Source organism: Schistocerca americana, chromosome 1 (assembly GCF_021461395.2).
Source record: "Schistocerca americana isolate TAMUIC-IGC-003095 chromosome 1, iqSchAmer2.1, whole genome shotgun sequence".
Taxonomy (NCBI): Eukaryota; Metazoa; Arthropoda; class Insecta; order Orthoptera; family Acrididae; genus Schistocerca; species Schistocerca americana.
The window spans coordinates 727,025,924-727,170,102 of record NC_060119.1 but is presented as its reverse complement, the minus strand read 5'-3'; the positions used below and the strand labels follow the sequence as shown (position 1 = coordinate 727,170,102).

General features: G+C 41.5%; 1 protein-coding gene across 2 annotated transcripts; it reads left to right on the top strand.

Annotated features, from left to right (window-relative positions):
* The first annotated feature begins 31,124 nt into the window (after positions 1-31,124).
* Positions 31,125-130,891, top strand: LOC124545114 (protein SMG9). Of its 2 annotated transcripts, none has more exons than XM_047123941.1 (9): positions 31,125-31,409; positions 43,061-43,245; positions 60,158-60,216; positions 60,914-61,109; positions 83,105-83,398; positions 100,946-101,093; positions 107,513-107,660; positions 116,146-116,266; positions 130,495-130,891. In XM_047123941.1, exons 1-9 carry the CDS (start codon positions 31,359-31,361, stop codon positions 130,571-130,573), a joined length of 1,281 nt encoding a protein of 426 aa, XP_046979897.1. In that variant the 5' UTR covers positions 31,125-31,358; the 3' UTR covers positions 130,574-130,891. The 2 variants fall into 2 exon arrangements, with proteins under 2 accessions (XP_046979897.1, XP_046979889.1); XM_047123933.1 differs by having other exon boundaries at positions 31,126-31,418.
* Positions 130,892-144,179: the final 13,288 nt, after the last annotated feature.

Sequence of the window (144,179 nt, the reverse complement as noted above, 5' to 3'; positions counted from 1 at the left end):
ACATGACATATTCCATGCAGTATATGAAATCAGGCTTTCAAAGCAATGTGTTCAATTAACAATATAAATATTGCAAACTTTAGAGAAAGCCTACAGCAGCTAGACTGGGATGAAGTGTATAAGGAACCCGATGTAAACTTGAAATATAACTTATTTCATGATACATTTTTAAGGGTATTTGAAAATTGTTTTCCCAAGAAAATAGTTAAACATAATTCCAAGAAAACATATAAAAAACCTTGGCTAACTAAAGGAATAAGAATATCTTGCAACCGTAAAAGAGAGCTGTATCTAACAGCAAGAGGGAGTACTGACCCCGAAATTGTTCAATATTATAAAAACTATTGTGCAGTACTAAGAAAAGTTATTAAAAAGTCCAGAAGCATGTGTATCATGTCTGAGATCAGTAACTCTGATAATAAAATTAAAGCAATTTGGAATATTATTGAAAGGGAAACAGGCAACGAAGAGCGCAGGAAGACTTTAGTGCCATAAAACTGAATGACAAGTGTGCTAACAAACAATCAGCAATTGAAAATATTTTCAATAATCATATTTTAAATGTTGTGGAGAAAATAGGATCTAGATCTTCACTGGAAGAGGCAAGGCTACTAATAGAAGAGGTCATACCTGTGCAGTTTGAAACAACTGTAATTCCACCAACCTCTCCCTCTGAAATCAGCAAAATAATAAACTCACTGAAAAGTAAAAGCTCTTACGGAATTGATGGCATTTCCAGCAAGGTACTTAAAGCTTGTTCCCCACAGATAAGTAGGATTCTCAGCCACGTATGCAATAGCTCTTTGGAGCAGGGTGTTTTCCCCAATAGACTGAAATACGCCATTGTAAAACCATTGCATAAAAAGGGGGATACATTGGATGTCAACAACTACCACCCAATCTCTCTTCTGACAGCTCTATCAAAATTTTTTGAGAAAGTAATGTATTCAAGAGTAGCCTCCCATATTTGCAAAAATAAAGTACTAACAAAATGTCAGTTTGGTCTTCAGAAAGGCTTTTCAACAGAAAATGCTATATACGCTTTCACTGATCAAATATTAAATGCTCTGAATAACCAGCCATCACCCATTGGTATTTTTTGTGATCTCTCAAAGGCCTTTGATTGTGTAAGTCATGGAATTCTTTTAGATAAGCTAAATCATTATGGTTTGAGTGGGGCAGTGCACAAATGGTTTAATTCATACTTAACTGGAAGAATGCAGAAAGTTGAAATAAGTGGTTCATGTAATGTTAAAACAACAGCTGATTCTTCAAACTGGGGGGCTATCAAGTACGGGGTCCCACAGGGTTTGGTCTTAGGTCCTTTACTGTTCTCGATATACATTAATGACTTACCATTCCACATTGATGAAGATGCAAAGTTAGTTCTTTTTGCTGATGATACAAGTATAGTAATAACATCCAAAAACCAAGAACTAAGTGATGTAATTATAAATGATGTTTTTCACAAAATTATTAAGTGGTTCTCAGCAAACGGACTCTCTTTAAATTTTGATAAAACACAGTATATGCAGTTCTGTACAGTAAATGGCACAACTCCAGTAATAAATGTAGACTTTGAACAGACGTCTGTAGCTCAGGTAGAATTTTCAAAATTTTTAGGTGTGTCCATTGATGAGAGGTTAAACTGGAAGCAACACATTGATGGTCTGCTGAAACGTCTGAGTTCAGCTACGTATGCTATTAGGGTTATTGCAAATTTTGGTGGTAAGAATCTCTGTAAATTAGCTTACTACGCCTACTTTCATTCACTGCTTTCGTATGGCATCATATTCTGGGGTAATTCATCGTTGAGTAGAAAAGTATTCATTGCTCACAAACGTGTAATCAGAATAATTGCTGGAGCCCACCCACGGTCATCCTGTAGACATCTATTTAAGGATCTAGGGATCCTCACAGTAACCTCACAGTATATATTTTTCACTTATGAAATTTGTTGTTAATAATCCAACCCAGTTCAACAGTAATAGCAGTGTGCCTAGCTATAACACCAGGAGAAAGGATGATCTTCACTATGCAGGGTTAAATCTGACTTTGGCACAGAAAGGGGTAAATTATGCTGCAACAAAAGTCTTTGGTCACCTACCAAACAGCATCAAAAGCCTGACAGATAGCCAACTAACATTTAAAAATAAATTAAAAGAATTTCTAGATGACAACTCCTTCTACTCATTGGCTGAATTTTTAGATATAAATTAAGGGAAAAAAAACTTAAACATTAGTGTCACGCAATATTTTGTGTAATGTAACATCTTGTACAGACATCTTTTACTAACCTGACACGTTCCACATCATTACAAAGTGTCGTATTCATGATCTATGGAACAAGTATTAATCTAATCTAATCTAATCTAATCTATGATTTGGGTGTTATAGTGGCCGATAAGTCTGACCAGGCCCCGATTTGTCGGGTCGAGTCGCCCCTTGTTCATGACCGACCCAAGCAGCCACAAGAACGAGTGCGTACACATCCCCGTGCAGAGCCACGTAGACATGTAAAGAGGCCTGTGAATTTGGTGAAGTCTTACCCTACATGTTTTGTTCTCCATAAAAGACAGTATTGCCATCACGTAACGCAACGTGTTACACGTGTGAAAAAAAAGGCGATGTCCGAGCAGTTTGTTTGCAACAACACCAAAACGCCAATTTTGCCCGCTCACAGAAAAAACAGCCTCTTGCACTTGCAGTGAACGTTGTGTTTCCAAAACCTACAGCATGCCCTGACAAAAGTAAGAATAATGTTGTGCCTCCTTCTCGTCCTAGTGCTGTGCAACGAAGTTCTAACAAGTTATTTGTCTCATTACGAACTGGTGGCTGTCGTGTGAACTTTCAGTTAGACACGGGTGCCTCAGTATCTTTGCTTAGTCGTGCCACATGCGAGCAGTTAGGCTCACCACGCCTTTTTAAATCTAGCAAGCACTCATTGCTTACAGCGACAGGAAATTCCAGTGCTTGGACAATGTAGTTTACCTATCACTTACAAATCTCACACTAGGACAGTGAATTTTACTGTGATGGAATCAAGAGACAGTGAGAAGATATGTGGTTCGATGCCGTTGATGTGTTTGGACTTAGCATCCAAGACAACGTACTTTCAGTGTCTGCTTTTGATCCAGAGGACAATGTAGCTAGCTTGTTTAAAGAATTTCCTGAACTATTTTCAGAAGGGATGGGAAAAGCTAATAACTTTGTAGCGCGAGTTGCATTGAAAAACAATGCACAGCCTAAGTTTTTCCAGGCCCGTATGTTCCAATTGCTTTCAGAGACAATGTAGCCAGTGAATTGCAAGAATTGCAAAATAATGGTATAATTGCTCCCATTCAGGCTAGTCAATGGGCAAGTCCTCTCGTTTTGTTGTCTAAGCTTTCTAGTCGCATTCACATTTGTGTTGTCTTCAAGAATACAGTCAACCCACAGACAGTAGTTGACACTTATCCGTTACCTCGTCCTGAGGAACTCTTGGACAGGCTTGATGCAGGACGTTACACTTCAAAGATAGATTTTCGGGATGCCTATTTGCAAATTCCATTGGACTAAGAATCACAGAAAGTGTTTGTTATAAATACACACTTAGGACTGTTCAAGTATTTGTGTCTGCCCTTCAGCAGTGCTTCCACACCCGCCAGTTTCAACGTTACTTGGAACAGCTGACTGCAAAAGTTCCATTTTGTTCAAACTACTTTGACGATATTGTCGTCTCACGTCGTACACCAGTGGAACACATTGCCAATTTGCGTCTCTTTTTCGAGTGTTTCAGAAGTAGGATTCAAGAGTCGTCTCGAAAAGTAAGACCTTTTTCAAACTGAGCTACAGTATTTAGGTCATGTGATAAACAGTCAGGGTGTGTAACCCCTCCAACCTCATTTGCTTGCAATCCGTGACCTGCCTGTTCCTCGCAATGTGTCTGAATTGGAGTCAGTACTAGGCAAGAGGACATACTACATTCGGTTCATACCTAATACCGCTCAGAGGGCGGCTCCATTGCATCGCTTGCGTCGCAAAAATGTACCCTTTGTCTGAACTAAAGATTGTCAAGGTGTATTTCAGGAACTCAAAAATGCTTTGCGTAGTGACAGATGGTTAGTGCATTTTGACCCTGCCAAGCCAGTAGTTTTGCAAGCCGACGCTTCCTCTTACGGAATCGGCGCTGTGCTTTCTCACAGAATTGGTGCACAAGACAGGCCTATTGCTATTGCCTCAAAGTTGTTAACTCAAATTCAGTGTAATTGCTCTCAAGTAGAAAAAGAGGCTCTCGCTATGTGTATGGGTAGGCAAAATGCCATCCCTGTCTGTTTGGTCGCAAGTTCTATTTAGTGAGAGGTTACAAGCCTTTGAAGTCCTAGATTCAATCGTCAAAGCTGTAGTGCTCAAAAATTGCAACGTTTACCATTGTTGCTTTCCCAGTATCAGTATTAAATTGTGTACAGATCTACGGCGAAGTATGGTAATGCAGACGCCGTATCTCGCCTTCCGATTGGCCCATACTCTGATTTTAATGCATCTGCCGCATCTTGTTGACAAATCGATGCACAGGACTCTGAATTGCTGGAATCTTTTCCCTTGCAAGACAGAAAAATTGCACGGGCCACGGAAGCAGACCCAGATCTCAAGATTTAGTTACATTACATTCGCACTTCTTGGCCTCATTCATTAAACAATATTCAGAACTCAGTAGTGCACTGATATTTTGCACGTCGGCATAATCTTTCAGTTGAACAGGGTGTGATTCCAGTTCAGAATGACGGTGGACAATCGCGTGTGCTTATTCCCAAAGTGTTCCAAAGGGATGTGTTGCGATTGCTCCACAAAGGGCATTGGGGGATAGTTCGCACTAAACAGTTAGCGCGACGGCACTGTTCTTGGCCGGGCATGGACACCCACATTGAACAGATGATGCCACAATGTCGCGCGTGTGCGGACAACCAGTCAGCTCCCCCACAGACATTCACAGCTTGGCCTAAGACTCAATCGCCATGGAAACGAGTGCACATTGACTTTGCAGGATCATTCTGGCACACTCGTTGGCTTATTGTGGTAGACTCTTTTAGCAAGTTCCCATTTGTGGTGCCTATGGCTTCTACTATATCACGTAGCAGCATTCAAGCACTGTCTTCCATATAGCATGGAAAACTTGCCTGAAGTACTTGTGTAGGACAATGGATCACAATTCACTTCACGCGATTTTCAACAGTTTTGGAAACGAAATGGCGTTCGTCATCGTCATCTAACAAGTGCTCCGTTTCACCCCCAGTCCAGCGGAGAAGCAGAACTCTTCTTCATATACACTTTTATACAACAGATGGCCAAGCTTCGCATGCGCCCCCCCCCCCCCCCCCCCGCCCCAGGGGCCTCACGATTGTTTCGTGAGTTCGTGGATGGCGCATACAGGTCCCCTAGCTATTGCAGCCAGTGCTTACTTCCCTGGCTGCGTTTCCTTCACCCTGCTCCTTCTTCGTTACCCCCTCCTGTCCCTCTCTCGGTATTCTGATTTATATCAACCTGGCTATCCACCTGGTTTCCTGCACTGATTGCAATTTTGTTCCTTTTGCCTGTTCTTTAATCCTTTTTTGGCGTTTAGGTCTCCACTTTATCTTTGACTTCCACTTCAAAATATCCTGTTTTTAGTGTGAGCAATTTGGGGAAGAACTCCCTCCCTAACATCTACTGCGTGGATTCCTCCCCCCCCCCCTTCCTTCTCCTCTCCCTTCCCCACTGTAGCTCCCTTCCACCCTGCTAGGTCACCACCATCTGTAGCCAGTCCATGAAGTAGGGCTGTTATGTACGCATATGGCTGAGCCCCCTGACAACACAGGGATCACACTACTAATACCTGAGTTGTTCCCTGCCCATGTATGCCAAGGAGTGGTTGCTTATCTTCTTGGAGCATCAGAACTCCTGGCAATTACTGCCGTGCCAGACAGCTCTTGCTGTGGCTGAGTGGCACCCATGGGGAGAGCCTCTGGTTGGAGTGGGTGGTATCAGGGCAGATGTTTGGAGCATGAAGTGTATCAAGTTGCAAAAATCTGGCTGTTCTAAAATGGCCGTCTCTTTGAATGGTGGTTCATTGAACCCTCTGCCAGGCACTTTACTGTGAGTAGCAGTGTAATCAAGTTGACGTAGAATGGTGAAGGATTGTTGAATGCTGCTTCGTATGACCCGGCGACCTCCCCTTCCCTGGCTACACCAAGGGAGGAGGGCCAGACTCACTGTCTTGGAATGAAACACTTTCACTGTTACCTAGTCTGTATTAGGACAGATGGGGACACAATCATCGCCGCAAAGCCATTGTTTTTTGTGGAGAATATCGAGGAAAAGTTTGGTGCAGTGGAGTCTTTTAGTAAGATGCAGTCGGGCTCCCTGTTGATGGCACCCAATCAGCAGCTCTTCGTACCTGTGATCGTCTTGACAATGTCCCAGTGTCTATTACGCCTCACCAACATCTGAATATGGTCCCGGGAGTGATTTTTCGTAGGGACCTCAGCCTGCAAGCAGATGAGGAACTCCAGGCTAATCAGAAGCAGTGTGGCGTTCATTTTGTTTGACATGTGCAGAAGCATCACAAAGACAACCGCACTGATACTGGTGCCTTTGTTCTGGCTCTCGAGGGGGATACCCTCCATGAGAAGGTCAAGGTTATGTGCTATAGATGTGACGTGAAGCCATACATCCCTCCACCTATGTGGTTCTTTCGGTACTTGCGTCTTGGGCATATGCCTTCCCGCTGTAAGGGGGGACCCTCTGTGTGGTGACTGTGGCCACCCATGCCAAGATGGAAGCTCCTGTGTTCCGCCATCTATGTGTCAATTGTGCTGACCGCCACTCACCTCACTCACCGGATCGCCTGCCTTACAAGAGAGAAAAGAAGATCCAAGAATACAAGTCCCTGGATCACATGCCATTTGCCTCTGTTATTTCAATTCCTCCTCCTACCTCTTCCTTGCAGCAGGCCCATCCCCCTCTCGCCTCCCCATCTCCTGCAGTTCCCACGACCTCCCATCCGGGAGCCGCTCCCCCTCCCTGGCCAAAGGAGTGCCCCTCTACATCTGCACCTGCCGGTGATCAGGCTCCCTCCTGGGACCCCTCTCCCTGTCATCTCTCAGGCCGGAAGACTCTTACCACCACTCAGCCATGAGACGCACCATCTGTGTGCCCCAAGGTCACCCACTGTCTTTCAGTTCCAGATCTTGCAGAAGCCTGTACTCCCCCTGTGCCCTGTCCTGCTCCACCTCTTAAAGAGAAGAAGAAGAAATATAAATCCCAAGACAAGGCCCTCCCAGAGGCCCCGGAGGTGCCGTTTCCCCCCTCACAAACCTGAGTCGGACATCTTATTTATGGATGTCTCACCATCCTTGTCAGTGACAACTACTGACAGAGTAACATGAGCTCCTCTCGGCTTCTTTATGTCTAACTTGGATTATCACCACACGATCATCCAGTGAAATTGCAAAGGACACTATCGTCACCTACTGGAAATGCAAAGTTTTGTCTCCTCCTATTCTTTGTTCTTCAAGAAACGCATTTTCGTGATGACCACTCTCCAATATTTCCTTGTTATCGGATGTTTTATCGGAACTGTGCTGGCCCTGGGGTAGCATCTGGTGGGGTCTGCACTTTTGGTTCGCTCTGATATCATTAGTGACTGGATCCCCCTATGTACCAACTTGGAAGCATTAGTGGTTCGAGTGCAAAAGACAATGGCAATCACCATTTTCAATATCTACCTACCTCCTTACGTTGCACTGTCTACCTTAATCCGGCAACTCCCACCCCCATTTCTCCTCCTTGGGGACTTAAATGCCACCAGCCACTGTAGGGGAGTGTCACTTCAATGGGTAGGGGTATCCTAATTGACCAACTTATCATGGACCTCGATTTGTGTCTCCTCACTGATGGTTCCCCTAACTACTTCAGTGCTGCTCATGGCACTGTCTCAGCTATTGACCTCACGATATCATCCCCTGCCCTCATGGCTTCCCTATGTTGGTCATCTCATGATGACCTTTGTGACAGTGACTACTTTACAGTGATTGTATCGTTCTCCTGCTGCCGACAGGGAGACAAGCCTCCACGTCGGACATCCTGCAGGGCCAATTGGCGTCCTCTTCCTACCCTACTACCTTTTCCCAGCAGAAACACAGAGCTGAACATACCCCCCCCCCCTGCTTCATGCCACACTATACTGAGCCCTATAATGAACACTTCACTGATTGAGAATTGTTCCAGGCTCTTAGCTCTTCACGAGACACGGCCCCAGGCCCGGATTTCATCCACAACCAGACGATCCAACACTTGGACGTTCCCCAGAGGCCACATCTTCTCAGGGTCTTCAACTGCATTTGGCTCATGGGTGCTATTCTGTTACAATGACGAGACAGTATAGTTATTACGTCCTTAAGCCCAATTAGCCTGATGAATGAACTTTGTAAATTGCTTGAAAGGATGGTCAGTTTCAGATTATGTTGGGTACTCAAATCTCGGGGCATTTTGTCCCTGTATCAATGTGACCATTTACTCTGATTGGAATCAGCCATCTGACAGGCTTTTACTCACTGCCAGCACCTTGCCATTGTCTTCTTTGACCTACATAAGGCATACAACATGACTTGGCACCATCGGATTTAAGTTACCCTCCATGACTGGGGCTTCCATGGACCCCTTCCAACTTTCATCCAAGACTTTTTATCTCACCAGCTCTTCTGTGTTCGAGTTGGCACTTCACTCAGCGCCCCTCAGATTCAGGATACCAGTATCCCACAGGGTTCTGTGCTAAGAGTCACACTCTTCCTCAGTGCCACCAGTGGGCCTCTGACATTTGGTGGTTACGCTGGCGTTTTACATCGAGAATTTTTGCATCTGGTGCAGCTCCAAATCAGTACATCTGCTAAGGGCCTGCTCCAAGGCGCCATCTGACGGTTCTCTGCGTGGGCCACCTCCCATGGCTGCCAGTTTTCTCCTTCCAAAACACGAGTTATGCATGTTTGTCGTCGACCCACAGTACACCTCGGTCCAGAACATTATTTAGGCGACCGGCTCCTCGATGTTGTAGCACAGTCTCGTTCCTTCAGCCATTATTTTTATAACAAGCTGACATGGCTGCCCCTCATTCGCCACCTAAAGACTACATGTATGCATAAGCTTAATGCTCTCCGCCTCCTGACCCACACATCTTGGGGTGCAGACCGTTTCGCTCTTCTTCATCTTTACCATGCTATGGTCTTGTCCAGACTAGATTATGGTAGTCAGGTTTATGGCTCAGCAGCTCCACTTTGAAACTGTTCACCATTGTGGGGTGCCATTCACACAAGTCCCATTGATAGTCTTCTCACAGAAGCAGGGATTCCCCCCTCTACACACACAATGGAGCCAACTCCTGGTTTCTTACACAATCGCCATCCGCCAATTCCCTGACCATCCTGTGTATGCTGTGCCAACGTGGGGTATCTTCCTCCTGACGCCTGCCCATGGGTGGGATTGCTGGTTGGCATGCATCTCACTACCCTCTATTGGGATCTTCATCTCCACTCACAGGTATGCACCCCATGTCTTTTCTCCCATACCACCCCTCCCCCCCCCACCCTCCCACGGATTAGGACTGATCTATTCCAGGGTCCCAAGATCTCTGTCACTCCTACGGTTTTCTGGTGTCTTGTATGTGTCATCCTCGCAGAGTTCCAGAGTGCTACCATCTTTTACACTGATGGTTCTAAGACAATCGATAAGGTGGGATACGCTTTCATATTTCCTACTGGCTTAGAACACTATTTATTGCCGATATCACGTAGTGTGTTCACAGTGGAGCTTTTAGCCATTCACAGAGCCTTCCTTTTTGTTTCTCAGGACTCCCTCCACAGTGTTTTAATTTGTTCAGACTCAATGAACAGCCTACAGGCTATCGACTGATGCTACTCTCATCACACTTTGGCCTCTGCTATCCGTGACCTTATCTCTGCCCTTGGCCATGCCGCCTGCTCTGTTGCCTTTCTCTGGGCTCAAAGTCATGTGGGTTCAAATGGTTCAAATGGCTCTGAGCACTATGGGACTTAACATATGTGGTCATCAGTCCCCTAAAACTTAGAACTACTTAAACCTAACTAACCTAAGGACATCACACCCATCCATGCCCGAGGCAGGATTCGAACCTGCGACCGTAGCAGTCGCGCGGTTCCGGACTGCGCGCCTAGAACCGCTAGACCACCGCGGCCGGCAGTCATGTGGGCATCACAGGGAATGAGCTACTGACCATTTGCCTAGAGAAGCAGATGTTTACCCCCATTTCCTTACATAATTTCAGCTGTGGATATGCGAATCTGCGACAAATCTCTCTTTGCCCAAAAATGGAATGACATCTGATATGCTACTCCTCACAGTAATAATCTCCACACAGTCAAGGGGTCTACTGCGGTTTGGCCCTTTTCCTTCTGCTCCTCTCCAATAGAGTCCACTGTTTTATGCTGTCTATGCATTGGTCATAACAGGCTCACTCATTGTTTCCTCCTATGTAACGACCAACCCCCACACTGCGGTTGTGGAGCCAGACTGACGGTATCCCACGTATTGGTGGCATGTCCCCTTCTTTTGGCTCTTTGTGCTAAGTATCATCTTCCTTAAATTTAATATTAGCAGACGATACATGGATGGTTGACCTGGTCCTCAGTTTACTGTGTAAAAGTGGTTTTTATTTCCAGGTATAAGGGTCTACTTTAGTCTTGGAGCAGGGGCAGGATGGTTGTGATTGGGACTTCTTTTTCCAGTCTTCTTGGCCTGTGACTCCATGACCGTCCCTATCTTCAAGGTTTTAGATTTGGTCTCACCTTTTATGCCTTTTACTGTATGTGTTTAGTGTTTATTATTTTATAATTTCACTCTCCTGACTGGACCCGCACGCTTTTAGTGGACCCTCTTTCTTCTGTTACTAAACTTGGAATCACAGGACTGATGAACTCACTGTTTTGTTCAATAACCCATCTCAATCAATCAATCAATCAATAAAGCTTCCCACCACCCACGTATGGGAACAGGCGCTGCAACTTTTTGCCGCCTCCTGTTGCTCCCACTCACGAGATGGACCATCAATGGTGGAACTTCTGCATGGCCGCCGCCATCGGACGCTGCTACACTTGCTACACCCACTGCAGAATCTGGGACCGCCAATGGTCTGCAGGTATCGCTTTGCGCTGGGCGATCTTTTTCTTTTGAGGGATTATGGCAATTGTGGGCGCTGGGAAAGAGGTGTGATCCAGGAACGCATTGGCTCTTTTACGTACTTGAATGCAGATCACGATGGTTTGCAGTGCCGCCACCAGAACCAAATTTGTGCATGTCATATGCCCTGCAATTCCACTGCTTTTCTTCCCCCACATTCACAGCCTCTGGTGCCAGCAGGGCACCCCAGGAGGATTAGATTGTTTTTGGGGGAGGAGACCAGACAGCGAGGTCATCGGTCTCATCGGATTAGGAAAGGAAGTCGGCCGTGCCCTTTCGAAGGAACCATCCTGGCATTTGCCTGGAGCGATTTAGGGAAATCACGGAAAACCTAAATCAGGATGGCCGGACACGGGACTGAACCATCGTCCTCCCGAATGCGAGTCCAGTGTGCACCCCAGGAGGATCGTATGGATGATGCGCCCTCGCTCATGCCGTTCCCACTTGCTGACATGATGGACGTGGACCTGTCGTTGCTGTCGCCATCATCACACCATGATACTCACTCATGTCTGGACGTTTGCCCTGGCAGCAGTTTTCTGGAGGATGTTCCTATTAGCGCACAAGTCAGATGGTGGGGTGCAGAGTCAGGAGTATGCTGTCCTCCACAGTCACAGCTCCCAGCTCATCTCTATGTCCAGCGTCCTGCCCCCCCCCCCCCCCCAATTGTCGTTCGTGTCCTCCCTACACGACAACGGTGCGGCATTTCAGGGGGGAGGAATGTGCTGGCATAAGCTGTCATCGGTACACTAGTTGGCAAAGATAGATTAGACGGCACTGGATCAAGTGTGCCTATGATGAGAGGGGCTAGAGACACACCAACAAGGAATGCGTCGCCAACGCCCTCTCAACAGCAAGTATTTAGGCCTCTGCCATTGACCAGAGGGCCTCACAGACTCACTCTTCCTGTTTGGCGCCTGTCAGTATACTCGCAGAGTGGGCTCAGTTCATCACAGGCTATGACAGTGCATAGCAACCACATTAGTGACTATAGAGGGACTTGTACTTTACCAGCAATGAGATTACTGTTTGTAATAGCAAGATTACCGATATTGTGTACAAGATGACTATTAATGATGAGCTTGTACCACAACACATGGAGGCTATTCAAGTTAAGTAAATACATCCAGTTCATGTAAATGAAGAACCGTATTAATCAATGTGCGCATTTGTGTTGTAGAAAAAGGATACTGGCCACCCATAACAACATCCTCTCCCTTGCTTCCTTGCGGTGCAAGACTGTATTATCAGCTTGTCAGTGTTATTTCCTCATCTTGTCGACGAAAAAAATTACGTCAGGAACAAATACAACGTTTATATGAAGTGTTACAATGGTATCTCTATGTCTAAAATACATAAAGGATATAATTGTGTAGGCTTTTTCGATTATCATACCATGTCGCAAAGTAAAATACTATACTGGAGAAACCAACGTTTCTTCTGGCTCCACTGATGTGTGTTAGCTGTGATTGGTCACTCGAGGCGAAAGGAGCGAAAACTTTATCGTAATACGTTGCTACAGTTGAGAGAATGGGGATACCTGTTGTCTATTGTTTACTGCATTTTTTGCTACGACTAGCACCCATCAGCGAATGAGGAGTGGGGTCCTGCTTTCCTCGTGCTGGATATAGCCAGCGCGGCGGCAGTTGCCCGCTGCTAGAACTCGCGTCGTGTATTGTTGGTGCAACCTGTTGGGCTCTGAGGGCTGGCAATCAGGAAGGGGCAAGCTTGTATCCATCCTTGTTCATTTGTTAGGTGTTTTATTATTTCCATGGCTTCTCTGATCTTGCGTTTCGTCAAAGCCGGCTGCTTAGCTAGTAGGTGAGTTTCGTTAAATTTGATTTCTTTGATGCAGTCTGGTCTATAGAAACGTGCATACAAGAACATGAAGAATACATTCATTTGGGGCAGCGCAGAAGTCTGCAGTGGATAAACACCGACAAGATTGTGGCAATGAATTCAAATTCATTGAAACTCATGTACTTGCTAAGCAGGCATCTTGAACAGAAAACAAGATCAGAGAAGCCACAGAAACAATAAAACACCTAACAACATGAAGGGAGAGGATGGATACAAGCTTGTACAAACCTTGCAGCTAGCTCTCAGACTACAAATGGCCGCAACAACAACATGTGATGTGAGCACTAATGGCAAGTAACAGCTGCCGTGTGGCCTGTGTCAAGCAGAGGAAAACAGGAGGCTATGCCTCATTCGCTGATGCATGCCAATCATAGCAAACAATTCAAGAAGCAATATATAACAGCTGATCCTCACACCCTCTACTGTAGTAATTTATTATAATAAAGTTCCCACTCCTTCTGCCTCAAATGGCCAATCATAATTATGACCTTCTAAAATTATGACGTAATTCCATGCTCAGTGATCAGTAGTGACTAAATATAAGCGAATCCTCAGCTAAAACAGAGCAGTAAACTCAGAAGAAGACCACTGTAACCGTGGCCGAAATGTTGGTCTCTTGAAAGAGCCAGCGGCAAAGGTAATGTCATCAGCGTCGACGGAGCCAGCCGTTGCAGGTCTGGTGGCACAGGAGGCAGTGCTGGAGGGGCAGGGGTGGCTGCCGCAGTGATAGGGATGGCAGTAGAACAGAAAACGTCTCCGTTGTCGCCTGAACTGACACCCGAGCGTCGATCAGGCAGGCACTGACAGGGTGGCATGGAGAGGCCTGGCGTCGACCAGACTGGCATTACAGGAGACATGGCTGTCACGGCAACTGAGGAGCCAGCCGCACGTTGGCACGGGCAGCAGTGGTCACATGGGGGGACTCGTCGACACTCACAGCCAGTGTCTGGTGTGGCAGAAGAAAAGGCGTCTCCATAGGCCCAACCAGAGCCCAAGAAAAGGCACAGGACGAAGACACTTTTGGCGCCCTTGTGGATGGAGAAAGCTACAAGAACCTTTTCGAAGATTCCACCGAGACTCCATCGGAGCCAATGAAACGTCTCGCCCAAAAATTCGGAAGGAAAATTTTTCCACTCTCGTATGCCTCACAAGTCACGTAGATCATTAAAGGAATGTGCAGGTGCCCGTTCCAACCGTTTTGTAGTGTGCCCATCCTGCCATTGTCCCTCTAAAGCTCTCCCTGGCCTTCTCCGACAAACCAGACAAGAAGTTTGTCCCAACGCATGTATTATGCGTTTTCATGCATGGCAGTGAACAAGCACAGAGTAGAGGCTGCTGATCGCAAATGGCACTTAAAATGTAATAAAACACGGGTCCCACAGATCACTTGCTCTAGGCATCAGTACCAGTCAGCTGTAATAGAAGCAGTTGGGAATAACAATATAGTACTTAGGCAAGTTAACGACTTTTAGTTTAATGAAAGAGGTGCCAATAGTAACGTACGTCTTTCAATGGGACTGACCCACACGATTTCCGAGGTGAAGTGTGCTTTGCCGTGCATACCTAAGGAGGCTGTACAGCTTTCATTTATATGTGAGGAGGCCCGGTAATCCGTCCAGTCTTTCACCAAGGTAATTACCACTAGACATGCTGCACACTTTACAAACGCCCAGGTAACAAATCTCCTAGGTATTTGACACTGGCATGTGCCTATTGTAGAAAGATTGGATACGAAAGAGCAAAATGTTCATTTCTATTGCATTGTTTGGCCTAACAAATAGGTTACCAATGTGTTCAGAGGACACAAATGTCGGAAGCACATATGGGAATGATTCTGCCTCTGCGCCTCGCTCCCCTTCTGCTAAGCAAATCCAGTAAGAAAAGAAGGCCTTGCTCAGGCGGAAAACTTAATTCGCAAGGTGAAATCACTTGTAGACAGGCTACCTTTATCACTGATATAGATTCACAAAATAAGTATTTTGTTCTTAAAATTTACTCGCAGTCGAGAATTAAAACCGCCGCATTATAGACTGTGCAGATTGGGAAAGAAGGTAATTTACCCAAAACTTTCCAAAATGCTAATCTGGAAATAGGCTGTGCTGGAGGGGCAGTGGTGGCTACTGCACTGATAGAGGTGGCAGTAGAGCAGAAAACGTCTCTGTTGTCGCCTGACTCGACACCAGAGCGTCGATCAGTGTAGCCCAGAAACCATATTGTATCCCTGTCAGTTGCGTCCTGTAGTAGAGAAATATATTTCAGATTTGCTAGCAGCACAAGCACACCGGTATTCTTTTAGTTCCTGGCTTTCACCCATAATGTTTGTCCCCAAGAAAACCAGTTGGAGAAAAGGCTTATAGTATTTGTGTGGACATGAGAACAGCCACTAAGTTCATGAGACTTGATACTTATCCCCTTCTAAGCGCTGATGCCACTCTGGATCACCTTGGCAAATGACAGTTTTATTGCACCTTCTGGGTATTATGAAAACCTTAGGATGGCCTTTGGCCTACGAAACGGTCCTGCTACATTTGAACGTTTTGCTGATTTAGTTTCACGAGTTTTGAAGCCAACCATGTGTCCATTATAACTGGATTATATAACTATCTTTTCAAGTGTGATGAGAGTACATTCAGAGCGACTAAGGAACATACTAACTTGTGCTAGTGGCGCTAATCTAAGCATGAAATTAGAAAAGTGCAGTTTCATCCAAACACAGCGGACTGTGAGAGTGCCACTTTGAAACTGAATACATTCTTACAAGTTCGTCTGTCCCTGTTTATCTGAAGTTGCACGATCTTTTATCTTGTCATTATGATGCTAGCTTCGTCGCTGTTGGCTGAATTTTAGATCGAATAATAAACAGTGAACAAAAGCCAATTGGTTACACACCACACCAGCCAAATCAACCTGAGTAAAACTACAGAACCACAGAAAAGGAGCTTCTGGCACTTGCTTTTGCCACCTATTACTGCAGTGTTGTCTATACAGACGACAGTTTACAACCATTGCGGATCATGTGGCGTTACAATGTCTTTCGAATTTAAAAGATCCCTGCAGTAGGCTATTTAGACGGGCCTTAAAACCCAATGAGTATGACTACATAGTGATACACAAGCCTGCCAAGTTAAATCAGAATGTTCATGCCTTGAGAGGGAAAATTAAAATCATGCAAATAGAAGATATGCCTGTTGAGGAATTAAAAAACTCACAAGAATCTGGCGCTGAGGTAAGACACTGGCTACCTCAGAGGATTTTATAACAAAAGATGACTTTTTATGCAAGATAACACCTCTTGGAGAGTTGACAGAGCCAAAGGCTATTGCAAGCAAATACTGCAACAAAGCCATGACAGCATAGAGGCATGTTATTACAGAAAAAGCCCCACACAAGCACTCATTGCAAGCCATTATTCGTGGCCTCAACGAAAGGAATATGTAGAAGAATACTTTCAAAATCGTCTCCCTTCCTCTGAGACAGGGCAAGGAGGAAGACCAAATATACCTCTTCGAACTATTTGAGGCAGCAGGACCTTTTGAAATCGTAGCAGTCGATATCATGAGACCGTTTCCCATACTGGCCATAGCTTTTATCTATCATTGACCATTTTTCTCACGGTCTTATTATGATATCAATTGAAGACGTGGCGACAGAGACAGCTGTAAAAGCATTTGTCGCTCATTTAGCACCACCATTTGAGAGTCCACTGTCCACTATAACCTCACGTGAACAGCTCACACTCAGACGGATATCGTCTATTAGCATAAAGTTTTTCATCACACAACACCACGAGGCAGGGTTGAGAGCCTTTGAGGTTGTTCAAGTTACAAAATGGATTTAGCTTTCAAGATTGAGAAGTAGCCACCTGAAATGAACTCCAGAAAAGTAAAGCACCTGGCTAAAACATTTAAGTTTATTTGGAACAATGTTAAGCTGAACAGTGCAGTCGTGATGTGGAGACAACAGTTCTGTAGTTGAAAGAATGCTAGAATGTCGCTATACCAAGTAGGATATTAAGTGATGTTATGATACACCGTCCTGGAACCTGGTAGATGTAACAAATTCACCTGGCCCATGGATGGACAATCCTAGATACAGCATGTCTCATCACTTGTCAAAATCGAATTACAGCTCCAAGATCAGAACATTGTAGTTCATTTAGCCGCTTAACCAAGTATAAAGATGGCGTTATACCATCTCCTGTAATAGATCCAGCAAAACTCAGAAAGAATCATTCAGCACCAAAACCAACACAGAGTAAAACATTTACACAGCAGCTGACAAGTTCCTTTAGGTTCCTCTCCTCTGTACAATTTACGATTTAGAAATTAGGAACAGATTCTATTTTAAGTCTTAGTTCGGAAATAGTGTCAGTACTTTGTACGTCCTTTGTTTAGCCAGACTGATGATGCTGTTGTGTGCTTTCACACCATCGGACTCCTGATTTGGCTAGAATATTTTGCTTAAGCATTGCATTTGTGTTGTTGATGTATAGTTCCCTCTGGCCTTATAAGTTTTTTTATGCATGTTACTACTGCCTGGCCAGAACTTCTCCCTCACTGGTCGCTCTCTATGGGCAACAGCTTGTTCGTTTTGTACGTCTGATCTTCAATCAATGGCGGCCACACAGCTGGTGCATTTTCTCCACTGCACACTATTCCTAATGTGGTTCTCTATGGTTGTAATTTGGTTCCATATGATGGGTAGGCCCCTGTGCTGCTAATATGTCACTACTTTTACATTCTATGTAAATTGGAGGTTGAGAGGGGGGGGGGGGGGGGGAGAAAAGAAAGGAATAGCTGACTTACATGCCCACCTAGCACTGCCTCTCAGCATGTCGTCATACTCGCTAATTGTAGATTCCTGCTGGAGATCGAACGTCCTTCTTCTCCTCTGGATGTAATCATCATGCCAACGGGCTGTCAGAATGTATATGACACCCATTTGTAAAATTTCCTCAAATTCTGCTTTTGCCATGGAGAAACAGTTGGGTCCCAATGTCCATGGCTGTTGAAAGACTGGTTAGCTAAGTGTTGTTTTAGTGTAGTGCATTGTGGTATGCAGTACTTTGCCTAAGCGGCTGATAACTTCCTGTCTGATCTCTGGTATAGCAGAATTAAAGGATACTGTAGTGGCAATTGTAGCACTTTTGTCTATATTGCCTATCATCCCACTGACCATCTTGATGTGTGTTGTAGGTAGCTTTATTTGCAGTTCTTGAGAGCAAATGAATCCACTCCCAATATTGGCTCAATAACATTTGATAATACAAACCCACATTTGAACTGTTGACTGAAACACAGGTCAACTGTTACTTCACATTCACCTTATGTTGTAATGGGCGAGTTAGCTGCAATAAAGTGGAGCATACTTACATCTGAATCTAAGGCAATGTTTATGAATTTATTTATTTATTATATTGTAACCTGTTACCTATAATTTAGACACAGGCTGTGTCTAAATTACATACTCAAATTGTTGCTATCGACAAACATATTTTTCTATACATTGGCAACTAATTGTACAATCTACATTATTACATACAAAACGGTACTACTTCCCATCACCAAAAGTAATTCTACCATTAATAAAAACTCTACCTTTCACAAAATTCAGCTGTCTCCTACTATTATAATAACATCAGTTCTCGTCTGCCACAGTCCACAGTGCATGCAGTGGACAACTGACCTGGTTTGAGGGAGCATCGTTGTCACTTCTGAAAAGGGTAGCCACATGCCAGCCTATGTCATTCTAGTTCTAGCTCGTTGGGTGGAAACTCATGGTGACGCCTCTTTCGACTTTCCAGGTTCTGATCTTCCTGACCCCATGCATGTTAATTATTGGTATGTCTACAATAGATTGCACACATGCCCTCCCTTCATACATAGATCGATTGCCACGTCTGATTACCATTTCCGTATTTAATTCCAATATGGCTTTCCTGTAGTATAATGCCTGCTTCACATTGTTTTCAACCAAACCACAATGGTAACTTGGCGTTCCCATCCATTTTACAGATCAGTGGCTTCCTTTGGCCAAGGTGACTGATGTCTTTCAATTGCTCTATATACTCATATATACTGTCACTAAACTGAAAAAATTGAAAAATAATCAAACTTCTGTGTCCGTCAGAACCTCAAAACAGCTCATGTGCTCGTAACAGTATTGTGCTATGTTCATAGCTGAAATTTTCTCATTAAATATGACAACAGCGATCATTGGTTTTGACCATGTGAAATGATGACCTGAGACGCAACTGGAATTTCAGGGATATTTCCATATTTTATGTATGACTATCATAAGCATCGATTGTGGAACTTCATTTCCACATCCAATTTACGAATTTCATGCATGATATCCTGGTTTCTTACACAATTTAGCTGGGCTGTTATTAAACACCTTGTGTCTATCTATGAATAGTGTAGGTAGGGTATCGGTACAAATTCAAGTGGTAAGTTCGAGTCTGCATGATAAGATGAGATGTCTGCTGACGAGATAAGAATCTACATGTAGAATTTACATCCATGCTCCAAATTGGCGGGAAAATCAAGGTTACCCACTCACTGTTGGACTTTAAGCCCAGATAAGGATCTTGACCAATTGTGACTGTTTAAAAAGGTGATAACCCCTCCCTTCCCCCCTATTCTCTCTCTGGAGCAAGTGCAAGAGCCCTGTCATTTGTGCTCCATACTCTGTGCTGAAAGGATAAGGTTTGTTTGGGTCTTTCTTTGATAATAATAACTGATATACAACAAAATTCTAGTTCATTAAGAGTAAGTTTTAAACGCTATTTTACAACACGTTTTGATAACTTTTTTTACCAATAACTTTTACAAAGTTATTTTACAGTGTGTTACTTGTTTCTATTTTAATAAAAAAATTATATGTACACTTATACCAGGTGGTTGTAATTAAACTGGTGGTGTTCTCAGAGCTGTAGTGTAGGACACAAAAGAATCGTATGCTCATGGAGTACTCTGAAAAAATAATAGTTGCACTTTCTGCCACCAGGCAAATGTACCACATTGTAACAGTACAGTCAGAATGTAGTGTGGGTGCAGGAAAAGGGGAGGAATGATCAAACAAGATATAACTATGGTTCTGGCACATTAATTAAGGTATGGTCACAGGTTAAAATATGTGTTCAATATGGTATCTCAACTCAATCCATAATGTGGCATGATCGACAGTTGCTCGCAGTACACCCAGTGTAATCAGAGATATATGTTGTTGTATGTCATCCTTCATTTCAGGAAGAGTCTGGATATATCTCTGACAAACACAATCTTTTAGATATCCCCACAACCAGAAGTCACATGAATTTAGGTCAGGGGATCTGGAAGGCCACACATCTTGAAATTTCCTTGAGATAATGCAGTTTTTATCAAAGGTTTCTCAAATCAAATCTTTCACGTGCCAAGCGACATGTGGTTTGCCCTGTCTTGCATGAAAACTGTGGTGTGGACGTAGTTGCGTTCTTGCAAAGCTGGAATCACATGTCGTGCAAGGAGGTCCTTATAACATGCAGATGTTACTGTACACATATTTTCACCTGATGGCAGAAAGTGGAATAATTACTCTCTGTAGAATAGTCCATGAGTGCAATGATTAATGAACATATCTATGATGTTTCAGAATGCTGCAGTGTAAACAGTCAGCATTACAGGACTCAGAATATCGCCAGTTTAATTATAATCACTTGGTATACTAATACTGCTGCCAGGTATATCTTATGTACAGAGAGAGATACTATTTACACTAATACCAGTCAAGTGAGTTTATCATTATCTTTCCTGATTGGCTATTTACATAGCTTTCTACACAATTAATTTTTTCTTCTTCTTACAACAATCATTAGAGCCATTGAGGCTGCATGATACACACCCTTAGCCCATCTTTAGGCGGCGCCAGTGTCTGTATAGTATGCATACGCTTTCGGTCTGAGCCCCACTAACAACACAATTTGCAACCTATTCACTCTGTCTTTCATCAGGCCGATAACCTTACTGTGTTGAGGTGCAATGCCATAGGGATTATTTGCCGCATCTTATTACTTCCTATTGACCACAGCCTTCCACCTAGTAGATGAAAATGCCTGTATCCATACCATAGTGTCGTTTACCCAGTCCTTTAGCGAAAGTAAAATAAGAAGTAGTGAGAAATCTACGTTGAAGTAGCGCACTGGCAGCCGCATGCTAGTGGCTGCAGTTCGACAATATGTGGATCAGAATAACATGCATGTAAGTGGATTTCAAAACGAGGTTAGCTGCACTCAGTGGAAAACTGCACCATGCAGCAGTGAAACGTCCCCTTTCAACAATTCTACATGACTGTGCTTAAACTGACACACAATATTTTGTTAGCGCAACGCAATCTGACTTTCAAAATTCCCTACAAAAGAATGGCCCTGACTAACATTAAACTATACCTTTCACAAATCACTTACCTCACAAAAATCTTCGCTGCTCAAGCTACTGCAATACAGCGAGCGCCACTACTGCCAGCTAAATAAAAGATTCAAACTATGGAAGGCACTAACTACTGATAGGGATAGTTAGCAAATGAAAGATATTAATAGAGAACAAACAATGTATTTACCTTGATATCATCATGTATAAATATAGCAGTTCATGACAAATTACAAATCTCCGCCATCTCTCTCCCCACATCCACCACTGCTGGCGGCTCACCTCCAACTGCGCAACGCTACGCGCTGTTCACAGCCAGCTGCCTAACACTACAATGGCGAGTATTACAACAATGCAAAGCAGCCACAGACTGCACACAGCACAGCCAGTGATTTTCATACAGAGGTGGCGTTACCAGTAAAAAAACCTAAACAGCCTACTTACAGCAGTAAAACTGTACAGGCAGGTCTATGTCACCAAACCATGGCAACTGTCTTGTAATGGGTGATGTGACTAGATACCAGGTTTGAGTTAAATATATGTGACTCAGAGCGATGTAAATATGTTTGAGTTTCGAGTCCAGCTGTGCCACCACAACACAGCAGCCAATGGTTCAAGACTGGGCTGCACCTATCGCTGCCTGCACTGAGTTCCTCATAGGACTTTGTGCCACAGCACCATCAGCCTGCCATCCATTCCTGACGACATTGTGGACAGAAAATAGTGCACCACTGATGTCATGGCTATTACCTACAGAAGCCACCAGCTGCCCATGGGCTATCATCAACAACACAAGCCACCTATGCAGCATCCTCTCACTAGGGTGGAAGCCACCATTCATACATCTATACATCAGCGCCTCAAGTGTCAACAGAATGAGGGAGTGTTCTACATCGCTGTGCCATGATGTACATACCGACTCTGAATAAAACATTCTTTATTGTCAGCAGGGTTTCCACTCGGGCCTCCAGCTCGTCACCACTAACCATTCACCCCACTGAGTGCAACTGCTCTCTTCAGAGTGGTGCCAGGGGAGCTGACATCTGATGTCACTGCAGTCAACAGCATAGGGTATGCCACCACTTCCCCACAGTTTGATGTCAAAGCCAGAGCCTACAATACTGTCGTTTGAGGTGAGTGAGACTACTTTCTTCTTTTGTGGTGACAAACATGAAGTTGAGCATTATGTGAAATGATAATTGTATTGTTACTTTTGTAAAACTGGAGAGTTCAAGGGTAATTCTAGAGATGAATTGTTAGAACCCATGTGTTGTACACAGTGCAGTTTCCTTACGGTTCCTGCCCCTTGTGCTGAGTCTATAGCGAAGTATTCTATCTGCATTATTGTTGGATTATTATCTCTGTGCTGTTTTTGGATTATTAATTTTTGGTCATGAAAGTGAGTTACAGTGAGGCAATGGTAAATCAGAGACAAAGTGTCACCAGAGAGGAGGCTATATAGTCATTAGTAAATCAAGTAGCTCAACTAAGAGTGGATAAGTTGGTTTCAGATAATAAACTAGTGGAAAAAAGAGAAGATAGAACTGTTAAGGTGCAGCATGCTACTCCATACGTTTTGTACTACAGCTTGTGGGTGATATAAGTTAAGAAACTTTACTTAAAAGAACCAGTAAACTAGAGGTTATGAGCCTGTAAGCTGAATTCTTGCTACTGCCCACTTACTGGCATAGATTCTTTAACCATGCATTTGAATGACGTATTAATGTACCTGACTGCATTTTAATACACTGATCAGTCAGAACATTATGACCACCTTCCTAATAACAAGTACGTCAACCCTTGGTATGGATAACAGTGGCGATGCAATATGCCATGGAAGCAATGAGGCCTTGGTAGGTCCTAAAGGGAGTCGACAGCACATCTGCACACACAAGTCACCTTATTCCCTTAAATTATGGGGAGGGGAGTGATGAACTCTGATGCCATATTCAATCACATCCCAGATGTGTTTGATTAGGTTCAGAACTGGCGAGTTGGGGACCAGCACATCAATAGGAACTCGCCACAACGTTTCTCGAACCACTCCATCAAATTCCTGGCCCTGTGAAATGGCGCATTATCTTGTTGAAAAATGCCACTGCCTTCGGGAAACATGATTGACATGAACGGGTGTATATGGTCATGGTGCCTTGCAAGAGCTCCACTGGACTCATGAATGCCCATATGAATGTTCTCCAGAGCATAATGGAGCCGCAGCCAGCTTGTTTCCATCCCACAGTACAGGAGTCAAGGAGCTGTTCTACTGGGAAAAGACGGATTAGTGCTCTCCTGTTGGCATGATGAACAAGGTATTGGGATTCTCAGACCATGCAACGTTCTGTCGCTGCGACAACATCCAATGCCAATGGTAACATGCTCATTTTAGTCGTAGCTGCTGATGTCGTTGTGTTAACATTGGCACATGCATGGATCATTAGCTGCGGAGGCCCATTGTTAGGAGTGTTTGGTGCACTATGTGTTCAGCATTTAAGTCTGATGTTAGCTCTGACACAGTTCACCACCTGTCCTGTTTTACCAGTCTGCCTAGCCTACGATGTCCAACATCTGTCATGAGTGAATGAGTGAGCAATGCCCCCCCCCCCCCCCCAACCCAACTCCACAATATCTGGACATAGTTTCGCCACTTGTTTAGGACACTCATTACAGCACTTCTTGAATACTCGAAAAGTTGTACACTTTCTTAAACGCTCGTGCAGAGACTCTGGACCATCACAGTCTGTCCTCAGTCAAACTCTGGTAGACGCACAGCTTCCCTGCTCTACATACGGATGGCACGAGCACTGATACTATATGCAATATGAATGTGTCTAACTAGCAGTCATTCCTCACCACATAACGCTGCTATCGCCTGGATGGGTTTGTATCGATAGTAGGTCATATTGTTCTGATTGATCAGTGTATGTACACTTGAGATTCGTCAGTTCTGGGTTTCTTTGGTATCATTCGAATGTTTACTAGTTATAGGAACCTGGATGTAATGATACCGTACTGTGATCATTGCGCAACTCTGGGTTACACTTGCTCATATTTAAATCAAACACTGCTGTGTGGAGTGGCCGTGCGACTAGAGGTGCCATGTCACAGATTGTGAGGCCCCTCCCACCGGAGGTTCGAGTTACCCTCGGGCATGGGTGTGTATGTTGTTCTTAGCATGCGTTAGTTTAAGTTGTGTGTAACTCTAGGGACCGATACCCTCTGCAGTTTGGTCCTTTAGGAATTCACACACATTTGAAAATTGTTAAATTAAATATGGTCTAAGCAGTTCTAGTAAGCCTCTATGACTATAACATTTAATAGTGTGATAATAACACGTTACCATAAGGGCATGAATAAGAGAATGAACTTCACTTCGCAAAAGTTAGAGATTTTATAAACATTTGCATTCCTGTGGCATGCAAGTCTTTATTGATTTACTTTATCTCCAATAAATGAGCTCTGATGGTTTGAGTAACAGCTTGCTACCCAACTTTAAAGTCTCTTTCTGTATTACTGCCTACAAACGGTATATAACTTAGCATATGGTGTTTTAAAATACATCACCGACTTTGATCGTTTTCCATAATTAAATTATTTATTTTCCTGTTAAAAAACAAATTTCCTATCTCCTTTAGGACTCTATATTTGATAAAATTAAATCCACGAGAATGTATATTATTGTGAATAACTTATGTAAAATCAAAATCGAAAAGATTGTGATGCTCCTATTGTTTATGCACTGGGCAAGAAACGTAATGCACCATGAAGGAATTATACAAATAGGTTTCACCTGATTTGTGTGCAACCCAGATGACATACCTTTTGGTGGTCCTCTTTTCAGTACAGTCGTTTGACTATAGAAAATGGTGTTTATAATTGGGCACAAGAGATAACTGCTCTGTATGGCTATCAATCCAGATGTATATTAATACCACTAAATGCAAATATCAGAAAACATGCTATTAGATATGATGCAGCCATTATGCTTGTAAGCCCAAATCTATTAAAGTAAATGATATTTCAGAAAGCAAATGTCAACCTGAAATTACATTATGAATGTTTTTGTACTGGGCTGGGACTCTAATTTTGCAACTACTGTTTCTGTTAACGAAACACAAGAGATCTTAAATATGGTTTGAATCACAAGTAATAAAGTGTGCACTGGTTTAAACTTGAAATGACACAGCACAAAGTGTTGTGTTGGACAGGGATTTGAATGCAGCACCTAATCGAATTGGTAACTAGCACAATCAAATGTCACAAATCGCAATGTTTGACCAATAGCGCGATGACTGAAACTGTAATGACTAAACAAAAATGTTTTGTCTTACTTGTACTCGAACCCAGGACCTATCGTCGTGGACTTCTAGTCAGCAACGTTAAAAATCACTTTATTTTACAAGTAGGGAGATGCGCACACGTCTGAACTGGAAATAACACGTTGTACAATTCTCTACTGACTAGGAGGTGAACCCTGCACATACAATCATTGTTGACTGCACATGAAGGAGCATTGACACTGGAATGTTTGAACCTGAAATGATATGACAAAAAGTTCTATGTCTGACTAGGAGTCAAACTATCACCAGTCGTTACTGTTCAAAAGCGCATATTTAAAAATAATAATTATTTGTTATCAGTAGCTTGATGTGCTCATGCTACAGCTTGAAATGACATGACTGAAAATTCTGTGGCAGCAAATGTTTCGAACCCAAACGTGCGCCTTTCTTAGAGACCATAAAGGCACTGGAATCTTCGGGAAACAATGAAACAGTGTAACTATATCATCTCAAAGTGGTCAAAGTTGGCCAAAGAAGAGATCTGAGTTCGAATCCCAGACCAACATCAATATTTTAAACATTTCAAGTTCAGACACAACAACAATTAAGTATCCCGTGGCCTTACATGGCAATTAGCTCATCAATACTGGTGACAGAGTCTCAACCTGTCGTGACGTCCTCCTCTATCATGACCCAACTTACAACGACTCTCCTCCAGTAGCTAGCGAATTGACATCGAGTTTAATGTGAATATGGAACCATCAAGCAACCCTGCCTTCTCCAACTGGAATTACCAGGGGTGAAGATGGTCTGTCTGTTCTCATTAAAAACGGCTACCTGAGACAGGAATCGAAACCAAACTTTAAGAATACGTAGCTAAAAGCAATCCAAAAGACCACCAACATACACAGAGCATAGGTGCCTAATTGTATCGTGAAGAATGAAGCTCCACACAGAAAGAGATATCTGCTTGCCTGGAGGTTGATTACAACCTGTTCGATACATTCATTTCCTTGTTCGTTTCATTAGCTGCCTTGGCTACCCAGTGCGTGCTTTTGACGTGATTTTCTGGTCACTGAAATAAAATCATGTAACAGCCAGCTGCACGAACTGGCAACGTGGCAGAATGCGGAAATCTCTGATGGAAGTGTTGCTTTCCATTTGTGATTCCGTGATGACGTATGTATTTATGGTCTACCCATAAATACGGCGCAGTATTAACGCAAAGCCTCGATAACGAGCCCAAATTTATCTTTACATTTTTAAATCGCATTTCGTGTCATATAATTTCATAGATGAGAGCGTAGTTACCGTTTCATATGCAGCATGTTATGTCAAGAGTAATGATGTATGTAATCCACTTGTGCAAAATTTACCAAAAAACTGGACAAGTGCTGTAGGACTCGCGCTCTCAGGAATCTGTACAAAAGCAGTTACGTTTATTGATGATAATAACAATAGTAATAATAGTAGTAATAACAATGATAATTTTGGTGGGGCACAGTATTATGGTGAGAATTTTTCTACTGGACACTGCGTTGGCTGCCACCTTTGCTCACTAAATATGTACTGAAGCTGTTTAATAAGGCAGGATGTAATCGCCCCTGGTTGGCGTTGGGAGCAGTGCAGCTAAAGATGTGGACAGATGGAATAATTATTCTGATTCGATGCTTCTCACAATGTCAAGGATATTAGGCAGTAGTTTTGTGGATCACTTCTGCTACTCAAAAGAACTTTCTTTTGTATGTGTATTTAATTTCTGTGAGTTTACATAATCGTTCAATAATAACACAACGTATTTGTTGGCGCTAAAATTCGAGCTGACTTCGTGTTGTGCGCCTCGCTAAAATCATTGAAATTCGTATTTTCCGCCTAAACTCGGCTGGCATCGTAAGTCTTCTCAGGGGTACAGGAAAGACCTTCGAAAGAATGATCAAAACTCGACTTCAATAATCTCTTGTATATGACGAAACTATCGGGCCTGAGCAGTTCGGGTTTCAAAGCAAAATTTCTGCAGACATGCAAGTGCTGAGGATCACTGAGTTTGTTACCAGATATTTCAGTACTATGGTGTCGACAGCTGCCGTCTTCCTCGATGTTAAAACTATGACAAGGTCTGGAAGGAAACCTTCCGCGCAAAATTCGAGAAGACACCACTGTAGACGAGTGTTATCAAGCTGATAGCGAAATTCTTGGATAATAGACGTATAAGGTGGGTTGATTACAGTCAAATGTGAAAACAGCCATGGCAGGAATACCGTAGGGTTCCGTACTCTCACCCTTGCTGTTCACCACCTACGTTAATGACATGCCAACTGTAATTCACGTACACTTGGCTGAATTTGTCGACGATACCGTGGTTTTCACCAGTGGACGGCGCCACAACGCAAATATTCGGAGGTTGCAAGCACAACTTGATGCCATCTTACTAGGGTGCAGGAGAAATAAGATCAAAGCAATATACTTAAGCAGAAAACGGCCGCAATCACGAGAGTCACTTACCATCTACAGGAGGAACTGTCCTTGGAACCCAGTGGTTTGGTATTTGAGAGCGACTTTCGACGCGCAGTTGTTCTGTCATCGACATGTACAGGATCTCTAGCAAAGGGCTTATGGCGTGGCCAAAGAGCTGATACCATTCGTCCTTAGCAAAGAAATGACCATTTTGGCAAAGGTCAGGCTCTACAAAGCCACTGTCCTCGCGAAATTCCGCTATGACAGCACGGTCTGGGGCCTCTACAGCAAGACCCAACTGCACAATCTACAAGCCTTCAAGAATAGAGTATTGAGGTGAATATTTCGCGCCTTTCGATACATTGCGTGAAGGAGCGAATGTCCACTCGCTAGCAGATCTTATCAAACGATGTTCTGAAAAATTACACACGACACTGAATCAACACTTAGGCACATACACGATTAGGCATTTCTCAGGTACAAGAATAGCATCAGTTTAAAGTCCCAAGGCTCTACTTAATAGGGAACCAAAGTCTACACACAAGTGGAAAAGTAAGTGAACTATACATCCAGGGAGAGTCTTACGAGTTGATAACCTGGCCCTTACAAGTCCTCTCCGCCTAATAAAAAATAAAGTGCACCTTCAAACCTTTACCTGTCATCGAAAAGCAGGAATCACAAGCAATGAGGGGGCTCCAATTAAAAAAGAAAATCAGCGGCATCTAAATGAGTACAGTTCTAGTTGCATTTGGCTGAAATCAACTATGTTTCAGTACTATATCTATCAAAGTACTGAAACATTGCCACAAATATATTCTTAAAGTTCTGTGTCACATATTTAATGAATCTATAAATCAAGGTACTGTTCCTAATAGACTAAAATTTGCAGTTGTTAAACCACTCTTCAAAAAGGATGATAAAGCAGAGGTTTCTGACTACTGTCCAATTTCATTGTTAACAAGTCTTTCAATAATCCTTGAGAAAATTATGTACAATAGAATCATGCCTCACCTTAATAAATATAACATCCTTAATAAAAATTGGATTCCAAAAGGGTGTTTCAACTGAACAAGCCATTTTCTCATCTGTCAACCATCTCCTTGAATCAGTAAACAAGAAAATGTCACTAGTTGGAATCTTTTGTGATCTGTCAAAAGCATTTGACTGTGTAGATCACAAGATTCTACTAAAAGAAGGCTGAGCATTATGGCTTAAAAGATAAATTAGGGCCGCGTGGGATTAGCCGAGCGGTCTAAGGCACTGCACTCATGAACTGTGCGGCCGGTCCTGGCGGAGGTTCGAGTCCTCCCTCGGGCATGGGTGTGTGTGTTTGTTCTTAGGATAATTTAGGTTAAGTAGTGTGTAAGCTTAGGGACTGATGACCTTAGCAGTTAAGTCCCATAAGATTTCACGCATATTTGATCATTTTTTGATAAAGTAGGGAAGTGGCTTGAGTCATATCTAGATGACAGAAATCAGAAGGTAGTATTAAACAATTGTGCAAAGGCGCCTGCCAGGTCTGATTGGGGTACATTAAAATGTGGAGTGCCGCAGGGGTCAGTGCTTGGTCGCTTACTTTTTTTAATCTTTGTAAATGACCTCCCATGGTGTGTGACCCAAGAAGCATACTTCACCCTGTTTGCAGATGACACAACCATTATGATTGACAAGGTACCCAACTGCAGTCTAGAGAACACTGCAACCACTATATTCCAAGAAGTTCTACAATGATTCACTGCAAACAGTCTGTCCCTCAATGTTAATAAGACTGATTTCATTCAGTTTCAAACAGTAAACAAAAAAATTGGAAAAAATTAAAATAAAATGTGGAGACAAGGAAATAGTGAAAGTTGTATCTTCCAAATTTCTAAGTTTACATATTGAAAACAAACTAAACTGGTCTGTCCACATCACTGACCTATGTAAAAGACTGAATTCAGCAGCATTTGTCATTCGCTCAATTGCATCTGTTTGTAACATGGAAACAATCAAAACTGCATATGTTGGTTATTTAAATTCACTTATGACATATGGCATTATATTCTGGGGAAATCAACCACAACCAAATAAAGTCTTTGTTGCACAGAAGAGAGTTATCAGGATTATGAGTAAAGTGCATCCTAGATCTTCTTGCAGAAATTTAATCAAACAGCTGGGGATCCTCACCATGCCTTGTCAATACATGTGCTTCGTGAAAAAAAATTATGCAATTTACAAAATGAATAGTGTGTACCATGATCATAATACTAGAATAAAACGTGATCTTCAAAAAGATTTAAAAAATCTCAGCATGATACAGAATATAGTTCATTATTCAAGCACAAAAGTGTTCAATAAACTTCCTGTCCATATCAAATCAGTCATTGGGGATCTTACAAAATTCAAGACAGAGCTAAAATTTTATCTTTTGGATAATTCTTTTTATTCTTTGTAGGAATTCTTTGATAATGTTTAATATTTCTTGAATTTGTGTTTAATTTCATGCATTCTTAATAGAACTGATTATGTAGATTAGCATATCACTTGGTGGCAGAATATTTTTTGGATGAATTAATTTAAATTTGTTTATGTAATCATCTATGTCATTACTGCACTATTATTTATGCAGTCATCTATATCATTAGTGTACTATTATCTGTGTTGTTATCTGAATTTTTGTGTGTAATTATTTGACATGTGGATGTCCTTTTTAATGTATCTGCTTATATATGTTAAATTGATTGCCTCATGATCATCTACATGTGGCTATTACTGTGATAATCTGACAAGTTCTACATCCTAGCGATACAGTGGCGTCAAGGATCCAGGGAACTCGAAAATAAATAAATAAATAAAAATAAATAAAATATGGTGTGAACGTAAACGTTGCGCTATGCTACTGGTCAAGTGGTCAGACGTCGAGCATGTGCATAGTTATCTTTGGTGTGTTTGTAAACAAAGTGCAAGAAAAGAAGCGGAGAATTTGACCAGGAAATACGTTTTAAAGAGATGATTTTTGCCTTTCTGAAGGAAGCATAATCCCCAACACGTTATTTTATGGGATCAATAAATCACATATATAAATATGTAAACATCGTTTTCTCCACTTTTACCAGCTCAGTGTAAATTTGCACATGCGAACTGTGCTTGACGGCTCAGTATGTCAGATTTTGAGAAAGGACGTGAAGGCAGACCAAAGAGATATTTTTCTGTGAGTAAGGTACGTATATAGTTTATTAAGATTTCTAGTCTGATCTTGGCGTGGATTGCATTTATATTGTTTCCATAGAACTTTAGATCTTGTTTTGGCATGGCGTAAAACTATAGCATCTGCTGCCACGAATGCTTTGATGTAATTTCATGACCTCCGCGTTTGAAATCCACCAATGATTACCGAAACAATCCAAAAATTCGGTGATGAATTCATCGGACAGCGTAGTAGTTTATGGTAATGCGAGGGATGGTTCCCATCAAAAATGGCATGCCTTCTCTGAAAGCTATCATATCATATACCAGCTCATCTTCAGATTCCGGAAACAGCGATCGTGTGAGACCCAACTCGCTTTATTTGTTCATGAGACCCAGAAAATATTAGATACAGGCTCCCAGGTAGATGCTATTTTTCTTGATTTCCGGAAGGCGTTCGATACAGTTCCGCACTGTCGCCTGATAAACAAAGTAAGAGCCTACGGAATATCAGACCAGCTGTGTGGCTGGATTGAAGAGTTTTTAGCAAACAGAACACAGCATGTTGTTATCAATGGAGAGACGTCTACAGACGTTAAAGTTACCTCTGGCGTGCCACAGGGGAGTGTTATGGGACCATTGCTTTTCACAATATATATAAATGACCTAGTAGATAGTGTCGGAAGTTCCATGCGGCTTTTCGTGGATGATGCTGTAGTATACAGAGAAGTTGCAGCATTAGAAAATTGTAGCGAAATGCAGGAAGATCTGCAGCGGATAGGCACTTGGTGCAGGGAGTGGCAACTGACCCTTAACATAGACAAATGTAATGTATTGCGAATACATAGAAAGAAGGATCCTTTATTGTATGATAGCGGAACAAACACTGGTAGCAGTTACTTCTGTGAAATATCTGGGAGTATGCGTGCGGAACGATTTGAAGTGGAATGATCATATAAAATTAATTGTTGGTAAGGCGGGTACCAGGTTGAGATTCATTGGGAGAGTGCTTAGAAAATGTAGTCCATCAACAAAGGAGGTGGCTTACAAAACACTCGTTCGACCTATACTTGAGTATTGCTCATCAGTGTGGGATCCGTACCAGATCGGGTTGACGGAGGAGATAGAGAAGATCCAAAGAAGAGCGGCACGTTTCGTCACAGGGTTATTTGGTAACCGTGATAGTGTTACGGAGATGTTTAATAAACTCAAGTGGCAGACTCTGCAAGAGAGGCGCTCTGCATCGCGGTGTAGCTTGCTCGCCAGGTTTCGAGAGGGTGCGTTTCTGGATGAGGTATCGAATATATTGCTTCCCCCTTCTTATACCTCCCGAGGAGATCACGAATGTAAAATGAGAGAGATTAGAGCGCGCACGGAGGCTTTCAGACAGTCGTTCTTCCCGCGAACCATACGCGACTGGAACAGGAAAGGGAGGTAATGACAGTGGCACGTAAAGTGCCCTCCGCCACACACCGTTGGGTGGCTTGCGGAGTATAAATGTAGATGTAGACCTTGCAGCGCTGTGTGTGGGCATGATCACCAACCACCTGTCCACCAGAATAAATGGTCCCTGCCAAACTGTGACCAAGAACGAAGTTAACCACCCAATGGTACAATATTGTTATGAGCACAAAATGCTCGAGTTCAATGTCTGTTGCACAGCCCATACCACCTGGCTGCTCGCCATCAGCATAAGCTTTCCAAAACTACGTAGATGGGGGTTATTCTTGCAACACATCCTTCGCAACTGTAATGCTCCTGTCCTCAATCTCTGCAAACCCATTGTCCCCACACCTTTTACTAAACAGCCCTATGGTATCATCCTTCCAAATCCACACCTCCATGTCATCTTCGTCATGTGCCATACCTCACCAGCTCCAACACCCATGTGTGTCGTGTGTGTGTGTGTGTGTGTGTGTGTGTGTGTGTGTGTTTTTTTTACCAAAGTTCTCATACCCTTTTGTGTGTGCCCGTTGTCAACTTGACACTTCTAATTTTCAGTGAGTGGTCTCCTTTACTCCTGAATTAAGGCCTTGTGAAAGGAACCATCCCAGCATTCACTTTAGCAACTTGGGATAAACTGTGGGAAACTCACTGCTCAGCATATGGTTAGAAAACAAAACAAAATGTAACAAGGGGCTAACATCATGCACAAGAAGTGTGATGAGTGATATGACTAGAATATAAAACTGTTATATTACCTTTCCAAAAATAAGATCACTTTATTACACATCTGAAAACACACAAACACCCACTTACACTACATCCATCATTACGTTTCTTGCAACTGATTTCCTACTGTGGGGAGGTTATTGCACTGCATCTGAGGTGGAGAAAAGAGAAAACATCATTGTAGCAACACTTCTCAGCAAAGGATGTCTTTAACTTTGTTCTAAAAGCTGTTTCCATCTCTAACATTGTTATGTATGTTGACATTGCATTACAAGGAATGACACCAAAGTGGCTCACATAGGTTTGAGAATGAGCTGTCCTTTGTATGCTCTATGGAGGGCGTACAGTTGCAAATGTTATAACCTCTTGTCACGAGCACACATTTGTTTATGTAAAAGAAGGGTATAGTAAGCATGCACAACTTTTTGAATTGGGCTTGCAATGAGTCATAGGTGACAAAATTCAGATAGTCCTTTTCTGCAATGTAAAAATTTCATTTAATCTATTATTAATTTTAGCCCAAAAAGCTAATTCATAAGCTACCAGAACTGGAAGTAACAATAGTAAGCCTTTCTAGCAACTTCTGAGGGGCATACTTTTGGAATGAGTCTCAAAGCAAAAGATGTTGAATCGAATCTCTGGGAGAATTGTGCTACATAGTTTTTCCAGTTTGTCTTGATCAATGTACACTCCTAAAAGCTTTGAATGTAAAATAAATCAAACTACTCCTAACTCATTTCTGCCCTTTTATCTCGCATATATGAAGGAGCAGACTGATGATGATCCACAGCTGTATTAAATATTATGGAACTTATTCACTAATTTCAAATCCATTTGACTTCAGCTGTAGTAGGTATAGATACACAATCTATTATTGACACATGAAAGTGTCTTGCTCTGGCACAAGTTTTTGTGTCTCTCCTGTAGAGTGTATATCTATAGCTAGTACAACTGACATCAAATGAATTCTCAATATGCGAATAAGTTTCCTAATATTTAAAACCTGTGGATCGTCAGCAATGTCTGTTCCTTCAGACATGCAAAATAAAATAGTATTACATGTCTAGATGAGCTAAAAACAATGCTAATAACATTGCTGTCTCCCTGTTGTGGGAGCCCCATGATGTACCAGTATTAGGGGATGTAGACGGTGTGGCATATGGAAGTTTGAATTGGTCTAGGGATAGTGTGAATGAGGAGAGAAGCAGCAGTGAGAAAGAATGAATGAGATAGTAGCTGTGAAAGGGAGCAACAGTGAGAGGAGACAGTAGTAATAGTAGTAGTAGTAGTAGTAGTAGTAGGACAGAATGAAGGTGACTGTGGGTCTAAGACAGGAAACAATGACAGTTAAGAGACGCAGAATGAGATAACAAGAATGTGTTGGTCTGAATGAGTGTGCAAGCATGGGCAATTTGGAGTGGATGGGTATGAATGGCTTACAGTGATGGCCTAATGAGTGTGAGGGAGTTACAGTTAGGGGAGCTGGTGGGAGTGAGAGGTGAGTCACATATTGAAACTGGCATGAATATATTCGATTGACAAAGTTTTTGGGAAAAGGTGGAGTGAGACAGCTGGTTTATAGTTACAGAAAGAAGAGTGACACACATTGTTTTCATTGTCTTGGGATACCTTATACCTAGTTACTTCTTGTAGCAAACAATTGAAAATCCTGTTGTTATTTTTATTAATTATTTCTGTGACATGTTTCTACTGTTATTATGAAGCACATTTCTAAGCACAAATTTAACTGCATTGTTATCTTAAGACCCAGTGCCTGTCATCTCAAACCTTAAGCATATGTGTGTGTGCCAGTAAAATATTTGTTCAATTATTTTACTTTCCTAACCATATCTGGTGGTTCCTTGTACTGTTACAGATGAAGTGTAGTGTTACATGCAGTGTAATGCTGTGTGCAAGTGATTGCTATTTGTAATTACTATCTCTGGCACAGTCTCTGACTTATGTTTCCTCATTTGTTTTTATGCTGTTCTGTTGTTTAATTTTCTAATAAAGGCATCGTATGAGTTACGGTGTGTTTTTATGTTGCAATAAAGTAAATACAACTAGTCCTGCAACACAGACATGTCGTAAGAGATTAAAAGTTCATTAGTTGATTGCTTTTACTACTTGCCAATTTTAAAATTTACATTGAAATCATTTTGCATTTCTCTGCTGTTTTGAAGGGGATGGCAGTATGTTAAAAGGAGCTTCACATTTTCTAAAGCAAAGAAAAATTAACTGTTGATGATGTGTAATAACAGTTATCTTTTTTGCTATTTCACAAGGATTGTATTCAGTCTTTCTCAATGCATTTCATCTGTTTTAGTTTTCTAACAAATACACATGCTCCACCAAGTGTATAGTTTTGCCTACAGAAGCAGCTTCTCATTTCAGAATCTGTAACTGTAGGAGTGCTTGATTCTGTTTCCCTCAATCATTGTTTATTGGTGCAAAGAACTTGGACTTCCTTACGAATGTCATTTAGAAGTATTTTTAATTCACCCTTTTTCTTTTTAAAATTTGTACTTTTTGTGCAGGAATGTTAAAGAATCTATTCAATCTATGCCTTCCCCTCCGCTCATCTTAGTAATTTTTTAGTGCTGTTTGACACAAGAAACACCTCCAAATGTGGTTGAAGTATTGCTCTTCTCTCATGTGCTGGTCATTACCACTTGCACTGGTGGTTGCCTTCATACTGGTTGTTTTGATTCTGATGTTTATGCCGCTGGTGCTATTATCTGCTTTCCGCCTAAAACTGCTCTTGTTCTCCTATCTCTAACAACAGGAATTCGATCATTGGTGACCTGAGATCCACTTAGGTTCTCAGGATGTCTTGCGAGAAGATGTATGTGTTTTTGGAATCCTTAGTCATTGAGTTAGCATGGAGGAAGTCATTATGTTTGAGACATCACATTGTACGTATAGGTTCATAATGTGTTGCAAGATTTTACATTAGCTGACTGTCACTAATACTGAAAAGGAGTTTTTCAGGTCACTTCTGCTACCCTTCTTGCAGAAGGGAATGAGCTTTGCTTTCTTCCAGTCTCCAGACACAGTCTTTTGTATGAGTGTTCTACGTTATATTATGGTTAATAGAGGGCCTAGTTCAGTTATCAATTGCATATAGAACCTGGCAGGGATTTAACTTTGACATGGTGCCTTGTTCAGTTTTATCAGTTTCAATTCTTTCTCAGTGCCAGAGACACTATCTGTATCACTCACCTTCACAGTGTTGTGAAAATTAAACTGGTAGGGCCTACAGTACTTCTGACCTTTCTTTGTAAAGGAAAATTTGAAAATGACATTCAGCATTACAGCATTTGCTACTCTCTCCTCAATTTTGATTCCTGCTGCACCCAAGTGCCTGGCCACAAACTGTGTTACTTAACATATGACAAGAATTTAGATTGATTATATAAGAGGTTTTTTGATAAAATTCTGCTGCACTAGGGTTCACACTTTTAGTATTTATATCTCTATAACTCTAAATTTATTGAACACATTGAGCATTAGTTATTATTTCTTTAAAAATTGTTTTGCAAAGACCGTATACCATGTAGCATCCTTCCCATCATGACTTTTTCCCCAGATAATACATTTCCAGTGCTTAGTCAACTATTTTATAACCTTAAGCCATAACTCTACATGCTTGTGGCCAAAGGTAAATGTTATTAGTTCTTCCTTGAAACATGACAGTTCTGCTTGTCAAGCTGAATGAACAAACAATTTTTTATATTTCTTTCAGTTGTCCTTTAGGTTATCATTATCTGTACAACTGCCTCATTTTCACTGATACCAGTTTCAGTGTGAACATCCTCAAAGAGTTTCACCCTATTTGTTTGCAGTAGATCTGATGTATGTAATATGTAATACATTGTATGTAAGCCAGCTGTCTTGTTTCTTCATTTCGGGTGATGAGGTGTTTTGTGGAGTCATGCGGAGTAGCATCCATTTAAAACAGGAACAGTGTGTCCATTGTCATTTTGGCTTCACAACCATCGAGCAGAAAGAACAGCATGAAACTTATAGTGTTTTGCTTTGTTGTTGTATGTGAATGCCATGATGGGCAGTACTGTATTCTATTCTCTCTGTCTGACATAAACATACATTGGAAGCACAACTACCAAAGTCTAATTGTAGCATTCTGGGAGGCCATTCTTCTGTGAGTGGTTGGGAGTTGCCATCCTGTGGAGGGTGTCACAACATGAAATTATATGTGGCACTAGTCCTGATAGCAAAACTTTGCCACAATCAGAGATCATCATACACGGTGCTCCGTGATGTCTTCTGCAAGGAACATTTCAATTACCAGAGCTTCAGCCGTAAGCACAGTTTTGGTGACACTGTAGCAGGTCAGGTAGTAAATGGAGACTATATCCATCAATTCTCATTTGTCAACTTCAGGAATCTCCCCAAGAGGTCGTTTTCAAACCAGTGAAAAGGCACTGCTGCAGTCTGAATTGGTATCATGTGCACCACTGGTAATAGTGGCACATGCCTCTGTCACTGGCATTCCGTACATTAGCTCACACAGTGTCTTGATAGATCACAATACACCTGACCTGATACATGTGTCTGATTCTGTCTAGAGTCTGTATGAATCTCTGGTGACCTGATGTTGGACAGTCGTGAAAAGCCTCCTTCAAGGCCACTACAGTTTTCATCAATGCATGATATTCGCTCTGTCAGCAACATCATCATTTAATGCAGCAATGACTGAGGTTTCGTACATGATGCTTTGTGCTGCCAAGGTTTCCTTGAAAAGCAGGTGGCTTTGTTGTTGTTTGCATCCATTTTTGTATACCACTGTGATGTCATACTCCCAAAGCCGCAGTACATATCTCTCCAGTTGACCCAATGGATCTTCAGGCTAGTCAATCAACTTAGAGGATGGTGGCCCAACACAACAGTAAATGGTTTGATCAATAGATATGGCTGGCACTTGTGGATGGCCCAAACAACTGCAAGGCAGTCTTTCATGGTTGTAGCGTAGTTCATCTCTGACTTGGAGAGTACTCTGGAAGCATAAACTACCACCATTTCAGCACTTTCTTAAATTTATACTAGAACTGCACCTATCCCATACCTGCTAGTGTCAATGTGAAGTTCTGTCTTGGCATTCTCATTACACAGTGCTAGAACTGGGAAAGATGCCAGTACCTCCATAAGGACAAGGAATGAACTTCCTTGCACCTTGTTGCAGGAAAACTTGGTGCCTCTCTGCAGTAGTTCTTGCAAGGGACATGCCTTGATACAGAAGCCCTTTATGAATCGGCAGTAGTACAAGCACTTCCAGAGAGAGCTTTACACACATCAAATGAACCAAGGAGTCAGAAAATCAATGACTGCTTTTATTTTCTCTGGATTGAGACCAAATCCATTGCCCTTAACTAGGTGCCCCAAGATTTTTATTTGTTGGATGATGTAGGGCCACATTTTTGGATTCATACAAAGCCCTGCAATCTAAACGCACTTCAGCATTGTTGACAGGCTGATTACATGTTCTTCAGATAGGCTGCTTAGATGTTCTTCAGCTGTATTTTATGGAGGTGGTGTTGTACAGCTTTAATGAATGTTAAGAGATGCATAATGCAATACACGACTATATATCTTATTAGAGACAATTGATTTCGGTCTAGGATCAGACCATCGTAGGATCCCCTGTACCAAAGAGGAACAAAAACACATATAACAAAGTGTCTACTGTTATAGTATGCAGCTGTTATGTAAAACACACACACACACACACACACACACACACACACACACACACACACACACACAAATGCAACTCAGTTGTGGCTTCATTCATCTGCCAAAGGCTGCAGTCATGTGTGTGAGAGCTGCGTTTGTGGGTGCAGTTATGGCAGATTGGGGCATGACCTCTTCCAGGGTACAAGAATGGACTTCATCCCACAGGTTGAATGTAATCATCGGCAAATGGAGCGGTTGTGATGGTTGAAGTCTTGGGGCATGATTGTTATTGAACATTCGTCTTTTTTCTGTGAAGCAGTACACAGCATATGCAGGGCATCCGCAGTTGAAACAAAGTGGAATATTATTCTCTGTCCTCCAAATGTCTGCTCTTTGATGGTGCATTACATTTGACATAGGAGTTGGGTGTATTGTGTTGGTTTTACTTGCATTGGTCACAACCTGGATTGTCATGTGGTGGCTGTAGCCCAAGTTTGAGTTGGCAGAGTCCTTTCTTCATAGCACATTCAACTGGTGGATGAGATTGGTGCTGAAGATTGATGCACCTCTTCTTTGACATTCTCCATTACTTGCTGATATATGGGGTCAACATTCATGGCATCTATCTCTTGTATTCTTGCTCTTACATTTCTGGCTGCTATAAACTACTCTACCTCTTCTCTTACTACTTAGTCCATGGGAGAGGCAAGGTCATGGTGCTCTTCCATGACTGCAACAGAGACCACTTTTGGGACTCGATCATACCTCTTTTGCCTCACTCTTTCTGTTGAACTGCCTTTACTAGTGCCAGTTGATGAATTCCTCTGCTGTTGTGACATTCTGTATGAGAAGAGCTTAGTACAATTCTTCTTCATCTCCTTTCATCAAATATGAGATTTTATTGGGTTCTGTCAAATTTGGATTCACAATGTTGCACACATCCCAAACATTCTCTATAGACTGTGTCATTTCACCATGATGTTGAGCCCTGTTCTTCACTTGTTTTTCTGCTAAGTGGACTTGCTGTAGATTTTCATTCATTCATTTCAGGCTGGAATTTGTCCGTGTCATTGTCTATACAGGGGCGATGTTCTTGAGGATAATATTATGGAAATGGAAGAGGAAGTAGATGAAGATGAAATGGGAGATATGATACTGCGTGAAGAGTTTGACAGAGTACTGAAAGTCCTAAGTCGAAACAAGGCCCCGGGAGTAGACAACATTCCATTAGAGCTACTGACAGCCTTGGGAGAGCCAGTCCTGACAAAACTCTACCATCTGATGAGCAAGATGTATGAGACAGGCGAAATTCCCTCAGACTTCAAGAAGAATATAATAATTCCAATCCCAAAGAAAGCAGGTGTTGACAGATGTGAAAATTACCGAACTATCAGTTTAATAAGTCACAGCTGCAAAATACTAACGCAAATTCTTTACAGACGAATGGAAAAACTGGTAGAAGCCGACCTCGGGGAAGATCAGTTTGGATTCCGTAGAAATGTTGGAACACGTGAGGCAATACTGACCTTACGACTTGTCTTAGAAGAAAGATTAAGGAAAGGCAAACCTACATTTCTAGCATTTGTAGACTTAGAGAAAGCTTTTGACAATGTTGACTGGAATACTCTCTTTCAAATTCTGAAGGTGGCAGGGGTAAAATACTGGGAGCGAAAGGCTATTTACAATTTGTATAGAAACCAGATCGCAGTTATAAGAGTCGAGGGGTGTGAAAGGGAAGCAGTGGTTGGGAAGGGAGTGAGACAGGGTTGTAGCCTATCCCCGATGTTATTCAATCTGTATATTGAGCAAGCAGTAAAGGAAACAAAAGAAAAATTCGGAGTGGGAATTAAAATCCATGGAGAAAAAATAAAAACTTTGAGGTTCGCCGATGACATTGTAATTCTGTCAGAGACAGCAAAGGACTTGGAAGAGCAGTTGAACAGAATGGACAGTGTCTTGAAAGGAGGGTATGAGATGAACATCAACAAAAGCAAAACAAGGATAATGGAATGTAGTCGAATTAAGTTGGGTGATGCTGAGGGAATTAGATTAGGAAATGAGACACTTAAAGTAGTAAAGGAGTTTTGCTATTTGGGGAGCAAAATAACTGATGATGGTCGAAGTAGAGAGGATATAAAATGTAGACTGGCAATGGCAAGGAAAGCGTTTCTGAAGAAGAGAAATTTGTTAACATTGAGTATAGATTTAAGTGTCAGGAAGTCGTTTCTGAAAGTATTTGTATGGAGTGTAGCCATGTATGGAAGTGAAACATGGACGATAAATAGTTTAGACAAGAAGAGAATAGAAGCTTTCAAAATGTGGCGCTACAGAAGAATGCTGAAGAGTAGATTGGTAGATCACATAACTAATGAGGAGGTATTGAATAAAATTGGGGAGAAGAGGAGTTTGTGGCACAACTTGACCAGAAGAGGGGATCGGTTGGTAGGACATGTTCTGAGGCATCAAGGGATCACCAATTTAGTACTGGAGGGCAGCGTGGAGGGTAAAAATTGCAGAGGGAGACCAAGAGATGAATACACTAAACAGATTCAGAAGGATGTAGGTTGCAGTAGGTGCTGGGAGATGAAGAAGCTTGCACAGGATAGAGTAGCATGGAGAGCTGCATCAAACCAATCTCAGGACTGAAGACCACAGCAACAACAACAACATTGAGCTTCTCCTCATTCTTCTCGAGCCATTGCTGGGCTGTGCCATCTAAGTAACAGTACACATTTGCCTGTTGTATTTGGTGACTTAGTCATATCATGTCAGCCATTTCATCATATCCTGACCAGCCCCTCTGGAAAACATTGACGGATGCCTGATGCACAGCTGACTTACTGTTGGCTTGAAATTCATTGGTCTCCTGAATGTGTGGAACAATGGAATGATATACTGCTTCTGTTCCAGTTCTTGCCCATGTCAGTGATGGATTTTATATTGCCTAATTGGAGATACAGTGATGCAGATATTTTGAAGTACCCAATTATCCACCAAGCAGTGTCACACCATAACCACAATCGAGCCCAAATCTGAAAGCAGGGTCCTCAGTAAAGTACCAAACTTAGCACAGAAGCCATCAACTTACAGCCAGAACAGAATTCCTGGTTGGGGAGTGCTGCTTTTTATTCAGACATAGAATATTCCAAAATATGCAAATGTTACAACATAAGAAATTTCAGGAACTGTCTGGAAATCATAAAAATTAAATAACAAATATTTACTGGTGATGTGGTTTGAACTGGTGATCCACAGCACGCTAACCACTACTCCACAACACATGCAGTACAGCTTGAAACAATCTTCCACTTCCATTTCGCATATGTTCATATGTGTTCACATTTACCAAAAAAGCTTACTTCTATCAATTTTGGGTTTTAGTCTGTCTTCCGCATCTAGTATTAAGTGAGCTCCATGCTGTTTAGCTGTGCTCCATATTCTGCCACTTTACTGCAAGCACCTCACTGGTTGATCTCTAGGATTTAAAAATTCTTATTTGTGGACAGCAGTTCCGTGTGTATCACATTAATACTTCAGAGTCTCTTACAGCTGCCATTATCAGGACTGGATGGAGTGCTGGCTAATAAAAAAAATAAAAATAAATAAAAAAAATGTGTTTATAAAAATGAAACAAACCTCATGTGCACCCCTTATAGAATCAGCTATGTTGTAGAAGTACCTGATGGAAATCGCTTTGTTTATGCTTTCTGCATTTAAAGCACACATTAAAAATGTTTTTTAGTGTGTAATTATGTCTTCTCTTTGTAAGTATTAGTGCATTCTTGTGAATCAATGTTGTCCCTGTAATAGGAGAAACGTGAATATGGACCAGGAATACGAAGATCACCTATTATATTGGCAAATCCTGATCGGGACTCTGTGCCAGAAAAAAATAAGCAGCCAACACAACAGCAGCATCAAACGACAATTATTCTTCGAAACAGGGAGGGTAGCTCATTTCCTACCCAGCGACCCAGTTCCAGCAATGCTGTAAGGTATGAATTTTTTGTAACAACGGTCACCAATACAGCATTGTCCTGTTTGAAGCAACTGATGTAGATTTGAATATTTGTTATTTATTTTTTCATTGAGTTTTTTTTGTTACATTTATTTAACTTTACAAAATGAATAATATTCTGTTATAATGATTAATTTAATTTCCTAAGTTCACGTTGGAAGAAAGTCATTAGTAGTGTAGTGTTTCAAGAATAATTTCCATGCAAATTCTAGAATCACTCTGCCTTCCACTGTCTCAAACCCACGATATTTTAGATGGGAGTGGGAGAAAGGAACCATATCTGCTGCACGTCACATGTCTGTGTGTGTGGGTGTGAAATCAGGTTTGAGCAAAAGGTCGATGTGGTGGTTGAACGGCACTGACAAGTACTTGTCGGTTGGTCCATGGAAGCTGTAATGAAAGCACATGGCAGCATCAAGGAACTGTGTTATTGCTGTTTTGTAACTGTGGCTATTGTTAGTGATGAAAGAACAATTGAGTGAAAAAAGATTTTTAGTAACTTTTATCTTGGACTTGCTGGAGGCAAGACATATTTTACGATATGTTTGTAGTAGAGACATGGTTGTTACGCGAACTCTTTTCTAAATGGACTTAAATCTGTTTCTAATGTGAGATGATACGAGTTACTTACAAGAAATTAAATGTTTATGTGCGACGTGTGAATTTTGTTCTTATTAAGCTCGTTTGCACATACACTTCACACGCTTTTAGTCATAAAAAATGTTAGAACATGGTGACTGGTGAAAAAAGACTTGAAAAACAGGAATTTTAAGACCAAAAACAAGAAAGGTGGATGTTGTATGTTGTCATAGCAACCAAACCAAACGTGATAAAGAATTTGCTCTGAGACATCAGAACATGACCAACTATTCACAAGAAAAAATTTGAATTGAGAAATAGTGAATAAGATTCCAATGTGTTTCTCTAAGAAGAAGTACGCTGAGATCACTCTGATTAAGATGATCTGGTGTAGGAAGTATACAGGTCTCACATGCATCATGGGGACGCAGATGCGGAAACCAACATGTGATGCCACCGGCAACAGTTGCTGTTCACCGGTGCTGACCTGCTTTCACTTCCACTCACTGACACCTACATGGAAACCAACAACCGACGCCGCCAGCACCAGCTGCTTTTCACCGGTCCTGACCTGCCATCATATCCGCTCACCTAAGCTGTGAGAATTCTACGCTGGGTGAGCGCAAAACAGAACTTTAGTACCGTAGAAAGAAGTGATACAAACCATTTAATGGACTTCATTAGTCTAGTTATTACACTTAGAGTTAGTTTTTAAATGCTCACTAGGTCTGAAGTTTGTAAGATCATGGGTCATGTTCAGCAAATTGGAGAGGCGTCAGAACCGGCCATGTCTATGAGAAATACTAAAGAAGGGCATGACTGGTCTGAATTAGTAAATCTAATCAAAGCTCAGAGTATACAATTAAGCTTACTGAATTGTTGATTAAATGATCAAAGCAAAACTTTAAATGCTAAGTTAGATGACCAGAGTCAGCAGTCAAATGCTCAGAATGAAACTCTACGAAAAAAATAGGTTTGATACATTCTAGTTTAAATGCTCAGAGTGAAATTCTAAATAACCAGAGTGACACCTTGAATAGTCAAGCAACAAATCTAAGTTTGTTAAATACCAAAGTGGACTCACAGAGCAAAGAATTTGGTAATCTATGCGAAGGGATGGATGCTTTAACGACTGAATTTGACGCCTTAAATAGTAAAGTAGAGGATTTGAAATTAACACTTAGAGAAGGAATTAACCAATACCTTGGATATACAATAAATCAACTGTTCACTGACTTAAATCACAAACAGAATGATCAATTTCAGAATTTGACAAAAAAATTAGAATTTGATATTGGGGAAAAATGTAATATGATCGAATCCGAAATTAATGAAAAGTTGGGATCATTTGAAAATGTATGTAACATTAAGTTTAATACAGTAAATTAGGGATTGAATACTTTAAAAGAGAGTATTGAAAAGCAAGATAAGTTAATGCCAATAATCCAATCGCAAATTACAGGTGTAAGTACTCGAGTGAATAATGTAGAAAGAAGCTTCCTAGAGAAGGTAGCAAACTCTGATATAGTAAATATAAGTAGTTTGGAGGAACGATTTGAAGGGGTTATAGATTGAGAAGTCACCAAGAGAATAACATCTGAGAACATGTCGCCTATTGTTTCTTCTGAACTTTCAGATACCCGAAAGGTTATAGGTGACTTGTAGGAAGAATTTAAACTTATCCAGGACAAAGTGGAAAAATGGGTAACTTCGTCCAATGTTGTGTTAACCAGTGAAGTAGTTAATGATTTGCAATGGGGAGTGAATTCAGGGTTATCAAGAGAATTCCCTAAATTCAAACCCGATGGAGATGTGCACCCAACACATTTATTGAAGAGGTTTAACCAAGCTTTGCCAAAAAATTGGGAGCACTCTAAAAAGTTTGAATTTGCTGTGGCTTACCTTCTAGGAGAAGCATCCGAATGGGGAACCATAAATATTGAGAACTTTTCCTCTTGGGGAGATTTTCAAAAGAAATTTGAAGAGAAGTATTGGTCTGCAAGTGCTCAAGTGAAGTTAATATTAGGTCCATGGGATCCGGGCGGAGGCATTTATCCCCCAGGGAAATTCTGACTTAACGGGCAGAGTGATGATTGTTGGATCCTGAGTTGTTTTTGGTGTTTCTTCCAAAATAGTTTTCCCACACCGAATTCCCTTCAAATCTTAAACTATTCTGTCATCTATTTCTAAAATCTTAAACTATCGAATAATCTTATTACCTAGAAAACTGGATATGACTACAACTTTCGAGAATCACAGAATAAGGAAGAAAGTGATCTATAGAAATGAAGTGAAATGAATAGAGTACTTTATATGTGTGTAAAATATAATATAATGTGAAGAGCTAAATAATTATTTTACAGTAGCATATAGATTTTTATATTTTGTATAGAATATTTGATACTTTTTATGAGATGTGATGTAAATGGGAGGGTTTGTATCAATTTTGAAAGGGGTGGATATTGTAAAGCATGATTTACACCAACAGATAAATCATTACTAACACAAAACACACAGACAGACAACCCTCGCAAACAAGTGTGCCTGATTCTACACCATTTGCCGTTTCCATTGGGTTGCTACCCCCTGCGGATCCGGGTAAGAATAGGCCCGCGGTATTCCTGCCTGTCGTAAGAGGCGACTAAAAGGAGTCTCCAACATTTTGGCTTTTCTGTGATGGTCCCCTCTTGGGTTTGATCTCCACTTTTTCTAAATTTCTGTTGATAGTGCGTGCCATTTGGAGAACGACGCCTTACGTGGTGTTCTTTGTTTGTCCATCATGCGCTGAGATCTTGCATTCTGCTTATTGTCATGTGGCGGGCTTGACCCCTCAGTCTTGTAGGTTGCCTACTTCTCGTCTCTTGTGCCGTACCATCCTTTACGCCTCCAATAATTCTGGACCGTTTTGGCACCCGAAATCCAGTGCGGTAGCCAGTCCATTGTGGTGGGGTTGTCCAGTACCCTCTTGGTGGTAGCCCCCTGACAACACAGGGATTGCACCGCTGCGATCTCCCCACATATGCCAAGGAGTAGGTGCCCATCCTTTCTGGAGCACCGGGACTCCCGGCAATGGCCATCCCACCAGGTTGCCCTTGCTGCGGCTAGGTGGCGCTTGTGGGGAGAGCCCCTGATCGGAGTGGGTGGCTTCAGAGAGGATGACCCGCAATGAAATGGGTTAAATCGACTCAAGCTGGTGGTCGCTCGGCTCCAGCAGTCTTGGAGCACTTACGAAATGAATTGGATACTGTGACCTATGATTCTCGAGCGTGCCCCTGCCTGTCCACACCTTGGGAGGGCTGTAGGGCGACTCGGTCTCGTGAGCCGTATTCGCCTCGGTACCTAGTTTGCTGCAGGACTGATGCAGAGACCTTTCAGGCAATGAAGCCCCAAGTTTTCATAGACCACCTTGAAGATAGATTTGAGGAAGCGGCGATGCTGTCTAAAATGTGCAGTGGGGCGATTTTGATCCAACCGGCCTCCCCAGCCCAGTTGCAGGCGTTGCTCGACTGTGACAAGCTGGGTGATATCCCAATCTCAATTACTCCCCATAAAAGCTTTAACTTGGTCCAGGGTCTTATTTTCCATTGTGACCTCCTTTTGCAGTCAGATGAGGAGTTACGTGTCAACTTAGAGTGAGGAGGTGTCCACTTTGTCTGGTGCTTGCATAGGGGACCCAAAGATAACAGGGTTGCTACCGGTGCCTTCATATTTGACTTTGAGGGTGACTCGTTGCCTGAAAAGGTCAAGGTGATGGTTTACAGTTGTGACGTGAAACCATACGCCCCTCCCCCTATGGGCTGCTTCAAATGTTGGAAGTTTGATCACATGTCTTGTCATCGTATTTCCAGCGCCACATGCAGGGATTGCGGTCGTCCTCTGCACCCAGGCACTCCATGTGTACCACATTCCACTTGCGTCAACTGTAGGCTGCACCACTTCTCCTGGTCACCTGACTGCCCTGTTATACATAAGGAGCGACAAATCATGGAAGTAAAATTTCTGGACAGGCTCACCCATCAGGATGCAAAGATGAAATATGAATGACTTCATCCTGTGCAGATGACTACATTGTATGCTGCGACTGCAACTTTGTTGCCCCCGGTGGCGACAGCTCTCCTTGCGGGATGCTGTTTCTTCTGGCACTCCCAAGGTACCTCCTTTGGGAGACCAACCCCCCAAACTGATGGGGATATCGGAACCACCCGCCCCCCCCCCCCCCCTTTCCCGAGCCGGAGGTACACCAGCCTCCTCCGGCTTCTCTCATGCAGAAAGGGTCCCTTGGAAATCTGCCTTCTAAGGCTGCATCCAGTGCGACAGCTGACATCAGTCAGTGGCTCAAGGAGCAATGAGTGGCGGATCGAAGAGTTTCCCACTCTTTGTCTGTTCCTGACGCTCCTTCTGAGTCTCCCTCCCAGGTTGCTCCTAAGGAGCAGCTGGAGGAGGTGAAGAAGAAGAAGAAGAAGAAGAAGACTATGCTGGGTCAGACGGGTGAGGTTCAGGTTGCCTGTGCGCTCCCTATTCCTACCAGCTCTGAGTCTGAGGATGATTTGCAGATTTTGGTGCCCCCGACGACCTCAATCTCGCCCAACCTCAGACGCACTGATTCTAGATTCTGGCTCTCCTTCAGTGGCGGTCAACTACCCAGCGGTGTAATCTGCCTCCTTGATCCCTTCACACCTTTTTCGGCTGCAGACAGTGTCATTCTCCAGTGGAATTAGTGAGCGAGGTGGCGCAGTGGTTAGCACACTGGACTCACATTTGTGAGGACGATGGTTAAATCCCGCATCCGGCCATCCTGATTTAGGTTTTCCGTGATTTCCCTAAATCGCTGGGATTGTTCCTTTGAAAGGGCACGGCCGACTTCCTTCCCAGTCCTTCCCTAATCCGATGAGACCAATGACCTCGCTGTTTGGTCTCTTCCCCCAAACGACCCAACCCCAACCCAACTCCAGTGGAATTGCAGCAGTTTTTTCCACCACTTTGCTGAGCTCTGACAACTTCTCAGCCTCCACCCTTTCTTCTGCATTGCTCTCCAGAAAACTTGGTTTCCGATGTTGCGAACCCCCGCCCTTCATGGCTATTGGCATTATTATAAGAATAGGGTATCTTATGAGAGGTTATCTGGTGGAGTCTGCGTTTACGTTCTTCAGTTTCTTGACAGTGAACATGTCCCTCTTCAAACACCTTTAGAGGCTGTCGCTGTTAGGGTGGGCCCTCCAGTGTCATAAGAGGCACCTATCACTGGACCACCTTATTACCTTTAAGTGGGCTCGAGCCCGTCACCTTGTTCGCCGATGGAAGCAGGGGTGCCGGGAAAGGAATGTCTCCACCATTGGCATCTGTACGTCTCCATTGCAGGTTTGGACCAAGATTAGGCTACTCTATGGATATCAGACCCCCATCAGCATACCTGGGCTTTCCCTGAAAGGAGCAGTCTGTACTGAATCAGACACAAACTCTTAGCAGAACATTATGCTCAGAGCTCTGCTTCTATGAATTACCTGCTGGCCTTCCGCTCCCTGAAAGAACAGTTGGAACGTTGGAGCCTTTCACTCCATATGCGCCACTCGGAATCATACAATGCTCCAATCAGTGAGTGGGAATTCCACCAAAATGCCCTAGCCGCCTGCCCCGATACTGCTCCCAGGCCGGATTGCATCCACTATCAGATTCTCAAACACCTCTCGGTGGACTGCCAGCGACACCACCTATACCTTTTCAACCGTACCTTGGTTGGGGGCGAGTTCCCATCACAATTGTGGGAAAGCGTCGTCACGCCAGTGTTGAAATCTGGCGAGAACCCACTGGAGGTGGACAGCTCCCACCCCATTAGCCTCACCAACGTTCTGTGCAAGTTGCTCGAATGCATGGTGAGCTGGAGGTTGAGTTGGCTACTTGAGTCTCGGGGCTTTCTGGCTCTGTCTCAGGGTGGGTTCCGCAGGGGCCGCTCTGTCTCCGATAATCTGGTCTGCCTGGAATCTGCCATCCGTATGACATTTGCTTCCAGTTCTCGGCTGCCAAGACTTGCGTCATGCATTTCTGCTGGCATTGCACTATTCACCCTAAGCCACAGCTTTATCTTGATGGCAAGCCTCTTGTCGTAGTGGAGATGCATTGGTTTTTAGGCTTGCTTTTTAATACCTGGTTGACTTGGCTCCCTCATATTAGGCAGCTTAAACGAACGTGCTGGCCCCATCTTAATGCTCTTCGTTGCTTGAGTCACACCAGCTGGGGTGCCAATCAGTCTACCCTTCTCCGACTGTATCATGCTTTGATTCAGTCCTGTCTCGATTATGGGAGTCTGACTTATGGTTTGGCATCACCTTCCGCGGTGCAGTTTCTTGATTGCATCCGACTCACCACTGGAGCTATTCACACGAGCCCTGTCACCAGCCTACTTGTGGAGGTTGGTGTCCCTTCATTGCGGATCCGGCGCCAATGACTGCTGGCCTCTTATGCTGTGCATGTTTGTAGCTTGCCCAGGCATCCCAATTACCGTCTCCTGTTCCCCAACTTGGTCGCCCATCTTCCAGAATGGCGGCCCCAGTCGAGGTGTCTGATTGCGATTCGCGTCCAGTCTCTTCTCTCTGGGCTTGAGTTTTTCCCTGTCCCACTCCTTTCCGGGCCCATGTCTGTATACCCCTGTGGTGTGTGCCTTGTCCATGTCTTCAGCTGGATTTGGCGCAAAGTTCAAAAGATCCAGTCCTTTCTGAGGCCCTTCGCCGCCAATTTCTTTCCATTCTTGCTGCATTCGCCGGCTCCGCCATAGTCTATACCGACGTTTCAATGGTTGCTGGTCAAGTTGGTTATGCTTTCACCCTTGGGGATCGCTCTGAACAACGCTCGTTACTAGATGGCTGCAGCGTTTTCACTGCAGAGCTGGTAGCCATCTCTTGCACCCTCGAGTATGTCTGCTCCTGCCCAAGTGAGCTGTAGTGACTCCCTGAACAGTTTACCAGCTATCAACCAGTGTTTTTCTCGCTCTCGTCTGGTGATGACTATCTAGGAGTCCCTCCATACTCTTGCCCATTGCAGCTGCTCAGTGGTTTTTTTGTGGACCTCGGGTCATGTCGGCATGCCGGGTAATGAACGGTTGACAGGCTGGCCAATCAGGCTGTCTGTGCACCAGCCATGGAGATTGGCTTTCGGAATGTGATCTCCAGTCAGTTTTGCAGCAGAAGGTCCTTGGTACCTGGGGTGTTGAATGGCGCACCCTGCCTTCACCCAACAAATTTTGGGTCGTCAAGGAGCATACCTGTATTTGTCCTCTGCCGGCTACACATGGGCCACACCTGGCTGACGCATGGTTATTTATTGCACCGTGAGGATCCTACACTCTGTTGCTGTGGTTCAGCATTGACAGTGGTCCACATTTTGTTGGACTGCCTGCTTTTAACTGCGCTCAGGCAGACTTTTGCACTGCCTGATACTCTCCCTGCACTTTTAATAGATGATGCTGCTATGGCAGGCTTAGTTTTGAGTTTTATTCGCACAGGGGGCTTTTATTGCTTGATCTGAGAGTTTGTGTCTTTTTTGTGTTGAGTCTGGCCTTTGGCCAACAGTTTTAGATTGGGGTTTCTAGTGTCTCTCTTGGTGGCTGGATTTTTTTCCATGGTCAGCCAACCACTGTAACACTGTGTGTGTTTTTAATTCCTCTTTTTTGGTCTTTGTCTACGTCTTTCTTGTTCTGTGTCATCCCTTGTCATCTCCGTTGCTTATTTTTCATCCTTAAGGGTGTTTCATGGTCATAGAAAAAGGGACCGATGGCCTTTGTAGTCTGGTCCCTTCTACCCCCACAAACCAACCAACCAACCATAGGGTTGCTAATATTTCCTTCGGGGACCTCAAGGGTAAATGTAGGAATGCCCATTCTGTAGGAAATGATTCAACACCGAACCTCCTCTGGCGTCTCACTCAAGTATCTGTGACGTAGGGGTCCTAGGGAAGGGGGGGAGGGGGTGGGAAGTGTTTCCTGTCCTTGGGGCTATATCCTTTCTCGTCTTCGATCTTAGCAACCACACCCTTTTTTTTTCCTGTCTTACTTCGCATTTGAGGACCTATCTTTCCATTTTCACTAACTTCTGTCGCTGAAGTCCTTCCTGGTTTCTGTGGTTTCAACACACATCTTATCTTTAGATAAGAAGCCTGAAGAACCAGACTACGTGAACACACATCTGCATACACACAAGAAGACATTTAAACACAAACATTGAAATTACAGACTAGAAACCTGTTGCAATGTGGGAAATATATATAAAAAAAACTATCATGCATATACATAAGTATCTAAAAACTAGGGCAATTCTGCACGGAGTATACATAAGAAGGATGTGTGTGTGTGTGGGGGGGGGGGGGGGGGGGGGGGGGGGGACTGCAAGCAACTGTGGAATTGGTCATGGTACTCATCTAAGAAAAGTCAGTATAATAAATACTCTGATAAAGTGACGAATTGTAGGATAGTGGGACTTGAATTGCCTAAGTAATCATATTATCTACTGAATAGTGTATATAGATATGGTATCTACTGGAAGTATAGAAGTTGACAAGTGGAAGAGGACTCTAGGGATTAGATAAAGTTCTAAGAAGTATATGCGAGGTGTAGAGTAGATTTGTAACTTTACCAGAAAATACTTAATTATAGTATACATAGGAACATATACTGTGGTAATGAACCATGAGGCCTACTCAGACAGGATAATTGGGCATACCCGGCATTTGCTAAGTATATGGGGCTAATAGAAATCCTTGGGTAACAGAAGAGATATTGAATTTAATTGATGAAAGGAGAAAATATAAAAATGCAGTAAATGAAGCAGGCAAAAAGGAATACAATCATCTCAAAAATGAGATCAACAGGAAGTGCAAAATGGCTAAGCAGAGATGGCTAGAGGACAAATGTAAGGATGTAGAGGTGCATGTCACTAGGGGTAAGATAGATACTGCCTACAGGAAAATTAAAGAGACCTTTGGAGACAAGAGAACCACTTGCAACAATATCAAGAGCTCAGATGGAAACCCAGTTCTAAGCAAAGAAGGGAAAGCAGAAAGGTGGAAGGAGTATATAGAGGGTCTATACAAGGGCGATGTTCTTGAGGACAATATTAAAGAAATGGAAGAGAATGTAGATGAAGATGAAATAGGATATAAGATACTGCGTGAAGAGTTTGACAGAGCACTGAAAGACCTGAGTCGAAACAAGGCCTCGGGAGTGGACAACATTTCATTAGAACTACTGACAGCATTGGGAGAGCCAGGCCTAACAAAACTTTACCATCTAGTGAGCAAGATGTATGAGACAGGCGAAATACCCTCAGACTTCAAGAAGAGTATAATAATTCCAATCCCAAAGAAAGCAGGTGTTGACAGATGTGAAAATTACTGAACAGTCAGTTTAAGAAGCCACGACTGCTAAATACTAACACGAATTCCTTACAGACGAATGGAAAAGCTGGTAGAAGCCGACCTCGGGGAAGATCAGTTTGGATTCCGTAGAAATGTTGGAACACGTGAGGCAATACTGACCTTACGACTTGTCTTAGAAGAAAGATTAAGGAAAGGCAAACCCACATTTCTAGTATTTGTAGACTTAGAGAAAGCTTTTGACAATGTTGACTGGAATACTCTCTTTCAAATTCTAAAGCTGGCAGGGGTAAAATACTGGGAGCGAAAGGCTATTTTACAATTTGTACAGAAACCAGATGGCAGTTACAAGAGTCGAGGGGCATGAAAAGGAAGCAGTGGTTGGGAAGGGAGTGAGACAGGGTTGTAGCCTATCCCCGATGTTATTCAATCTGTATATTGAGCAAGCAGTAAAGGAAACAAAAGAGAAATTGGAAGTAGGAAATAAAATCCATGGAGAAAAAACAAAAACTTCGAGGTTCGCCGATGACATTGTAATTCTGTCAGAGACAGCAAAGGACCTGGAAGAACAGCTGAATGGAATGGACAGTGTCTTGAAAGGAGGATATAAGATGAACATCAACGAAAGCAAAATGAGGATAGTGGAATGTAGTCCAATTAAATCAGGTGATGCTGCGGGAATTAGATTAGGAAATGAGACGCTTAAAGTAGTAAAGGAGTTTTGGTATTTGGGGAGCAAAATAACTGATGATGGTCGAAGTAGAGAGGATATAAAATGTAGACTGGCAATGGCAAGGAAAGCATTTCTGAAGAAGAGAAATTTGTTAACATTGAGTATAGATTTAAGTGTCAGGAAGTCGTTTCTGAAAGTATTTGTATGGAGTACGTGGAAGTGAAACATGGACGATAAATAGTTAGACAAGAAGAGAATAGAAGCTTTCGAAATGTGGTGCTACAGAAGAATGCTGAAGATTAGATTGATAGATCAGATAACTAATGAGGGGTTACTGAATAGAATTGGAGAGAAGAGAAATTTGTGGCACAACTTGACTAGAAGGAGGGATCGGTTGGTAGGGCATATTCTGAGGCATCCAGTGATCACCAATTTAGTATTGGAGGGCAGCATGGAGGGTAAAAATCGTAGAGAGAGACCAAGAGATGAATACACTAAACAGATTCAGAAGGATGTAGGTTGCAGTAGGTACTGGGAGATTAAGAAGCTTGCACAGGATAGAGTAGCATGGAGAGCTGCATCAAACCAGTCTGTGGACTGAAGACCACAACAACAACAACAACAACATGGGGCAGGCGTACCTACTTGGAGATAGGACAGTGTGGCCTGAAAATATAGGAATGTTTTGTAAAGGGGCTTACCTACCAAAATGGAAAGAGGAAGTGCTCTCATATGGTCAACCCACAGGCAAGGTATAGGTACTGATCCTAGGGGAAAGGGACAGTATTGTGACAAATGTCACAAAATTTTGTAGGGATTATTCTGGAAAGTTTGAATTCTAGGCACAACAAGCATTATAACGTTTTATGTAAGTTCACAAGTGTCAAAAAGAAGACTTTCATTTTGCCCAGAGTTGCTCCAAACTACAACAGATAATGAAGCTAGTACATACTAAAGAAAAGGTAGTGCAAAGGATAGAAATTATAGAATACTCAAGTGTCATGAACACCTGCAGTTTACGATTGGAAATAGGGAAAGAGTCCTCACAATTCTTAAATATTAGAAAAGATGACTAAAAACATGAAAAAATGTTCAGGTTTTGTTGTCAGGGTGAAATAATAACAGAATAAAGGAACGCTCAGCTAAAGATTGTTCTAGAGAAAAAAAAAGATTGTTGTTGAAGTGAAAGATGTATGTAGAAACATGTATCAGGAAAGTATATTGTTATGATATGAAATGTTGTGAGTGATGTTATGTACATAATGATTATGTATAAAATATCGCATGTCCGATCTGGGGGGGGGGGGGGGGGGGAATGTAGTGTTTCGAGAATTTCCACATAAATTCTAGAACCACTTGGCCGTCCTTCATCTCAAACACATGATATTTTAGATGTAAGTGGGAGAAAGGAAACCTATCTACTGCACGTCAGCTGTCTGTGTGTGCAGGCCTGAGGTTTATCTTGAGAAGATGGTAGATACAGTGGTCAAATGGCACCGACAAGTACTTGTCGATCGTGCCTTGGAATTTGTAATGAAAGCACACGGCAGAACCAAGGAACTTCTGTGTTATTCTGTGCTGTTTTATAACTGTGACTATTGTTAGTGACAAAAGCACATTTTAGTTGAGAAGACTTTTAAGTAACTTTTAACTTGAACTTGCTAAAGGCAAGACATGTGTATGATTCCTGTGTAATAGAGTCGTGGTTATCAAGCCAACTCTGTTGTAAATGTAACTTAATTGTTTCTAATGTGAGATGACACGGATGACTTACAAGAAGTCAGTTGTTTATGTGAAAAGTGTGAATTTTGTTCTTTGTGGAAGTTCAAATATACCAATAGTTGTTGAAAAGTATTCTTTGAGTACCTCATTATTTCACAAAGAGAAAGAGAGAGAGAGAGAGAGAGAGAGAGAGAGAGAGAGAGAGAGAGTCTTACTTAAAGGTTCCTGTGACTAGCATCATTCTTCGGAGAAGAAGTTTGTAGAGGTTCCAGAAGCCGGCTATCCAGAGAAGAAGATCAGCTGCACGTTCCCAAATAAGTCAACTCGTGTAAGAGAAGTGGGGAGTTTGCACATTCACTTCACACACTCTTAGTCGTCAAAAACATTAGAATAGGTTAATGCTATGTTTGAATCATACTCATTCTACAATTGTAAAAAACTGAGAGGAGTGCCTCAGAATTTGTATCATTATTGGAGGCTAAACTTTCTTTCCTTGCCCAGACTCATTAAATAATTGTGATATTCAACACTGAAGTGGTTTTTCTAAATCCCCAGAGTGAAAATAAACCTCTAATGTGAATTTTATATCGAAGGGGAGAAGTCATGTTCACCAAATCTTGTGTCAGTATTCAACTAAATTCCAAATATTTATGAAGTCTCCTGCAGAATAAGGACATAAGACACTGTTGAGGGTGATTCATTTGTCGTAGGGGAATGTTGAGCCCATTGGTCCATTTGGTGACTTTTAGGAGGCATCTACTCATAGTGTCTAGTTGTTTGAATTTTGCCGTTTCTTTGTCTGCGATTCATGACGTCACAAGTAGGTCACTGATCTGCACAAGCACTTATTGCAGTTATCTGCATAATGTATTTACATAATTTCATGGTTCAACTACAAGAGATCTGTGAGAAACATGACCATATTGAACCCTCTTGCTTACTCCCACTCTCCCTCATTCCCACCTACCTCCTGCTCAAAATGCTCATTAAGAGGCAAGGACTGGACTTCACAGATAAAAGAAATAATAGTATTTGTGAAACTGATTCTGAATAGTGCTTGGGGAACATTGTTAATATCAAAAATATTTGTGCATTTGATATGCTACTGCTGACTGCCTCCATAGCTGAGTGGTCAGCACGGAAGAATGCCATGTGAAGGGCCCAGGTTCAGTTCCCGGCCACGTCAGAGATTTTTCCCCTCGGAGACTGGGTGTTGTGTTGTCTTCTCATCATAATCACTTAATCCTCATTGACACACATGTTGGCAGGGTGGCACCTTGCTATTGGTCTCCGTGACGGGAGGCCCTGACCACCTGCACAAATGCCATTGCCACTTAACGCTATCACAGTTGCTGCTACTACAACCACCTCCACCACCTAATAAAACTGGTTTGGCAACATGTTACCGTCACCCACTGCAGTTTCTTCAGTGTAAATGTATTTATACTTGTAAGAAAATTCTTCTTAACATTCAGAAGTGTTTCAGTACTGTTGCACCACCATCAGTGGACTCTGTTATTTGTACAATACATACGTTGTTACACAAGTTTTTTACACTAGGCATTAACAAATGCACATTTTAATTTCACATTCATTGAGTATATGATTGTTTGTCTCATTTCATACATAATTGTTTACAGACTTTATTCTTACACAGTTTTTATTAAAATAGTCACAATTATTGATTTTTATTGCATCTTTCTGGACTAAATTTATTGTAATGTCAGTTAGCAACCACTGATGTCTGTATGCATGTGTAAAATAAATTCTCATCTTGTGGCTGTAAAAAATTACTACAGATCATATATTCTGCTGATTGTTATTGATTGCAGTCCCTTTATGTGAAAACAAGTCAGTCACCTGTGGTGACAACAAAGCTGTAGGAGTAGTTCTTAAGGATTCGGAGGCCTTCTAAAGGAAAATAATGTGGACAAATTGTTGACTTACTGCACTGAAGAATAAGGTCTCTATTCTCTCCTCAAAGACTAGAATTTTCAAATTTGGAAACATGCATCCTTATCTACTTATGTAGTAATCTGCTTGGAATATTATCATAATGAAACCAAATTTAATTGCCTGTAGCTGTGCTACTCACACAGTAATATGCACAATTTTTTTCCTTCCTTCCTTTCTTTTTTTCACCATTGGCACAATGTGCAATTTTGTCTCTTTGTCGAGGAATGTCGTTTCTGCAAATAACAAAGTTTCCTCATATTAAAATGTCCTTGTGGAAAGACTTTCTAAATTTCAGAGAAAGGAAAGCATTCCTCTGTTTCTTGATTTGATACATAAACTGATCTTGCACCAACAATTTACATGCTGCATAACATTTTCTTCATTGATTAATGGAGGGAGAAATAAAGTATCCTTTTGATGAAATGGATGATTTTCTAAACATTTTAAACAAACTGTTACTTTAAAAGTCCCCAGGGAGATATCTATCAGAAAACTTCTAGTCTTTTCCCTTTTTTCTTTCCGCTATAATGTCTCTTGATATCGACTGATCAATATTTGTGGCAAATTGATTTGAGGTACTCGAGCTTTTGATCACAGCACATCTGTGGACGTATGCACGTAGCCACTTGGTGATGCACATTGAAATGTGTGTGTGGGGGGGATCTCCTCCCAAAGCCCTGGATCTGTGTAAACTAAATTTGACACACAAACAGCAAATTCTATGAGTATTAGCACTACGAGTTTCATAACCTCTTAGCTCTCATAGGACCGGAGATAGGGCAAAAATGTGTTTATTAGTCCCTGCTGTATAGGCTGGCTTGCACAACAGGCATGTTGTGGGGAGAGTAGTATTGGTCTGCTTTATCAGCCTAAAAGCATTGTATCGTACATGTCATGGGCAAAAAAGAGTTTTGATAGCCCGGACGTGTAGGCTGCACGGAATGACAGGCATGTTGTGAAAGTAATATTGGCCACTGCACGTCCAAATGGAATGACAGAGGGAGGCTGAGATGGATAGAAGAGTGGATGGACAGAGACAATGGGGCATGAGGGGATGGATAGGAAGAGAGGGGGATTGTGGAAGTGGGGAAAGAGAAAGGGAGGAGGAGATGGCCATGGATAGAGGAGGAGCAGGAGGAGAAGATGGATAAGGAAAGGAGGGATGAGGCAATGGATAAAGAAAGAGGCAGGAGGAGATGGATAGGGAAATGCAGGCAGGAGGAGATTGTGGGAATGGACAGGAGGAAATGAATAGAGGGAGGTGGGGAGGAGGAGCTGGATAGGGAGAGGATGGAGATGGAAAGTGAGATGTTGGCAGGAAGAGGTGGAGAATGGGGGAGGAGGCTGGAGGAAATGGACAAGGAAGGAGGGGGGAGGAGATGATGGACAGATAGAGGTAGAGGGATTAGATGGACAGAGAGAAAGTTGAGAAGGGTTTGTGGGCAACATGTGTGTCGAACATGTATGCAAGCAAAGTGATGGAGGAAAGGTGTGTGTGTGTGTGTGTGTGTGTGTGTGTGTGTGTGTGTGTGTTTGTGTTTGGGCAAACAATGGTTTTCCTGTCCCTAACACGTAGTCAGCAATTCAAAGGGGCGTGTAATATGAGAATAGAAACACCCATTGTATTGCCCACATTTCTGTGGAGACATTCACAACAAATCTGCAGATATAGGAGGGAAGGATGCATGTTGTGTGGGTAGTATTGGCATGCCTTTCAGGGGCTACACATGTGGATGGACACGGCAGAATTGGGGGGGGGGGGGGGGATGGATAGTGAGAGAGAGAGGAGGATGAGGTGGATAGAGAGATGGCTGAGGAACATAGCTCTGACAGGAGCAGAGATATGGGAAAAAGTGTTTCCTACCCCTGATATTTAGGCTGGCCTACGTGACAGTTGCTTTGTACGGGTAGTATTTGACTGCGTGCAGGGGCTAGGCATCCAGATAACTACAGCTGAGCAGTGAGAGGGGAGGAGATGGATAGCGAGAGAGGTGGGAGGATAAGGTGGACAGAGAAAAGTGGGAGGAAAAGAGGGACTCTAAGTGAGGGGGGAGGAAGTGATGGACACAGAGAGGGATGCCGATATCGGCATAGGGAGAGGTGGAGGATGAGATGCATTGAGAGAGTTGGGAGGACGAGATGGAGAGAGAGAGAGAGAGAGAGAGAGAGAGAGAGAGAGAATATGCCTCTTTCTGTGTATGATGCAAGTGCAGGTGCATGGTGTAATGCACCTCTATTTTCGTGAGGGATAGAAGATTTTTTGATACTTCTGAGATGTGCGCAATATCACTTGCATCCCTAGTTGAATGGTTGAGCAGGGTTGCAGATTAAGATGACCACAGTGAAATTTATTCAAATTTAAGAATTATACATATCAGCAGCCCTCCATCCCAAGTATTAGTTGTAAACTTGTCAATGTTAACTGACCATTTTTAAATGGAGAACAAAGACTGTGTGTTCAAAAGAACACTTGTCATCATTGTATTTTTGATACTCTAATTTTGACTCTCTTTCTAACTTGTTCTTTTATAATTATAAAACTGTTCATTTTATTTATTACAAGGATTGCACTTGACTATGTTGTTTCTATGCTTTGCAGAAAGGAAACTGAGATTCAACCGTTGTACCAGCTGGCTGCAAAACATGCCCCAGGAGAAAGTGAGTTCTTTTCTGTGGTAGAATTGCGTAAATTACAATCACATTATGTGAATAATGTTGTAAATTAAGCCTTTGTAAGCATTATTGCAAATGCTCTCAAAATGGGCATTCACAGACCTCCGGGACCTCAGTTGTTAAATATATTTGAGTCATGTAAACTACTTTCATTACATTCTTGGGGATGTCAGTCTGCGCCCCAATAAATTGTATCTGTTTTATGGCCATGTGTTTCCTTGTGTTCCTAGTTAGAACAGTGAGAGAGTAAGATCTTCTGTTGCCTTTATCAAACTTTCTTGTTTCAGTTTTAAATTATTTAGATTTTCAATATTTATTTTATTTATTACTTGCTTTTACTCAGTATTGTAAGTTCTCATAGTTCATCTCTTAACTATTACGACAGGTGCTGTGGTTCATGATTTAGGATATTAGTTCTTAGAAATAATTTGTTGTTTCAGTTTACCTTGATAAACAACATATAGTGTGGATGTGAGTGATCATTATATATTTCATTTACTTTCAGTATTATAAAATACTTTACTACTGCTGTTATGGCATATGATATAATTTGTCTTTTACAAACACAACACTTTGAAACACTTATGGAAATAAAATTTTGTTTTTGAATTAGAAGTGCATCACTTTTTCATGTAACAAGTTTGCCTAGTGTCTCTAATTTGCCAAGCTGTTTTTGTTTCAGACATAAGCAATACTTTATCTCAGCCTCCTGAAATGCGAGGGTCCGTGAAGTTATTGGATGATAATTTGCAAGTACTGCAGGATGCCATACTGGAATATCTTCTGGACCAGGGCAATAATGAGTTCCTTGTTGTAGGTGTTGTGGGCTCATTGGGTGTTGGTAAATCTACCCTCATGTCGCTGTTAGCTGGTGGACAGTAGGTGACAGATTTTTATTTATTTATTAAAAGAGTTAATTTAGTTTCATATGTGTTAATCATGATGTGCTGTGAGACTTTATTTACATAATGCTACAATATAGTACCAATAACCTTTTCTCAGAATTGTTAATTTAGCTCTGAAATGCCTGGGAACCATATAATAGTGTGCAATAAATAAATAAATAAATAAATATCTTGCAAGGAAACATGTGTAAGGTGTATCAAAAATTTGATCTCCAGTTCACTGATAGCAACTAAGTAAGATCACAATGAGACTGCTTATCATAAATAAATAATTCTGATTGTGTGGTGAGTTTTGTAATTGTAATTTACAAATAATAAAGATTTCAAGCACAATTATGGTGCACCGAGCGAGGTGGTGCAGTGGTTAGACACTGGACTCGCATTCGGGAGGACGACGGTTCAATCTCGCGCCCGGCCATCCTACATCTACATCTATACTCCGCGAGCCACCTTATGGTGTGTGGCGGAGGGTACTTATTGTACCACTATCTGATCCCCCCTTCCCTGTTCCATTCACGAATTGTGCATGGGAAGAACGACTGCTTGTAAGTCTCCGTATTTGCTCTAATTTTTTGGATCTTTTCGTTGTGATCATTACGCGAGATATATGTGGGCGGTAGTAATATGTTGCCCATCTCTTCCCGGAATGTGCTCTCTCGTAATTTCGATAATAAACCTCTCCGTATTGCGTAACGCCTTTCTTGAAGTGTCCGCCACTGGAGCTTGTTCAGCATCTCCGTAACGCTCTCGCGCTGACTAAATGTCCCCATGACGAATCGCGCTGCTTTTCGCTGGATCATGTCTATCTCTTCTATTAATCCAACCTGGTAAGGGTCCCATACTGATGAGCAATACTCAAGAATCGGACGAACAAGCGTTTTGTAAGCTACTTCTTTCGTCGATGAGTCACATTTTCTTAGAATTCTTCCTATGAATCTCAACCTGGCGCCTGCTTTTCCCACTATTTGTTTTATGTGATCATTCCACTTCAGATCGCTCCGGATAGTAACTCCTAAGTATTTTACGGTCGTTACCGCTTCCAATGATTTACCACCTATGGCATAATCGTACTGGAATGGATTTCTGCCCCTATGTATGCGCATTATATTACATTTATCTACGTTTAGGAAAAGCTGCCAGCTGTCGCACCATGCATTAATCCTCTGCAGGTCCTCCTGGAGTACGTACGAGTCTTCTGATGTTGCTACTTTCTTGTAGACAACCGTGTCATCTGCAAATAGCCTCACGGAGCTACCGATGTTGTCAACTAAGTCATTTATGTATATTGTAAACAATAAAGGTCCTATCACGCTTCCCTGCGGTACTCCCGAAATTACCTCTACATCTGCAGATTTTGAACCGTTAAGAATGACATGTTGTGTTCTTCCTTCTAGGAAATCCTGAATCCAATCACAAACCTGGTCCGATATTCCGTAAGCTCGTATTTTTTTCACTAAACGTAAGTGCGGAACTGTATCAAATGCCTTCCTGAAGTCCAGGAATACGGCATCAATCTGCTCGCCAGTGTCTACGGCACTGTGAATTTCTTGGGCAAATAGGGCGAGCTGAGTTTCACATGATCTCTGTTTGCGGAATCCATGTTGGTTATGATGAAGGAGATTTGTATTATCTAAGAACGTCATAATACGAGAACACAAAACATGTTCCATTATTCTACAACAGATTGACGTAAGCGAAATAGGCCTATAATTATTCGCATCTGATTTATGACCCTTCTTGAAAATGGGAACGACCTGCGCTTTCTTCCAGTCGCTAGGTACTTTACGTTCTTCCAGCGATCTACGATAAATTGCTGATAGAAAGGGGGCAAGTTCTTTAGCATAATCACTGTAGAATCTTAAGGGTATCTCGTCTGGTCCGGATGCTTTTCCGCTACTAAGTGATAGCAGTTGTTTTTCAATTCCGATATCGTTTATTTCAGTATTTTCCATTTTGGCGTCCGTGCGACGGCTGAAGTCAGGGACCGTGTTACGATTTTCCGCAGTGAAACAGTTTCGGAACACTGAATTCAGTATTTCTGCCTTTCTTCGGTCGTCCTCTGTTTCGGTGCCATCGTGGTCAACGAGTGACTGAATAGGGGATTTAGATCCCCTTACCGATTTTACATATGACCAAAACTTTTTAGGGTTCTTGTTTAGATTGTTTGCCAATGTTTTATGTTCGAATTCGTTGAATGCTTCTCTCATTGCTCTCTTTACGCTCTTTTTCGCTTCGTTCAGCTTTTCCTTATCAGCTATGATTCGACTACTCTTAAACCTATGATGAAGCTTTCTTTGTCTCCGTAGTACCTTTCGTACATAATTGTTATACCACGGTGGATCTTTCCCCTCGCTTTGGACCTTAGTCGGTACGAACTTATCTAAGGCGTACTGGACGATGTTCCTGAATTTTTTCCATTTTTGTTCCACATCCTCTTCCTCAGAAATGAACGTTTGATGGTGGTCACTCAGATATTCTGCGATTTGTGCCCTATCACTCTTGTTAAGCAAATATATTTTCCTTCCTTTCTTGGCATTTCTTATTACACTTGTAGTCATTGATGCAACCACTGACTTATGATCACTGATACCCTCTTCTACATTCACGGAGTCGAAAAGTTCCGGTCTATTTGTTGCTATGAGGTCTAAAACGTTAGCTTCACGAGTTGGTTCTCTAACTATCTGCTCGAAGTAATTCTCGGACAAAGCAGTCAGGATAATGTCACAAGAGTCTCTGATTTAGGTTTTCTGTGATTTCCCTAAATCGCTCCAGGAAAATGTTGGGATGGTTCCTTTCAAAGGGCACGGCCGACTTCCTTCCCCGTCCTTCCCTAATCCGATGAGACCAATGACCTCGCTGTCTTGCCTCCTTCCCCAAACAACCCAACCCACAATTATGGTGCAGAAACAAAGACTTTTTCCTTGCACTGTCATCAAGAATTGTAGTTTGTCTGCAGCTAACGTATTATATTGTAATGAAACACTTATTGATTAGATTTGCGAGAAGTGATTAGTAGATAATGGACAATAATTTTTCAGCAGTTTATGGAATTTACTATAATTTTTATATTGTGGGATTAATATGGATATGAACAAATTAATCTAAAGATGTTTGTATGATAATGTTGCTCTGCAGTCTTTTTCTTTGTATAAGTTTATTTTTTAGGCTTTCATACCTTGTTTCCAGGTTTAAAACTTTGTGATCTGACAACCCATTATTAATCCTTTGTAACATGCCCTTGAACTTACAGGCTGTTGATGAAAATAGTGTTTCTGCTTCAGATAGTGGATCTCCAAAACTCTGTTTGTACTATACTAAGTGCATGTAGCACATACTTTAACATCCACTCCTCACCCATCGTGAAGCCATTAAAGGTGCATTTATGTGGTCTTATTTTTCGGCAATTTGTGGTCATAGTAATATTGCCAACAATGTAGCCGGAATATGGCAGCTATAATTGGCAGTATTCTGGTATGGTTGAACAATAGTGCTGATGGAACAGGCAGGTAGTTGCCAATGTAGTACTGAGGTGTTGTCCATCAAGGATATATCTTCTACGTCCTCATCTGCATTAGCTCCCCGTCCCCTTGCTTTCCCGCTCTCTCTCTCTCTCTCTCTCTCTCTCTCTCTCCCTCCCCCCCCCCCCCCCCCGCCCCCCCCGCCCTCTCAGGGGGCTCAGCATTTAGTTACTGGGTCCGGGCTTGGCGACCCTGGGGTCCCTGAGCTGGGGACTGGGAAGCACCACCACTCCTTAATACCGTAAGCTCTGAGTGTGCTTCAACGACCACCTTAAGGTGCGACGGTGGAACGTTGTACAGTATAGAGCCCGGGGATCTTGGCTTAACTGCCTGGGTTGCAAGGATGGTATAAACCTCTATAAAAAAAAAAAAAACGCAATCTCAAGGTGTGCTGCGCGCCGAGGAGACGCATGGCTGTTGAGGTAGAACAGTTGCTAGTGGGCGACCTCTGGGGAACCACCTGCCCCCACCTCCTCCCCCCCCCCCCCCCCCCCCCCCGGTTGTATTAGGCTTACCCAGGGGCAAGCAGGGCTCTGACTGCTCTGTCTGGGTGGACATTCCTTCCCCTAGCTGCTCGTGGGACCACCATGAAATGAAATACGAATAGTGCGCAAGCACGAGTCTCTAAGAAAGGAAAGTTCAATGCTTTACTGTATGACCCCCAATCGTTCCCTTCCCTATCCACACCAGGGGAGGAACGGCGGTCTAAATTACCTGGTGAGGTGTATTCTCCTCAATTTCTGGTTTGCAGCCAAAGAGATGGGACTCATTTCTGACCACTAAGCCTCAGTTTTTTGTGGAAAACTTAGAGGTCAAGTTTGGAGAAGTTAAGGGCATGGCTAAAATGAGGTCTGGAGCAGTCCTCATACAGACAGCATCTCCAGCACAGTCACAGGCATTGCTTGCTTGTGACAAGATCGGTGATGTTGCTGTCTCCATTACGCCTCATAAGAGCCTCAATATGGTTCAGGGACTTGTATTTCATTGTGACCTGTTGTTGCAGTCTGACGATGAACTCCGTGCAAATCTGGAATGCCGCCGTGTCCACTTTGTATGATGTGTCTTCAGGGGACCTAAAGATAATAGGGTTGTCACTGGCACCTTCATCTTGGCTTTCGAGGGAGTCACCCTGCCCAAGAAGGTCAAGGTGATGATATATCGATGTGATGTTAAGTCTTACGTCCCTCTTCCCATGCGCTGCTTTAAGTGCTGAAGGTTTGGGCATATGTCATCGAGATGTGACGCCGACCCTACCTGTCGGGATTGTGGACGTGCCTCCCACCCCAACGTCCCGTGTTCGCCGCCCCGTTTGTGTCAACTGCGGACAGAAACATTCACCTTGCTCGTCAGACTGCGCAGTTTATCAAGAAGAACGGAAGATTATGGAGTATAAGACCTTGGACAGACTCACTTACACAGAGGCTAAACGCAAGTACGACCGGCTTCACCCTGTGCACATTTCCTTGACATTTGCTGCAGCAGCTTCGATGTCGCCATCCCTGGCAACGAGCCCCCTAGCTCAGCTGCTTTTTGTGGGCCCTCCAGCCTGGCCGTCTATTTCTGCCCCCCAGGTAGTTGGGGGAACACCCTCTTCTGTTGCTCCCCTGTTATCAACATTGGGAGTAACAACCCCCCCTCCTTTGAGGACTTCAGTCCCCACCTATGAGCTGGGGAAGTGCCCGCCTCCTCCGGCTCCGCTCGCGCGGAAGCAATCGCTTGGTGCCCTCCCTTCCACGCTTACTGCCCCTCCAGATGTCACCCAGTGGCTGAAAGAGCCACCACCTGAGGGCCTTCCAGGTCTTTCTCGGTCCATAAGACTGGGTCGGAAAAACCCACCCAGCCTGATAAACCGAAGGGCAAACGGGACCCTACCAAAAGAAGAAAAAGCAGAAGGAGAAGGACATAGAGACAGAAAAGGAGATCACCACTGCCCCTGAAGATGATGTGGAGCATCTAGCGTCCCCTCAGGATCTAGATGTTGCTCACCCCACAGCTCCTATGGAAGTTGATCAGGCTACTTCGCAATCGGTGGCAGCGAGCACTTTTAAGGCATAACCTAACCCCCCCACATTCTTTCATGTCTTCACGGTCGGATACCATTATCCTTCAGTGGAACTGCTGTGGTTTTTTCCACCACCTTGCTGTGTTGAAACAGCTTTTGTGCCACTTCCCTGCCACGTGTTTGGCCCTGCAGGAAACCAAGTTTCCTGTTAGGCGGACCCCCTCCCTCCATGGCTACCGGGGTTACTGTAAGAACCATGTAGAATACGACAGGGTGTCTGGCGGTGTCTGTGTTTATGCTCTTCCCACTGTTACTAGTGCCCCTGTGCCACTTCACACGGCTCTCGAGGCTGTGGCTGTTAGAATCCGGGCAGGAATGGAGCTTACCACTTACCATCTGTTCCCTCTACCTTCCCCCACATGAGGTTGTCCCTCTTGCCGACCTAGCTGCCTTATTCGCCCAGCTCCCCCCACCATTCCTCCTTTTGGAGGACTTTAATGCCTACCACCCTTTATGGGGTGGGGCCCAGATCTCGGGCCAGGGTAGGAACGTTGAGGCTCTCTTGGCACAGCAGGACATTTGCCTCCTTAACAGTGGTGCTCCCATATATTTTAGCTTGACTCATGGCACATACTTGGCCATTGACCTCTCTCTTAGTAGCCCAGGTTTTCTTCCATACCTCAGTTGGAGGGTCCACGATGGCTTCTGTGGTAGCGACCACTTTCCTATTCTGGTTTCTCTTCTTCACTCCCAACCCCCTGACCAGCCGCCGTGATGGTCTCTTCGTGGAGCTGATTTGGCAGCCTACATCTCAACTACTATGGCCATTGCTCCACTTTCTGGTGACATTGATTTGGCAGAGGACTAGGTCACTATGGCCATTGTTTCTGCTGCCGAGGCAACTGTCCCCTGCTCTTCAAGTACCCTAAGGCATAAGTCAGTCCCTTGGTGGACACCAGAGATTGCAGAAGCTATCTGGGACCGCCGGCGAGCCCTGCAATGACTCCAGCGTCATCCTTCCCTAGAGAATCTGGTTGCCTTTAAATGGCTGCGGGCCCGGGCTCGGCGGTTAATCCGGCAGAGCAAACAGGACTGCTGGGAACGATATGTTGCCACCATAGGTTCTCGCACCTCCCCATCTCAGGTGTGGTCGCGGGTTCGGCACATTTTTGGCTTTTGCCCTCATGCGTTTGTCCCTTGCCTTTCTCTTCGGGGTACACTTTGCACTGACCCGATCGCCATCGCCGAACATCTGGCAGAGTACTTCACTTGTATTTCTGCGACAGCAGGCTACAGCGCAGAATTCCATGCCATTAAAGAGCAGGCTGAGTGTACGCAGTTGTCATTTCGCACGCACTGTTGGGAACGATACAACACCCCGTTTAGTGAATGGGAGTTCCGGAGTGCTCTTACAGCTTGCCCTGATACCTCACCAGGTCCAGACCAAATTCACAACCGGTTTCTTCGCCATCTCTCAGCGCACTGTCAGGGTGAATTACTCGCCCTGTTTAACCGCATCTGGAAGGAGGGCGTTTCCCCAACTCATTGGCAAGATAGCATTACCATCCCAGTGCTGAAACCTGGTGCCGATCCGCTGGTGGTTGATAGCTGTCACCCTATCAGCCTTACCAATGTTATGTGCAAATTCCTGGAACGGATGGTGAGTCAGCGGCTCATGTGGATCCTCGAAGCTCGGGGCCTCCTAGCCCAGCAACAGCAACAGCAGGGCTTCCGTCAGGGCCGCTCAGCGATCAACAATCTTGTCATGCTAGAGTTGGCTATTCGTACAGCTTTTACTTGGTGAGAACATCTAGTTGCTGTTTCCTTTGATCTTCGGATGGCGTACGATACCACCAGGCGCCATCATATCCTTGCTATGCTGCATGAATGGGGCTTACGGGGTCCACTTATGATTTTTCTACGGAATTTTCTCTCCAATCGCTCCTTTTGGGATAGGGTTGGCACATCTTTTAGCTCTGCTCATATTCAGGAAAACGGTGTCCCGCAGGGCTCGGTTCTCAGTGTTCCCCTCTTTTTGGTGGCGATTAATGGTCTTGAGGCTGCAGTGGGCTCATCAGTCTGTTCCTCTCTATATGCCAATGACTTTTGTTTTTATTACAGTTCCCCAAGCATCAGTGTCGCTGAACGGCGGCTGCAGGGAGCTATCCGTAAGGCACATTTTTGGGCATCCAACCATGGTTTTCAGTTCTCAGCATCTAAGACTCGAGTGATGTATTTCTGTCGTCGTTGAACGGTCCACCTCCATCCAGAGCTCTACCTTGCCAGTGAACTCCTTCGTATTGAGGAGATGCATCGCTTTCTTGGCATGCTGTTTGATGCTCAGCTCACTTGGACACCTCATCTTCGCGAGCTTAAACAACGGTGCTGGCGGCACCTCAACATCCTTCGCTGCCTCAGCCACACCGTTTGGGGGGCTGCACGAACAACCCTCCTACAGCTCTATAAGGCCTTAGTCCAGTCCCGTCTTGACTACGGGAGCGTGGTATACGACTCAGCAGCACCTTCAATGTTGCAGATCCTCGACCCGATTTTCCATTGTGGCGTCAGACTGGCGACAGGTGCCTTCTGCACTAGTCTGGTGACTAGCCTTCTTGTAGAAGCTGGAATCCGTTCCCTATGATTCTGCCGACAACAGTTCCTTGCGTCATACATCACCCGCGTCCATGCCTCACCCGACCACCCAAACCGCAGGCTCCTTTTTCCATCTTCTGCGCTCCCCTCCCCACGACAGTGGCCTAGGTTGGGTCTCCTGATAGGGGTCTGCGTTCATTTCCTTCTCTCGTCACTATAGAGTTCTTTCCCCTTCCTCCATCCTTCTGGCCCTCTTCTTCTACCCCTCCTTGGTCCCTCCCTCGCTTGCGGCTTTGCTTGGATTTGTCCTGCGACTCCAAGTCCTCCGTTCCACCTGCCAGTCTTCGTCAACAATTCCTGGCTCTTCTTGCCTCGTTTCGCGATGCAGATGTAGTCTACACCGATGGTTCTGTGGTCGATGGATGTACTGGGTTTGCTTTCATCCACGGCGACTACGTTGAGCAGCATTCTGTGCCTTATGGGAGCAGTGTTTTCACTGCAGAGCTGGTTGCTCTTTATCGTGCAATCGCTCACCTTTCCTCCAGTCCTGGGGAGTCATTTGTCGTAGGCAGTGACTCCCTGAGTGGATTGCAAGCACTTGACCAGTGTTTTTTCTCGGGACCCTGTGGTGCGCAGCATTCAAGATGCTGTTTTTGCTCTCGCTGAGTGTGGTCGTTCAGCGACGTTTGTGTGGACCCCGGGCCACATCGGCATTCCAGGAAGCGAACGTACCGATCGGTTGGCCAAGCAGGCCACCTCTTTGCCACCCCTGGAGCTTGGTCTCATGGAAAGAGACCTCCGGTCAGCCCTACATCGCAAGGTCCGCGATGTCTGGAGCTCTGAATGGTCTGTCTTGAACACACCAAATAAGCTCCGCAAGGTCAAGTCGTCCATGGCCGTATGGAACTCATCTTTGAGGGGCATGCATAGGGACTCAGTTGTTTTCTGCTGTCTCCGAATTGGACATACACGGTTGGCCCACAGCTATCTCCTTCTTCAGGAGAACCCGCCCAAGTGTCGCTGTGATGCAGGGCTGACAGTGGTCCATCTTTTGATGGACTGCCCCCTTTTAGACCCCTTGCGGCAGTCCTTTAATTTACCAGCTGCACTTCCTTTAATTCTCGGTGATGATGCCTCTATAGCTGACTCATTTTTAAGTTTTATCCGTGCAGCTGGGTTTTATCACTCCCTCTAGTGTGGGGGCTCGCGCATGATTTCTCAGGCTACACCCACTCCAGTGACTTTTAATTGTGACGTGGATACCAAAATAGTGTCTTTTATGGTAACAAGTTGTGTTGGTACTCTATCAATGCTTTCCAGCTGGAGGTTCTTCATTTGTCGTTGAGTGGTTGACCTTTTCACCTGATCCATCAACCACTGTAGTCTGTTTTACTCTAGTTAACTATTTCCTCTGCTCCTTTTAAGTGTCCTCTATTGTGTGTTACTGCGGTGTTCATTTTAGCTCTGTACCCCCTTGGTGTTCCCTCCCTCTGGGTGCAGAGGTTACGCTTTTACTGTATAGGCCTGTTACAAGTATGTCTGTTTGGAACTAGGGACTGATTACCTCCATGTTTAGCCCCCATCAAACCCCAAAACCTACCCCCCCTCACCCCCACCCCCCCCTCTCTCTCTCTCTCTTTCTCTCTCTCTCTCTCTCTCTCTCTCTCTCTCTCTCTCTCTCTCTCTCTCACACACACACACACACACACACACACAGCCTTGATTAGTCATTCCCCTGCCAACAGTGATGCAGTGCCTAGTCACGTAGACCAGCGTTATTCTGCTTCAGTATGAAAGTCTGGATGTGAATGTGGAGGCACTCAATTTGTTTGTTGTGCACAAGAATGCAAAAGTGGGCAAATGAGACAACCCTGAATTCCAAGAATGTGATATGTACAGCTGCAACCAGAGCTACGGAACACAAAAAATAATATACAGAGACTGAAATCTGAACAGGACATTTTCACTGCTATGGTCATAATAAAAAATGTGTTTTAAGTGAGCCATAATTTCATTGTACTTAGGTTCTTAAGACATCTAAACTGCTTTTTAAGATGTCATTGAAATGAAAGATGCTATGTATGGCAGTGTGCTCAGCAAAAGAGTGGTCCTCTTGTTTCTTGGCCACAGTTTGCCAGTGGCCATTCATGCGGGCAGACAGCTTGTTGGTAGACATGCCCACATTGCCCACATAGAATTCAGCACACTGGTTGTAGCTTAGCTTGTACATCACATGACTGGTTTCACAAGTAGCCCTGCCTTTGATGGGATAGGTGATGTTTGTGACTGGACTGGAGTAGGTGGTGGTGGGAGGGTGTGTGGGACAGGTCTTGCATCTCGGTCTATTACAGGGGTATGAGCCATGAGGTAAGGGGTTGAGAGCAGGGTTGTGTAAGGATGGGCGCGTATATTGTGTAGGTTCGGTGGACGGTGGAATACCACTGTGGGCGGGGTGGGAAGGATAGTGGGCAGGACATTTCTTTTTTCAGGGCATGACGAGAGGTAGTTGAAACCCTGTGGAGAACGTAATTCAGTTTCTTCAGTCCTGGGTGGTACTGAGTTACGAAGGGAATACTCCTCTGTGGCTGGATGGTGGGACTTTATGAGGTGGTGGAAGACTGGAAAGAAAAGGCACGGGAGATTCATTTTTGTACAAGGTGAAGGCTTCAGTGAGACCCTCAGTATATTTTGAGAGGGACCGCTTGCCGCTGCAGATGCGACAACCACAGGTGGCTAGACTGTATGGGAGGGACTTCTGGTATGGAATGGGTGGCATCTGTCAAAATGGAGGTATTGCTGGTGGTTAGTAGGTCTGATATGGACGGTGTTACTGATGTAGCCATCTTTGAGGTGGAGTCAACATCTAGGAAGGTGACATGTTGGGTTGAGTAGGACCAGGTGAAGCACATGGGAGAGAAGTTGTTGAGGTTCTGGAGGAATGTGGACAGGGTGTCCTCACCCTTGATCCAGATCGCAAAGATGTCATCAATGAATCTGAACCAGGTGAGGGGTTTAGGATTCTGGGTGTTTAGGAAGGATTCCTCTAGATGGCCCATGGAAAGGTTGACATAGGATGGTGCTATGTGGGCGCCCATAGCTGTACACCAGATTTGTTCGTAGGTAATGCCTTCAGAGGAGAAGTAATTGTGGGTAAGGATATAGTTGGTCATGGCGACTAGGAATGAGGTTGTTGGTTTGGGATCTGTCGGGCGTTGGGAAAGGTAGTGTTCAATAGCATTAAGGCCGTGGGCATTAGGATTGTTAGTGTAAAGAGAGGTGGCATCAATAGTGACGAGCAGGCACCATGTGGTAAAGGAACAAGAATTGTGGAGTGTCAGTGGAGGAGATATCTGGTATCTTTTATATAGGAGGGTAGGTTTCGGGTAGTAGGTTGAAAGTGTTGATCTATGAGAGTGGAGATTCTCTCAGTGGGACACAGTAACTGGCTATAATGGGGTGTCCTGGGTGGTTAGGTTTATGGACTTTAGGAAGCATGTATAAGGTAGGAGTGGAGGTATCTCATCAAAGGCAGGGCTTCCTGTGAAACCAGTCATGTGATCTACAAGCTAAGCTGCAACCACTGTGCTGCATTCTATGTAGGCATAACAACCATGAATAGCCACCGACAAACTGTGGCCAAGAAACAAGCAGACCAACCTGTTGCTGAGCATGCTGCTAAACATGACATCCTTCATTTCAATGACTGCTTCACAGCCTGTGCCATATGGATCCTTCCCGCTAACACCAGCCTTTCTGAATTGTGCAGGTGAGAACCTTCCCTGCAATACGTCCTACGTTCCCATAACCCTCTTGGCCTCAACCTTCGTTAGTTACTATCCTCAACCATCCAGCCCCTTCCCTGTTCCCATTCCAGCACTACACAGTCGTCATTCCGCCATCACACCTAGTCGTTTTACTTCTCTCCTTTTCTGCAACTCTCCCCTCCCCTCCCCCTCCCCACCTCTCCCCTGCCCTCTGCCTGACCTGCAGCAGTACAGTGTCCGCCACCCCTACCATACTATCCCTCCTCCTTTGCCCCAGCCTCCTCCTTACCCCCACTCAGTCGCCACTCGCATCATGCACTGGTGATGCTGCTCGCAGTTTCAGTTGTCTGAGACTGCATTTGTGTGTGTGAATTGCATTTTATTTTGTGTGTGTGTGTGTGTGTGTGTGTGTGTGTGTGTGTGTGTGTGTGTCGGTCGTTTATTTTTTACAAAGGCCCTACTGGCCGGAAGCTTTATTTATTTGTGACAGTCTTTTTGTTGTGCGTATCTGCGACTCAGCATCTCTGCTATATGGTGAGTGGCAGCTTTCGTCTCATAATATTGTTACATTCCATCCTGGATTTTCCATTGTTTGGTTTTTTACGATTTATCGGTCGTGTTTAATGGGCAGCAACTTGCCAACTGTGTTATTGTTATATTACATTATTTGTATACACTTTTCACATTCAATGGGCAACGGCCTTGCTGCAGTGGATACACTGGTTCCCGTGAGATCACCGAAGTTAAGCGCTGTCGGGCGCGGCCGGCACTTGGATGGGTGACCATCCAGCCGCCATGCGCTGTTGCCATTTTTCGGGGTGCACTCATCCTCGTGATGCCAATTGAGGAGCTACTCAATCGAATAGTAGCAGCTCTGGTCAAAGAAAACCATCATAACGACCGGGAGAGCGGTGTGCTGACCACACGCCCCTCCTATCCGCATCCTCAACTGAGGATGACACGGCGGTCGGATGGTCCCAGTGGGCCACTTGTGGCCTGAAGACGGAGTGCTTTTTTCACATTCAATAACTCTAGTCCTAGATGTATCACATTCATGAATTTACTAGTTGTCTCACTATAATGGGGAACCTCAGTAAAATATTAACATAAGCAGTTGTGTAAAATAAGGGAAAGGCAACCACTTACTGGTAGAGGACTTGTGTGTGGCACACAGAAACATATAATAGAAAACATTTAACTTTCTAGCTCTCTTGGTCTTAAGAGTATACACATTCACACACCCAGAACGACACAAGCTACCTCAATGTACAAGACTGATTATTGAATGTCGATTATCAAAAGTTGTTACCTCAGTAAATGGAAGTGACGAGCGGGTGGGAAAGGACGCATGACGCAAGGACGAGTGAGGCAGGTCTTTGCCCAGATGACTCAGCAGCTGCACAACAAAATGAAAGGAGTTCAGAGAGTAAGAGTATATAAGGGATAGAGAGGGGGGGGGGGGGGGAGAGGAAGGTAAGAAAGGAGGGGAAGCTGCTGATGAGGAGGAAGAGATTGATTGTTTGGTATCAAACATCAAAGGTAGTTGCCTGGGTAGATAGAGGTGAAGAGTTGGTGGGAAAAGGACACATGAGGCAAGGAGGCAGTAGCAAGGTAGTGTGAGGCATGTCTTTCTCCAGATCACTCAGCTGCTGCACAACAAGGTGAAAGGAGTCCAGTTCAGGGAGTAGAGCATATAAGGGACAGAGAGAGGGAGTACAGCGTAGGAAAGAAAAGGAAGGTGGTGATGGGGAGGGGGGGGGGGAGGGAGAGGGGGAGAGAGAGAGAGAGAGAGAGAGAGAGAGAGAGAGAGAGAGAGAGAGAGAGAGAGAGGGGGGGGGGGCATGGGAGCAGTGGAAGGTGGGAGAAGGCAGTACATGATCTGGATGGGAAAGGATTGGTGTAGGCACAAGAGGAAAGAAGTGGTGGATGGGGAAAGGTAAGGTAAGGTAGTGGTAAACAAGTTAGCGGAGATTTAGGCTAGGGGGATTGCAAGAGTGCAGGATATGCTGGAGAGACAACTTTCACCTACATCGTTCAGAGAAACTTGTGATGGAAAGGAGTATTCAAGTGGCCCATGTAGTGAAGCATCTGTTGAAGTCATTAAGCTTTTTCAGCAAGTGCATGATCACGTTTGTGCTTTGCCACAGTTTAACAGTGGCCAATCAGCTGGTTCTGTAGTATGAATTAATAGTCACTAAAGATTTAAAACCTAAACATTTGAAGTGTCGTGTAAAGCATTCAGATATTTGCTTGGTATAACCTTTTGATCTTCTAGGCCTCATTGTGAAATCCTCTTTCCCATCATTGTGGTGCTCACTTGTGCTTGTGTAGCTCACAGGGAATTCATTTGCTCTTTCTTTACTAAGCCACTTCTTCTGATGTGGTATAAACCATTGCAAACCTCTTAACTGTCCATTAACATGTTGCTCCCACTTTAGTTATAATTTAATGGTTTTCATCCAGATTATGTTAATTTCTGAAATATTTACAGCTTCTAATTGCATTTAAGTCAGGTTTGCCTTATGGGAATGTGCCACTACCAAGTCAGCTGGCTACCTCTTTAGCACCTAAGAAGTGTTGAGTGTGGATTACAGGTTGCTGAGCAGGCCCAAAAGAAAGTCATGTATTGAGTAAGTCTGCTGGCTTATTGATTTATTCTGTTCACAATAAGTTAAAGTAAAACACTAGCTACTTTCCAAAATAGTTTTTAATCTGAAACTCAGAGCTACTTCTTGCTGATGTAATGTGATCATACTTTTCTTCCTGAGATACTTTTGTACGTCACATGATAACTGTAGTAAAAGATCCATTCCTGGTTCCTTATCAGGAGTGTGACACTGTTTCAGGATTTGGTATCAAGGTGATTCTTTGTCAGTTTAAAGTAGTACTCAACCTGACCATCTCAGATTTCTTTCAAATCTATTGCATCCAGTGATGCAGATAAGAGATGGTAAGCTACCAATTTGTTGAGGTAGTTGATGATTGTGAAGAAAGTTGCAATTCTGCAAATTTGGAAATTGTGTGAAATTGACGTGCATCTGTCTCAACATAAATGACTATAATTCTGGCTCTAATCGATATACAGCAATGAAACTTGTGTCACTGAAAAGTTGGTGATTAGAGCTTTACATTAATAAGCAAAATGGTGGTTTCTAAGAATTTCCACATTTGTGGCCACTGACCTTAACTTTTGACCTTGAATATCTCTTAATGTCCCACCTTCAATTTTTTTGTAAGAATGTGCTGTATTGCTCCAATATGCTACTGTAAACATGGTAAATATCAAGAGGACACCCAAAGGCATCATGACCAAAAATTTATTTTGTCTGCATTACTACAGTTACAAAATGCAGTAAGCAACTGTGTATCCATTTTTTTAGAATTGCAGATAATAGTAGTTACTATTATGACAAATGAATGAAAATTTCTAGCTGTTAACAGGTAATCAGAAATACTTTTATTTCTACCAAAATACTGTTAGGTTGTTTCATGGCTGTGGCTTGTTAACTCAAACTACACTGTACGTGTGCTGTGTAGTATTCAGCAAGAGTTTGTAAAAACTGGATTTCAAGTCAGAACTGTACCATTGCAATCCATTTAAAGGAGAAACTCATGCGTGACTACAGAGGAATTTAAGGAATGTTCAAGAGTGAATGGTGAAAAAAGTGTCAAAATGTAATGCCAGGTGGAAAAAAATTGCAGTAAATTTAGAAAGCAAGTATCACAAAAGCCATCAATCCCTGCAGATGTTTCCTCAGCTAGGTACTTCTCGAGTAGATGTTAAGTGAAGATGAAATAGCATTGGACCTGCACTGGATTGTTTTAGCACTAGCCTTCGGTTTTATGGTGAATCTCCTTTGAAGAGAAACAGGCTTCAGTATGAGAAAAAGTACTCAGATCAAAAATTAAAAAAGGTAGCCTGAGTGTTGGAGCACACTTATGTGCATGACTGAAGAAAAAAGATGTGAAAATTGGAGGTACAGAAATCGTAGCCAAAATGAAATTAAGTTTCACTACATAGAATGTATGTGTGACAAAATATGAATTTTGACATTACTTCCAAAGAGCTGGAGTATGAGGAAAACTGTGAAATACTTTTCCACTTCAGGATACATGGTATGAAGAGCAAAACAGTTAAAGCAGAACATGATATTTTATTTAATAAAATTGCAGCCAAATAGCTATATATGGTTACTTTGCTTAACATTTTACATTTACATTTACATTTTTGCATATTCATTTATCGATTCCACTCTTTCACTGCACAGTTCTATGTGATATCGTTCACAGGCTTCGTTACCCAATTCACATACACATGTTGTGGTTGGGTTGTGATAACTTTTGATTTTTGCAAATTACATGATGAAAGTCATGAATAGAAAATCTAGTTACGACATGTCGCAGTTCGAAGTTTGGTGCTGTCCGTGAGTGGTTTGTCATTGCTTCGGTGCCATAGAGCTCCGGCCATACTTTTTCTCATTTGTCCTCCATGATCTTCAGTTGATTTCTGGAAGCCCTGGTGTGTGGCATCATATAGCAAAGTTTGATGTCTTCAATTAGCAATGTCTCTCTCGCTAGCAGGTACACTAGTCTAGAACTTGTTGTATTTGAGAGACCTAGTACTCTTTGTAGATAAGTCGATTTTATATTTTCTGGTGTTTCTAGATTTTTTTCTGTCAGGTGGTCCCATATAACCTCGATCCCATAGGCCAGGATTGGCAAGATTTTTGCATTGAATAATTTCATGGCCGTTTCTAGACTGAGTAGGCGGATGTTTTTGATGTCCTGTATTGCTATTATTGCTTGGGCTGCACGTTCTGTTGTATGTTTTTGTGAAGAATTTGGCTGTTGGTTGAAATGTCACCCCTAGGTATTTAAAATCGTATGAGATTTTTATTTTTTGTCCTCTGATGTTGATTTCTGCATTCTTGGGTGTTTTGCATCCTTTTCTGAAAATCACCATTTCTGTCTTTGTTATGTTTATGTGTAGTTTGTGTTCACTGCACCACTTGTCTATTTTCTCAATGATTTTCTGCAGCTTCGGCATATCTGTTGAACCTATGGCTATGTCGTCAGTGTATGCATATACGTGTACATCTTCTTCATTTTCTCCAGTTCGCAGTACTTCTTCAGTGGCAAGAAAGTACAGCAAAGGGCTCATAGGGTCACCCTGTAAGATTCCGTTCGATTGCAGGATGAGGTTCGAAAAAGAGAGGTTGTCTGATATTCTGATTAAGTTGTATTCGAGGATTGACTTGATTATTCTTGCCCATATGCTATCTACTCCCATTGTGTTTTCCAGTTTTCGGACTATGAGATCTCTTTCCAGTAGGTGAAAGGCTTTGGTAAAGTCTATGAGCAACGTGTAGAACATTTGTTTCTTTCGTAGTGCTTCTCGCTTCCTGTGCCAGGGTTCCCGGGTTCGATTCCCGGCGGGGTCAGGGATTTTCTCTGCCTCGTGATGACTGGGTGTTGTGTGATGTCCGTAGGTTAGTTAGGTTTAAGTAGTTCTAAGTTCTAGGGGACTGATGACCATAGATGTTAAGTCCCATAGTGCTCAGGCCATTTTTTAGAAAAGCCTGCAGGGCAGTACGTGGAGGGGTAAGCATGGAAGTAGGTCACGGAAAATTAAGGAAGCGGTAGGAATGGCAGTTCATGATCACATGCATTCATTTAAGGGTAGATAAAGTCATTACAGCAACGACAAGACCAAGAACTATCTCCCAGAAGAACTTTCTGTGAAGAAGATTGCCTCAAATGTTCCATGAAAAATACCCATTTTTTTCATTTCATAAGAAATGCATAGAACAGCATTCAACACCAAATTCAATATAGCTTTGGAGTATCCAAGGAATGATACATGGTGGACATGCTGTGATAAAAGTCGTGATCACAATGTTATCTTCAAATTTAAACAATAGCATGAAGAAACAAGTCTCGAAAGAAATTAGAAAGGTTGCCGTTGACAAGAAAGTACACAAAGTGAAAGCTGAAACATTTTATACCAGAAAGAAAAACGCTCATTTAAGAAGCCAAAAGTCTAATAAACAGAAGCAATCTGCATCTACTACCAAAAAATGCATGTTTGCCAAATATATGTACCAATGACATCTATTGCAAAAGGCAGTTGTCTGCTCTCTCACTATTCAACTTTCAAATGCAACTTCAGTGTACTACATTTATACTCAAGATATTGGAACAAAAGGGGCCAATCAAGTTGTTTCCTTTTTAAATCACTTTGTGATAGAATTATTGCACAAGGAAGTGTGTTCAACACAGAACAAGAATTACGCTGTACCCAGGTGTCTTATTTGTCTTGTGAGCGAACTGAATTTTTTGGAGGCAGTGAAAGTTAGAAGACACTCTTGTGAGTTAAGATAATAATATGGGACCGATTAACTCCTAAGCAGTAACAGTCATTCCAGTGGACTGGGTGCAGATTGTGATGGAGGCTTGATGTAAACCTAAGCTTTTTGATGTTATGGTGGGCAATCAAGATACGATTTCTGAGGAAGAAATATTTGAGAAAAAGTCCTTTCCTAACAAGGCCCATCAGAGAGATAGTCATCACAAAAAATATCCCTGCCTCATTCGGTACTGAGAAACTAATAATGGAGCTTGAGTTTTATCAATAGTGGGAGTTCAACAGAGACTTCAAGAGCAGCAGCCTGGAGTATATCAGTTCCCAGCTTACAGAGGTAAAACATAAAAAAATACAATAAAATATTATTTTAGAATAATTTTGCTTGCTGCTGCTGATGATGATGATGTTGAAAGTAGTAGTAGTAGTAATAATAATAATAATAATAATAATAATAGTAGTAGTAGTAGTAGTAGTAGTAGTAGTAGTAATTTGTCTTTATGAGTCCTCTGGCAGCATCAAAAGAAAAGTATCAGTACCTCCAGGTTTTAAAGGAGTACTGCAGACAAGAAACTAGATTGTTTTATATAAACTTTTTGCACTAGTCAGAGAACTGCATGTTGGGACAAAGTGACATTGTAGTTTATTCTTATAGCATTTTTATCACATGAAATTAAAATTGCAAAGAGAAACTGCTTATCAAGAAGTATCTTTATTGTTTCAAAGATTGTTTTTCATTACAAAATAATCTGACACACAATATTTAACAAAAAACAAGTTTTACTTGCGTATCTTCTATTCTGCTGTATAAAAGTAGCACATTTTTTCTGGGTGATGCATGAAATAACTTTAAATATTATACCAATAAAACCACAATTTAAATATTTAACGCATCATTTAATATAAAATTTAATGTGTATTACATATCCTTCCAAATGACTTTTGTATTCATTACTTTTGTCCATTAGTATCCATGAAATTTAGTTTCAAACTTTAAAATTGCTCTCCTGAACAAATTGATAATGTGGACAAAACAATTTTTTTTCCTGTGCTCTTTGTTTTTGTGCTATCTTTTGGATTTTGATAGTGTACTGATGTTGATAAAACACATTTTTGGGCAGGATGCCTTTGATGTGCCATCTTGATGTTTACCATGTTTATAGTAGCACATTGGAGCAATACAATAGTTTTTTTCCGAAAAAAATTGAGTGTAGGTTGTTTTGAGTACTTGAGATCAAGTTGACTGTGAAAATTGTTAGAAATCCACCATGTTGCATATTAATGTAAAGCTCTACTCATCAGTTTTTCGATGACAAAAGTTTCATTGCTGTATGTGGATTAGAACCAGAATTATAGTCACTTATGTTGAGAGAGAGACATGTAAATTTTAAACAATTTCCAAACTTTGCAGACCTGTAACTTTCTTCACAACTGTCATATACCTCTGCAAATTGGTAGTTTTGCATCTCTTGTCTGTCTCACTGGATGCAACAAGTTTGAGAGAAATCTGAGATGGTCAGGTTGAAAATGTTACTTTTCTGCATTTAATTGACATGGAACTACCCATCAGCCAGTAGCCAACTCAAAAATATTTCCTGCCTTCATTACTACATAATAGATGCTGGTTATTTCACTATAATACAAAGAAAGAATGCTACTGCAGTATTTTCAAAACAAAGTGATAGCTTTCCAAGGGTAGAATGACTATTGACCCACACATTTGTTGTAGAAAGTGGTGAAAACCAGTGCTAGATGACGCCTGTGACATTAATTAACTCTTTCAGAAATATAAATAGTTTTCCCCATGATTTAACCAGAATCTGATGTCTGTGGAGAACGTGTGTCTGTAAGACAGTGAGTGTGAATGAAACACCATCTTAGTCTGTTATCATTCAGTAAAATGATGAAATCAAGTTCTGTCATGTTTCAGGTATGTGTGATCACAGTACATGTGACCACAGTCTAGAGGATATGTGATGAGAGTACATTTCTGAAATCACTCTAAAGAAAGCACCTGACACTATGCCAAATAATCAGAGATTTGGATTTGAGCTGAAGACACTCTAACAGCCCCATCCCAACTGTCCAGTCAACAAGAAAATATTAAAATGATATAATCGAAGTTTTTGAATTTATTTGTCAGAACTATCTGACATGTGAATGTATAAAAGTATGTGATAGGAAACGGCATTGTAGAATAGAAATTCCAAAATGGTTGTTATGTTAACCATAAACAGTTTTAATACTTGTCTCAATCATTTGAAGAATCTGTGGCCCAGGTCATTGTGAAAATGTATTTTGGGGTATGATTCTTTAGGGGTCTCAGGTTTGTGTAGTGTCAGTGAAGATATTAATTTGCAGTTAAAAAAACATAATAGTACATTGTGTTATTCAACTTTTCTAACAACTGACTTCCTGTTTTAAATTTTTGTAAACTTGAGGAGGAGAGTCCCTTTTAATAGACATTGGTCTCACAGATGATGACATTGCTTTTCATAGTTGTAGGATTGTAAAAAATTGACATTCATGTTACACACAGTGTTCACAGCAATCAGTCCAAAAAGTAAAATTCCAGTCCATGTCATTGACAGGACTTGATTCAACACAACTGCCTGAAAACCATCCCTTGAAAAACTAAACAAAGACATTAAAACTCCATGATGCTGAACATCAGTGATATGTTTTCACTGCCAGCCCGGGTTAACATTTATGAAGAAAACAGTATTCAGTATATAAAAAATATAGAAAAATTATCATTATTTGTTTTTAACATAATTTTGGAATGGAATCAAATAATGCAAAATACTAAAATTTGTTCTTGTTACTCATAAAAGGAATAATTGGAATTTTATAGGATAATTAATGTTCTTTGAAGTCAAAGATATGAAGTGGATTTTCAGAATCTTGCAAAAAATATGGAAAAGAATGAAATGTCAGATGAATGTTTCCAAACAATATGTTGATCCCAAAGACCCCCTTTTATCAAATAGTCAAAAGATGGATGGAATGGTAAATTTTGATAATCAGAAGATGTATTACAGTTTGCTATTGAACAGAGGTCCTTGTAGTACAGATTTGTCATGACATACACTTTATACACCTTGCTAACAACACTTCTAGTTTTCCTTTGGTTCCATATAGTGAAAGAGGAATGTGATGATGATTTATTTAGTTTCAGTTAACCTCTTAATGATAGTGTTATTCAGACATCAGAAGTCTTGATCAAGGTGAGCCTCACTGTTGGAGTTACAGTGTTGTGAGGAAAGGATCATGAAAGCAATTCATAGATTACTTAACTTTAAAGGAAATGGTACATTTATGCCAGTTTGCATTTTCTATGGAGTCAGTTAAAGCAATTAATTTGTTGTGTTAGCCTCACTTAGGCATGCAGGTAAGGTGGTTCATAAAGGTTAAGAGGAAGTGCTAGGCAGCTGGCTGAAGACTGACAGCAACTAGTGATAACATACAGATATAGTAAGATGTCTCAGCCTCAGGAACTTCTAGGCAATGGTTCACACTTTTAAACCAAAGAGAGAGTAAGTTCCCACAAAGTTCTAGCATGCAGGGTGGGTTCCCTTGTTCAGGTGGATGTTTATTCATACCTACAGGATTGGCTATTTGAAAAATAGTATGATGGTATCCTAGCAACATATGAGATGATTACATTTGCCTGCAATGTGCTGTTATTGTGTTGAATATAGATTTTGTCTGTCTTTTTTTCCATACTTTAGATCAAAACCATTTGCACCACAGCGTGTTCAGCAGCAAGAATTGGGTGGACAGGGCACACTTGGAGTGGATGTCTTTGTTACACCAGATCGTCTTATTCTTCTTGACACACAACCAATGTTATCACCAGCAGCAGCAGATCGTTTGGCTGCACAGGATCCTACGAAACGACATGATTTCATCTCGGCTGAGGGTGCTGTTGAGACACAGTCATTGCAGCTTACGGCATTTCTAATGACTGTCTGCCATGTTGTAATTTTAGTTCAAGATTGGTTCTTTGATCCAACTGTGGTCAGGTTTGTGAAAATGTTTCTTATAGTGTTCTATTCATTTGTAAAGTCAAAAAGCTCATTTAATTCTTTGTTGTACTCTTTGTAGTATAACTTATTTTCTCAGATTTTCTGGATTTTGTATAAAAGTATAGAAATAAACTTTTGGTATAACACATAATAAACAAATGTATGATTTTGCCTCAATTCTAGGAGCATACTGAATACATTACTTCAAATTACACATATTCTTAGTTTAGCAAACTGCCACATCAAACCTCAATAAAGTCTGACAGTTCCTCCTGCATTTGTAGATCTAAGAATGTGGTTATAAACATGAAAGAGGAAAAGGTATACTATGTGTTTCTCTTTTTCTTGAGCATGAACAGCATAGGTGCAAAGATTGAAGGAAGCAAGCTCCATTCAGCATATACACTGCAGCAAAGAAGCAAGTGTTGGGAATGGAGAAAATTTTGTCTTCCTTCAGCAGAGCATTCTCTATAATTACATTTTATTCTTTGAACTGATCATCTATGAAAGTTACTATAACAACATTCCTTCTCTGGAAAGAAGTTGTTGTTTGCACCTGCAATGGACAGAAGGCAGTCTCATCATACATTTCACCATAAGAAAATTGACACCAAAACACAGCATTCATAATGGCTATGGCTGTGGTTGAAATATGCTCACTATTTTTATATACTTTAATTTAGCATATTTCGTGACAGTACTCACTTTTCCGTGAAATGTTTATAAGATGATATTTGACTTTTCTGTGTTGGCTTCAGTCGTCTAGTGAAAGTATGATTCCACAATGCTGTTTCGTCGGCTGGAGAAATGACCTGGTTCAATGCGTTTGCCTCAGTTTTGGTGCTTCAAATACCATTTCTTCAAATGTGGTTCCTTCTTGATGTTTATATAAAAAAAAATTAGTAACATAATTCATTTTTCCTGTTCACTAGCAAATTATTATAACGGCGACCTGCTCACTGTTCCACTGTCCCACACACCGAGAGTTCACTGCCGACTGACTATGGTCAAAGACGACTCCAGTGTCAAAGACATTTCACACGACACAAAACTTCTAGTTGTAACAAGTCTCTTTGATATTCTTCATCACATCTACTAATATTAATCAATATGCTGTCACTCTCAAACATATAAGCAAATTAGCATAAAATAAGCCAAATTACAATTCACAAAAAGAAAAAATATTCTGACAAAAATATAAAAAAACATTTACAACCTCCCTCATTAGATTTGGTATCGACAAATTCAGTAGAAAATAACGCATCTCCCAGATTACATGGTGTTGCACACAGTATTGTGTGACACACTATCAGTGGAGAAGAAACACTAGTGGACCCAAATCTTCAAACTTCAACCTTCCAGAACAAGGGCCTTTAGCACTGAAGGAAAGCTGAGCAGGTAGTATTAAGTTTAAGTGGACTTCTCTTTTGTGGTTGCAGGTGATGATACAGTCTCATATTCATTACATTAATGACCTACATTGAAAATTCACTGATCTGCAGAGTGTTTATTGCAAACAAAACAGTATATACTCCTGCAAATTGAAATAAGAACACCGTGAATTCATTGTCCCAGGAAGGGGAAACTTTATTGACACATTCCTGGGGTCAGATACATCACATGATCACACTGACAGAACCACAGGCACATAGACACAGGCAACAGAGCATGCACAATGTCGGCACTAGTACAGTGTATATCCACCTTTCGCAGCAATGCAGGCTGCTATTCTCCCATGGAGACGATCGTAGAGATGCTGGATGTAGTCCTGTGGAACGGCTTGCCATGCCATTTCCACCTGGCGCCTCAGTTGGACCAGCGATCGTGCTGGACGTGCAGACCGCGTGAGACGACGCTTCATCCAGTCCCAAACATGCTCAATGGGGGACAGATCCGGAGATCTTGCTGGCCAGGGTAGTTGACGTACACCTTCTAGAGCACGTTGGGTGGCACGGGATACATGCGGACGTGCATTGTCCTGTTGGAACAGCAAGTTCCCTTGCCGGTCTAGGAATGGTAGAACGATGGGTTCGATGACGGTTTGGATGTACCGTGCACTATTCAGTGTCCCCTCGACGATCACCAGTGGTGTACGGCCAGTGTAGGAGATCACTCCCCACTCCATGATGCCGGGTGTTGGCCCTGTGTGCCTCGGTCGTATGCAGTCCTGATTGTGGCGCTCACCTGCACGGCGCCAAACACGCATACGACCATCATTGGCACCAAGGCAGAAGTGACTCTCATCGCTGAAGACGACACGTCTCCATTCGTCCCTCCATTCACGCCTGTCGCGACACCACTGGAGGCGGGCTGCACGATGTTGGGGCGTGAGCGGAAGACGGCCTAACGGTGTGCGGGACCGTAGCCCAGCTTCATGGAGACGGTTGTGAATGGTCCTCGCCGATACCCCAGGAGCAACAGTGTCCCTAATTTGCTGGGAACTGGCGGTGCGGTCCCCTACGGCACTGTGTAGGATCCTACGGTCTTGGCGTGCATCCGTGCGTCGCTGCGGTCCGGTCCCAGGTCGACGGGCACGTGCACCTTCCGCCGACCACTGGCGACAACATCGATGTACTGTGGAGACCTCACGCCCCATGTGTTGAGCAATTCGGTGGTACGTCCACCCGGCCTCCCGCATGCCCACTATACGCCCTCGCTCAAAGTCCGTCAACTGCACATACGGTTCACGTCCACGCTGTCGCGGCATGCTACCAGTGTTAAAGACTGCGATGGAGCTCCGTATGCCACGGCAAACTGGCTGACACTGACGGCGGCAGTGCACAAATGCTGCGCAGCTAGCGCCATTCGACGGCCAACACCGCGGTTCCTGGTGTGTCCGCTGTGCCGTTCGTGTGATCATTGCTTGTACAGCCCTCTCGCAGTGTCCGGAGCAAGTATGGTGGGTCTGACACACCGGTGTCAATGTGTTCTTTTTTCCATTTCCAGGAGTGTATATAAGAATAGGCCACTACTCCCCACTTAGTAAAGGTCCTGAGTGGCAGATGCACAAGAATAAATCTTGCACGCACAAGCTCCCTTATCTGCACTTCCAGTAATTTTCACATTGACATTCATAACTTGGTGAAAGATCTGTCAAAATCTGTAGGAAGTGCTGATCATATATAAGGTCAGTGAATCAGTTTAGACCTTCCTTTCAATCTCATGTGGATCCCTCTGATATTTAAACTGAATACAGTAGATTAAAATCAGAAACGTTAAATACCAGGTTTAAAAATGTATTTATGTGTGAGGATACTTCTGTGCCAATGTTTCATCAGCAGACAGACTTGTGAATGATATTTATATAAATACCACATGTATTGAGAAATAATACTATCTTGTAGCTTCCAATATGTAATACATTGAAGAGCCAAAGAAACTGGTACACATGCCTAGTATCGTATAGGGTCCCTGTGAGCACACAGAGTGCTGCAACATGACATGGCAGGGACTCAACTAATGTCTGAAGTAGTGCTGGAGGGAACTGATACCGTGCATCCTACAGGGCTCTCCTTAAACCCATAAGAGTGTGGGGGGATGGAGATCTCTTCTGAACAGCACGTTGCAAGGCATCCCAGTTATGCCCAATAATGTTCATGTCTGGAGAGTTTGGTGGCCAGAAGAAGTGTTTAAACTTGGAAGAGTGTTCCTGGACCCACTCTGCAACAATTCTGAACATGTGGGGTGTCACATTATCTTGCTGGAATTACCCAAGCCTGTTGGAAAGCACAATGGACATGAATAGGTGCATGTGATCAGACAGGATGCGGGATGCGTAGTACATGTCACCTGTTAGAGTCGTATCTAGATGTATCAGGGGTCCCATATCGCTCCAACTGCACATGCTCCACGCCATTACAGAGCCTCCACCAGCTTGAACAGTCCCCTGCTGACATGCAGATTCCATGTATTAGTGAGGTTGTCTCCATACCTGTACACATCCATCTGCTCGATACAATTTGAAATGAGACGTGTCTGACCAGGCAATATATTTCCAGTCATCAACAGTCAAATGATGTTGACGGACCCAGGCGAGGCATAAAACTTTGTGTCATGCAGTTATCAATTGTACACTAGTGGGCCTTCGGCTCCGAAAGCCTATATTAGTGATATATTTTTGAATGGTTCGCATGCAAGCACTTGTTGATTGATGGCCCAGCATTGAAATCTGCAGCAATTTGTGGAAGGGTTTCACTTCTGTCATGTTGAACAATTCTCTTCAGTCATTTCTGGTCCCGTTCTTGCACTATCGTTTTCTGGCCGCAGCGATGTTGAAGATTTGATGTTTAACTGGATTCCTGATATTCACGGTACACTCGTGAAATGGTTGTACGGGAAAATCCCCACTTCATTGCTACCTTTGAGATGCTGTGTCCCATTGCTCATGCACTGACTAAATCTTGATAACCTGGCATTGTAGCAGCAGTAACGATCTAACAACTGTGCCAGACACATGTTGTCTTACATAGACATTGCTGACTGCAGTGCCGTATTTTGCCTGTTTACATATCTCTGTATTTGAATGCAGATGCTTGTACTAGTTTCTTTGGCACTTCAGTATATAAGAAGAGTAACACCTCCACACTTAAATGTCGGTGGGTCCCCAATGTTTAGACTCACCAAGTTAGATTTGCACTAACAAGTCGTATAGTCTCCCTATGGCATATTTTCAACACCCTATGGCATTTTGACCCTAGCAGCCAGCATTCCAGTCATGGGAACTGCTTTCTTACTTGCCACAGCATAATCTCTATTGTTGCTTAGGAGAGTGACTAATTCATCTTAACCGTAGTGCTCACATACAGTGTTGAACGAACAAAATAAAAGGTTTTCAAAATAGGAGAAAACTTACATATCCCCTTTTTTCACAATTGATATTTTGGATATCAAAATTCCAATTTTGAAATTAGTATGGTCATTGAATTATGGTACATCGGGCAATGTATATATTTTTGTCATTTGTCTCTGTGCAGCAAACTTTGTTCCCCAAGCATCAAAAACAGTTTTAAATGAAACTCTCTGCTTGCTCCTTGAATTATGTTAATTAAGAAATGGATTTTCACCACAGATTTCCTTGAACATGAACTCTTCATTAATTTATTTTTTTGGTGCATTGCTACAAAATAACCAAAGCTTCCAAAATTACAAAAATACATAAATTTAAACTAACTACTTTTTCTTCAGATTATGATAAAATTCAATTGCTGTTTACCATGCTTTCACAATATTAATATCCATACCTATGATGGATAGGTTTCATAACCAGTTACTTTTGCACAGTCTGATGATACCCCAAAAGTGTGATTGAAATTAAATAACTTTGCAATCCAGACAATCTTTCAATTTTAAATAATTCAAAATAGTTACTGTATCAGCTGACAAGAATGGAACGGAATTAATTTTACTTGTATATGGCCTTTATGTTTAACCTTTCCAGTGTGTCATTCCAAGATTTGGACTAAGCCTGAGGCCCATTATCACTAAGTATTTTCATAGGTTTGTGTACAGTAGATAAGTAATTTTTCCTCAGTTGACTAGTCCCAGTACTTTTCTGTAAGGGATAGACTCTCAAAACATTCAAAAAGCTTCCATGATCACTGAAACACAACTAAAACCTTCTCTGGTTGTTGGTAGTGGCCCGAATAAAACTACAGCAGCCAACTCCCCATCCTCTTGAGGTATAAAACAATACACAACTTTGCTTGATCATTGCTAATTCAGTCTTGTTCCTGTTCGCTTTTGAGGTTTATTATAGTTTCTTCAGTATACTCTCCATGCTCTCATTGTTTTATGTAGAGTAAAGGGATTTCGCTTGGTTCAGAACTCACCTAAACTCCCTTTCTCATTCTCATTAGTAGATGACGTACCTCATCTGCTACAATGTTTTCTTTGCGTGGTCTGTACTGTATATCAAACTGGTATTCTTGTAGCACTATATAGCCCACCTGATAAGCCTACCATGTATCAATTAACAATTCTTTACGAGAGCTAAGGCTTTATGATATGTTACATGACTTTCCCACCCATCAGATAATATTGAAATATTTGGAAATCTCATACAATAGCTAATGCTTCCTTCTCAGTAACTACACTCCTGGAAATTGAAATAAGAACACCGTGATTTCATTGTCCCAGGAAGGGGAAACTTTATTGACACATTCCTGGGGTCAGATACATCACATGATCACACTGACAGAACCACAGGCACATAGACACAGGCAACAGAGCATGCACAATGTCGGCACTAGTACAGTGTATATCCACCTTTCGCAGCAATGCAGGCTGCTATTCTCCCATGGAGACGATCGTAGAGATGCTGGATGTAGACCTGTGGAACGGCTTGCCATGCCATTTCCACCTGGCGCCTCAGTTGGACCAGCGTTCGTGCTGGACGTGCAGACCGCGTGAGACGACGCTTCCTCCAGTCCCAAACATGCTCAATGGGGGACAGATCCGGAGATCTTGCTGGCCAGGGTAGTTGACTTACACCTTCTAGAGCACGTTGGATGGCACGGGATACATGCGGATGTGCATTGTCCTGTTGGAACAGCAAGTTCCCTTGCCGGTCTAGGAATGGTAGAACGATGGGTTCAATGACGGTTTGGATGTACCGTGCACTATTCAGTGTCCCGTCGACGATCACCAGTGGTGTACGGCCAGTGTAGGAGATCGCTCCCCACACCATGATGCCGGGTGTTGGCCCTGTGTGCCTCGGTCGTATGCAGTCCTGATTGTGGCGCTCACCTGCACGGCGCCAAACACGCATACGACCAGCATTGGCACCAAGGCAGAAGCGACTCTCATCGCTGAAGACAACACGTCTCCATTCGTCCCCCCATTCACGCCTGTCGCGACACCACTGGAGGCGGGCTGCACGATGTTGGGGCGTGAGCGGAAGACGGCCTAACGGTGTGCGGGACCGTAGCCCAGCTTCATGGAGACGGTTGCGAATGGTCCTCGCCGATACCCCAGGAGCAACAGTGTCCCTAATTTGCTGGGAAGTGGCGGTGCGATCCCCTACGGCACTGCGTAGGATCCTACGGTCTTGGCGTGCATCCGTGCGTCGCTGCGGTCCGGTCCCAGGTCGACGGGCACGTGCACCTTCTGCCGACCACTGGCGACAACATCGATGTACTGTGGAGACCTCACGCCCCACGTGTTGAGCAATTCGGCGGTACGTCCACCCGGCCTCCCGCATGCCCACTATACGCCCTCGCTCAAAGTCCGTCAACTGCACATACGGTTCACGTCCACGCTGTCGCGGCATGCTACCAGTGTTAAAGACTGCGATGGAGCTCCGTATGCCACGGCAAACTGGCTGACACTGACGGCGGCGGTGCACAAATGCTGCGCAGCTAGCGCCATTCGACGGCCAACACCGCGGTTCCTGGTGTGTCCGCTGTGCCGTGCGTGTGATCATTGCTTGTACAGCCCTCTCGCAGTGTCCGGAGCAAGTATGGTGTGTCTGACACACCGGTGTCAATGTGTTCTTTTTTCCATTTCCAGGAGTGTATATACTTTCTCTCACATTTGGTCAACATTCTGCTCATGAAACTGTATTGTGTCCTCTCATACATCTCTATTAATTGGAATAGGTGGGTTCTGATCCCAAATTCTGAACTGTCAACTCATAGACAAAATTCTTGACTCAATTTAGAGTGAAACAATGTACTCCCCATAGACAGGGCTTTTTTAATTTTTTCAAATTCTTCTTATAATGTTCCATCCATATTCCCAGAGTATTCTTTTTCATTAAATTAAGGAAAGTAGTTGCATTCAAAAATTGTTCATTTACGAATTTTCTACAAAATTACATAAACCTATTTGTTGATTATGGAAATCATCCTATTGCTTCCAGTTTCTCTTAACTTTGAGTAACACTGTTTCTGAAATTGTATGTTTATAGGAATTGGATCTCACTTTTTTCAAATTTGGACTTGGCCAGATTGACAGTAACATTTCCCTTTTGGTAAGCAGTCAGTACTGTGTCCATAATCCTGTTATGCTCTTGCAAATCACTGGAAGCAATTAAAATGTTTTCAACATAAACTGTGATTTTACCCAACAGCTCTTTCCCTAGTATAAAATCCTGCATCCTGATGAATGCTGACACCAAGATGTTTTTCCAATAGGCATTACCCCGAAATGGTAGCACTCGTATCCATAAACAAAAGCTATGCATTACCAGCAATTTTCTGGTAACCGAATTTGCCAATAACAAGTTGTTAGGTCAGGACTGGATAACATGCTAACTCCTTCAAAGTTTTGTCCTAACTTTTCAAGAGCTTCTGACCTTTCATTCTGAGGTTCCATTCGTCTTATTTATGCCATTAGCATCTGATATTACCCTTACTGAGTCACCCTTTTGTTGCAAATGCTAACAGTGTGCAGTTTTGGCTTGTCAGTCTTTTGGTTATTTGCAAGTCCAACATTTTTTGAGATTTCTTTCCTTTGGCTAAAGGTTTTGGATAAAGTTTTAATTTAAAAGGTTGGTGCAGTTGAATTTGAAAGGGATATTTCCCATTAAGCTTGGATTATTTGAAAACACTTTCTAATAATTCAAAACCAAATTTTCTAATTCTCCTTTTTGTCTTTTATTAATTATTTCATTTTGCTTACCTTAGACCTTATTTCATCACCCACTACTTCAGTTTCAATATTGTTATGACCACTCTTTCTTTTCTATGAGGTACTTTCATTGTTATTGGCTTCCCATTGACAACATTCATGCCTCACCTTTAAATAGCATCTAACAAGTGCTTCTTCATGAAGTATTTTTAATTAACAAATTTTATTTTTATCTCTCCCCCCCCCCCCCCCCCCCCCCTCTCTGCCTCTGTCTCTGAACATTGTATTCACCATTGAGTGTAGAAATTATTTATTTCGAAGCAAACTCTTTTGCTATACCACTTGAAAATGGTCCAAAGGCCAAAATTGCAGCTGTGAAATAAATAATTTCTTCAGTCATTGGCGAATATGATGCCCAGAAAGTTCTACATGAGTGTGAACTTTGAGTCGGAGAAGTTTACCTCATTTCTGGTACCACTTACTGTCATGGTCATGTTACCTCTTTCAAAATCTGTAATAGCCACGTGATTTACCAGCAGATCTATTCCTATGATAAGAACCTACACATGGATCTGATACCCCCATGGCAGAAACCTCCATCAATGTTTCCAAACTCATCACTTTGAATAACGCTTGTCTCTTTACTATTTTACTCTTTCCTTCAACATTATGTATTTACCCACTATTTGAGTAGTTTCTTCCCTGAAAAATGCTGTTTTAGACATTACCTTAAGTACTACTCAACCAGTATTCTCTCTCTCTCTCTCTCTCTCTCTCTCTCTCTCTCTCTCTCTCTCCAGGAGTGGCAAGTATCGCCTCCTGACATTCCCCAAGACAGAGTGTCACCTTCCAACCGAGTGATAAAACGCCCTACCTTCCTCCTACCATCAATTCCTCTGGTAATAATCTGTTAAATTGTTTAATAAAAGTTCCTGTAATTTCCTTTTTGCAACAAAGTTGTGGAAAGTACACGCTCTAGTGGTTCCCATTGACAACATTCCTGTAGTATTACTACTTGCTATGACCATACTTCTTATTTTTGAATCTAATTTCTTCTCTATGTTTTCAGCAGTAATATCAGTGCCACTGTTAGCAAAATCACTGACCTCTTGCTGAATACCATTTACCTTCTCAAAAATCTCCTTTGTGTTACTATCAACAAAATTTTGAAGTAAATCTGTTTTGACAAATAGCTGTGTGTATCTAATTATTAATTTCAGAGACTGTCTTTTCACATTTCTCTGTCTCCTCACTGAAAGTAGGTTTTAAAGAATTTCTAAATTTCCTTTATCTGTACTAAGTTTAATTAGAAAGACATCACTGCACTTCTTTTATTGGATAACTCATTAGTAACTATTTTTGTTCCTCCATGAAGCCATTAAATCCTTTCATTTAATGCTCTAAATTCTTTGATAGTTTTCTTAATAAGCTCTTCAATTATGTTATGTATTTTACTGTTAGTATTCCCTTGAAGATTTTTCCCCTGTGAGAACTGCTGCCATTTTGTTCAGTTTGCTGCTCGTATCCTGAGAAACTGTGTCATTATTCTCTTTGATATCCCTTCTTATTTCATCAGATTTGCTGTTAAGTTTCCCTAAAAGATCTTCCAATTTATTGTTAGTCTTCCTGGTAGATGATTCTATTTTGTCAATTTTTCACTCATAAGAGCTTGTAACATTTCCTGCGAGTTACTGTTTATGCCTTCTTTTTTTGTTAGTTTCCTTTCCATCACTCACTAGCTGAGTACATGCTTCAGCAATGTTTTCTGTAGAGTCTACGGTTTCTTCTGCCATCCTGTTCCTCAGTTTACTCTAAATCACTCATCCTGTGTCCCCTTTGCCTCTTAGATCTTCCGAGTAAGAGCATATGCCACAGTATCTAATTCTAATAATTTAATCCCCTCTTGTGATTAATATGATCCTTGACTCACTTTCAGTAAGTTTTTGCACCTTCTGGGTGGAGTAGCTGGTTCAGGATGTGTCAGCACCATGCCTGCATGCCGGCTCTCTGCATTATGTGCCTCATGTGCACCCCCATGCGACTCTATCAGTGACTTTGAACTACTTTTCGTGATGTCTCTACAAAATGTGATTCTTACCTCTGGGTGCATGACTGGCTTCACCACATCTGCTGCTGCTGTCTGTCTTCTTCTTCACGTTGCCTTCATGATGATTGTTCATGATATTTCATCCACAAAATGTTCATAACCCTTGCACATGAACTTAAATTTTTTGCAACATGAACGTACTATATTCCGTGACACATGCCATTATTTTTTTGTGTTGCTGTCTGCAAGCCATCTATTACATTCACTTTTAATTCAAAGTTCACTTCTTGTGGAGTCCTAACTTTCCAATGTATTGTGACACTTTTCGAATTTCTTATCTTCAGCATAAGTATTTTAAAAACGCATCCCATATCCTAAAGATAGATGTTTTGAAAATTATTCCTGAAGTCAGTGCTGTGTTGCAGGATCCCCCAATCATGCTAAACCTCTGTAAATAATTCTCAGTTTAACTACATGTCTGTAGGAGGTGACAGAGACAACGTACAGTGGAACTGGTCAATGTTATTCACGTGGAACCAGAAGTTTTAAGGCTAATCTTCCCTGAGTTACCTTGCAACCTACATCCTTCTGAATCTGCTTAGTGTATTCATCTCTTGGTCTCCCTCTATGATTTTTACCCTCCACGCTGCCCTCCAATGCTAAATTTGTGATACCTTGATGCCTCAGAACATGTCCTACCAACCGGTCCCTTCTTCTTGTCAAGTTGTGCCACAAACTCCTCTTCTCCGCAATTCTATTCAATACCTCCTCATTAGTTATGTTTACTTTAAATAATATTCCGGAATGCCTTTTTGCTGCATTTAGTAACAAACACTGTAAAGATATCACAAAATGACACAGTTTGTTACAGTTAATCTCAAAGATAACGGAAAATTGGGGGATGTCCCTTACCCCCCCCCCCCCTCCCCCTCCCCACTGGAGAGACAGATATTAGATCTCCTATTGCTGACTTAAATGCCTGGTTTGCAATAGAAAGCTCTAGTAAACTTTGCATAACTTAGGAATTATTTGTACATTGTTGGTAGAATATTAAATATCATTTGCTTCTTAATATAGTTTACTGCATAATAAAAATATAGAAGCAAAGCTTTAATCACTTTAGGACTGCACGTAACAATTATTATGTCAGTACTGGTTTCCAAAATATTGAACATACAGGGTGACAATTATTGAACTTTATGAAATAAAAAACTGCATGGTTGACCATGAGGAATGATGGGAATTATTATGTGCTTGCGTATGGTTTGGTTTAGCAATTAAGCCTGCTTTCATTTGGGTGGGTTAGTCAACAGCAAAATTGGCGTGTTTGGGGGCTGAGAATTTGCATTTCACGATCAAGAAGTCTCTGCACTCTCAACGGGTGGCTGTGTGGTGTGAAGTGTCCAGTCATGGAATAATCAGTGTGATATTCCTTGATGGCATGGTGACTACCAAACAGTACATGAAGGTTTTGGTAGATGATTTCAGCCCCATTATCCAAAGTGACCTTGATTTCAACAAGATGCGGTTCATGCAAGATGGAGGTCAACTCCATCAAAGCAGAAAATTGTTTGATGTCCTGGGGGAGCACTTCTGGGACCGCATTCTGGCTCTGGGGCACTCAGAGGCCACTGGCATGGGCCTTGATTGACTGCCTATTCTCCGGATCTGAACACATGTCTCCATGTTGTGGGGCTATATTAAAGACAAGGTGCACTTCAATAACCCCAAAACCGCTGCTGAGCTGTAAACAGCCATTCAGGAGGTCATTGACAGCATTGATGTTCTGACGCTTCAGCAGGTCATGCAGAATTTCACTCTTTGTCTGCACCAAATACTGCCAATGATGGCAGGCATATCGAACATGTCATAATCTAAATCTGAATATGTATAGTGATGTTTACATGTTGAATAGCATGTGCACACCGTAGTTTGTAACTAATTTACATTTTTTCATGTGGTTCAATAATTGTCACTCTGTAAGAAAGGTAGCAGCACCGCACATAAGTCTCGATGGTCCCCAACATTTAAACTTACCAAGTTATATTCACCATCATGACTCGCATAGTCTTTCCATACCACTGGCATACTTTCAGCACCATATGGTATTGCCAGCCTAGCAACCATCGTTCCAGTTGCGCGTACTGCTTTCTTGCTCACCACAATAGCAATCTATATTGCTGCCTAAGAGCATTAATCTTAATCTTGGTGCTCAAATACGATATTATATTGAGTTTGTGCATAAGTTCATAGTTTTTTTTCTATAAGTTTAATACACATGACAGAGACGTTAGTCATGAATAATATATTCTCTTTCACTGTTTACAACACTGAGGTAACTTTTTGATTCTGTGACTGTAGAAATCACATGGTTCTGAGACAAGAACTCATCAAGTCATGTTTGGGGAGCATTTTCATCTGGAAAGGAAGTTCCTTGAAGATTGTCTGATAGAATGTGGAAAAGGTGAAAATCATGGAGCCTAAGATTGGGTGAATAAAGTGATTATGGAATGACTTCCCAACCAAACTCCTGTATAGTGGTTTTCATTGGTCTAGCCAAATTCAGACAGGTGTTATCATGGAGTAGCATCTCTTCACGCAGTCTTCCTACTCATTGTTCTTGGATTGCGTCTGTAAGATGTCTCAGTTATTGACAATAAATGTCAGCAGTGATGGTTACTTCTTGGGGAAACATTTCATAGCACAACACACCATTGCTGTTTCACCAGATGCATAACATTATCTTTTTTGGATGTTCACAGGTCATTGTGCGGGTAGTTGCTGCTTTGTTTGGGCTCAACCATTCTTTCTTTTCCTTATGTTAGCATAAATACACCATTTCTAGTCACCAGTAATGATACAAGACAGGAATGGTCGGTATTGTCCACAAGCCAGCTAATAATGCACAAGCAGAGGTGCACATATGACCACCCACAGATTTTTGTGATTTTGGCTTAGAGCATGCGCCACCCATGCACCCAATTTTTGAGCCATTCTCATTGCATGCAGATGACACACAATGGTGGATTAATCACATTTGTCAGTTCTCAAGTACAATGATGTGGATAGTTGTGGATTAATGTGTTTAAATGATCTTCATCAAACTGTGAAGGTCTTCTGAACATCGAGCCGCTAATGTCAAAATGCTCCTCCTCAAAATGAGTAAACCATTTCCTTGTCATGCTCTCTGTCCAGTAACATTATCCTTATACACAGCACAAATGTTTCTGGCTGTCTCTGCTGCTGTCACTCCTCTATTGAACTCAAACAGAAAAATATGTAGAAATATTGTGATTTCTCTATTTGGCTCTCCATTTTCTACCATCCATAGCTCCACTCACTATCTCCAGGTGACAAAATGACAATATGTAAACCCAAATAGCAACAGTGAACTACAATTGGTAAATAAATTCATAGCAGCCAGAATACCAACATGCAAAACTAAAAACAGAGTGAAGTTATGCACCAATCTCATACTAGCAGAATAAATGATGTTCTGATAGACGAACCTTACTCAATGTGACTGAAAAAGAACTCAGGTCAATCATGCTTACAAAAAAGGTAAAAACTAGATACACAGGATTACAGAGCAACAGCTCTGATATCAAAGTGTTTGCTGCTCCTAGCACATATTCTAAGCACAAACATCATGAGGTTCCTGGAGAAAAACAGACTTCTCTCAAAGAATCAGCACAGATTTAACAAAAGCCCCTTGTGTGAAACTAAATCTATATCCACAGCTTTTGAAAGTCTCTTCGGGTTTACTGCCGGATCCTAAAATTAACTCGATCCAATACTCAGTGATCCAACTGTTCATCGTCTTCAGGATAGTGCTGCTGCTGCTGCTGCTGTGAGGTCCCACTGAGAACTGATCAGTTCTCAGTGGCACTCAGAAGCGGCAGCAGCAGCGTTGTCCTGAAGATGATGAACAGTTGGATTGCCAAAAAATTTTGAATCGATTTGATTTTAGGACCCAGCAGCAAACCCAAATCCTCTGAGACTTTCAAGACTTATTATGCTGGGAAAGGCTAAGAAGTCATACATTTACAGCTACGTCTGTTCTCTGCAAAACACTGTGAAGTGCATGGCAGAGAGTACATCCCACTGTAGCAGTTAGTACAGCTTTTTCCAATTCCATTCTCATATGGAGTGCAGGAAGAATAGCTGTATCCATATATGCTGGAATTAGTCTGATCTTGTCCTCACAACCCCTACCGGAGCGAAAGTATACATATATTTTCAAGAATCTGCCAATTCAGTTTCCTCAGCATCTCTGTGACACTCTCCCATGGGTGAAAGAAACCTATGACAATTTCTGATGCCCTTTGTATATATTCAGTATCCCCTGCTAGTCCTATTTGGTATGGGTCCTACGTACTTGAGTGGTATTCTAGGATGGGTTGCACAAGTGATTTGTAAGCAATCTCATCTATAGACTGTTTGCATTTCCGTAGTATTCTGCCAATAAACCGAAGTGTGGCACCTGCTATGCCTGTGACTGAACCTATGTTACTGTTCCGTTTTGCATTCTAGAAAGTGTTACACCCAGCTATCTGTATGAGTTGACCAGTTGCAGCAGTGACTCATTCATATTATAGTCATAGGATACTATGTTTTTCATTTTGTGAAGTGGACAGTTTTGCATTTCTGAACCTTTAAAGCAAGCTTCCAATCTTTGCACCAGTTTGAAATCTTATGAAGATCTGACTGAATATTTATGCACCTTCTTTCAGATAGTACTTTGCTGTAGGGAACTGATCATCTTTGAAAAGTCTGAGCTGTTATTGCCATGGAGGAGCTCATTTGTTCCAGATTCCTCATTATGTTTGAGCACAGAATATGTTCTAAGATGTCACAGTAAACAGATATCAAGGATGTGGGATGGTAGTTTTGTGGATCGTTTCTGTTACCTTTCTAGCAAATGGGTGTGACCTGTATTTTTTTCCAACTACAGGACACAGTTTTTTGTTCAAGGCATCTGCAACAGATTTGTAGTGCCATCATAATTTTTTGGGCATTGCTGTGGAAAATGGCAGCTCAGACACAACAATTGAAGAAGCCATAAGCAGCCAGCTGACACCATAGTGTTGACATGCTGGCTGCAGAATTGAGGCTGTTTGTGCATTGCAAGGCTTACCAGCCTGAGCACTGAAATCCTGTCGATGCAGAGGAGAGTCTCTTGAAGGATGGGTCAAGCAGTTTTTACTCTGTCAAACCACAGATTTGTAATTCGTTCGTGGCTGGAAGCTGTACATTGGCATGACCAGTATAAATTAGCTTCAATCCTCACAGAGGTATCCACAGTCCTGCAGCAGCTACTATGATGAGAGGACTATGCTAGGTACCAGAGTGCAATGGGTGAGCTAACAGCCATCCCAAGTTTGAGCTTCTGCCTCTCCCAGACTGTCTTCTAGCACAAGTCGTCCTCCCTACTCATCGTGCCTCCTATAGGTGAGCTGCCCCCAGGCTTACTTCAGCAGCAGCCAGTCTCCTGCCCTGGGGGACAGCAGATTGAGTTCGTGGTGGTACAGCTGCTGGTGGGGGTAACCTGGCACCTTGCCCCTTCACTCGCAGGGGCAAGTTCCTCTCCTGGAGGCTGTGATCCCCTGCAAGAGTCCCAGCAGGCTTCTATGCCATTGGCACCTTCTTTGAGAAGCCACACCTTGCCCTGTCTAGGGCACCTGCTGCCAAGTGGGCTTCTGGGCATCAGCATTCATGGATACAGACATCACCATCATCTTCTTGTCCAAAAGCTGGCAATTGCAGCACAACAAGAGTAAACCATGCCAAGCGCAAAAGGGGGCATCGCTGCCACACTGCAGTGCTGCGAATGTACTAACATGTATCTCGATGAAATGTTTAACTTCCTGATGTTTTTGTGAGATAACAATGGCTGCACCCTCACCATGATTCGTTGCCGCAACCCACCCTGAACATAAGTGGTTCTTTACCTTGGGTCACTTCAAATTATATTTAAAAGAGGGGCTATCATGGCCAAAAATTCAGTATAGAATCTGATAGGAATTATGTCAGGCCTTGGAGCTTTTGCTCAATTTTAGTGATTTTGGCTGTTGCTCAATGCCACTGACACAAACACTTGTTTCAGTCATCTTATCACTGCTGTGAGGATTAAACTGGGGCAATTATCCTGAATTTTCTTTTGTAAAGGAACATTTAGAAACAGAATTAAGTATTTCTGCTTTTGCTTTGGTACCCTCAATCTCAGTTCCTGCCTTGTCTGTGAGTGTCTTGACACTAACTTTAGTGCCACTAACAGCCTTTACATATGACAAGAGTTTCTTCAGCTTTTGTGAAAGATCATTTGACAATATTCTGCTATGGTAGTCGTACAAAGGTTCATGCATTGCTTTCTTGGCAGCCAAATGCATTTCATTCAGCATATCCCTATCTGTACCCATACACTTTGTTTTACATATATTATGAAGTAATCTCTGTTCCTTTAGAAGTTTCTTTACAGTGACTGTATACCATGGAATTTATTGTGACCAATTTTCTATGATTCTTCCCCACATGAAGTCATCCATATGTTGTCTCCGGGCAATGTTGTAATTAAGAACACTACCCCAGTGCACCAAAACCTCTCACTAATTTACACCCATTGTCTTTTCCCATTCCTTCATCTGCCTTGTGTTGTGGGACCAGCCCCATTTGGTGCTGTAGTCACACGTGGACACACGTCCGTCTCACTCCATGTGACACCCAGCTATCCGTACATGACTGGAAGACTACTGGCAGCATACTCGAACACTTTTGTTCATTTCCAGAAAATAATTAGTGTGTTATGTTACTTTATCTATCTCGTCCTTAAGTTTTTCAGAGCAGTGTATTTATCATTATAAATGAAAATTTAATGTTTAAGTTAATATTTTCTTTTACCTCTAGTGCAGTACTGATTTTTATATTTCTAGGTTTATACAGACAGCAGAGATGCTCAAACCTTCAACAACAGTCTTCAATGCTGATGATGAGCTAGTAGAATATTATCCTCATCTCTTGCTAGTTCATACAAAAACATCCCCAGATGATTATAATCCAGGGAATGTAAGCCTGATGCAGGTAATAATCAATTTATTCATGTGCCACTCACAAAACTTTCTGAATCTAGTTTGTACTTAAATAATGGGTCAACCATGAATCAAAACTACAAGAAAAAAAACTTATACTGCGACCACCACCACCACCACCACCACCACCAGCATTTTACATTACACTACTCTTCAACCAAAGCTAATAAATTTTCACTAGCAGCATATTTGGTTCTCTCTCTCTCTCTCTCTCTCTCTCTCTCTCTCTCTCTCTGTGTGTGTGTGTGTGTGTGTGTGTGTGTGTTTCTATTTAATTAATTTTTTGTATCGCAAAAACTGTTTATTTTGAGAAATCTTTGTTCTTGATTCTTTTTGAATATCTAAGATTTTTCTTTAATTTCACCAATCAAATGAATGCTTGTAATTTATATTTGGTAGGTCATATGGAGTCTATCGATTTCAGTGGCAGTATTCCCACTCAGACTGAGATTACCATCCCTTGTTCTAAATCACCTCAAAAAGATTCAAGAAGAATAGATCAGTGAGGCAAATACCACTGAAGAAACATGAGAGACTACAGTAGGATTGCCATTTTGGGCATTTGCCACACAGAAGTGAATGTTTTGGCAAGAACTATACACTATTTACATGTAGGTTTGAGCAATGTGTAATGATTGTGTCTTTGTGAATATGAACCAAAAAATATGTAAAATATGAGATAAACAGAAATTTTCATCAAATATCAGAGATTTACAGGGACGAGGTATTTAGTGGCTCATTAGTCCGTAAATGGATGTGAATTTTTAATTGAGTGTATAAAAATGTATGTTAAGTGCTATCAAAAGTGAGTGAGAATTGGGTAGGACAGATTGAGAGAATATACTATGTTCCACTTATCAGAAATTTCACAAACACATGATGTCTGTGAGAGTGGGCATTTTGGTAGTACTGTGGACACCTATGACGGAAGAAAACATTAAAAGATCTGTTTGGTGGGACTCATTGTTAATTAAATGGCAAACATTCGGCAGCACTGTTCTTCTGGACTGAATGTAGTGACAAATTGTTGGATCATGTTGTTAGTGAGGAATGGGACATTGATGTGGCCCTTGATAAGTAAAATGAAAAGCAAGCCTGTGGAGTAAAAGTACTCATTGTTGTCAAAAAGGACAATGCTGTGACAATGTATTGGAACATAGATCATAAGTATTGTGTTTTTGCAGCAGGCAGTGAGTGTTGATTATAAAATGTATGCCCAAATCCAATATTATTTACACAAATGTGTCGTAGAATTGTGTGCCGCAGTCAGTATAACCATGTTTTTGAAAACATTCATCAGATGCACAATAATGTTTAGCTGTATACCATACATGTATTGGAATAATTATTCATAACCATTGGAGGCAGAACTTTCATTATTCTGATAAAAATGCAGATCTGAGTGTCAACAGTTCATATCTCTGGAATGAAATTTTCACTCTGCATCTTCTTGGAAGATGAAAACTTTTTACTGGATCGAGGCTCAAACTCAGGACATTTGTGGGCAAGTTATCTACAAACTGAGCTATTCAGGTATGACTCATAACCCATCCTCACAGTTTTAACTCCTCTAGTACCTCGTCTCCTACCTCCCTACCTGCAGAGTGAAAAGTTAATTCTGGAAACAAGCCCCAGGCTGTGGCTAAGCCATGTCTTTGCAATATCCTCTCTTCCAGGAGTGCTAGTCTTGCAACGTTCACAGGAGAACTTCTGTGAGGTCTGGAAGGTAGGAGATTAAGTACTGGTGAACTTAAAGCTGTGAGGATAAGTCATGAGTCATGCTTGGATAGCTGAGTCAGGAGTGCATTTGCCCATGAAAGGGTCTGAGTCTCGGTCTGGAACACAGTTTTAATCTGCCAGGAAGTTTCAGCTTGTACCTCTGTCTGCATCTTATATCATTCCTTGCTGGATAACCTTTCCATGATGATAAAAAATGAAAGAAACTGTCACTAGTAGTTCTAAAATGTCTGGGAGGGGGCAAAGCAGCAGTGAAATGTCACACCAATCCAAATGACTTCTTTAGCCACCACCTAATCATCGTGGACGAGTGCTGTGTGCATCACTATGACACCAAGACAAGGAGCAAAACAAGCAATGGATACATGTGAATTCGCAAGCAGCAAAGAACATGAAGGCCCAACCATCATCAGGCAAATTGATTCTGAGTATTTTTTGTGAGTGCCATGATGTAGTGATAACAGATTATGCTCACAAGGGGCAAAACGTCACAGTAGCATGCTACTGAAATCTCCTGATGACGTTATGGAAGGCTATCAAGATGAAGGGTTATTGAAAGCTGTCCAAGGGGTTGCTTTTGCTCAACAACAATTCCCCAGCTCTTACTCTAAAGCACACAGTCTTTTCTCCTCATGTTCTTTTGACCTGGCACCCATCATCTTTTCTCTCTTTCCTAATATGAAGAAACCATTCATGTGGCAGGCATTTCTAGAATGACAACAAGGTGATTATTGCGATGGAACGTTTCCTGAACAGCCTTGACATAGATTTCCACAGCTGAGACCTCCATCAAGTAGTCCATCATTGCAAAAGATGTGCTGCATTGAACGGTGAACATGTAGCGTGACTAACACTATCATCATGTTTCATGGTCTCAGCTTAATTTTTTGTGGTGATGATTAAAACTTTATGACTATCTCTCAGAAGTGGGTGGAATTAATGAAAAGAAGCAATCTTTGAGGTACTGAAATCCCTGCACTGGAAGTTAACCTGATCGCAAATATTGATGAGTCCAGTCCTTGCAAAATATGATGTGATGTCTCAGCTAAGGTTTGCTACCTATATGGACACCTAAGAATTTTGAACAAAATGCTCACCGTGTCTGCTGATGTCCATGTGCAATAAACAGTCTTCTGGGAGCTTTTATGGTCAGAATGGAACTAGATGTAATCAGTTTTATATAGGTTTATTGCTGGTGGATGTACTGTAAACCACTTCTGAATATTAATAAGCAGTTGTTTGTCTGTGGTATTTTAAGTTAGCAAATATTTTGCTGTCAGTCACAGTGCTCATTTTATTGCTAAGCATTGCAAACTTATGTGCTCTGTTGGAGGACAAAGATAGCTGTTAACATAAATGATAGATAGTAGGGGACCAAGGACAAATCCATGTGGGACTGAAAAAAAGTACCATTCCCCAGTCAGACTACCCTTCCACCAGTTTGTTTACATCTAAAACTACTGTTTGCTGACTGTCCTGCAGGTAAGAATTTAGTTAGTTATCCACTTGTCATCTGAATCTGAAGTGACTTGTTTTTTCAAGAAATATCCTATGACCAGCACAGTTGGAAGCTTTTGGAAAATCTCAGAATATACCAACTGGCAATGTCTGCTTGTTTAGACATTCCAGCTCATCGTTTTTGAATGAATTTATGGCTTCAGTTGTAGAGATAGCTTTTTGAAACTTGCATTGGTTTTTACTAGTAATGTTTAAGCTGTCAAGAGGTCTCACAATCATGGAATACAGCTATGCTTCAAGGACTTAAATAATGCTGCAAGAAGGTGGATAGGACAATAATTTGTAACATTTGCAGCATCACCTCTTTTTAAAGGGGCAGCACCAATCTGACTATTTATTACCTTACATATAATTTTGATTTTATTGATACAGTTATTTATTTTTCAGCTTAAATACAAACTTTGAGATATATTAATAACCTGGCTTAGTATTTCGCAATACTTTTTGTAGTGATTTAGCTATGCTGGATAGTCTGAAATTGTTGCTCTGGTATTCACATCCTACTTTCTTTTATGTGAAGTCTGTATTCTTGTATTCTTCCCTGACTTATTTGTGGATTCTTTGGTTTGTACCCTACATATCCTTTTTGAAAAAAAGTGCATTCAAGTATTAATGCCATTTAATCACTGAAGAAATAGTACTTGGAATTGGTATTGTGTTCATCATATGGAAGCATCCAATATGCATCTTGTATATATGATTTAAAGGCTTGGATAGTTTCCTCAGTTAGCCTCCATACTATGTTCCAGTAGGCTCAGTTAGATTCTTCCTAATATTTACATCATTAATAATGAGGTTTAGTCCATTGTGATTAGAAAGACATTTCAGAACTTGACTAACACTTACATTAGCTGTATATACAGTGTCAATTAGTGTACCACAGTGTTACATTATGGTATACAATTTGGCTGTGGAAGTAAGGTTAAATGTGGACATCAAATTTTCTGAGTCTGATCTGCCACTGGAATGTGTCGGAAAATTGACAACAAAATACCCAAGAATCATCACACCTGTCACATCTATACATGCACACTAGTAGTGTGTCTAATTGCTTCAAAAAGAGGCTAAAATATCTTGAAAGTGTCTCATACACTATTAAATTCAGTAAATAAGAGTATTTGTATGCTATATGGCATACACTTCGAAATGTTGCTCTTTGTGCACTACACTTGTTACTGTTCCTGGCATAAATAGCAACACCACCTGTTTCTTCAGTTTTTGACAGAATGAAGTTGTCATGTTGGAAGTATTCATTGCTAATTTTCCTAGACCATGAGTAACATGGTGCTCATTGAAACATAGAATATGGATGCAATCAAAATCTTCTTGATCATTGACATCCATTGTAAGTTCATTGAGATTACTGCAAAGGCTTCTAATGTTCTAAAAAAAACTCTCGATTAGTGACTAGAGAGGGGTATTTGTATTATTTTTTCTTGTCAACCATTTGTTGAAATTGCCTGTTAGCATGTAGTGGAAGAATGGTAAAAAGTTTCATTACACTGTTTTCTCATTAGCCACCTGTCCAAGATAGCTTGCCTTTTCCTAAAAAGTTTCTTGACTTTTGATGAGCCATCTGTTCAAAACATGTTTACTGTTGAGACACTTGTTACCTAAATTAATTAAGTTTTTTCTGTGCCTTGTAAGGTGAAGGCTATGATTAGTGTGAAGTTCACCACTAAATTTCTGTATGTCTGTCAACTAAAAATTTGAAAAACTATTGGAGATACCTGAAAAATGTTTTCTTTGCGATTATTACTGCCCTGTCAACACATGGAGTTTGAATTACATCATACTGTGGAGCATGTCAAAAACCGCATTTGTATGTTTCAGTTTTGTGGAGCTTTTCTTAAGGCATTAACAGCATGGAAACCTTCATTGATAATGACATCATTTTAACAACCACAGATGACAAAAGAGTCATCCTTCATAAACCTGAGGACAACTTTCTCCAACAACTGAGTAGTTTCAATGTCTTTAACTTTGATTATATGCACATCACATGTCACAATCTTACATTTTATAATCATTGAGTTTTCATTGCAGTTTCATTTTGATGTTGCACAAGACAAGGAAATTTGAGGAGCTCTGCTGTTGTGTTTCTTTTTACCTTTATCATCTAATGTCGCATGAAAAGTGAGGGAGTAAATTCACTTTACTATCCAAGTAGTGGCATCTTGGGTACCACTTCTATTTGGATGAAACCTAGTAAAGTGCTGCAATGTTCAAACTAGACTTTGAGTTGTGAACAGGTTTATCTATTTTCTTGACTTATTACATACTTTTTAACATTCTGATATAGTGATGTAGATAATAATAGCAGCATAGGTTACTGAAACTGCACTGAGGAAAAAAAAGTTGATTGAAAAGAACAACTTTTCAATGCAGATCCCATGGATTCTACAATATCACACAATTCCACCAATTTTATCACTATATTGACTGTTTGGCATAATAATGTGTGGTAGATATACGTTGGAAATGAAGGGTAATTGTGTAATTTTATAACAGAATACATGTACTACAAATGCTATATTATGTATTATTTTAATTTTAGTAAGAGTTTCCGGAAATACTATTTGGGAGTATAGGTGGAGGAAGGAGAAACTACTGTGCCAGGCATTAGTGCAGTACTTTTGGAAATTTGACTGTTTGTACCCACTGTAATTTAGACAGTGTAAAAAAAAAGAAGAGGGAGGTTAGTAGCTCAAGGCATAAATAAATGAATTGCATACAAATAGCCTAGATCCATAAAATAGACAATAGTACCTGTTCTCTCTTGTTTGAGTGAAGCATCTCTGTATAAAGTAAATCTGTCATAAAACTGAAGGTTGGCTTGAACACCACAGGGCTTTACTAGGTGTGGCTCTTTAGCTAATGGTATGCCACTGCCTCCCCCTGACATTTGAACTGACTTATTGTGCCATTGGTAGAGGGACGTACGATATAATGTGAACTCCAGACTGTGGTGCAACTGGGAATTTTTCCCATTAATAAACATTACCAGAGGTGACAGAAGTGATAAACGACACAGGAAAATTCAAGAGTGACTCGGATTGAACCCCTAATCTTGGTTCTGTTTTCTAGCACTGAGCTACTGAACAGAAAAGAATATTGAAAATTAGAGACCTACATACACATTGTTTTTTGTTTCAGGATGTATACAGCCAAACCTTTGCCAGGTCCAATTTACAATTGCAGAGTGGCCTGGGTATTGCTAATGGAAGTGTCATCAATATACTGTCTCCTGAGGTCTGTGGGGAACCAATCAACATGTTTCTTCTGCCAGATCTTGATGAAGAAGGTAATACTTTAATTATGAAGGCTGTGTCAAAAAAGACTTTACAACTATGAAAATTCATATTGATTTAGTCATTTAACTTGCAGAAATAGTTTGTGTCATTTTATAGTGAATATATCAAGTTTCAGTGTGACTTCCACTGGTCATGTGGTGCACCTACCATCTGAAGCAGATTTATTGCCAAACTTGGTGCAGCATGTCAGGCATGACTTGTTCAATTGCGAGACAGATTCTAGCTCTGATCTCTGGTAGAGAAGCCAATAAGGGTGGTAACAAACATGGTATCATTGATGAATCCTCAAAAGAAAAAGTCAAATTTTTCGGTCCAGTAACTGTGGGGGGCCATGCAATTGGCGCCCTCTTGGCCTGGAAAGCGAACATTTAGGAAATCCCGGACTTGAGAGAGGTAGTGTGGAGTTCTACATCTTGCATGATCTGTGTTCTCAATTCTTGGTCATCAGCATTAGGTTTTCCAGCATATCTGAGCACACTAATCCAAAACACACAGTGAGCATGCTTGGGCATGTTAGAGGCTGTCGTCTTTGCTGCAACTGCCACTACCACTTGAGACAAAATTCTGTACTAGGGTACTACATGAATCAAAACTTGATGTATTTTCCTTCAGGATGACACAAAGACTAAGGCTGTAAGTCATATGAATAAGTTTGTATGAATTTTCAAAGTTGTGAAGCCCTTCCTGATACAGCCAATGTAATGATTCTGTCCTTCATAGCTTATTCCGAGGACTCCAAATGGTTCCCAAATATGAAATGTTTTTTATCCCTAAGAAAGTGTCTGCCTGCTTAGCTGAGTGGTAACATGTTTGCCTGTCATGCAGTGGGCCCGGATTTGATTCTTGGCCAGGTTGGAGATTTTTCTCTGCTTGTGGACTGGGTGTTATGCTGTCATCAGCATCATCTCATCATCACTGACACGCAAGTCATCCAATGTGGCGTCACCTGAAATAAGACTTTCAACCCAGCGACCAAACTTCTGCGGATAGGGCCTCCCAGTCGACAGTGCCACACAATCATTTCATTTCCATAAGAAAGAGAAATCACAGGTCGCTGTTTGGCATGCTTAAGCTCTTTTGTGTTCAGGAACATGAATGTTGTGTAAAGAGTTCCATACAGCACTGCCCTGGGCCACTTCTCTTAAATTCTTTAAAAAATCTGTTGTGTATATATTCCAGTTTAGCAATCAGTAGTTGCTGTCATATTTATTATGATGGTGCACAGCAAAGTACCATTGTTCTACTCTTTGATATCTGCATCTGGTATTGAATAAGCATAACCAGAAACAGCCATATATACAGCTGTTTCCTTGTTTGTGGGTCAGATTTTACACTCCAGTTTTTGTTGCTAGTGTACCAGTGCATGGGGAGCTGAATAATAATAGTTGATAGCATACTGAAGGATGTAGGCATCCAAATTCTATTAAAATTAAACATGGATTTTGACAGTTAAAAACTTAATGTATTCAGCAGATAGAATGCAAGGGGCACATCCTAGGGAAGGTACATTAGCCGCAAACCACCTGGAAGAGCCATTGCAGCTGTACTGAGATGGACTGAAGTCTAAAAAGCACATCCTGCCAGCCTGGAAACCAAGTCCAGAAGGACCAAGCTCCTCTCACTGGCTGCTATGACCATGTCACTGCAGATAGCACATGAGTCACTTCCCACACATCCTATGGTTGCCTACAGGTATTACTTGGAAAAGTGTTGCCTGTCAGCAGCCCCAACTAGAATTAACTGCTTCTAGCCTTAAACACAGGCTGAATTTGGCATTTAGGCCTAGGAAAAGTGTGCCAGGTATAGACTGCAAAACCAGCAGTGAAATTTTTTTTTTTTTTTTTATTATGTGTGAACTAGTCCTAGTAACCCACTAAGTGCATGGTAGCTTGTATAAAGCTTCCCCATTCCATGGAACTGGTGACTACATTGACGAAAGATTATGACACACTCACGGAGAGATGTGTTGTCCAAATTGGGGACCTAAAGATCACAGAACGGCTGGGGGTAGGATGAAGTTACAATTCAAAAGAACCATGAGGTGGGGAGGCTTACTGCTGGGGATATTAAGTGTATTCAACAATCCTATAATTTAGTCAAAAAGAGGGTATAATTGGTAACGAGTTAAAAGATAATGGTTATTTCTTGCTTGTGCAGAGGTTTGGGGCCCCGTGTAATGGTAGTGTGGTTTGATGAGTCACGGCAATGAGGTGACAGGATTGCAGAGTGATCGTGTTATGGCCTGTGAAGACCAAATCGCTCATGTGGCAGCCACTGGCAAGGGTTTATGACACTTGTGTAACAGGTATTAGGTAATGTCACGGAGCCGTGTCACACAAGGGGGCCTTGTTTACTGTGGACAAGACCCTTTTTCAGTACTTAAGCATCGAAACCACATATAGAGAATGCAATGTCTTTAGTAAATTAGATTGTTCAAGTTGGAGAAAAATTTGCATTTTCCTGTCACAAAACTATTGAACTTGTAAATAAAATTTGTAAAACAATTTAAGTAAATTAATCCTCAAAAATTGCAAATATATTATGTTATAATACAATTTGTGTCTGCTGTCTCAGATGAATTATGCCGAATAAGATGTGGAGTGAACAATAAAAATTCCTTGTAACATGTTATGGGATGAGGACAGTGATAAACGCTATACTATATTTGGACATAACTTTACAATAATTGCTGAAATAAAATGTAGTTCTGTATCCTGTCACAGAATTACCAAATGATGAAAAATATGATCCATGTGCAAGTAACTCTATGAAATAAACAATAGTGTAGACATTTATTGCAATATTAAATATTTTCAGCTTGATAAAGCAATATTTGGGGGTGGCAGATGGGAGAGAGGGAGAGAGAAAGAGAGAGAGAGAGAGAGAGAGAGAGAGAGAGAGAGAGAGAGAGAGAGAGAGAGTGAGAGTGAGAGAGTGAGAGAGAGAGTGAGAGTGAGAGGGGGAGGGGAGGGAGGGTGGGAGATTGTTAATGTTCTGACTGCCTAAAAGATTCGAACCACGTGCATTTCGGGCACTCACTCAGTGCTCTGAAGGTGATGATATATTGGTGGATCATGAATAAACTAAGCTACGAGTGTCACTCCAAAAGAAGTACACACTATTTTTGTAAAAATACAGTTTTCATTCTGCATGTGTGAAAGTTTTACAGTGTGTAGATACATCCTTCCCACTTGTTTTCAAACTTAGTTCAACCTGTTCCTGTGAGTGGCGCCGTCACAGCATGTCTTCAAGATGGCTGCTACACTTGACGTTCGTCAGAAGCAACGTGCTGTCATAGAATTCCTGTGCTGTGAAAACGAGACAGTGGAAAACATCCACAAGAGGTTGAAAAATGTGTATGGTGATGCTGCTGTCGATTGCAGTACAGTTAGGCGGTGGGCAAGCAGGTTACGTGATGAAAGTGGGCACGGCAATACTGAGGATTGTCCTCGCAGCGGCAGGCCTCATACTGCACACACTCCAGACAATGTGCAGAGAGTTAATGAATTGGTGACTGCTGACAGACGCATCACAGTGAATCACACTACTTTGGGATAGGAGAAGGAAGTGTTTGGAAAATACTGAAAGTGTTGACGTTAAAAAAGGTTTGTGCTAGGTGGGTTCCCAGGATGTTGACAGTGGCTCACAAAGAAACAAGAAAAATGGTATGCGGCGAACTTTTGGAACAGTACGAGAATGGTGGAGATGAATTTCTAGGAAGAATTGTGATGGGTGATGAAACATGGTTCAAATGGCTCTGAGCACTATGGGACTCAACTGCTGAGGTCATTAGTCCCCTAGAACTTAGAACTAGTTAAACCTAACTAACCTAAGGACTTCACAAACATCCATGCCCGAGGCAGGATTCGAACCTGCGACCGTAGCGGTCTTGCGGTTCCAGACTGCAGCGTATTTAACCGCACAGCCACTTCGGCCGGCGATGAAACATGGCTCCATCATTTTTCACCAGAGATGAAGAGGCAATCAGTGGAGTGGCATCATGGAAATTCACCCAAGGGAAAAAAAAAAAAATTTAAAACCACACCTTCTGCTGGAAAAGTTGTGACTACGGTGGTTTTTGATTCCGAAGGACTCTTGCTTGTGGACATCATGCCAAGTGGAACCACCATAAATTCTGATGCATATGTGATGACACTGAAGAAACTTCAAGCTTGACTGAGTCGTGTTCAACCACATTGGCAAAAGCAGGATATTTTGCTGTTACACGATAATGCACGGCCACATGTCTGTCAAAAAACCATGGAAGCGATCACTTAACTCAGATGGACAACACTGAAACACATGCCTTACAGTCCTGACCCTGCTTCATGTGATTATCATCTCTTTGGGAAACTGAAAGATTCTCTTCATGGAACAAAGTTTGAAGATGATGACTCCCTTGTGCACACTGCCAAACAGTGGCTCCAACAGGTTGGTCCAGAATTTTACCATGGAGGTATATAGGTGTTGATTCCAAGATGGCATAACGCAGTTGAGACGGATGAAAATTATGTGGAGAAATGAAAATATTGTTCCTAAAGGATGTATCTACACACTGTAAAACTTTCAAACATGTAGAATAAAAGATGGATTTAAAAAAAATAGTGTTCATTTCTTTTGGAGTGACCCTCATAAAATAATGCAAGAAAGGATAGAGTAAAATACTCCATCTCACTGTACTGGGAGCCATGAGAGGGTCAAGATACTTTTACTTCTACTTACAAGGCCAACTGAAAAATCTCTCCACCCTGCTCACTTCCTACTCCTGTCTTGGTGTACCACTGTTCATCCGCTTTACAACAACCTCCAAACCTCCTCCACCCCCCCCCCCCCCCCAATAGCTGACAAACCCTGTCTCGCAGACCTACTACATTTACCCCACCCTCCAAAACTTCCTCCCACCACCACACAGAATCCAGAACTTAAACAGATCTGAAACACAGCCGCGAACCTTTCCTCCAGAATCCTTAGCCCCCACAGAAATATCGGTCCTTTCCGAAAGCCTCGCCTTTTGTCCCACTACCAAATTCAATAATGCAGGATTGTTAAAGACCTTCTCTCCTTCTCCCGGTCCCTACAGTGGAAAAACTCTTTCGCCACCAACCCTACCAATCAGACTCAACTAAGGACCAATGTTGAACAACCCTGCCTAACTCAGTTCACTCCTCCATCCAATCGTGATCCATCTCCCCTGCCCCCAAATCTCCACCTCAAAATAACTTTCCAGAATTTCTTAACCTTGAACCATACCTCACCATCATTCCCCAAATCCTTCAACATGCAAACTAACCTTACATCCGCTGAAAGAACTGCAGTCCACCATCTAAAAACTGATCCTGATCTTATAATCATATTTGCAGATGAAGGTTCCACCACTTTTGTTTTGAACCGCAAGGATTATCTGGCAGAAGGACTCCACCAGCTGTCAGATACATCAACCTGCAAACCTTGCCACAGTGACCCCGTTCTAGAAATCCAACAGGATCTCCAGTCACTCCTCAAATCCTTAGGCCCATCCCAGAACCTCTCCCCGGAGCCCATCCCTCTGCTCACCCCTACCACTCCCTGCACTCCCAACTGCTACATACTTACTGAAGTTCATAAACCCAACCACCCAGGATGCCCCTTTGTGGCCAGTTACTGAGAGAATTTCTGCTGCTCTTGTAGACCAACACCTTCAACCTATTACCCGGAACTTACCCTCCTATATAAAAGGCATCAACCATTTTCCCCACCAACTCTCCACAGTTCCTGTCCCTTTACCACATGATGCCCTGCTCATCACTATTGATTCCACCTACCTTTACATTAACATTATGCCATCCGGCGACACCATAGTGGTCTCGTGTGCGAAATAGCGGTCAACGGCCGGCGACACCACAGTGGTGTCGTGGGCATAGTATCGTGCAGTGGCCGGCGACAGCACATTAGTATCTTTTGCATTCTGTTGATGTTTTGTTTAGGTAACAATAAGTTACACACATCAACAAGTTTTTTGTTTTTATAAGTAGTTGTGCCCTTTCATAATGGCAGATGAAAGAGACAATACGATTATTTACGATGAATGTGTGAACATCTTGTCCGACGTTCTGGACGACTTGGCCAATTGGGAACAAGACATGGGATATTGAAAAAATGAAAGTGAAGCAGAAGCGTTGGAAGATAGTGAAATATGTCCAACAAGAATTCAGCAAACTCTACGGTTGCCAACTGATTCAATCGATTCAGACAAAGAAGACAGTGCACAGTGCTCAGACTTTGATTTACTGAGAACCAATAATAAATTTGAAGGATCTTCAGGTCCAAACATATTTCCCAAAGATACAGAGAGCGTTGAGGATATCATCAAATTATACATTAGGAACAATCTTTTCGAATACATTAGCAACAAAACCAACAAGTACTACAGTCAAAATTGCCATAGAAGAAAACTGAATAAAAAATGCCAAATTTGTTGACGTTGCGGCACCCGAACTTAGAAAATGGTTTGGGCTTGCTATCTGTATGAGAATTGTAAAAAAGGCAAGGATCAATGATTATTGGTCAATTAATCAGTTGATAGACGCACCGATATTTCGCAAAACTTATGTCCCGCATCCGATTCAGTCAAATATTATCATTTTTAAATTTTTCCGACAACAACAATAAACTGGATAATCCTGAATAACTTTTCAAAATGCAATTCGTGATTGGTTATTTTTCCAAAAAGTTCAAATAAACAAATATTTGACCAAAGAATTTTTGTATTTATTTACTTATGAATATCTTCGAAATTCCACAAAAATAGGGGAACAGAGTTGACAACTTATGAGACTCCTCATCCCACAGGAGAGACAAGGTAAAGTAACCCCCCCCCCCCCCATAATACACACATGCCAATAAATGTGGAGGAACTGAAACTCTTAGCTCAGGAACGTCATCTGTCATGTAGGTTTACAGGAAACATACATCCCTGGTTACTGACCTGCATTGGAGTTCATGTGGGTCAATGGATTACAATCTGCTCTCTGTTAACCACTACAGATAGTTACATATTCTGAGACTTATAGAGCAACTCCCCTGCCCTTTTCTCCAACTGGAAGACTCCAGTGCTTGTAATGTGTTATAGGGCTCACACTTTACTTGTGCCAGGAGTCAAGTTTTAGAGTGCTTCATGGTGCCTCAGGATCTGTGCATCCTCAACACAGGGAATCCTACTCATTTCAAAATTGCTACTGGGTCACCTTCAGCCGTAGAGCTCTTCTTCTGTTCCCTGGCCCTTGCAGACTTGGCTCAGTGGAAAATTACTGAGTTCTCAGCTCACCTTAGGAGGCAACCTGTACCACGGTGGACCGATGAGTGCCTCTCAGCAATCCAGGTCAAACATGCAGCTCTGCTGCCCAATGGCAGAAAACCTCGCAGGCTTTTGATTAACAAGAGTCAAAGCTCATTGCACCGAGGAGAGCAGTAAAAGGTCATGGCAAGTTTTGTGGACTCTCAACCATTCCACTTGCTCTATGGAAGATTGAGTTGCAGAGACTAAGCCTGATCAGAATTACATTGCCACATAGATGTCACTGGGATGTTTTCCATTCCATTGATGCTGGATAGTTACACTGAAATACTCTGGACGTAATAATTTAGGACCTATCTTCTGAGACCAGTTACTGGACTGCATTTTTTAGATTGAAATTGTGGTCATAGGCAATCTGCCAAAAGTGTGATTATGATGTACTATGTGTATAATGTATGAATAAGAGTTTGCTTGTGTGGAGCTGCCGCTTCAGGGTATTCATTTCTCATTTTCCACTAATATACATAAATAATTTTCTGAAAAAGAGGAATGGGGATGGGGGCGGGGGGGATGAGGACTAACTTGCATATTACTATTTACAGTCTTTTGAAAGTTGAGAGTGAGTAGAGACAGCTCCATTAGAAAACACATAAGTCACAGAGTTCTGGAGACGGAGAACTTTAGAAAGTAGCAGAAGTGGGTAGACTAAAGATAGTAAAAGTAATAGAAAATACTAGATGCAAAGTGCTAAAAAGAGTAATGCTTCACAAACTTTTTGAAGACTTAGACTGAAAATAGAATCAAATGAATGTTTTTAATTAATTAAAGGCTAATTTTAAATTATAATAACTATCTGATTTTAGTAACTTTTTCTCATCACTATTTCCTACGTAAATCACCCATGATGCATCTATTACTACCTTTTGATATAACAAATGAGATAATGTGTCTTCAGGTTATCTGAAATTCACTTCTGTTCACTAAAACCTTACACAGTTCAGAATCTACTCAATATAAAAAACTTTGTCATTGATTTTAATTAACTTCGTTCACAAAAAGTTAAATGAAATTCATTTTTCACCTTTGTTTTGTATGGTATGTTCAACTGTGAGAATTAGGTAGAATGATGAGCCTGTATTGTTTATATGAGGACACATTGAACTATTTTGATAATTGGTAACTGATTTTGCATAATTCTACAGAATCAAGTTTGCTGTATCATGGACACCCTGGCCTTACTACATTGATTGATAATCTACGTAGTCAACTACTGAGCGTGGAGCGCAATGCACTTACCCACTCACCGCTGACTGAAAAAAACTGGTAAGATTTAAGAAAAAATAAATCTATTGATAAACTGGATATAGGTGAAGGGTAGGATTTGTAACATCCAGAGCATCACTCGGATATTGTTTCGTAGATATTCCATACACTGCTTATGGATTAAGTGGCACATTTCTTTTTGTTTCGCATTTTCTACATGATCAAATGAAGAACCTTAAATAGCTGCAGCTACAGTGTGAATCTGTGCTTGAATAAGATCATTGTGCCAGCACAAAAAAGACTCTTATTGGTCTTATTTTGTAGAATGAACCTTAATGTTACATCAACCCAAAAGACAACATGTACCATATGATTGCTTACAAAATAAATAATTCTAGGTAAAATGACACTGATTTAGACAGTTCCAGTGACATTGGCACCATAATTAAATTTTTCCCTTGTTTACACAGTGCAGTTAAAATAATTTCTGATGATGATGAGATAATCTGATTAAAATCACTTGATAGTCGACACTTCATGGGTTGGAGCGGGTTTCCTCCAATCAGAATGCTCAATGTCACGGCCAAACTGTCTCAACACTTGGTCTGATCACCTTATCTGGCTTTCGCTCTTGTTGTGTTTGGATTCCAAATCATGGATCTGGCCCTTGAATTTTGTATTTCACCGTATTTGATAAAAAAATAAAAAATAAAAATAAAAAAAAAACCCACACACACACACACACACACACACACACACACACACACACATCAATATCGAAAGAGCAACATTGAGTGCCTATATTTTTATTTTATATTTTTTTTTTTTTCACAATTTTCAGTGAACATTTGAAATTGTTCTTTTGAAATTTTAGTAGAACATAGTTTTACTTTCAGTATATGAGAGAGTCTTATTACTTTTTGAGTTTCCATTAGATCCAGTCTCCCTCTTTGACTGTGTGAATCAAGTATAGATGGCACAGAGTAGTAGTCCAGTTGAACTGCGGGTTGGCAGTGTGAATGGAATAACAAAATTTCCGATGTGAAGAAATAGCACACCAATTACTTTAAAATTTTTTTTTAACACAACTAGTATGAAGTATGGTAGGGTTGTAGCATAGCGATTAGTGCATGTTTTTTAATGCAACTGCTGTGGTATTTCTTCACATCAGCATTCTGCAAAAACAGGTGCTGAAACTGATGAACAAAAATCTAAATGACAAGATTGGTCTTTGCGGTGGGCAGAGACATGTAAGGGGAAATGCTGACATTATCGACACTGAGTGCCACCAACAGAAACTGCAAGATTTAACTTCAGCATGCAGTTCTGACACAACTGCTAGTTTGGTGGCGTTTGCAGAAATGATAAAACAGGAAAGTCGAGACCATTGATAGCATAGTAATTATTGTCAGTTATGAACATGCATCGTTTTCCTTTCAGTTCTTGCTCTAGGAGGGAGAAGCAGACTTAAATATACAACTCTAAAACTGGCAGTATATGTACACTGTGCAACCAAGGTTTTTTTGGCTGGTACGTTGATATTTTTTCCATCGACATATCGATGATTTTTTTGATTTATATCGTGGGCTGATTACAATTTTTTTTAAATACCGTATTTACTCGAATCTAAGCCGCACTTTTTTTCCTGTTTTTGTAATCCAAAAAACTGCCTGCGGCTTAGAATCGAATGCAAAGCAAGCGGAAGTTCTGAAAAGTGTTAGTAGGTGCCGCCACAACTAACTTCTGCCGTCGAACATATGTAGCATGCTTTGTAGACACAAAGATAAATACTGGCGCCAAAACCTCTGCGTCAATAAATAAATTTTTAAAAAAGGTGGAAGACGAGCTTTTTTTCTCTGTCCCGAGTTTCGACCATTTTCATACATTATCCAACGAAGTAAATACAAATTCCGTATTGTTCATCTTCAAATGTAGCAGAATTTCAATGTACTACGAAAATACGACTGGCAAGACTGTTTGGGATGTTTGTCAATATGGCCAACTCTACGTTCTGAATTTTTTCCTACCTGTGAGAAGAGATGGTTGTTAATAGGAACTGATGAAATGTGAATCACATGCACTATTCTCTTCACCATAAGAATAATACGAATATAAACATCTTGCCATGTATTCTTTCGTGTTTGCTACTATCTCATTTAAATCCTGTCTGCCTAATAAACTGCGAAACTAGAGCGAGACAACAGCAAACGCGGAAGAATATACGTATCGTGTCATGTTTATATTCGTATTATTTTTATGCCTAATAGTGATACAGTCAGAAATGAAGCACGGCACCTGACTAGATTTTTAAATCTAAGATGACTAATTTCTGTGCAGAATTTGATGTACTAAAGAAGCGGCCGCAAAGATTTTCAAACGGAGAAAAATTTTCGCCTAACTCTCGTTCAGAACATGTTCTATCATACGCAGTCTATTATTTGGTTCTTGTTGATCATTATCAAAGAAAGCAGCAGTGTAAGTAACAACAAATTGCAGTCTCTTGCCATTGTTTCGCTAATGAGACGATTCCTCTCTTTTTGTTCTTAATTGTAAGCGGCGATAGCGCGCACAAAAGCAAGCCGTGCCGCGAGCGGCGACAGGCCGTAAACACGCACTATCAGAATGCGACAAACAGTGCATGACACAGTACAGTAATGCATTTTCAGCTTAAAGTGGCGTAAACACCTATAACAAAGAAAATGGCACTTATCAGATCAAAGCAAAATAAGCAATCAATTCAAACGAGACGAAGCACGTGAAAAAGGAAGGGTACCCGTATAAATACTGACGGAACGCCTGACGCATTGCAATGGCTACCTGGTAAAGCTTAACTGCTAAGCTTATGACTCGAACCAAACTACTGTAGCTGTATCGTCATTCATTCGACCTAAATTGTATCTCATATTACAATGGACCAACTTTGTTTCGATTTGGAGGTGCGGCCTAAAACTTTTCTCTCCCCTTGAATTTCGAGTCTCAAATTTCAGGTGCGGCTTAGATTCGGGAATTTTTTTTTTTCCTTTATTTCGAGTCTCATTTTTCAGGTGCGGCTTAGATTCGAGTGAGGCTTAGATTCGAGTAAATACGGTACTGATATATTGTATTCCCAATGTTTATAAAAATATCAACAGTCCTAACATATTTCACACACAGAACTAACCAAATCTTACTGGATCCTTTCGCACAAGACACAATTCAGCATCACGTATACAGTTATTGTAATCACAGAGATTGGCTTACATTAGAGAAGTTTCACGCAACATTATGTCAAGGCAAATTTTTGAAGGCTACGATTCATCATTGCTACCATAATATGTGTCATAAATGTGCATGGTAGTATTGTAACATAATGTTTAACGTATGAACTTGTCGTGCACAAGGTCGTAGGTTTGAAACTTGTGAAAGCTAGTGAAATTTTTTTATTTCTGAATCTAATCAAAAGGCTTTCATTATTACGTTATTCAGTTAATCCATTTGAATATAAGTTTTTAATTTCTACTGCTTCGCTGTACCATTTTGATTATGCTAATTTTCTGTTTACCATCATTTTGTCTTCCTATCGTTATTGTTTTGTTTGGAATCTGCCAGTATCGTGTACAATCTACAACCAAGTACCAAACAGAACTGCTCATCATCTGGTAAAGCAAGAGTTCATTTAGCCAGTGTAAGGATAGTTTCAGGTAGCCAATGAATGATAATGAGAAATTACAGTTTCTTTTTCAGTGCTAAAACTGGAATTTTTCTGTCTTGAGTTTGCTTGTAGAGGTTAGCTTTAATCACTGTGAACAAAGAGATCATGATTTTAGTTCTGCCACAGATTGTTAACCACTGTTTTCTCAGATACGAGGGCAGTTCAATAAGTAATGCAACACATTTTTTTTCTGAAACAGGGGTTGTTTTATTCAGCATTGAAATACACCAGGTTATTCCCTAATCTTTTAGCTACACAACACTATTTTTCAACGTAATCTCCATTCAATGCTACGGCCTTACGCCACCTTGAAATGAGGGCCTGTATGCCTGCACGGTACCATTCCACTGGTCGATGTCGGAGCCAATGTCGTACTGCATCAATAACTTCTTCATCATCCACGTAGTGCCTCCCACGGATTGCGTCCTTCATTGGGCCAAACATATGGAAATCCGACGGTGCGAGATCGGAGCTGTAGGGTGCATGAGGAAGAACAGTCCACTGAAGTTTTGTGAGCTCCTCTCGGGTGCGAAGACTTGTGTGAGGTCTTGCGTTGTCATGAAGAAGGAGAAGTTCGTTCAGATTTTTGTGCCTACGAACACGCTGAAGTCGTTTCTTCAGTTTCTGAAGAGTAGCACAATACACTTCAGAGTTGATCGTTTGACCATGGGGAAGGACATCGAACAGAATAACCCCTTCAGCGTCCCAGAAGACTGTAACCATGACTTTACCGGCTGAGGGTATGGCTTTAAACTTTTTCTTGGTAGGGGAGTGGGTGTGGCGCCACTCCATTGATTGCCGTTTTGTTTCAGGTTCGAAGTGATGAACCCATGTTTCATCACCTGTAACAATCTTTGACAAGAAATTGTCACCCTCAGCCACATGACGAGCAAGCAATTCCGCACAGATGGTTCTCCTTTGCTCTTTATGGTGTTCGGTTAGACAACGAGGGACCCAGCAGGAACAAACCTTTGAATATCCCAACTGGTGAACAATTGTGACAGCACTACCAACAGAGATGTCAAGTTGAGCACTGAGTTGTTTGATGGTGATCCGTCGATCATCTCGAACGAGTGTGTTCGCACGCTCCACCATTGCAGGAGTCACAGCTGTGCACGGCCGGCCCACACACGGGAGATCAGACAGTCTTGCTTGACCTTGAGGCGATGATGACACACGCTTTCCCCAACGACTCACCGTGCTTTTGTCCACTGCCAGATCACCGTAGACATTCTGCAAGCGCCTATGAATATCTGAGATGCCCTGGTTTTCCGCCAAAAGAAACTCGATCACTGCCTGTTGTTTGCAACGCACATCCGTTACAGACGCCATTTTAACAGCTCCGTACAGCGCTGCCACCTGTCGGAAGTCAATGAAACTATACGAGACGAAAATATTCTACAAGAAATTTCCGGTTTTTTCAACCAAAATTGGCCGAAAAAAAAAAAAAAAATGTGTTGCATTACTTATTGAACTGCCCTCGTACATTGCAAATCATGAGGTTGTGGTTAGGTTAGGAAATGAGTTTAAATTCAGGGCTACAATATGCTTTGTTTGCCGCAGTTTAGTCATTGGCCACATAAAATCTGCTTTCATCAAAGCATCTCTCGTTTCTGTATTACCTCATGGTGGCTGCTTCCAACGTTGCTCTGTGTTACAGATTAACAGCATTTGTGAAGTGACCTGCCATGTTTCTGTGACATTCGTGACTGAGCAGTAGCCAGCAGCCGATGTGGCAACACTGTTGCATCAAGTGACAGATGTCAACTATCAAGTAATTTTAATCAAGCTATATTGTTGAGTCAGTGATAAAATTTTATTGAACCATGGTAGTCTCTACAATACTTTAAATAGCAGGGTATTCGAACCTGACAGAAAAACAATAATGAAGACTTCATCCATCGGAAACCTACTTTCTATACTCCACTTTGGGATAAAAAAAGAGGCAATTGCATCTGAAATGCAGATATAAAATTCTCGTTAGATGTAAAGAGCATATTAGAATAAACTGAAGTATGTTCAGATAAAATTGTTAAATTATCTTAAAAGGATAACCAATAATATACATAGAAAAATACTGTATGATTGTAAATACAAAGCCCTTGGAAATATTAGTAGAGGAAGACTACAGAAAAGATATAGAGACCAATTTTGACTTAACAAGACTAATACTTGATGAAGATAATGATAAAATGCTGCTGATAAGCCTGAAATTATTCTGGCAGAAAGTCCTAATTTACACACAGATCAAGATAGGTGACACAGTAATCAGTCCTTAACAGGAGTGTGGTTCTTTATCATGTGTTTGAGGCCCTTTGCCATATTTAGTTTTGACTTCCTTGCCAGTCTTCTTCATCTAGCCCTTATGGGGTCTTTGTCTAGATCTCTTTTTAAAAATATTTTATTGAAAGTGTGCGTTAGTGTTGTATGGGGAGCCATTCTCTTCATGTGAACATACTACTATAATAATTTAGCTTGAAGGATCTTCTGCAGGTTTTCGTTCCAGTCCTATCTGTTCTATGATGTATTTAATCTTTATTTGTATGTAAGAATGGAGGGACTTCATTTCACCTGGCCTAATACATAACATAATTTGGAAGCTTTTTGTATTCTTTTGTCTATATCTTGGCATATGATGATATATGAAGAGAGGATCGTACCTGAGTACTGAAAGTTGTCCACAGTGCCTGTCTCTTCATTTCTGTAAATGAAAAGCATGATATTATCTGTATTCTACAGGATTAATTTATTTATTTAGTTAATCCATCTTTCAGCTTACAAGGCCATCATCAAAACTATGGTAGTGTTAGTAAGAAAATTATAAAAAGGCACTCTGTACCACCGTTATCTAGGGTGAAATGCAATTACACAGTTCAGTAATCTTAGTACACTGCCAGTTTGCATGTTCCATTTATTGGTGCAGCCAAGTATTCTGAACATTTACAAGCTGTTGTTGCATGACAGTAAACAGGTGAGTAGTAGTCTGGATTAAATACTAAGTAATTAAAGAATAGACTCACATGGGTATGATGGACTATCACACAGGTTACTGAAGATCATTAAACCATATACTGATGCTTTACTCTGCACCTGAGTTATTTGTATTACAGGCACCACTTTACAAAAAGAGAGAAAGAGATAGTGGAAACAATTACAAACATTTTTCCTTGCAATCTGTGTTTTCAAAGGTTTATGTAGGCACACTGCAATGTGTTACTACTCTCCCATGTAGACTCACAGTTTGATATTAGGGAAGGAGCATCTGGAAGTGAAGTTTATTCTTTGGCATGTGAGGCTCTTCAAAAGCTAAACTATAACTTGTAGAGAACAATAAATATATTCTTTGGATTGACAGAACCCTTTGATAGTGTGGGCCGTGTTATGTCAGAGTATTATACAGCTTGAGAAATAGGTCACTAATGAATCTACATATTTCTATAAAATGAGAAGCAGAAGCTTATCCCACTGTGCCTACATGCAAGACACAATTTTGAATCTGACTGAAAATCTGTGGGGTTCTGGTGTTTGTGGGCTACGACAAAAAAGCCCAGCTGATTCTCAAAATGCATTTGCTGATGACCCAAATTTGTAAACAGTAGAGCAAATTCCTCAATGAGTAATATCCTGTGCCTTACTGAAAACAGATTGTTGCTTGACTGTAGCAAACCATAATGCATGCAGTTTCTAATGCACATAAAAATTACTTCCCCAGTCATTCTTAGGTTTCCTATCAGTCACTTATCACTTCTAACAGTAGTTGGTAACTCGAAAAATGCTAAGTTGTGCTACTGAGTCCATGTTCAACCCCACATAACTAGCACGATAAGGGGAGGAAGATGACAGCATACTGCCTCCAGTAGGATCATGCGCTGTGGTGTTCAGTCTGATGTACGTGTTGCCAGAAAGCTTTTTGTGATGGAGTCCTTGCATAAAAATTTCCTGATTCACTTGCCATATCAAATTCAGATAAAATTACAAGCTTTTGCTGATATCCACCATCAGTTTTAGTCCCCGATGAAGATGATGGGGGATGTCATTGAAAGCTTGGAATTATATCTGATTCTCATGCGGCAAGTGAACCGGGAAAATTTGTGTGCAATCCTTGTGTTGATGATAGCTTTACTTTTTCTATAGAATCACGTAAAAATTGTATAATTGCTCTTTAATTCTTAGGTAGATAAAAAAGCTTTCTTGGGCATATCAAATTCAGGATACTGTTCCATGTGTGATGTTGTGTTTAATACAATATTAACTTCCAATGCTGTTACTCCTGAACAGTAAAGATTCTCTGCTTTCCTTCTTCCACTCTGTTATATCCTACGGTTTCATATTTTTGAACAACTTTGGGCCCGTACAAACATACATTTAAGCTGTAAAAAAGACAAGGACAGGAAGAGGTGGACATAGAGGGGGTGAAGGAGAAGTATGCAATACATGTGTCAGACACAAAGCAAGTTAAGCCGTAAGGAAAAGGTTAGTATTGAATAAAATTAATATAAATCTCATAGCTACAAAAAGTGTTATGGCTGAATTTTGACTGTTTTCTCGCCAGCTTTTACATTGTGTTCTTGGACTTTTGATTGGGTATAGGGTTTGGTATACAACTGGTAATTAATTGGTTCATTAATCAAAATTTGATTTACTCCTAACCAAACAATTGTTACTCAGTGATGCCTATTATTAAATGATGTGAAATAGTAATATCTTTCACACGGTACAATCTTTGATGGTTAGTCCATATGGAAGTTGTAACTAGCTAATTAGTTATGGGACAGTGTTTGAAACTGTCATTTGGTAACACTACTCTGGTGCCATCAGATGATACTTTGTTTATAAAATTTGCATTATGTGGGAGTGGTTATGCTGAATTTGATTTTTTATTAATGCCTTCTGATGCCAATAATTACCAAACCACAACTCACTCAGAGAACTGCTTAGTACCAAGAGGTCTCCCCTCTCAAATGTTGAACGTGGTGCTACTGACATTCACTGTTTTGTCAGTGGTTCATAATGTTTCTTTGTTCCATGTGCAATTTAATTCATGCATGCCCAGTTTTGTGGGCATCAAGTCTGATGTCATTTGCTCTTGTTCAGAGTCAAGGAATTGTAAAGTTTCATAAAACCAGTGATGTCACACTTCATGCCCTTTGCAAACCCAGGCATGTCTGCACTGTCCATTATCTGGTAGTGGTAATTGGTCAAACTTCAGCACCTTATAGGCCCCAGGTCATTTGCATGGCCATGTAAGGACTAATTAGTTAGTTACTGTCATGTTCCATTGATCATTTTGCACAATAAATCATCATGATGTGGAACAAGTCATTTTACATTCATATTGCAAATTAATTTGTACATCTATTTGTGCTCTGAACATCACCATATAATTATCTCCCCCCCCCCCCCCCCCCCCCAAATCCCCCAAATGAAAACAGGATATACAGATTGAGTTAGCAGTTCCTATCCATTACTTTTACACATTACAAAACAGAAATTTTTCTGCAGAATAGAAGGAGTTGTCAAGGAGAAACTGTTTCAATTTATTTTCAAATTTTATGTTGTTGTCTGTTAGACATTTTATATCACTTGGTAAGGGGTCAAAAATTTTTGTTGCAGTGTTGTGCACCACTTTCTGTGCTAAAGACAACCTTAATGTTGAGTAATGAATGTCATTTTTTCTTATGGTATTGTAATTATGTACCTTATTGTTCCTGTTGAACTGTAGTGGATTATTTACAACAAACTTCATGAGGGAATAAATATACTGTGAAGCAGTAGTCAGAATGCTAAACTCCTTAAACTGATGTGTACAAAATGATAGCAGGAGAACACAACATATTGTTCTCACAGTATGTTTTTGGGCAATGAAGACCTTCTTTCTTAAAGATGAGTTACCCCAGAACATTATTCCATATGACATTACTGAGTGAAGATAAGCAACTGATTTCTCTCTCCCCAAAATTTGCTATGATTCTAAGTGCAAATGTGGCTGAACTAAGTTGTTTTAGGAGTTCAAAAAGGTGTTTTCTCCAATTTAAATTCTCATCAATATGGACATTTAAGGACTTTGAAGTTTCCACCCTAGATATTATTTCATCACCATGTGTTACACTTATCACTGGTTCAGTACCCCAACAGGTGCAGAACTGAATATGATGTGTCTTTGTGTGAAATTCAGGGTGAGATCATTGGCAGAAAACCAGTCAATATACTTTTGAGAACTTTGTTCACCATTTCTTCCATTTGCATATATATATACTGGGAGTGATTACAATACTGGTGTCATCTGCAAAAAGAACTAATTCTGCTTGTTGTACATTAGATGGTAGATCATTTACATATACTGTATGAGAAACAGTAGTAGACCTAAGATTGAGCCTCGGGGAACCCCATACGCGATTTCTCCCTAGTCAGAATTATGTCCCTGGATTCTGTTGGTTGAATTACTACTAAGTATAACTTTCTGCATTCTTTTGGTTAGATATGGCATGATCCTTTGGTTGGCTATACCATCAATCCCATAAAACTTCAATTTATCTAGGATTATACTACATTTCACACAATCAAATGCCTTGGATAGGTCACAGAAAATACCTGCCAGTGCTATTTTGTTATTTAATGCTTGTAATATCTGGTGTGTGAACATGTAAATGGCATTATCAGTAGAGCAACCCTTCTGAAACCCAAACTGTGATTTGCTGAGGATATTATTGTTGCCAAGGTAAGATACTATTCTAGAATACATCACCTTCTCAAAAATTTGGGAAAATGTCAGCAGTGAAATAGGTCAGTTGTTACTGACATCTCTCTTATCACCTTTCTTAAAGAGGGGTTTAACAATGGCATATTTTAGTCTCTCTGGAAAAATGCCTTGCGTTAGTGATGCATTACATATTTCGGACAATACCAGACTTATTATATGGGAACAAATCTTTAGTACTCTATTGGAAACACCACCAAAACCAGAAGATCTTTTATTATTGAGAGAATGTATGACCCTCTTAATTTCAGAAGTAGAAGTTGGTGGTACATACGCATGATGTAATTTTCTGAGGGTTACTTCTTTAATATATAGCTGTGATCTTTCTCCTGAACTGTTGGTCCCTATGCTTTCTACTATGTTCAAGAAATGATTATTAAATACATTTTCTACCTGTGACTTGTCATTTATAACCCTTCCACATCCTGCTGAAGGAACTAGCCTAGCGTCACTTTGTAAGCTCTCTCCTCCTATGGTAAAATTTCTTCTTATTGTTGTTTTTCTTTAGCTTTTGTGTGCAAGTTTCTTTCTAAGGTGCATAAAACTAACTTTGGAGAAGACACTTCATGTCCAATTCTAATTAACAACAGGTAGTATGATTCTATTGCTTTTGTGTGTAATGTTGCTCAGCTTAAATACAATTAATAGGTGTACACTACAGAAATTAGCTTCATAAATCAAAGTACCTCTAATATTAGTTTTTATTTTAGTTCAAAATATGAAGTCCCTCTACTGAAAACAATCGCATTTGACAATTACTCATGTAAAACAGTTACAAGATTATAAATTGAAAAATACAAAAATATTAGCTGTAGATGTTCTTTTAATGTTCACAACTCATGAAATTTGACATTGTAAAGAAAATCTGACTCCACGTTACACAATGAATCACCAAAAAAACTGGCACAGGTATGCGTATTCAAATACAGAGATATGTAAACAGGCAGAATACGGTGCTGCAGTCAGGAATGCTTATATAAGACAACAAATGTCTGGTGCAATTGTTAGATCAGTTACTGATGCTACAATTGCAAGATATCAAGATTTAAGTGAATTTGAGCATGGTGCATAGTTGGCGCACGAGCGATGGGACACGGCATCTCCGAGGTAGTGATCAAGTGAGGATTTTCCCATACAACCATTAGACCATTTCATTAGTGTACTGTGAATATCAGGAATCCAGTAAAACATCAAATCTCTGACATCACTGTGGCCGGAGAAAGATCCTGCAAGAAAGGGACCAATGACGACTGAAGAGAATCATTCAGTGTGACAGAAGTGCAACTCTTCCACAAATTGCTGCAGATTGCGCTCGTCAACACTGACATTGAACTGTTGATGACTCTAAACATATTGTCTGGTCAGACAAGTCTCAATTCAAATCGTATGAAGCAGACAAATGTGTACGGGAGTGGAGACAACCTCATGGATCCATGGACCTTGTGTATCAGCAGGGGACTGTTTAAGCTGTTAGTTGGTGGAGGCTCTGTAATGGTGTGGGGTGTGTGCAGTTGAAGCACATGGGACCCCTGACATGTCTAGATATGACTCTGACAGGCGACATGTAAGTAAGCATCCTGTCTGGTCACCGGCATCCATTCATGTCCATTGTGCATTCTGACAGACTTGGGCAATTCCGGCAGGACAATGTGTCACCCCACACATCCAGAATTGCTACAGAGTGGCTCCAGGAACACTCCCCTGAGTTTAAACACTTCCACTGGCCACTGAACTCCTCAGACATGAACATTATTGAGCTATCTGGGATGCCTTGCAGTGTGCCATTCAGAAGAGATCTCCGCCTCCTTGTACTCTTACAGATTTATGGACAGCCCTGCAGGATTCATGGTGTCAGTTCCCTCCAGCACTACTTCAGACATTAGTCGAGTCCATACCATGTCGTGTTGCGGCACTTCTGTGTACTTGCGGGGGCCCTACATGATATTAGCCAGGTGTACCAGTTTCTTTGGCTCTTCAGTGTGTTGTGGTAAGAATAATGCCTGGTTAATGAATCTATGCACTGTGTAACTACTGCTGGTTAAAGTTATTTTGTTTGCAGCTTGTTAATCTGTGTTTAATTAACACAAACTTTACCGAAAAATTCAGTGTTTTTGATGTAATTGTCTATCCATCGAAAAGTTCAAAACTAACATTTTCAGGAAATGTACATAAGTTCTCACTGCACTAGCATGCATCTTAGCACCTCCTGAATCCACCAACAGTGTGTGTTTCAGTGCTCCATCCATACTTCATGCACGCATTCACTGTCGTCCAGTATTTCGACAATACTGCACCCTTACTCAAAGATCTACAGTCTGATCTAGAACTACAGTTTCACTAGAATAAATGGTACTTTACTGCAGAATTGAACGTTCTGTGTTGAGACACTACTCTTGGAGGAACCAAAGAAATTGTACCACAAGGAATTCTGTTGTCTGTCATGGTCTTAAGCATTTACACAGATGATCATCCAAGATCCAATACATGCAAGAGTTTCATATATGCATTGACATATGATTTTGAAGAAGCAGAATAGGAGGTGGAAAGAGCTCTGAAAATCTTTTTTGATTCCTATAATAAGAACCAACTGAAGGCACTTAGACAAATAACGCACTTAGTGGCAGTACTATCTTAATACCAAACATAAGGTGACAGCCTGAAACATCTTCGTCTGGAAACTTGTTGGTAGTAATTGGGATGTTCAATGCCAGACAGTCTGCATTTCCTCTGTGGCACTGCTTCTTGGCTGGTGAATTTGCCTGCCCATTATGGTTTTAATCCACCTACATGAAAGAAGTAGACATAGCTCTTAATGAAGTTGCAAAGCTAATTACTAGATGCTTGAAACCAATTCTTGTTGACAAATTGTACAGTATGGCAGGCAATGCTCCTCCTAACATACTCCGAGACGTAGCCCCAAATGCCAAAAGGAAAAAAGTCAAAGAATGTTAGTTTCAACCATTGCATGGACATACTCAATCAAGACCTAGGTTGAAGTCTAAGAAGAGATTTTTACAGTCAGTATCTGCACTAAATACATCATCCAAGAAACTCAGAGAAAAACTATTGGCAGCCAAAGTAAGTCATCTCCAACCAGTAGTAAATCCAGCAGAATGATTCCCAGCTAGACGCAACTTGCACTGGACCACACGGAGATCACTGGACAGGTTATGAGAAGCTGCTGGCAAATCTAAGGACAACCCAGTGAAACAGGACACTTGCAAGAGCCACTGTGTGGAAGTTTGGAGAAGCAGAGACAATGAAACATCAGTGTTTATGTTGGCTTTATTTTTGCAGTGAGGAGAAGTTGTTCAAGGCACAAGAAAATGCTGTACCAGTTGCTCATTTCTGGGTAAAGACTTTTTGATCTCAGTTTTGTATGTGTGCATATGTATAAATTCTTTCTTTCTCCTTACCCAAAATTGTAAATTTACAGAATCCTATGTGTATGATCCTTGTCTCAAGTAAATAAGTACTCAAATATCCTAAAATTTTCTTAGAGAACAGATTTACACTTAAATGTTTTAAAAGAGTATCAGTAAGGATAACACGTTCTCTTGCAATATGATTTAATTTGGAGAAACTGCAGAAAACTTACCGTGTGTTGATAGACAGTTGTTTAAATTTTGCTCCTCCTGAATACGTGTCCAGTGTCTCAATGACTGCTTGCATGCTTTATCATAGTGAGATGCTATCAGTAAGATATTCAACACACAAAACATTTTTTGCCATCTTTGTTTAGATGTGTCATTGCAAAATTTTGTTAAAAATCTATGTTGCAACTTACTTTAAAAGCAACTGTCATACAACAGCTGAAATTTCCTTTTCTTTCTGTTGTAGGTTCCAGTATGCATCAAGGATGTGGGATGTAATAAAAAAGAATTCATTCTTTCTGGAATATTACAGGCTCTTGCCATGAAATTCTTGATATAATTTTATTGAAGTTTGGACATGTATATACTTGGCAGTATCTGTATTTCAGGAAGAATTTATGTGATTTATGTTACATGCTGTAATTGTGTTAACAGCAGGTCATATTAAGAGATCATTAAATAATTTTTTACCAGTGTGACAACACTATTTATGCTATTTGTTTTCAGTTTTGTAGTACGTAAATAGCTATTATTAACCTAACGAGCAGCATGTACCTGGTTTTGTGTGAGTAGAGTTAAGGGTTACTGTTAAAGAAGAGTATTTTTGGTTGTTATTAAATAAAAGAGTTATTTTTGTTTCATCACATTTACTCTTTCACATTTTCGCTACAACAGTTGCTTTTACACTGTATTATATAGCCTGTGCAGGATGCACAGTGACCAATTTTTGTCCAAAGCACTGCCCAAGTTCGTTCATTTATTCAGAAGGGGAGGCTGACAAGTGTTTTCCAACTTTCGCCCATTCAGTGATGACAGAATCAAGGCACATGCCCTGAAATTTTTCTCAAACAATTTTACAGCAACTATTCGATAAAAAAAAAATCAATTTTGCTTTACCAATAGCTTTATATGTCAGTTTCATGATGATGTGCCCATCATTTTGTTAATTATCATAGTTATTGTGATACTTACATGGAAGATTAGATTAGTTTTTCGTTCCATGGATCTGTGCTGAGGAGATCCTTGTGGATGTGGAACATGTAATTTTTTTTTTCTTTTTTTTTTTCTAAAGCTGAAATAACAATACTAATAGTATGAATATATACAATACATCATTTGTTTCTATTAAAAAATTCGTCAATGGAGTAGAAGGAGTAGGCCACTAGTAAGTCTTTCAGGCTCCTTTTAAACTGATCTTTATTTGTAACTAAATTTTTTATGCTTGCTGGCAAATTATTGAAGATGTGTGTTCCTGAGTAGTGGACCCCTTTTTTATCTAAAGTAAGTGCTTTCAAGTCCTTGTGCAGATCATTTTTGTTCCTGGTATTGTATGTATGAACTGAGCTGTTTGTTGGAAAAAGAGATATGTTATTTAGGACAAATTTAATCAAGGAGTAAATATACTGAGAGGCAGTAGTTAGTATACCCAGTTCTTTGAAGAGGTTTCTACAGGACGTCCGTGAATTTACTCCACAAATAATACGTATTACACGCTTTTGGACTCTGAAAACTTTTGTTTGATTTGAAGAGTTACCCCAAAATATTATACCATATGACATTATAGAATGAAAGTAGGCAAAGTATGCAAGCTTTTTCATTTTTATGTTGCCTATGTCTGCTAACACTCGAATTGCAAATACAGATTTGTTAAGGCGTTTCTGCAGTTCTGTGGTGTGCTCCTCCCAACTGAATTTATTATCAAGTTGTAATCCCAGGAATTTAAGACTGTCAACCTCTTCTATCTGCTCTTCTTCATAGTTCATGCATATGCTGGGTGGAAACCTCTTACAGGAAGTAAGACACCACGTGATATTCGGAAAAGCGTACAGTGAAAAATAGAGGTCACTATGATTTTGTGTTTGGTGCTTGTTACATAATATGTTGTTGTGTATGAAATGTAGCTAACATATTGAATTTTTCTTTAGACCACTGTAGAGTTATCTGTCTTGCCAATCTTGAGAAAATTGATTTCATGTAGAACAACTATTTATCATCACGTCATGTCAGCAATAAAGCCAGAGTGAAAATCCACAACATTCCTCATAGTTCATAAACGGCTTCAGATATAAAAATTAGATTTTGGCAAATGATAGCATACAAAGAGGAGAGTATTTTACCATATCATTATTATGTAAAACTTCATTATTACCATGTTATTCCAATAACTACAGAATTTTTTGATGAAAGAATGTAATTTTTAAGGGCCGTCAGTAGCTGGTGAAACGAGAAATGCTCCGGGTTTGGGAAAAACATAAGTGAAGACATTACACATTTACTTTTATACCAAGGATATGGCTTTTCACGAGCTAATGACCCTACTTTTCCTCAGCTCCTCACTTAATAAATCACTGTTTCGGAATTCTCTCTCAATTGTGTCTGCTCAACATGTTAGTGAGGTGAGACTGTATAACCTGTGGTGTGTTTCACAAAAGAAGCAAATTTTAACATGGCAACCAGAGAAATTTGTAAGTTTTACTCAAAATTCGCCATTCCTGATGCTTCTCTGAAAGTTACAAATGGTTAAGAAGCCAGGCAAAAAAATCACTACATTTTCGGTAGAACCCTTTCAAATATTAATGAAAGGGGAGGTGACAGTAGATTTTTTTAAGTGGTCACCATGCAAGTGTGGGAGTGAAGGGTCCTCACTCAATTTTTACAAAAAATGTGAGTGCGGGCTTCAGTTTAGAATAGTGCTTCCCCTCCAGCACTTGGTATTTCCCCTACAATGCCTGCCCATAACACCCATCACTACTGCTCTGCCCACGTGTGCTCTACAGTATGTGTGTCTACAGGCCACGGCATTCTGCACAGTCAATAACAGCATTGTTGTTGGGAATGGAAATGAATAAATTTTCAGGAGATCCAACTCATGAGCACCTGACATAATTTTGACCATGTGAAAAGCATGATGCCTTCAAGTTGATGCCGCTATATCAGAATGTTTAGCCCTGTGGTCTGTTGATTGTCATACTGTAGGCCAACTTCACTAGAAATTACAGTCATTTAAAACTCAAGGGCAAGTCAATAAAGGTTAAAGGTATTCACAGTATAAATACTGTCTTCTCTTTTTCTTTACTGTTCATTATATTGGGCTCAACGATGTTATTCTGTAGATTTTTGTTGCAGGGTCTAATTCTTTGCACAAATTTGGTGAGTTCAAATTCTTCAATGAAATGACCAGCAAGCCAGTCTTCAAGACAGCGCAGTGACATTTCAAGCTGCACAAACTCAATGAATTCAAAAATTTAGTAGAAAAAGTTTCACTTTGGTTTTCCCCAGTCAAAATGCAAATTTTTTCATCAGCGTGGCCTTGGGACTGTCTCATTAATGTCATTGATCATGTTATTTTTAGTCACTAGAAAAGCCTTCACATAGCCATTCTGAGTTGGTGTAATTTTTGGCATTTTGGGTGTTTCAACAATTCGTCAGTTCAATTCGGCCACATATTTTATCCACTGGGTTGGTGGAGAAATTTTTGGCGAATATTAGTGTTGTTTTGGCACCTAAGATTTGTGCTGTCATATTTGTAATTAGTTTGACTTCATCACATGCTGTCAGATAGTCAAGGGTTGTGATTAGTTGCTCATTATCCCAGAAAAGCAGCCAGTATTTGATGAAAGTTGCCCAGTTATATTAGTAAGGAGCCTCACGTTAGACTCAAATGCACTCGTAAGTATTGGAGCATTTTATTTGACACTTCAAAGGATTTTCTGTGGTCCATTGTGGATTTGTTCCATACAGTTACATTGTACTGTTTTAATATTGCCACATGTTGAATGTCATTCAGGTGGTTTAGTGATTATAGTCACTGGCTGGTGATGTGCAGATCATGAGTTCTGTTGCTGCCTCTTGCAATTATTTATCATTTAAGATTTGTAATTTGTAGAAGGTTCTGGGACTTATTATCATTCTATACATATAAATAGGAGCACTCTGCTGCAGCAAGCAGTTCAGTTATATATGTACTTGGTAGATATGTGCTTTATGAACATCTTGTAAAAGAAAAGTGTTAGAGCTTGATGGCAAACCTGCATTGGCTCCAATAGGGCTGAGTGAAAGCAGTCACCTTCATGTACAAGAATCTTAATGCAAACAATACATCCCTCCTACAGCCAAAATTGTGAAGATACCATTGGATACAAAAGGATCAGTGAGTCAGATGCTCATCAGACACTTAACAGTGTTTAGAGCCTAAAGCAATCTGACCATGTCGCTAAACACAACTTTTGGGATTTCATTATGCATCTCATCATAGTCTACTTTTACTTGGACAGTACAGCACAACAGTTGTTTGAGAATAATGAAGGAAAGTTCAAGAGCTGCAACAAATTTGAAGTGAAAAATTAAGGAAGCACTTGCCAGAACCAGAACCATGTCTGCATAGCCAAAGAACAACTGAAGAACAGGGCCCAACGTTAGTGGGAGACAAGAGTCATGAATACATAGTGTAGGTTGTGTGAACATCCTTAAAATTTGACAATTCAGTGACAAATTATCCATTTTTATTCAATGCTAAAATAATACTGTATAGTAGGAAAGTTCTGTTGGAATGTAAATGATTTAGGAGGAAAGGAGATAGCTCACCAAATAGCAGAAGTGTTGAGTCATTGACAGGCGCACACACAAAAGAAAAAGGAAACTTGCTAGCTTTTGGAATAGATCCTTTGTCGACCTAGAGTACTAATTTGTACTCTAGCTTGACAAATGATTTATTCCAAAAGCTAGCAAATTTTCTTTCCATTTTTTGTGTGCCTGTTGACTATTCAATATGTCTGCTATTTGGTGAGCTATCTCCTTTTCCTTCTCATATATGGCAAAAGTATTTAATATTGCAGAACATGTTACCTTCCATTTTTATCACTTTTCATCCTGCAACTGCATTAGTGAATGTGCTGGTTTTGGAACTTCCTTGCAGATTAAAACTGTGTGCCAGACCGGGACTCCAACCTGGGGCCTTTGCCTTTCACAGACGAGTGCTTTATTGACTGAGCTGTAGAAAGGATATTGCAGAAACACAGCTTAGCCACTGTCTAGCAGACTGTTTCCAGAATGAATTTTCTATTTGCAAGTGAATTAAGAGTAGAGCACTTTTCCACAAAAGGCAAAAGGTCCAGATCCAGATCCCAGTCTGGCAAACAGTTGTAATTTGCCAGTACACACTCCACTACAGAGGCGTAATTCATTCTGGGGGCAATCCTATAGGCTGTGGCTAAGCCAGATCTGCGCAATATCATTTCTGCCAGGAGTGCTAGTCCTGCATGATATGTAGGAGAACTTCTGTGAAGTTTGGAAGGTGTGAGATGAGATACTGGTACAAGTGAGCTGTGAGGATGGGTCATGAGTCTTGCCTGGATACCTCAGTCAGTAGAGCACTTGTCTGTGAAAGATAAAGGTCCCAGGTTGGATTCCTGGTCTGGTACGCGGTTTTGGAAAGTTTCAAATCAGCATAGACTATGATGTAGAGCAAAAATTTGGGTGTCTTGTTTTGTTGGCACTCTGATGAGGACAGTCCCATTGATCTTTCATATAAAATGACTGCGATATGTAGGTTTGCTTAATTCACAGAATGACAATTATAACAATCTGGTTTTCCAAACAATTCTTTTACATTCTTCACATTTGCTGCAATGTCCACCGTGTGTTTTGCAGGTGACATGCAGTGCAAAATATTTTTCTTTGGAGGAGACATTGGAATATAACTGTTTCTTTTGGCTCATTTTACATCTACATTTATATTCCAAAAGTCATCTTATCATGTGTGGTGGAGGGTTCTTTGTGTATCACCATCAGTACACATGCCCCTCCCCCCCCCCCCCCCCCCCCCCCTCCAATTTTTCCCTGTTCCAGTCTTGAGTGGTCTGCAGAAAGAATGACTGTTTGCAAGCAATCCTGAATCTCTCTAATTTTACCTTAATGGTTTTTCCACAAAATATATGTAGGAAGAAACAATATATCAGTTGAGGCTTCAAGATATGTATGGTCTCTGAATTTTAACAGTAAACCAAGCCATGCTACAGAATGAAATTTTTTGAGCATCTGCCACTGGAGTTGGCTGAGCTCCTCCATAGTGCTTTTGATTAACTGGTAATGAAACAGGGTGCTCTTCTTAACATGTTTTCTATTTCTTCTATTAATCCTATACTGTAAAGATCCCAGACTGACAAGCAGTACTCAAATATTGATATTGGTTGAATGAGATTGGTTGTACTACACTTCCTGAGGGTTCTTCTATGGAATCTCAGTTTGGAGTCTATGTTAACTGCAGTTAGTTTTATGTGGTCATTCCACTTTAAGTAGTTCCTGTTGCAGACTCACAGGTATTTAATAGATCTGACTGCTTCTATTTTTTTTTTAGAAGTTGTTTATGTTGAGAGCCACCTGTCAATCCTTCACTAACTGTTTTTATCTATTTACTGATTTAACATGACCAAAATATCTGCCAGATTTGTAGACAGAATTTTACTTTAGAATTTTTTGAGCTCTTGTTATGCTATTATTGACTTCATTCAGTTTTTGTTTGTCTATGATGCACTGACTATGTTTGAATTTGCAATGAAGCTCTCTTTGATATTGTAGCAGATTTATGTTATGGCTGTTAAACTATGGCTCCTCAATTGCGTCCATTTATGCTTAAAATTTTCAGTCTTGAAGATAAAAATCTCATTTTGCCTGCTTAGATAATCTGAAATCAGTTTCTTCTCAAGCTTGGTAAGCAGAAATATCTTCTTACCTTTCTTCACATTTCTATTTACAGTAACATTCAGTGATGCTATAACAGCCCTACAATTACTGATTCCTTGTTCTCCTTTAACCCTTTGACTCCCTAGACATGTTAACATGCACTGCTGCTCCTGTCCCAGGTGCTCTGGATGTGATTATGCATGCATTTACTCTGTCAGATGCTCTAAAAATGTTTGTGTGTGCTCTCTTGCTGGTGCTTTTGTGCTCCTGAAGTCTGAAGATGGGTTAATGCTTGGGTCTGTGTGTGCTCCGGACATGTTAATGCACGAATCACATATGGCCAGGAAGAGCAGCCACCTTGAGTGCTTGATAACTTTCCAACATTTAGCCTTTCTGCATGTGCTGCTGTGATTTTATGGCCTGCCATTTTTCACCTTCATTTTTGAATGATAAAATGACACTTTTTCGTGGCTGTACAGAGGGGGAAATCACAGATATTCTAACAAGAAGTGACAATGACAACGAACTCTATGATAGTGATGACTCTTCAACAGAATCTCGAAGAAACAGTCCTCAGACAAGTACATCTGGTGCAACACCTACCTCTGTCTGTACAAGTGATGAAAATTCTTCAGAATTCGAAGTCTGTAAGGGTGAGAATGAGTTAATTGTTTGGTGAAAGACCATGCTTTAGTGACACATTTGACTGGAAGAAAAGTTATTTTCACCCATTTGTGCATGCATCACGACTCAGCTCCACGACACAAGTGTGGATTAGGTCAGAATTCCAGTATTCTGCCATTTTTGTTAATATTTTTAACAAAAAGCCTGATGAACTCTAATGCAGATGAAACAAACAGATTTTATTTATACACTGTGGCAAATATGCCAGAATCAGAGCATTCTCATGTGTCAAGTTAGAAAGAAATGGGATCAGAGGAACTCTTTCTCCTCCTTGCTATTTATCTGCTCATGGCTCATGTGAGAAAGCTGAAAATTAGGTACTACTGGCCCATGGACACTGCCTTGAACACACCAGTTTTCGGCAAAGTTATGTCCATAGACTGTTTTCTTTTAATTTTGAGAGTACTTCATTTTAGTGACATCTCTGCCAGCAATGAAGGAGACAGATTATTCAAAATTAGAAACTTTGTGGGTGAAGTTTTCACAGCATTCCAGAGTGCATTTCATCCACATGAAAAACACTGCATTTGGCTTCCACAATTTGGGGAAAATTGGCAACACCCATGAACCCGTAATTGAAATGAGGACACACTGTTTATGTTGACAATTGGTATTCAAACCCAGACCTGTTCCTCTGGTTTCATAACAATATGTGGTACTGTTTTCAGGGATATGCACAACAAGCCAAAACTACAAGATGCCCTGAAAGAAGGAGAAACCCAGTTTGTGTCTGCTGATATAATGCTTGCTGTAAAGTGTTGTGACAGGAGGGAAGGGTGGATGTTGAAATCTGTAACACTGCAGAAATGTATTAGACTGCAAAGACTGATAGAAGTACTGGTGAAAGAATTAAGAAACCTCAACGTATTGTCATTATGACTCGAGTATGGGACAGTTGACCCTCCTGACGTGCTACTGAGTTCTGTCAAATCATTGTGGATGACTGTGAAGCTATATAAAAAGTTTTCTTTTTCACTTACTCAGCATGTGCATTTTAAATGCTCATGCTCTCCACCGAGTAGTAACAAGGCAACAAAGTAGAGTTTCATCTGTCTCTGATAGAGAAATTCTTGAAGCTTATGCCACAGAATAGTGAAAAGTTGGCAGAGGAAGGTGCTTTGAGGTTGAGGGCATTACTTTGAGGCATTATCCAATTACTGTACAGTGATAGGTCTCTAAAACTATATGAAAAAGAAAAACAAATAAACAAAAATTTGTTTTTACTTTGTCTGTGCCAGTCAAAAGCTGGATCTGAATGATGAATGAAAAATATAGACAGAAGGTGTGAAAGGCACTCAAACACTTAGAGATCCTGACTCTGAAACTTCTCTCCAGGTGAATTACTGCACTCACTGATTTCAGGTGGTATAATACACTCCTGGAAATTGAAATAAGAACACCGTGAATTCATTGTCCCAGGAAGGGGAAACTTTATTGACACATTCCTGGGGTCAGATACATCACATGATCACACTGACAGAACCACAGGCACATAGACACAGGCAACAGAGCATGCACAATGTCGCCACTAGTACAGTGTATATCCACCTTTCGCAGCAATGCAGGCTGCTATTCTCCCATGGAGACGATCGTAGAGATGCTGGATGTAGTCCTGTGGAACGGCTTGCCATGCCATTCCCACCTGGCGCCTCAGTTGGACCAGCGTTCGTGCTGGACGTGCAGACCGCGTGAGACGATGCTTCATCCAGTCCCAAACATGCTCAATGGGGGACAGATCCGGAGATCTTGCTGGCCAGGGTAGTTGACTTACACCTTCTAGAGCACGTTGGGTGGCACGGGATACATGAGGACGTGCTTTGTTCTGTTGGAACAGCAAGTTCCCTTGCCGGTCTAGGAATGGTAGAACGATGGGTTCGATGACGGTTTGGATGTACCGTGCACTATTCAGTGATCCCTCGACGATCACCAGTGGTGTACGGCCAGTGTAGGAGATCGCTCCCCACACCATGATGCCGGGTGTTGGCCCTGTGTGCCTCGGTTGTATGCAGTCCTGATTGTGGCGCTCACCTGCACGGCGCCAAATACGCATACGACCATCATTGGCACCAAGGCAGAAGCGACTCTCATCGCTGAAGACGACACGTCTCCATTCGTACCTCCATTCACGCCTGTCGCGACACCACTGGAGGCGGGCTGCACGATGTTGGGGCGTGAGCGGAAGACGGCCTAACGGTGTGCGGGACCGTAGCCCAGCTTCATGGAGACGGTTGCAAATGGTCCTCGCCGATACCCCAGGAGCAACAGTGTCCCTAATTTGCTGAGAAGTGGGGGTGCGGTCCCCTACGGCACTGCGTAGGATCCTACGGTCTTGGCGTGCATCCGTGCGTCGCTGCGGTCCGGTCCCAGGTCGACAGGCACGTGCACCTTCTGCCGACCACTGGCGACAACATCGATGTACTGTGGAGACCTCACGCCCCACGTGTTGAGCAATTCGGCGGTACGTCCACCCGGCCTCCCGCATGCCCACTATACGCCCTCGCTCAAAGTCCGTCAACTGCACATACGGTTCACGTCCACGCTGTCGCGGCATGCTACCAGTGTTAAAGACTGCGATGGAGCTCCGTATGCCACGGCAAACTGGCTGACACCGACGGCGGCGGTGCACAAATGCTGCGCAGCTAGCACCATTCGACGGCCGACACCACAGTTCCTGGTGTGTCCGCTGTGCCGTGCGTGTGATCATTGCTTGTGCAGCCCTCTCGCAGTGTCCGGAGCAAGTATGGTGGGTCTGACACACCGGTGTCAATGTGTTCTTTTTTCCATTTCCAGGAGTGTATCTATTTAGTACGAGAAGTAGAAAAATTAAAAGTATATCATTTATTCCGTGAATGAAAGAAAATTATATTTAATCACCTATTGCCAGAATGTAACTATTATTGAGACACCAAAGAAAGCTATTTGGAAACTTTAATTGCCTGGTTTTGGAGGTTGCCTAGAGAAATTTTATTGCATTCATGTTCTTGAAATGCTAGGGGAAACTTCCAAAGAGCTCTCCAGTACACAAAATTCTGCTTGCAGAAGAGCTTATTGTACCAGAACAGGAAAGTTTTTTATACCTCTACAGCATTTATTTCACAGCTTCTATTAAAGAAATTTTAAGACTTATGCACCACTGCATCAGATGTCAATTGCAAGCAGATATCCGTTTCTGATGCACAAAAAGTAAATAGAAATTTACTCCTGATCACTTATGCCTGAGAAAAAAATTTGACGTTCATGATTTTATTGAAACATTTCAACATATTTTAAAGGTGCTAAAGCATTCATATGGCAGTGCTTTCTTTGATATCTCTAACTGCACTCTGTGGGTCTTTTGTCAGTCAAACACAAGTAAAATGTGCTGCTATTGGCTTTGAAGCAGTGTGATACAGGAGTTATTATGTAAGAAATTTCGTGTGCTTTCTTGAAACACTGCCATGCTCCTCTTCTAGTTTGTTCCTTTATGATAGTAATGTGTGACTGGATTATTTTTTCTCCTGGATGTATTCTGTGTGTGTTCCATTTCAGTTAATAGAAAGAAGATGGTAGAATAGGCAACACAGATTACTGAAAACTGATGCACACAATTACCTGCACTGGTATTTGAACCACCGCCCACAACAAAAGCAAGGCATCATAAACACATTGGCAATAAAGCAAGGAACATCTGTGAACCAGAGCTGCTGCAGAATTGAAACTCTCACCAATGCATTGCTCAAGAATGGTTATTCATCCACTGAGGTAAATAGAGTGTTAAGGCCTCTGCACAAAAATCATAGTGATGCACAAGCACCTGTGAAATCCAAAGTTCTCCTGCCTTTCAGTTAAGGATGTTACCGAATGCATAGAAAAAATCCAAACACTGCAGTAATCTACAAACCCACACAGAAGATACAAGATCACCTAAAATTGGCCAAAGATGCATGCAAACTGCTGGAAAAAGCAGGGATTTATAGGATTCCATGTGGTTGCAGGGAGGTGTATGTGGGTACTACAAAAAGACGAGACAAAAACAACTAGTAGAGCACAAGGGCATTGCAGTAGGGGGGAGGTTGACGAATCAGCTGTCGTGAAATGTACCTTGCAACCAGGAGACCACCACATTCATTTTGATAGGATTCAAATACTGCCAGCCACAGGCAGATACCATGAAAGGCTATATGGAGAGGCCATAGAGACTGTGAAACACACCGGGAATTTCAGTTGGCAAGAAGGGGTCGTGAAACTGAATGACATTTGGATCCTGGTGCTGAAAAAGATGTGTACCAATCTTCCACCCTGGGATGATAGCATCAGTGGACAACAGCAAATGACAACAGCCAATGCACTTGGGTATCCAAAATGTGATGTCATGCCACTATGCAGAAGCTGCAATTGGTAATGAGATAGGATGTGAATTGAACATTCAGAGATGCTAAGCTCCCCCTTGAGCATGTGCCCCACAGGTGGGGACAAAACATTGGGTTTAAATTCAAAATCCATTTGACCAAAGCATAATAGCATGGAACATTTTATTAAGTGTGACATTTCTGGCTGTGAAAGTTTACATTTTACAAGTATATTACAGCTTTTATAAACAAAGTGTTGTTTTTGGGTTTTAGCTATTGAACGAAGCAGTTACATGCACTGAGTACATGACGTGCTCTGTTATATGTGAAAATATGTAAAATTTTACGGGACAGGAGACATGTCAGATGAACTGCTTTTGATATGGCTAGAGAAACCACTAGATGAGAATATCCACATAGAGGGCATGTCTTCAGAAACTGATGCACAGTCAGCCTGAAGGGATTGACACAGCAATGGAGCAGTGATACTGAAACAATATTTATAGTTGCTCCAGCTTCTGCAAATCGTGATAAGTACCAAGGTTGGGACAGAAATGCAACATAGTTCAAGCATTCAGCCTCTCCAGAAAAAACCACTTTTCAGAATATTGTGACATAGGATCCAAGAGCAAAGGGGGAAGACAAAAGTTCTAAAACGGTTTTGGATTGCTGCCAACTACTTTTTTCAGACAGTGTACTTGACTGAATAGACAGAATGGCAGCAGCTTATTCATGAATTGCTTGAGATTGGCCAGATCGAGTTTTTGAAGAATTATCTGCTTTCCCTGGTGTTTTATAACTCGCAGATGTAAAAAAGTCTCAGTACTGATGAACCAGGGGCCACTGATGAGACTCCACCAGACTTCTCTATTCTGTCAACAAGCAAACAGATGTTTGATACTCTTCTCCAAGCTGTTTGATTTGATGGCAAGTCTACGAGGGTGCAGAAGAAGGAGCAGTTAATATGGCACCAATTAAATGTTCTGTAATGGTAGGAGAGGTAGGCTCTCTGGGTCTGGGCTGGTTTCTCCGTTGAAGATGGAGGCTGTGGACACAGTAGAGGTGGGACCTGGTGAAGATGCAACAACTCTTTATTAGTTATTTACTAATTCGTTCAGTTCAGACATTCCTCTGATTGTGCTCCATTCTCTGGCAGGGCCCAGAGTTCCCTCATAATATTCGGGTATCGTAGCTGCAGATGTTGATGTAAGTGCTGGCAGTGTGCACATGCTGCTTGGGAGACACAGCACTGCTCTGCCGTTAGTATGTGAGGCAAGTTGAATGGCAGGGTGTGGCTGTACTGTGGTCATGTGCGGCCACCAGGTCTCCAGTGCAGAAGGTCACATCGTGCCAATGACATGGCAATGGCATTGCCCAGAACTGAGTCTCGACTAACAAATGAGCAGGGATGGCCAGATTGTGTGGTGTTGCCTGCCTGGGCTGGGCAGATAGGCAGAGGTCCCTCTTTCGTGGTCCAATGGCAGCAGAGTTCACAGCTGACTGACATATGGCAGGCGCCGGATGTGGCCCTGCCATGCTTAAAAGTTGCATACCTGGCTGGGCTAGTGTTAAAATGATAGTTTCCACTGCTGAATTAGTGGGAGGGCTGCATTTGTGGGCCACTGCGAACCATCTGAAACAGGGCAGTGACCTGAGTCTGATGCAATCATCAATGACGTGCAAGTCAATTGAGCGAGTGGCTTCTCGAAGGCTAGCCCCAGGGCACTGACACCCACTGCCACGCGCATTCACCTATTAGTTATGTCACATTGAAGTATAACACAACATACACAAACAATATGACCCACTATTCAGTGCTAACATTTAAAAAATCACACTCTTCATGACCTGTACACTTCTCTTTCAGTTAAGCTATACTGTTTCTTTATCACTGTGACCTAGCAAATAATGAAATCTAACCTAGTTGGAAGAGAAGTGACCTATGCAAATAGTGATTTGTGCACTGCACTATTGCTTATTGATACTGACCTGTGTGAACTCTGTGATTTGCACACTGTCTTTTTGCTCCAAATTTCTTACAACTCAGCAATTCAGAAAAGTTTATTTACAACAGTACAGGATCCATGGTAACATTGCTTTAGTTGCAGCCTCAAGACATCATGACTTCGGAATCCATCCAAATGGGTTCCTCACAATACATCAATAAATGTGTGTAATACTCCATGATACTTAGAATTCTAACTTCTCATTTTTTCAATAAAACTCCAATACTTCACAA

Excerpts from the sequence above, each read along its gene's own strand:
- LOC124545114 (XM_047123933.1), top strand. The coding sequence starts at position 31,359 with ATGTCAGATTTTGAGAAAGGACGTGAAGGCAGACCAAAGAGATATTTT. Across the intron at positions 43,246-60,157 it reads AGTTCCAGCAATGCTGTAAG|AAAGGAAACTGAGATTCAAC; the intron begins GTATGAATTTTT and ends TATGCTTTGCAG. Across the intron at positions 61,110-83,104 it reads TCGCTGTTAGCTGGTGGACA|ATCAAAACCATTTGCACCAC; the intron begins GTAGGTGACAGA and ends TCCATACTTTAG.